Source organism: Manis pentadactyla, chromosome 2 (assembly GCF_030020395.1).
Source record: "Manis pentadactyla isolate mManPen7 chromosome 2, mManPen7.hap1, whole genome shotgun sequence".
In the NCBI taxonomy this organism is placed as follows: Eukaryota; Metazoa; Chordata; class Mammalia; order Pholidota; family Manidae; genus Manis; species Manis pentadactyla.
In genome coordinates, this window is record NC_080020.1 from 137103940 (window position 1) to 137248118 (window position 144179).

At 45.9% G+C, this 144179-nt stretch overlaps 2 protein-coding genes across 5 annotated transcripts; one reads left to right on the forward strand and one right to left on the reverse strand.

The window, feature by feature from the left end:
* Nucleotides 1-32612: 32612 nt before the first annotated feature.
* On the reverse strand, nucleotides 32613-59747 carry SRD5A1 (steroid 5 alpha-reductase 1). 4 transcript variants are annotated; one of them, XR_005027041.2, is made up of 6 exons: nucleotides 59330-59747; nucleotides 40728-40894; nucleotides 38258-38359; nucleotides 37029-37179; nucleotides 36329-36427; nucleotides 32613-34297 (listed from the first exon to the last, which is right to left on the reverse strand). XR_005027041.2 is itself a non-coding variant. In XM_036896737.2 (5 exons), the coding sequence occupies exons 1-5, from the start codon at nucleotides 59608-59610 to the stop codon at nucleotides 34231-34233; spliced, it is 768 nt and encodes a 255-aa protein (XP_036752632.2). In that variant the 5' UTR covers nucleotides 59611-59747; the 3' UTR covers nucleotides 32613-34230. The 4 variants fall into 4 exon arrangements, 2 of the variants coding, with proteins under 2 accessions (XP_036752632.2, XP_036752633.2); XR_005027040.2 differs by having other exon boundaries at nucleotides 36298-36427; XM_036896737.2 differs by lacking the exon at nucleotides 36329-36427.
* Nucleotides 59748-59858: 111 nt separating this feature from the next.
* Nucleotides 59859-86286, forward strand: NSUN2 (NOP2/Sun RNA methyltransferase 2). Its single transcript, XM_036896735.2, has 19 exons — nucleotides 59859-60217; nucleotides 60329-60486; nucleotides 61097-61201; nucleotides 64335-64440; nucleotides 67576-67647; nucleotides 68525-68609; nucleotides 69514-69706; nucleotides 71494-71568; nucleotides 72639-72769; nucleotides 75453-75526; nucleotides 76104-76234; nucleotides 76575-76671; nucleotides 79129-79313; nucleotides 79636-79728; nucleotides 80535-80670; nucleotides 81395-81475; nucleotides 81749-81887; nucleotides 83471-83510; nucleotides 85508-86286. Exons 1-19 carry the CDS (start codon nucleotides 60122-60124, stop codon nucleotides 85806-85808), a joined length of 2298 nt encoding a protein of 765 aa, XP_036752630.2. The 5' UTR covers nucleotides 59859-60121; the 3' UTR covers nucleotides 85809-86286.
* The last annotated feature ends 57893 nt before the right edge of the window (nucleotides 86287-144179 follow it).

Here is a 144179-nt window from a genome sequence, read left to right on the forward strand (position 1 = left end):
GTAAATGACCCCCAGATGTCAGTGGCTCAACAAAATAAAAGTTCCTCTCTCGCCCACCTGATGTCCAACAAAGATTTTCCAGTTAGGGCCCCTTCCTTCAGGCAGTGATTCGGTGATTCAGAGTCCTTCCATCTCGGGAGGCTGCCATTTCCAACATGTGGCTCCAAATTTACCATAGGAAAAGGGGAAAGGATCAGGTGCCAGGACATTTTATGGACTAGCCTAGATACGTCATATATCATATCTGCCCACATTTCATCAGTTGGAAATAATTTCATGGCCTTCTTTGGGTGCAAAGGGGCTGGAAAATGTCATCCTTCTGGGTGCCCAGGAAGATAATTGAATGGTTGACAATAATTAGAATTAATTTTGCCACAAAGACCAGTCTGAAATGTCACCTATTGTCTTTGCAGAATCAATAGTTTCCCCCACCACTCACATGCATCTTGTGTATATCATGGTACCCACCACATGTAGTAAATATTTTTCTGTGGTCTACAGACTTGCCGGGTAACGAGTGCCTCAAGGTTAAGCACTGCCCTGGATTTACCTTGGCCGTCCCTGAGCCTGGCGCACTGTGCCAGGCCCTTGTTGAAACCAAGTTGGGATGGGCAGGAGGCCAAGTGTGGATACTGAGAGTCTGTCCTCTCTGCAGAGCAGGCCAGGGTTTCTCAATCAGGGGGAAAAAAACTGGTGATTATTTTAAGACATGTTTTCAAATGGAAATGAAAGTAACATTATGTTCTTTTTACTTATTCAAGTGGGAAAAGTGTTTCCCTTCTCACCCTTGGCATTTACTTGCTGATCTTGCATTTCCCCATGGATTATTCTCAACACAATAGAAATTCTCAGTAGAGGCTATTATTTATATTTTTTTGAATAACATTGCTTGTCCTGAATTACTTGGTTGCTTAAATAATAGGAAAAAGAAGCCTGTAAAATACGGGCATTGAACATCCTTTAGACACAAGCTGCCCCTCAGTCCTGGGAGGGAGATGTGCAGGGATTCTGTTCTCTGAAGATTTAGTGCTGTGCCCCAAGGCCTCTCTATTCAAGGAGCCTGTGGTAGCAAACCTTCCTGTTTCAACAGAACCATGTCCAACTAACAGATGGAAATACACAGAAATGCAGAACAGGAGCCGTTTGTTTGCTGTTAATCTAAAGAACAAGGGCTGCAGGGCCTCTTCCCATCACCTGAGGTGTCTCCTAGGACCCAAGCATGGGCTGGTGAGCAGGGTTCCCTGCTGCGTCCTGGACAGATGGAGCCTTCCGCCTGGAGTGGTGCTCAGGGTCGGGGGGATGGCACTTAGGGATGCCCTCAGAGGTGTGGACAGGGCCCATCTGTAGTTATCTAGACAGTTTTTTAGCAGATGTAAGTGTCTTGTTCTAAAATAATCAGGATATTGCAGCCATTTTCTTACAGGTAGACATGATGTGTCCTGAAGAAGGGAACCTTTCTGTGACTTGCCCCAAAGCGCCACCTGAGCTAGCTGCAGCCACATGGAGCAGACCCTCCCCACCTGTCCTGGACTCCTCCTCCAGGGCTGACTTGCAGAGTGGATTAGCTGTGAGAACGGGTGGTGCACGTGTCCTGGGAAGTTGGCCCCTGAATGGAGTTCAAACACCTGTCCTTGAGAAATCTGTTCAGCACGGGGCTCTGTGCAGCAGCTCGCTGAGGCACCTGTGCATGTTCCTGGCCACCTTTAGCAGGCAGACAGTGGAGTGCAGCCCCTTGAAAATCAGAGTGTTAGACCCTCCAGGTGAGGGTATGGGGCCTCTGTCACCTGCCATGGGCTATGCCCCTTGTAACTCCCATCACACAGGTCAACAAACAGTCTATCAAATGGGCAAAATGCTATTTCCATGCAGCCATTTTTTCTTTAACTAACAGACTGTATTTTTTAGAGCAGTTTTAGGTTCAGAGAAAAATTGAGAGGCAAGTAGAGTTCCTATATGCCACCCTCTCCTGCAGTGTCCCCTACTAATAATGACCTTCATTAGTGTGGCACATTTGTTACAGTTCAAGAAATGACTAATATAATAATAATTAAAATAGAGCAAAGTGTAAATAACTTTTAAGTTATATAACTAAAATAACTTAAATTTAGATAATAAATTAAATAATTATGGTAAAATAATCAATAATATTATATAACAATGTTTATTCAGTTAATGATTATTAACTGAAGTCTCTAGTTTTTATTAGGGTTCACTCTTGGTGTATGTTTTGATAAATATATGATGATGTACATCCATGATTCTAGTACCATATAGAGTTGTTTCACTGCCCTAAAAATCTGCTGTACTCTGTCTATTTATCCCTTTCTTTGCTGCCTCCAATCCTGCCTGGCAAATGCTGATCTTTTTACTGTCTTCACTGTTTTACCTTTTCCAGAATGTCATAGACTTGGAATCACACAGTGTGTAGCCTTTTCAGACTGGCTTCTTTCACTTAGTAACATGTATTCAAGTTTCTTCTTTTGTGTGGCTTGATAACTCACTTATTTTTAGGGCTGAATAATATTTCATTGTCTGGATATACCAGTTTCTTTATCCATTCCCCTATGAAAAGACATCTGGGTTGCTTCCAAGTTTTGGCAATTATAAGTAAAGCTGCTATAAACATTCAAGAGATAGTTTTTGTATGGACATACATTTTCAGCTCATTTCCACTAGGCAAGTACATGTCTAGGAACATGATTGTTGAATGACACAGCAAGAGTATGTTTAGTTTTTGTAAGAAGCTGCCAGAATGCCTTCCAAGGTCACTGTACCATTTCACATTCCTACCAGCAATGAGTCAGAGCTCCTGGTGCTCCATACCCTCACCAGTATTTGGGGTTGTCAGTGTTTTGGATTTTGATTATTCTAGTAGGTGTGCAGTGGTACCCTGTTTATTCCCTGATGACATGTGACAGTGAGCACTTTTTCATATACCTGTCATCGTTTTTCTTTCCCATGAGTCTAGTGGAGATATTTCTTATTCTAAGGAGAATGTATTGGCTTATTGTCATGGGAGAAATATGTTTTCAGACTGATTGAGCCAAACATTCCCTTAACATATCTTTCAAAAGTGATGGGGAATGAGACTAATGCCAAACACCATTTCCTTTTTTAGATGCTTCCAAACAGACAGCATAATCAGTGCTAAAACCATAGGGGGCACTCAGTGCCCTCCCCAGAGGCTCCAGGCTGGGAGTGAAGGGTTCCCAGCCATGTGGGGCCTCTGAGAACAGGTTTCACTGCTCGACAATGGGGAAGCGACCAATCCTGACTGCTGAGTGCTTTGCAAAGCACTAGACACCGACATATTTGAGATATTCCCACAGTCCTGCCGTGCATGTGTGTATGTTAAGACAGCTAGATGTTTAGAAAGAAAAGCATTATCTCATTGAGAAAACCAACTTGTTTCTAATTCTACCAAGCCAAATGAGTCAAACAAATTTAATGGCTGGGTCTGCTCCGGCAACTGCTCCATGAGCCAATATGTATTAAGACATCAACTTATATCTGTTAATGACCACCACACCAGCAGCAGCAAGACAGGGAGAGAGTGGTAGTTGTCCTCCCCGTAATGGGAAGACAGGATTGAGACAAAGAGCAGCAGGGAGAGTGAACATCTACAGACAGGGGCTTCAGCCAGGGAGTTCAATGTCCAGCTGAACCGTGACGCTTGAGCTGTTGCATCTGTAGCTTGATGACAGCGATTGGAGCTGTGCGCCATCCTGAAGAAGGAGCTGCCCTTCCTGGGACTTTGTGGCACAGCCTGGTGGCTGGGGGTCTGGGATCCTCCATGGGAGCCTACAGAGTTTGGTGTGCAGGCAGCGTGGCTCCTAGAGGCCCCCATCTCACAGCTTGGACTATCTTCCTCTATGAGCGTTGGGATATAATGAACCTTTAGCTCTCTTAAATGTCCCTTGAAATCAGTATTTCTAGGAATCCAGGCCAGACTCTCCCTGAACCCACCCAGACTTGTGTGGGATTGCTCCTCACCATCACCCTGGCCAAGCTCTGCTGGGCATCACTCTAAGAAGCCAGGTGGGAGGTGAGGTGTCTCTTAGCAGTGTTTGGGGTTTGTCTCTGGCCCAAGGACTCTTCACTGGCTGTGGTTTTCACTCACCTCAGAGTATTACATAAAGCTTTTCAATATTCCCTCCAGAACATAGTTTTAACAATCTTAGGCATTCTTTCTTAAGCAATATCTCATTAGTAGATCTTGGAGAAACCTTTCTTCTAGTGTCATCCACAAAGCAACTGGTCTCTAGCACCTTCTCCAGGAAGTGTAAAGTTAGGGAGGTATCCTGGCAAAGGGCTGCCTGGGGACAGGTTTCTTTTTTCCACCAGGAGGGCTGCATGTACACAGTCTTCAAGAGATGTAGAATTCCACCTCCTCTGTTCCATTTGGGGCAGAAACCTCTCATCACGGACTAACTGCATGTAGTACAAACCTCCAGTCCTCAGCTTAATGCATTCAACTATGCTGGCTCCAGTTGAGTGGGACTGGTTTTGTCTGATTTCTGGTGGGATAGGGAGGCCCATCCTCCTTCCAGACAGTAGAATGGTGGTTAACCCTTCAGGTTTCCCCATAGACAAATACCTGTCCATTTGCCAGCAGGTGTCTAGACAGACCACTGAATGCTGAAGAAATTTTATATTGCTCCATTAGATATGTATTCATTTTATGCAGAAACTGACTGCATTAGAAGAACCAGGAATTGGAGAAGTAACAATATAATATTTTATTGTATTGTAGTTTGACACAATGTGATTTTTATAAATGAAAGGTGAACATTCTGAAATATTACCCTTGAATTCCATTAGTCAGCAGTGATGTAAATATGACTTTCCAGCCCCATCTATTTCAGGGAACGTGGAGAATGTCATTAAAAAATAAATAAAACCTCAGAGCGTGGTCTACTTCCACCAGTTTCTAACCCAGCTCACAGGTGATTGACAGCATTAATTAGGTCCCATCACTGTTGTAAAGTTCCTAACCATTCACGAAAACAATTTTGCTGACTGAAGCAGTTCCATTCATTTGCTTCTGACAAGTTGAATTCTGCAATGACCTACAGCATCTAGGACAATGTGACCAGACCATTCTATTGCTACTGGGGTTAAAACAAACAGATAGGCAAAAAAGATGGTCCTGTGATAAAAACAGTCTGGTTCTTTTCAAGGTAAAACTGATGTCCTGACACATGGATATTTGTCTTAGCTGTTTTGAAAAGTTTCTGTCCCTTGTCAACTGCGGTTTTCAAAAATGTATACATATATCAAACTCTTTACAGTTGTATTAGTTATCTGTTGCTGTGTGACAGTAGCACCACAAACTTAGAAGGACAAAACAACATGCATTTAGGACCTCAGGTTTTGGAGGAGCAGGACTCAGCATGGCTTTGTGGGGTCCTCTGCTTGGGGTCTTAGTAGGCTGCAAATAAGGTATAGCTGAGCTGGAAACTCATCAGAGACTCCACGGGCAAGGACCTGCACCCAAGCTCGTGTGGTTGTCTGCAGCCCTGGGTTCTTGTGGTGGTGGGGTTAAGGGCTTCAGTTTCCTGCTGGGAGTCGGCTGGAGGCCACTCTCTGCTCCTTGCTGTGTGGCCCTCTTCACAGAGCATCTTCCAAAAAGGCAGCCAGCTTCTTCAATGCTTGGCTTCTAAGAGCACAAGGAGGTGAAGGTGCTCATGGACTTAAGCAGGGGTTGATGAGCTAAGACCATGGGGCAGCATAGTAGCTTTCTCCAAAATGGGTGGTTTCAATAGAATTTGGGTGCAGAGTTGATTGCACCATATTGATACCATGCAATAATGAAGATATTGTTTTTTTAACATTTGTTAAGTACATCCATGTGCCAGACAGCATCTGAGAACTTTCCAAATGTTATTTTCACTTAATGCTCACAACTTTGCCAGCAGCAATGCTGCTATTCTCCCTGTTTTGCAAATGAGTACCAGCAGCAACTGAGCAGATGACAGGAGGTGACAGAGGCTGTGCCCTGTGGCCTCTGAGAGACAAGCCTGGGGTTCAAGTGGTTTGGGTGAAAAGCAGGTAAATAGTTTAGAGAGGAGTCCCTGCCAGGACAAGGGCCAAATGCTGCCAGGTCAAGAGGGGATATGTTTGAACTGAGCTCTGGGAGGGGTTGAAGGGGATTCTGTGTCAATGAAGGAAAGATACCGTGGAATGGACTATGGGGACAAAACATGAGGATGCTGACAAATGTAAGATGACACCATCTGGAATACTGCCTGGCTTCAACCCCACTGTGCTAAGCCAGGCCCTCCCTCTGTCCTGCAGCCTGTATAACATCAAGGCCCAACCATGGTCTAGGTCAGAAAGAAGTGTAGTTGACCAAGAGAGCACAAGCTAGAGAACCTGTGCCCTGGAGCCATGGGGGATGCTGAGAGGCAGCAGGAGATGCTCTCTGGCCCTGGCCTAAGGCAGGCAGGGTCAATGAGCCAGGAGAGAACTGAGGGAGAGGGCCTTTGCCTTTGTGCAGCTCCAGGGGACAGCCACAGAAGGGGAAGGCAGAGAACACAAAAATCAGACAGAAATATGGATGAACTAGAAACAAATGCAAACAAGTCAGAACAAAATGCTAATGAACCAGTTCATATTGGGGTGAAGTTTCAACAACTGGTCCTCTTTTCAACAGAGTACTCAAATCAAATGCAAAACAGAATGACTCATTTCCAAGAAAAAGGCCTCAGTGAATAAGGGGTTTTCTGGTCATACACAAGGAAGTGACTTACTCTACTTCAAAGGCTAACTATTGACTCGCAGAGTTTTGTGGACCCTTGCTCCAACAGCCAGGCACTGAGGCAGTCAGTGCCAGTAACTCCAGGGGGAAAATATATTCCCCATCCAGGGCAAATAACCCTTGAAGCCAAAATCAGTCAAAGGCAGAAATAAAGTGGGAGAAACCCGTTTATTGCTTAAAAGCAGTCATCTGCTTCAGCTCATCTGTATTTCTCATGACCCAGATGCAAAAAAGGACCCCAGCCAACCTCTCCAGTTCAGATATACCTTCACTCCCCCTACCCGTATAATCACCTATTGATATGGAGATGCACTAAGGCCAGGTGAGAGATTCTGGAAATATTGCAATTTTACCCATAGCCTATGCCTCCAGAAATCTCACCTCACAATCTACTCACTCCTCATCTTCCTCAATGACCCTTGTGCAAAAAAACTGGAGCAGAGCACTGTAACCAGACTAATAACATACAATAACAACAGCAATAAAATCATGATACAGAGTCTGGGAAGCATGAAGGGACTCTTTTCTTGTGAAAAACACTTGCTGCTCACCTGCAACCCCTGCCAGTGCCCTTGGCCATCCCAAGAGCTGCCCCGCCCATGGCAGCTCAGGGGATTAACCTAGAGGCTGCTCCCTGTGTGCGGTGCACTGGCACAGGCAGCAGAGATGGGCAAGTAGGAAGGGACTTTGTTCTCCCAGTTGACACATGCGCCACTAGCTGGCGACAACTCCCATCACCATGAAAAAGCAGAAGAACCTTTGTGCTGCACCTTCTAGATCTGAAGGAGAATCAGACATGACCATAATATCATCAAATGTAGTGATACAACTGCACTGTTTGTGGTTTCCTCCAGGTGGCCAAGTCCTGGGCTACAAGTCCATGACAGATGGTGGGACTGTGGGGGTATCCCTGTGAAAGGACAGTGAATGTCCACTGCCGACCTTCCCGTGTGAAGGCAAACTGTTCCTGACTTTCCTGTGCTATGTCAATAGAGAAGAAAGCATCAGCAAGGACCACAACATAATGATACCCCCACGGTTCATGACTGAGGGTGTCCATAAGGGCTGCTATAGAGTGGACAGCAGCATACAAAGGAGGTGTAACTATTCAATTTCTTGTAGTCCACCATCATACACCAGGAGCCTTCTGGCTTTTTCACTGGCCACACGGGGGAATTAGAAGGACTATGAGTGGGATTTATGATGCCCACCCTCTCCAATTCCTGTTGAGTTTCTCTGATTTCCTTGTGCCCCCAGGCTATTTACACTGCTTAGTATTCGTCACCCACCAAGGTACAGGCAGAGCTACAGGCGGGTGTTTAGCATGTCCCCTCAGAACTGCCTTTACCACACATACCCTCAGTCTGAACTCATCTTCAGTGGTCTGTAACCACAAGCCCTGCAGGATATTGACCCTCAAAATATATTCAGGGATGGGAGAAATGTACATAATATACTCCTTTGGGGGTAAATGCTCTCTTCCCAGTGAGATTTGGGCTTTCTTCACTTGAATTGCCTTACCCCCAGCCATCTACGACAGTGGGGGTCCCAGGAAACCACTCAGGGTTACCGTAACTCAGAGAACATTCAGCTCATCTGTTCAGCTGCACCAGGGCATGTTGTACATTCCCAGGGGACAAATGAATTGCTAATTCTACATGTGGCCTTCAGTCCCCAAGGTTGGGACCCTGACCTTGGGATCAGTCAAACTGCAATGCCAATTGCTCTCCTGCGGTGGTGGGGGCCCACGAAGGGTTTGAGTACTTTCCCCCAGGAAGTCCTGCAGACACCAGGGCCAGACATTGGGCTTTGCCTCTGGCTTCTCTGTCTGTCACCTTGGGGGCTGGAACCAGTGCTTTGGTTTTAATCAGTGCCACAGTTCCAACGGGATTCTATGCTATGGGGCTGTCCATCATGTTTTTCTTTCACTACCCCACCTTTATCGGATCAACCAACACCTGGGTCCTTGAGACCTTCATGGGGCCCTTTGCACCTCTCCTTTCAGTCATAGACCATACTTCCTTCCATGCTCTTACTGTTTCAACCTCCCCCTAAAGTACAAGTAAACTCTCTTATGGGTTGCCCTACGTAGGAGGCAAGAATAGTCACTAGGGACCCAAAGACAGATGGGGGAGCTGTATAGACCCCCCGATTTCTCATTGCTATGGTGAACAACTCCTTATCGGGGCCCTGCAGGTCCTTATTATAAATGACATTTTTCATGCCCAGCTCCCGTCTCACCTACTAGGGCTCTGCATATGTTTTCCAGCTAGTGAATAAGTATGGTAAATCACCCTGATTAGGCCAAATTGCCCTGAGGGCTGCTGCCAGCCAATCTAGAAGTGCCTGATTCCCTGAGGTGTGACCGGCACTTTGCAACTGCTGCCAGAGGAAGATGTGAGTAGTCTGGAAGCTAGTTTATCCATTTGGGAATCATGTCTGGTCATCATGTTCCTACAAATCTTTGACAGGATTACCATTATTTTCATACATATTTTTCATCTCCTGGCAGAGGCCAGCTTCACATAAGGGACCTTTTGCAGAATCTCAAACTGTAAATTCTTCTGATGATCAACAAGTCTGTGTGCGGGACAGCAGGGCTAAGAGAAGCCCTTTTCGTTTTTTTTCCTCATTGGCCCAAAGGTTAAAGCAGCAAAGGAGACAAACACAGTGTGGAGGCAGAGAGGCTGAGCTTTTTCTATCCGTTTCACTAGCATTCTGTTCAGGGAATAAGTTGGGAAAATGCCAGAGTTTAAAGGCTTTAAGATTTCAATCTATAGGAGGACTTGCCTGCAGAAAGTGGGAAGAAAAATTAATTCTCTGAACATTGAATGAGGTAATCTCCTGGCTTCTGTTATTTTTTTTTATGTTAGTTAATCAACATTCTATGTAAATAATTAGCACATAATCATTTAATATCTGAGCAATTTAACATGTTAACAAGCCTCCTGGTTCTGTTGAATATGTGCCTGATAGCCTCATAGACAGTATTTACCATAACACACTCTGCAAATGCTGTTCTGGGGTGTCAGAAAGTGATTATGTATGGAATTCCAAGGCACACAGTAGAAAATACAGAAGAAAATTATTTGTATCTTTTTCATTGTGATTTGGAAAAGATTCATCTTTATAGGAAGAGGCCATTTATAGACTAGCTTTTTTTTCAATGACAAAAATACGGTTAAAATTTTGTTAATACAGATTGTATTCTTAGTAAATAATGCATACTTTTCTCTGGCCAGATCAGTTTGCACTGTACCTGGAGAACCCTCACTTTGAGCAAACCTGTAGTTTTTTAACTATTTGAAGGAACAGTAATAATTCTTATGGAATCGTTAGGCAGAAAGACAGACATGAGAGGGGTGGAGACAGAATAAAGCCAGTAAATCCCACTAAAAGAGAGACATAGAATTAACCAGATAAAACCAGAAAGGACTCACAGTGTTAATGATTTAATTAGTTGAAGTTTCAAAGGCCAGAAGTGACTTGGAAAATCTGGATATTCCCCAGATAGAGAAAAATATCAAAGAGCAGCCCATGTCTTCATTATACCAATTAGATCATGGCATTGGAAAAGCTACATAGCAGGTGAAAAAGCCCCAGCTTATTCTTTAACTTAATCTATATGCTGTTTTCCTCCTCTTCCAGCCTTTTAATCAGTAATATTTTAACCAGGACAGGATGTAGACCTCTGAAGTGTAAATAAACCTATGCGGATAAAGAATGCTGATATCTGGACCAACACAGTCACCTAAATAATTCTATTCTTAAGACAAAACTTCAAAGGAATTATGAATCACCTGTATACATCATGCCTTATGCTGACCTTTGCCCAAAAGGCCCTATAAAATCCCAAACCCTAAACCCTTAAGCACTCCTCTTTTCTGAGGTTGCCCACACTCCCCTTTCTTAGAGTGCATCACTCTCTCTGTTCTACTCCAGATAAGTAGGGAGGGGCTGCTGAGAGCTCTGATTTGGGCTTGCAAATTCTTCTCATTGCTTGGGTGACCTATACGATCATGTGGCTGTACGTAGCCTGCCTGAAAATCTCCTTTCTTTGCCTTTGGGAAGATCTCAGAACATCATCTCACTCCATCCAGTGCTGTGCAGCTCCCCCAAATCCTGGGGTGGTAGAGACTTGGTTTCCACACTATGCAGATTCAAGTGGACACGGGACACCAGATGACCCTGGCTTTAGGAGTTGGCAAGGGATCTGCCCAATGCCAAGTAGGAGTTCAATGACCTTCCCTTTACTCCTGCCCACAAGGCAGCTGCCCTTCCCTGCTACTCTCACTTTAATGAATTCCTTCCTCATCTTGCACCCCTGCACCTCTGAACTGAATTTCTTCCCAACAGAAGAAAGTAAATAAATTATGACTTATGAGTGTTATTGGGAAAATGCTCATATTTTGAGAATGAAATGTTCACACCAAGAATGAGTTTCTACATATTTTGACATTTAACAGCAGAGAGCTATCTGCAAAGCTGACTGCTGTAGGAGCCTGTGAACTCTTGGGTCATGAATCCTTCACTACTTGATCAGCAGCAAGTCTCCAGACAGGAAAGCATGACAACTGTACAGCACTGATTCTCATGTGTGCATTTTGTTCTTTGTAGTGCCAAGCCTTTGAAAGTAAAATTATTTCTATTTATCCAAGTTGAACATGTATTTTCTTTCTAAATACAGCACACAAATCTAAGTTATGGTTTGCCTGTGAACTTGACCTGGAATCTGCATAATACCATTATGGTATTACAGTCTGTACTTAGTGTGTGTTAAACTGTCTCCATATTCTCTAATATCTCATTTCTAATTCACTATGTCATTGTTGGGCTGTCACTCAGTCGGAGTTGCAGAGAAGTCAGATTCAAATAGAGAGAAATGTGAAACCAAAGTCAAGAAAGCAAAGTAAGTTTATTACACTTTGAAGCAGAGTGGGCCCTCGGCCTAGTGTCAGAAGGCCCGGACTGCCTATTGTAAGGCTTCTTTTGTGGGGTTTTGGCAGGGCAACAGAATCCTTGATTGACATTCTTTGTCCTTGGGGGCTTGATCTGATTGGAGGATTGAAGATGTGGGCTGAGCTCTGACATTTCACCTGGGGAATATTTGTCATCTGGGGAGTGTCTGTGCCCTTAAGGTCACTCTCACTACCTGTGGCTTCATTTCATGAACTCTCTGGTTATCTCTGTCTCTCCAGCTTTCTCTGATTAACTCCCTGAGTTCTTGGTGAACCCCACCCTCTTTCTATCCCCACTCATGTCTATCTTTCTGCCTAACACCATGGAATAAATAATCCTTGACTTTGACAATGAAGGAATGCTTTCAGTAAATCCAGGGAAGAGGAATATCACAAATGTGATTTCTAGAATTTGCAATGATGCACTTAGAAACTTGAAACTGAATGGTCTTTAAAGAAAAAGCAAAAAAAAAAAAGAAAGAAATTCAATCATTATTTTTGGTTAACATTTCCTACATTTCAACAGAAATTCAGCTATACTTTCAAAACCAGAGTTAAGAGATTAAGAAAATATTATGATGTTCTTGTATATAGATAGATGATACATTGTAGACCAACAGTGTTTGCTGTTTATGATCAACTAAATGGTGGTAAAAATGTTAGAACACGAATTTTTTGGCCTTTCATTAAGGAAAGAACAAAAGGAAGGAAGAGAGAGAGAGAGTGCTCATTTATCAGTGCTCTTGCTGTTTCACATTCCACAGTTTCAGCTGCTTCACGTCCTCACAAACACTTGGTATTGTTGCTGGGCAGCTGCGTCAGGGGAGGTCTCTCCCTGCACGCTAGGTGTAACCTCAGCCTGGGTGGGTGAGGGTTCTTGACTCTGACCGAGAAAGAATGCTTGAGCAGATCGGACAAAGGTAGGTAAAGAGGGAATTTATTAAAGTGAGTAGCCCAGAATGGCAGCTGCCTTGCAGGTGGCAGAGAGCAGGGAAGACCAGCAGGAGGTAGGGAAGCTTGCTGAACTCCTACTCGGCGTGGGGCACATCCCCTGCCAGCTCCTAAAGCCAGTGTCACCTGGCGTCCAGTGTCTGCTTGAATCTGCACAGCATGGGAACTAAGCCCCCACCACCCCAGGATTTGGGGAGCCATGGAGCACCGGATGGAGGGAGATTATATTCTAAGAACTTCCCAAAGGCAAAGGAGATATTCAGGCAGGCTCCTAAAGAGCATGACTGTCCAGCTGCAGTCCTTTTGGGGTCACCCAGGCAACAGGAACTTGCAGGCCTAAATCAGAGCTCTCAGTAGCCTTTCCCTACTTGTCTGAAGTAGAACAGAGAGGGAGAAGACTAGTGCTTAAATCTAGAAAATAGAATGAAATAGCAAAGTAACAATAACACCACTGGACAAAACATAGTAAGTTGAGCAGTGAGAAGTCTTTATTTAAGGCAAAAAGTACACAGTTGAAGAAAGGGAAGTATGGACAAGCTCAGAGAGGAGGTACACCTAAGGGCTTAGAATTCTGTCTTTTAAGGCTTTCGAGAATGGGGCAAAGGGTAGCGGGGGTGGGGGTCATAGGCTTGACATGTGGTCTCATGATGTCTCCCTCCAGTGAAAGACATTATGTCTCCATTCACAGTCAGTCCTCTAGATAATTCTGGAAGATAAACTTAACACAAATAATTTCTTGATCCTGTTCTTCCCCAGGACAGTGGTCACCCCAAGCAGTGGGGACGTATCCTTCAGGGCAGCTCGCCTTGCCGTAGGACTGGATCTGTTGTTGGCTGACCACCAGAGAATGTTAGGAATCTCACCTCCTAACTCCCTGGTTTTTAAAATGTAATCTTAGCCTTCAGATGTGGAGTCCCTCCTGTTCTTAACTATACTATTTAAATCAGCATTTTTTATCATAGGCAGGAAAAATTAATGATGCTTGCCCCATGTCCCTGTCTTACCTTACCTCAGTATGGTCAGGCTTTTAAATTTTTACCATTTTATCACACGTGGTGGTATGTTTATGGTTTTATTTTATGTTTCCCTAATGACTGGAGATGTTAAACATCTTTTCAAGTGCTTATCTGCAGTGGGTATCTTTAGTAAAGCGTGCTTAAATCTTAAACTCATTTAAACATATAGCATTCCACTACACTCCCAAATATTTATCATGCTCCCCTCCCCTCCCTGACACTTCTGTCCTTCAGATCCTCATTTCCTCTTAGATACCTACCAGTGCCACAGTCCCTTACCCTGCTACTGCCCTTCAGCTGCCACCTTGCCGCCAGAGACATCACTGTAATGTCCAGACCCAATGCGGTCCATTCCTACCCAGACCACCTTCAGTGGTACCTGCCCCATAGGCTTCTCACCTGTCTCTTTTATCCTCATACCTCTTATATTCCTTTCTCACTGAAGTTTCACCAACACGGAACAAATGCAGTCACAGGAATCCTCCTTGCCCATTCCTGCCTCTGGCCTCTAGGGGTATGAGTTCTGCCCAGACTGTTTCTACCAAAATCATAAAAATACTACATCTTCCCTGGCAGACTTTGAGGGCCCTGCATCCTTTTAGCTTACATAAGCCAACACCACATTGTATTTTCATTGTTTGTACCTCCATCCCCACACAAGACCACAGATCTGCTGAGCACAGACTATTTTGCTTTCTATCCCCCTTGTTGAATACAGCACTTGCCCACAGTGGAACCCAGTCATTCCAGGAAGGTACTGAGTAACCCAGCCCTGCATTTCTCCCTTGGGCCACGGGGGCTCAGGGGACATAATTCTTATTCCCATTCATTGTGCAGAAACTGTCATCAAATGTCAGTCAGATTCACGAATTTGTTGCACTGCCTCTGATTCCCCAACAATTATAGCAAAGAAACGTGAAAGACCCTCTGCCTAAGAACACCCTGGTGCTGCGTGCTTGCACAGAGCTCTCCATGGTCCTGGGAGCTCCCCGCACCAGCCGCTCTGACCATTTTCTCCTTTTATATTTACAATATCCTGGATTCGCTTTCCTCACAATTAGGCTCCATGGTTCACCTCTGCATTCTTTTCTTTTTTTAGTAAAAACGATACAGAAAACTAAAAAATATAACATAGCACCCAGCATAAATACTAATATTTGAAGAAATAGATTTATATATTTGCCTTAGATCTTTAAAACGAGTAAGACAGAAATCCCTGTCACAGGATGCTGATGTTCCCTGCATTCTTCAGCTCCCATCTCCTCTCACCTTCAAAGACAACCACAACCACGGACTTTACTTTTATACTTTAATTTTTTATTCTTTTACATGTTCTCCAGAGTAGTGCTTTTTGTTTCCCTCTCAAACTGCAAATACTGTATTACTCTCCAGTGAATTGTTCTGCCACTCACTCTGCCAGAGACACAACCCAGGCTTTCTGTTCTCTGAGCCCACTGTTCCAAGGATCACCTTGAAGCCAGCCTCTGGTCAGCTCGCGGAAAAGGGGCTGAAATCATCCAGGTTAGAGGACTGCCAAGTGCTTTTCGGTACCACCACCCAAACGTTGGACCCCTCTATGCGGTTCTTGGTCTTCTGTTGTTTTCTAGAAGAGCCTTGACTTCCACCTCTTCTGCCATGTTTGTTTTCTGACTTTCTAGACTCATTGTTCTCAGGTAATTTTGTTTCCATAGCATCCTGTTGCTTTATGGGTATAACAACTTGTTTTTAAAGTGTATAATTTGATGCATAGCCATGAAACCCTCACAAGCAAGTAATGAATATCAACCGTGTTTCCTCATGCACTTTTGCAAACCCCCACCCACCACCTTTGCACCCATCCCCATCCAGGCAAACACTTATCTGTACACAATACAGTGTGCGCTTGTCTTTCTGAACAGCACAATGACTCTAAGATGAGGTCATGCTTTGCAGAGTCATACCCCATGGTATGGATATACCATGTCATCACCTGTTGATGGACAGCTAGACTGTTTCTGTTTTTTGGCTATTACAGATAAAGCTATGGGCACTCATGTAAGTCTTTGTATAGACATATGTTTTTATTTCTCTTGGGTTACATAGAAGTGAAATGTTTGGATCATATATGGTAAGTATATATTTAACTTATTAAGAAACTGTACAAGTGTTTTCCAGAGGGGTTGCTACGGTTTCACATTCCCACTAGCAGTGTGTGTGAGTCTAGAGCCTCCACATCTTTGGAGCCATGGGTAGTCATTCTTTTTAATTATTCTAATAGACACATAGTGGAACTCATTGTGGTTTGACTGTCTTTTCCCTGATGTTAAAAGTTGGTAAGCACATTTACATGTCCCTATTTGCCATTTGCATGGATTCTTTAAAGTGTCTTCATATATTTTGTCCATTTAAAATAGTTTTAAAATATTTTACTGAAATTGGAGAGCTCTTTACATTATTTGGAGGCAAATCCTTTACCAGATATGCGATGTGTGTGTCTCCATCAACAGTCCAACTCTTCACTCTGCTGGGTCATATTCCAGTGTATGATGTCCATTTGTCCACTCACTCGCTGATGCTCAGTCTCCCTGATGTTATGATTTTTAACAATATTTCCCTGTTGCTCCTGGAATGATGTTTCCTCCATAGGCCTTTTTCTTTCATGACATATACTTTTCTAAGTGTAGAGTGATTCTTGGTCATCGTCTTGCCAATGGGTTTCAGCCCCAGACAAGTTCACTATGGATTCAATGAGACTGAAAAATGAGAATGGAACATTCTTGGGGTGAAAGGGTTTACACCCAACTTTATTCCCACGGTGGCAGGTCAGTCACTGGAATCCCGTCCACTCAGAGTGAGTCTGCATGCAGCAAGCTGGTCTCTGCCTCTGGGCCTCTCTGCCCCTGCAGCCGTCTCAGTCTCTGTCATCAGCGCTGCCACCCCTCTAGTCTCATCTCTGGTCTCCTGCAGGCTTGCAGCTGTGCTACTGCATCGCCCAGAGCACAGGACAGAGCTCTTTATATAGAGGCAATAACGACATATTGCCCACATGTGTGCAGTGAGCTAGCCAACCAGGGCCAGGTGAGAATCCTGCCCATAGGAACCTTCACTTTATCCACAGTCATCAATTCATATTTTCCACAAAGCTCCATAAAAGCTGAGAAGTTTGTGACTGAGGCCCTCCTTCCCTAACCTCCCATGCAGCACACAGCAGATGGTGGAGAGCCTCTAAAAACCAAAACCTGGAGCTTTTTCTGGTATGCCAACATCTAGCTGCTCTGCTTCTGCCCAGAGAGCTATGTTGTATTTATGAAAGGCCCCTCACCACCTTGTTTTTTCTTGGAAATGGGCCTATAACTAATCTCTGGGGTCCTGTGCTGTCTGTGGCATACAGGAATGAGACACTGTGGGCCCTCATGTTGAGGTACACACAGCACTTCGGCCCGCTCATAGCCCTGGTGTTCAGGACGTGCCATCAACGGCAGGACACACTGGGGCTGTCTCTGTGATTGAGGGGCCCCCCTACCCTCTTCCTGGAATTATCAGCCTATCCATCAGCCCATCCTGCACACTGTGGGGTCTGCAGCAACTCATTCTCATTCTCTTCAGGGGCTGCTCCTGCCTTTATCTCAGTGATTCCAACAGGGGTCAGCATAGGGAGGGGGAATAAAAGCTTATGTTCAGCTCTTATTTAACTGGGAGCTTTTAAGTGAAAAAAACAAAAACCATTCCTAATGTTGCTTTAAAAAATGAAATCTTATTTCCAAATCACTATAGAAGTAAAAAAAGTTGCCAACAAGTTATGAACAGAAAGCATAAGAGAACCCTTCAGTATAGATATTAGTGAGAGAATCAAGGTCAACATCAAATGGCAAAGTCCATTTATTGTGCTGTAAAAGACAACTAAAGCAAGTGACATTTAAAAACATAGAACAAGGCTAGGCAGAGAGATACCAGATGAACTTATCAACCTGTGGGGAAGTTGGGGTTCCTATGACCAGGATACTCACTGAACTTAAACCACTTGATGATGTAACTTATCTGTTGCTAGGCTACTGCTTCCACAACCATAGCAATAAGCTATATTGCACTATATAGAGAGCTCTGGCCCAGTTCTGGCAATGCTAGTGCTCAACCTACTGCAGGGAGAACATGCTGGGTAATAGACCCTTTCACCCCAAGAAAGTTCTACTATCATTTCTTTGGTCATACTGAATCCATAGCAAACTTGCCCAGGGCTGAAACCCGTTGCCAAGACAATTGGCGACAGTCAGCAGGGTTTATTGTTGACCATGGAAAAAGACAAGCTGCCCTTATGGGAGGGGTGCTTCAGTGGGGAGACAGTGGATTGTCCCCCATGGGTATGTGGTCTGAGGTGACTTGTCTCCTAGAGGGCTGAGCCCCACCCCAGGCCTGGAGGAAAGTGGAGGTGATACCTGAGGCAGTAGGGGTGGCCCTTGGTATAGGAAGTAGGTCTTTTGAGAGAGACAGAGTGCCTGTGAGGCAGTGGGAAATGTGGGTTGGCTGCTTCTCACAGTATTAAAAAAGTCTACAGAAGAGAAGGACACACTCCTGAAAAAGACCCAAGAAATGGTGGCATGAGAACGTGAGCTGCAAACTTTTGTAGATTCCCTGAAGAAGGAAATGGCTTTGTTAGGAGAGGAGGCAGCACAAGAACCCGCCAGGGAGGTTCCTTTGAAGAGGTAACAGATTCCTTATGGAATGAGACAGCAGTGCTGCCAGGTGCTCTGAAGGAGGAAAAGGCCATAAAGGAAAAAGATAAACTCCTGAGGGAAGCACAGGAGGAGGTGGCATGAGAACACGAGCTGTGAAGCATTGAGCTGAAGGTAAGAGAGCCGCTGAAGGCTGAGCCAGCATTGCTGCGAGACACTGGAGAAAAGGTGAAGGATACAGAAGAGGAGGCACTCGGGGGAGGGGAGAGAAAGGTGCCATCAGCCCTGGAAATGGAGGAGCCAGGGAAGGATGAAGGGGCAGTGCCAGGGGCACTGACCCCTCCTCTATTGAAAGCACACCCAGTGGTTGTAAAGAAAATAAAGGCCCAGCAGCTGAGGGTTCCCCAAGGAAAGGAGCAGTCCCCTCCTCAGGTTGAAGGACTCTATGGTCTGCCCCTATACGCAGGCTGAGCTGGTGGATTTGGGCTCCCGGCTTAGGCAGAAGCTCTCTGAGTCAATATCAGCTTGGCTCCTGTGTCTGTGGGACTTAGGGGTGGATGCAATTGTTCTGTCGGGATCAGAGATGGGAAAGCTGTCTTCCCTGGCAGTGCAGCCTGCCTCGAGGCAGCGATGACAAAATGCACATCAGACCCCAGGGAGTCACTCCCTCCTCGATTGGATTATGGCTGCATTTCATGCTGTGTGGCCCAATCTGGGTGATCTGCCATCCTCTCCTGCTAGATGGCAGATGTATGCTAAGCTCCAACAGATGTTACGAGAGGTAGGCATAAGAAATGCCATCTACAGTCCAGAAAATTATAACCCAGATGAAGAGATTTTCACTACTGGGATGAGAAATATTGTGCTTCAAATGGCTCCCACATCCCTCTTTGGGTCTCTAGTGGCCATTATTGCCCCTCACTTAGGGAAGCCCATAAGCGAGGTGACATGTACAGTAGCAGACTTAGGAGAGGCTGAAACAATGAGAACAAGGAAAGAAATAAGGTCTGCTACTCACAAAAAGAATTTAAAGGGCCCCATGAAGGTTACGAGGACCCAGATGTGGGTTGATTTAATATGGGCAGGAGGAGATGGAAGGAAATTAGATGGGAAGTCAAATGGGATCTTACTAGAGCTATGGCAACAACTGAAACCAGAGCAGCAGTTCCAGCCATTAAGACCAAAGAGGCAGAGGTCAGAGACAGAGCCACGAGTCCAGCTTGTGTGTTTGCAAGACTTCCTGCTGGAGAACGAGCCAACCTCACTTGAGCCCACACAGGAAGGTGATTGGGGAACACAGTTCGACTGAGGGGAAGGTTGAGGTACCTGCCCTGAGGGACCAGGAGGGGACTGGAGGCCACATGTTGAAATAGCTATCCATTGGTCCCCAGTGAACATACAATGTGTCCTGGCCCGGGTGGACACAGAAGCTGAATGTTCACTAATTCATGGTAACCCTGAGCAGTTTCCCAGGACCCCCTTTATCATAGATGGATATGGGGGTAAGGTTATCAGAGTGAAACAAGCCCAAATCCCTTTGGCAATAGGGCATCTACCCCCAAAAGAGTATACTGTGTATATATCTCCTATTCCTGAGTATATTTTGGGGATTTATATCCTGCAGGTCTATGTTGCAGACCACTGCAGGTGAGTTCAGACTGAGAGTACGTGTGGTGAAGGCAGTTCTGAGGGGACATGCTAGGTACCGGCCCATAGCTTTGCCTGTGCTTCAGCGGGTGACTAATACCAAACAACACAAACTGCCTGGAGGGCATAAAGAAATTGGAGAAACCCTTTAGGAACTGGAAAAGGTGGATATTATAAAGCCCACCCATAGTCCTTTCAATTCCCCAGTGTGGTCAGTAAAAAGTCAGATGGCTCCTGGCATATGACTGTGGATTACAGAGAACTGAATAAAGTCCGACCCCCATGCATGCTGCTGTCCCCTCTATTGCAGACCTGATGGATACCCTCAGCCATGAACTAGGAACATACCATTATGAGGTAGATCTTGCTAATGTCTTCTTTTCCACTGACATTGAACAGAAAAATTAGGAACAGTTTGCCTTCACATGGGAAGGACAGCAATGGACTTTCACCATCCTCCCATAGGGACACCTCCACAGCCCCAGCATCTGTCATGGACTTGTGTCCCAGGACTTGGTTACATGGGAGAAACTGCCAATGGTGTGGTTGTACCATTATATTGATGATGTCAGGCTCACATCTGATTCTCTTTCAGATCTAGGTGTGGTACCTAGACTGCTGTAACATCTACAGGAGAAAGGATGGGCTGTGAACAGTACCAAGGTTCAGGGACCTGGTTTGTCTGTCAGATTCTTGGGGGTTGTCTGGTCTGGCAAGACCAAAGTTATACCAGAAGCAGTCATAGACAAAGTCCAGGCCTTCCCTACCCCTACAACTGAGGCAGTGTTACAGGACTTTTTGGGTCTTTGAGGCTATTGGAGAGTGTTCATCCCACACTTGGCACAAATTCTGAAGCCTTTATACAGGTTGGTATGAAAGGGTGTCAGGTAGGACTGGGATGAGACATGTGCATCTGCCTTTACTACAGCAAAACGGGCAGTCAAGGCCGTGCAGGACTTGAGTGTGATAGACCCATCAAGGCCCTGTGAGCTGGATGTTCATGTGACCAAAGACAGTTATGGCTGGGGTCTCTGGCAGCTGCTTGAACGGACTTGCCAACCTATTGGATTCTGGTCACAACTCTGGAAAGGGGCAGAGGTATGATACTTTGATAGAAAAACAACTGGCTGATGTGTATCACACCTTGCTGGCTACAGAACCCATCACTGGAATGTACACAATAAAGGTAATAACCACCTATCCTATCTTGGGGTGGGTATGAGACCAGACCCAAAAGCAAAGGAGTGATGTGGCACAAATGCCCACACAAGCCAAGTGGGTTGCTTATCTACAGCAGCATAGTGCCCTCTTTAGTAGTCCCTTGAGTGAAAAACTCCAACGTGTACTGGGGCTGGTGACATATACTAGTGAAAAGCGGGAAGAACTTGCTTTTGAACCATTAGTAGCAGAAAACCCCTAACAGGAGGGAAGAGCCCCTATACCTGAAGATGCATGGTACACAGATGGCTCCAGCCATGGGCAGCCCCCAAAATGGAGGGTCGGGTTGTAGCTTTCCATCCTAAGACTGAGACAATATAGATGGAAGATGGTAAGGGGAAGAGCAGCCAGTGGGCAGAGTTGTGGACTGTGTGGCTTGTGATCAACCAGGAGCCCTCCCCTATACTTGTCTGCACTGACAACTGGGCTGTCTATAGGGGCTTGACCCTGTGGCTACCAACCTGGTACCATGCCAACTGGCTGGTTGGTCACCAACCCCTTTGGGGGCAAGAATTGTGACCAGATTTATGGGCCTGTGGTCAGACTAAAACAATTACAGTATACCATGTGACAGGTCATTTGCCACTGGCATCCCCAGGAAATGAACAGATAAATTAGCCCAGATATGTTGGTTAGAACAAAAGCCTGCCTCTGATATAGCCCAGTGGTTGCATTAGCATGTGTTGTATGTGGGGCAAAAGACAATGTGGGCTGTAGCCTGTTGGTGGGGCTTGCCTTAGGCCTCTGAAGAAGTTAGTAGAGCCCCGCAGGAGTGTGTTGTATGCTCTAAAAGGGACTTACACTGAGTTCCACAGCAACATGGGACAATAGCTAAGGGGCCGATATCCCTCATCAGGTGGCAGATAGACTATGCTGGGCCTCTACCTGTGTCAGAAGGATATTGGTATGCGATGACTTGTGTGGACACAGCTACTGGACTCCTGGTTGCTTTCCCCACTTGTTGTGCAGACCAGCAGATGACCAAAAGAGGCCTGGAATGTCTCTTTGCTGCCTATGGCCGACCACAGGTGATTGAGTAATCAGGGAATCCATATTACTGGACATACACTGCAAGAATGGGTGCAATAGCTGGGAACAAGTGGAAGTTTCATGTGCCATACAATCCTACTGCAGCAGGCATGACAGAGAGGCACAAGGGCTTGTTAAAATCTGGACTAAAGTCAGATACTAATAGTCTGTGGGGATGGTCAGTCCACTTATGGACTGTGCTATGTCATTTGAATGAGAAACCCCAAAAGGGAGCCCTAAGACCTGTAGACATGTTAACACATATGGCTGCCTCCCCTGTAAAACTGCAAGTACAAACCAAGGAAGAATTGCTGAAGCAGAGGTTTGGCCACTAGAATATCTTGCTACAAGTATCAACTGCACTAAACCCTGGAGACTCCATTGAGTGGATGTGAACCTTGGACCTTTGGACACATGGACCAACGATAGTTGGCTCTCCTGGCACCTTGGGGACAAGGCCTGGAAGGTGGCATCTTGTGTATTTCTGAAGTAAAAGCAGAGTGGCCCCCAAAGATCATAGTAGTGTATCCTGAATGGCCAGAAGGTAGGAGCATTTTACCAGGGAGTTTTGTTTTAGCATAATGGCCAGTGCATGCTCCTCCAGTAGCACTATCTATAGACCCTTCAGTAACCCCCACGGGGACAGAAGTAAAAGTATGGTCTACTAGAGCTGGAACGGACCGCCTGCATGCTACAGTCCTATCATAGGACCACTCTCTTCCATGTATCCTACCTGATGCACAAGATTTGCCTATGTTAGTGTCATTAAAACATGTCTTATCACCCCTAAGGTCTTTGGGGATTAAGAACCTCCTTTGGCTTGAGGATTATTATAATTTTTGTTCAAAATCTTGTGTATCTTAATTTTTGTTGTTATCTCTAAGTTGTTGTTATCCTCTGTTGCTGTTGTGGAATCTGGTTACAGTGCTCCAGCTTTCTCGCACAGGAACCATTGTGGAAGATTGAGAGCGTGTAGATGTGGGGAAGGTGGGGTTCCTATGGCCAGGATCCTCACTGAACTTAAACCGCCTGATGATGTAAATGGCCTGTTGCTAGGCTACCGCTTCCAAATCTTTAGGCAATAAGCTATTACTGCCCTATATAGAGAGCTCGGCCCAGTGCTCTGGGCGGAGGTAGAGACACTAGTGCTCGACCTACTGCCAGAACAAGCTGGATAATAAACCCTTTCACCCCAAGAACATTCTACTGTCATTTCTTTGGTCACACTGAATCCATAGTGAACTTGCCCAGGGCTGAATCCCATGGCAAGACACAACCAAAAAAGCAGTGCAGCAATATTCTATCCAAGTAGAATTCAAGGCTGGCAGCATTTAGCAGGAAGGTTATCTCTTATATGGGTAACAGGTGCAGACTATAAGGCAGAAAGTTCTGCAAAACACCAGCATCAAAACAAAGCAAAAACTACTAGAAATAGAAGGAAAATTTGACATGGAAAAAAACAAGGTGGCAGAGAATTTTAACTATTCTGTTAAAACTTAGTTATACTTTTAACATGTTTGAATTAAATTACAGAACAAACAGCATTTCCTTTACAAAATGGTCTTGTGATTTCTATAAAGTGCTTGGGGCTACAAGGGAAAACAAAATCCATAAAGGAGAGACTTCACAGAAAATGACCTCTGCTAAATCCACATGTGAAAAAGAACAAAACCTTTAAATCAAATCCCCCAAATGGTTGAAAAGTAAAAAGTATCATTCAAAACAAAAACCAGTTTCTTAAAAATGTTTAGATCAAAGCAAACAAGTACAACTGGAGACTATTTAGGATAATAATTATAGGGACATTATTAAAGTAAGGAAGTGTGTTCAGTGTTATTCGGCAGACACACAGCCTCAAAAGCTAAAAATACGCTTGCCGAGCAAATGAGGCATTCCTCCTCGGCAGTATGAACACAACAAAAGAATCCTAATCCAAATTAGAAGAGAAAATAAGATAAAAGCAGATAACAAGTTAAAACAGACAAAGATAAACTGAGGCTATCTCAAGAAGAAAGGAGGTTACAATGTCAGCACAGTGTTCTTAGTCTGCTATCTTCTTATGCCTGTTGGCAAACCCTGTTTCTCATTTCTGATCTTTGAAAACCTACCTCTGAAAACTTCAAAACAGATGATTAAAAAAAGAAGCAATGAAATTACTCCAGTTATGAATGTAGAAAACAGAAACAATAACCCTGAAAGAGAAATAAAATGCTCAAAATAGTAGTCTCCAAAAATAGGCATGCCTGTAAAATCACACAAGAATCCTGATAACACCTCTATTTTTCAATATTGTTCTCAAATTTCTTGCTAATTGTAGGATACAAACAAGGAAAGCAGCCACTTCAAAGGTTACAGAATGAGAACTAAGATATTTGCAGATTACATGACAGCAGAGCTAGAGAACGAGTAACAATAGGAACAAGTAGGAGTTCATAGAGTAATTTCACTAACATGGCCGGATATGACAAACATCAATAGCTTTGATTTATCTGAGATATAAAATGTATATGGGCCTCAAAATATCAGCAAACTGAATTCAAAAATACATAAAAAAGATCATCATGACCAAGTGGGATTTAGTCCATTGAAGCAAGGATATTACAATACTTGTAAATCAATCAAAATCATATACTATGTTAGCAAAAAGAATAAAAACCACATGATCATCTCAATAGATGCTGAAAAAGCATTTGACAAAATTAAATATTCATTCATAATTAAAAATGCTCAACAATGGGCATAAAGGGTACATAACTCAACATAATAAAAGCCATATACAACAAACCCACAGCTAACATCACATTCAATGGCAAAAAGGCTGAAAGCTTTCCTCTAAGATCAGGAACACGACAAGGGTGTCCACTCTTACCACTTTTATTCCATATAGTGCTGGAGGTCCTAGCTATAAGAAAGCAGTCAAGACAAAGAGATAAAGGCATCCAAATTGGTAAGGAAGAAGTTAAACCATCACTATTTGCAGATAAAATGACATTATACAAAGAAAACCCTCAAGACTCCACCAAAAAACTATTAGAATAACTGGATTCAGCAAAGTTGCAGGATACAAATAATACATAGGAATCAGTTGCATTCTTACCTACTAACAATGAGCTAGCAGAAAGAGAAATCAGGAAAACATTGTAAATTCCATTTACAACTACATCAAAAAGAATAAAATACCTAGAAATAAAACTAACCAAAGAGTGAAAGACCTGTACTATGACAACTGTTAAGACATTCATGAGAGAAATTAAAGACACAAGTAAATAGAAATCTATCCTGTGCTCATGGATAGGAAGAATATTGTCAAAATGGCCATCCTGTCCAGAGCAATTTACAGATGCAATGCAATCCCTACCGAAATACTAACAGCATTTTTCAATGAACTAGAGGAAATAATTCTAAAACTCATATGAAACAACTAAAGACCCCAAATCTGAGAAAGAACAAAGCTAGGGGTATTACGTGCCTTGACTTCAAACTATACTACAAAGCTACAGTAATTAAAACACTATGGTATCAGCACAAGAACATACCCATAGATAAATGGAACAGAATAGAGAGCCCAAGTATAAACTCTTACATATATGGTCAATTAATATAAGATAAAGAAGCCATGAATATACAATGGAGAAAAGACAGCCTCTTCAACAACTGGTGTTGAGAAAACTGGACAGTTATATGCATGAGAATGAAACTGGATTACTCTCGAACTCCACACACAAACTCAAAATGGATCGAAGACCTAACTGTAAGATATGAAACCATAAAACTCTAAGAAAACATAGGCATAAATCTCCTGAACATAAGTATGAGCAATCTTCTTTCCTGGACAAATCTCCTTGAGCAAGGGAAACAAAATCAGAAATGAACAAGTGGGACTACATCAAACTAAAAAGCTTCTGTACAGGACAGGAAGCCATCAGCAGGACAAAAAGGCAACCTATGTGTGTGGGTATGGGGAATATATTTGTAAATTATTTATCCAGTAAGGGATTAACATCCAAAATGTATAAAGAACTCATATGACTCAACATAGAAAAAAAAACACCTGATTTAAAAATGGGCAGAGGACCTGAACAGCCCATAAAAAGATGCTCCACATTTCTAACATCAGGGAAATGCAAATCAAAATGACAATGAGGTATCACTTCACACCAGTCAGAAGAGCCACTTTCCAAAAGATAAGAAATAAGAAGTGTTGGTGAGGATGTGGAGAAAAGGGAACCCTTCTCCACTGTTGGTGGAAATATCAATTGGTACAGCCACTGTGGAAAGTATGGAGGTTCCTTCAAAAAACTAAAACTAGAAATACCATATGACCCAGTAGTTCCATTTCTAGGAATTTACCTGAAGAAAACAAAATCCCTGATTCAAAAAGATATATGCACCCATTTATAGGCTCATTATTTACAACAGCCATGGAAGGAATCAAAGTCTCCATCAATAGATGAATGGATAAAGAAAATGTGGTACACAATGGAATATTATTCAGCCATAAAAAAGAAATCCTGCTATTTGCAGCAACACAGATGGATGGAGAGGGTATTACACTAAGTGAAGTAAGCCAGGTGGAGCAAGACAAATACCATATGATTTCACTTATTTGTGGAATCTAAAACAAAACAAAATGAACAAAATAGCAGTAGATGCATACAAACTGAGAAGTGACTGCTGGTTACCACAGGGGAGGAGTTGGGATTGGTAGATGTTGGGACCTTTTGCCTCTTTTAGGCCTGTGAGCCGCAGACTGGAGGTTTCCATCCTCCCTCATTACTTCCGCGTTCGTGGCCTAACTAGCTTCCCGCGCGTATGCTCTTGGCCCTAACTCCACCTCCCCACCTAACCCGAAACCTGCCTAAAGACCCTAGTGACAGATGAGATAATCAATTCCCATTGGTTTCTGTTACTTCCTTATTTTCCCCTATATAACTAAGCCTCTGATGGAATAAAGCTGAGTTTTGCTGCGCCCTTGAAGCTGACACATCTCCCGGCTTGGTGTGGTTTTGTTTTTCCCTGGATCTCAGGGGAGGGTGTCCAAGCCGCCGACACTTGCCATCTCGCTCAGCCCCAGGGACAACGGGCTGGTCCTGCTTGTCCCCCCACCTGCTTGTTGCTGAAGAGCAACAACTGGAGCCCTGTGTGAGGAATGAGGAACTTCGCTGACGAGCTAATCGGACTACGGGTAAGTGTAATCCCATAAAATATGGGACATTCTTCTTCCAAGCCTGATCCCTTTCTTGAATATCTTAGGGTCCTCCTCCGAAGTAGAGGCCTAGAGCTCTCTGACAGCCAACCTATCAAAACCTGGGAGACCTTAGTTAAGGTGGCCCCGTGGATGCCTGCAAGTAATTTGTTTGACTGGGAAACTTGGGACAGGGTGGAGCAACTCGTACACAAAGCCCAAGTTAATCGGGGTGATATCCCCCCTCTGGGGACCTTCCCCACTTTAGCAGCCCTTAAGAGTTGCTTCCCTCCTTGGCCATCGAAGCCAGCTGCCAAGAACTTAATAGACAGGGAAACCACCGGATGGGGAGCCCCTTCCCAGGGAGATTCTGATCCCCTTCCTCAGGCTGAGTCCACGCTGGCAGGACAAGGAAGCCATAAAGAGCCAGATGAGAATCGTGGCAATGCCGCCCCCTGGCCTCCCAAATCCATGGCTCCTTTGTACCCACCACTTCCTGGTACTAGTTCCTCTTCTAACCCTTTCAAATCATCATCAGCCCCCCTCCTTCATACCAACAGGCAGGGGTTTCAGCTCCTCTCCCATATAAGGACTCATGCTCTCCTATTGGCTGCCAATGGGCAGAGGTTCCAGCTCCTTTCCCATATAAGGACTCATGCTCTCCCACTGGCTGCCAACCCCAAGAGAATCCATTGTTCCACCCACAACCTAACCCAGGGCCATGTCAGCTATTTCCGGTCAGTGTTAATCCCGGAGGTAACTGCCCTATCCCCTGGTACCCTTGGGAGCCAGGTGACCTTAAGGAATTAAAGAAGGCCATTCTTGAGGACGGCCCCAATGCTCCTTGGACTGAGACCATCCTCCAGGGACTTGCTCACCATCCGTGCACTGCCACAGATTGGAGGGCTCTTGCCTGGGCGGTTCTCCCTGGCCCCCCCTTTATATTAAGTAGTGTGCTTTGTATAAAGAGGAATGCCAGCAACAAGCTGAGAGGAATCTGACATACTCTTTTACATATATATGGATGATATTATCTTGGGGGCCACTTGTTCCCACAAATTAGATGACCTCTTTAAAAGGTGCCTTTCCCTGCTCAAAAACTATAACTTTCAGACTGCCCCAGATAAAGTTCAACAGGTAGCTCCTTTAAAAATTTTGGGGACTACTTTGACATTAGATGTTGTGTCCCCTGTTAAGCCCCAGTTATGTATTCAGGACGCATATACGCCACCACAGCTCCAGAAATTGCTGGGAGAAATCAATTGGATGAGACCCTGGATTCCTATAACCACAGCTGATCTTATCCCTCTTTTCGACCTATTAAAAGGCCTTAACCTGGCTTCAACAGTGACTTTAACCCCTATACATAGAGACACATTAACAAAAGTTCAACATGCCATTGATAATGCTGCCTTAAAAAGATATAATCCAAACTTGCCACTAATCCTCTATATTATAGCAGGAGAGACCCTCCTCACTGCCCTTTTGGCTCAGGAGGGAGATCCCATACATTGGATGCATCTATCTGTGGGAGGGACACCCCGAGTGTACTCTATAGTGGATCAAATGGCCGACTGCATTGTCAAGGGACGAGATCTTTCTGTCTTTTTGGGTGTGAACCCCACTCTTTGATCATCCCTTTTCGGGTCAATGATTTCTTGTGACTACAGAGAAATAATTCCAGATTGGCAATGGCCATGGAGGGCTTTCCGGGGATAGTGGACTGTCACTATGGTCCCTATAAGTGGATGAGTTCTTTTGGCCAATTGGCGTGGCGAGGCAGACCCCTCTTTCCCCTCTGTTTTTACCGACGGGGGTAAACAGGGAGCCTCTATGGTAATGTTCCCTCCAGGCACAAGTGAGTGCCCTCCAGCCGTAACCCTCTTTCATGAGGTACAGGGCTCCACCCAGTTTAAAGAGCTTTATGCTGTTGTTTTAGCTCTGTCTGAGATCCAAAGCCCTCTTAATGTGTTTTCAGATAGCCTTTACATTGTCAATCTACTGCCCAACCTTGTGGGCACACACATCAGACTTGACGATAATCCCATCACTCCTTTGATGATTCAAGCCCGCAATTTGTTAAAACAGAGACTAGTTCACCTTTTTGTACAACATTTAAGGGGACATCAAGACTTGCCAAGCTTTTTGTCGAGGGGCAATGCTCTTGCAGACTGACTAGCTTCAGCCTACACGGTACAGGAGGCCACCTTTTTTCATCAACTTACACACACTAATTGGAGGGGACTACACCATCGGTTCCCTCAAGTCCCCGTCAGAGACTTAAAAAAGATCATTAGGACATGTAAGTCATGCCAGTCTTTTCTACAAGTTCCTCTGCTTCAAAAGGGTGGAGTGAACCCTCGAGGCCTGAGGCCCAATAACCTTTGGCAGACTGATGTCACACATTTTGCCCCTTTTGGGGAGCTTAAATACATATTTCTAACAGTTGATACCTTCTCCCATGCTTGTTGGGCTACAGCCCATATGGAAGAAAAATCTAAACATGCCATAAGCCATTTTCTCCAGTGCTTCGCTGTTCTTGGCCTGCCAGATCAAATCAAAACTGATAATGGTCCCTGCTTTATTAGTAAATCTTTCAAGGAATTCTTGAGTAAATGGAAAATTTCCCATACCACTGGAATTCCTCATAACCCTAAAGGACAAGCAATTGTAGAAAAACACAATCATATCCTCAAAGGTCAATTAATAAAACAAAAAGGGGGAACACTCCCCCTGCCATGATCAACTAAAGATGGCATTATTTACTCTAAATATTTTAAATTTTGCCAAAGGCGAACACTTCTCGCCCTTCCAAAAGCACTGGACAACAACCGTTACTTATCGGACAATTACAGCCTGATGAAAGGACCCCCTTACTGGAGAATGGAGGGGCCCAGACCCCCTCATTACAGCTGGAAGGGGATTCGGCTGTGTCTTTCCGACCACTGAAAAAAGTCTGATCTGGGTCCCCGCAAGGGATCTCAAGTATTACCCCCCTAAGGAGGGGGAGTTCACTAATGTCAATGATGACCCAGAAGGCCCCCCACCTGAGGATATCTCTTCTTTCTCTCTTTCAGGATCTGCAATGAACCCAATGATGCTGGTCTTCCTGTTAATGGCAATAAATCTCCCATTAGCTAGGACAGGATTTGGAGATCCCGGTCAAGCAAGAGCCATACTACAAAAAACCATCGGAGACCCCTGCACAGCCTGCGCTCACTCCAAGGCCCCTACCCCCCGCACACTGTTATAATTCTACCAAAACCTGCCCTAATGGGCAATGGGCAGTTACACTTATGCAAGGGACAGAAAATGGATGCCCTGGGAGAGTTCTCTCTCACCATTGTTGGCCAGGCCCCAAAATATCTTCACCTGCCCAAGGGAAATCCCCCTCTGAGTGTCCTTGCACCACTTTTCTTGCCTCCGTTCATGCTCAATGCTATCAGGAGATTATCCCCTGCACTCACCAGAACAAAACATACTGGTATGCAACTCTGATAAAAGGCAAGGATGAATATGCTGACTGCCAAAAGAATAGGGGAGAGAACGTCTGCTGGAATAAATTTGCCCCTATAGGTGCCTCTGATGGGGGCAGAGTCCAAGATCAGGCTCGACAGTACCAAAATAAAAAAACTGGCAGGCTGATTGAAGACCAGAATCCCCCAATTTACCACCCTCTTAGCCTCCCAGAGATCAGGGGAGAATTGCTTCTTGATCCTGAGACACAATCAATCATACAGGCTGCTTTTACCTTACTCAATAGAACCAATCCTGATTTAGCTAAGGATTGCTGGCTGTGCTTGAGGCCGGGACCATTACAAGCCAATTTTCTTTGGACTGGGTTACATGGATGGTTACCCTACATTCTGCCCTTCCTTGGTCCTATCCTTCTTTTGCTCCTACTTTTCACTTTTGGGCCCTGCATTATTAACAAGATTATCCAGTTTGTCCAAAAAAGAATTGAATCAATTCAGTTGATGTGCATGCAGGTACATTACCAGAGAGTTGCCATGGAAGCCAGTGACCCCTATGATCGCTGTGAACCTTATGAAGAGGCCGTGTCCATTAATTCCCCCTAACTATCTCCCCGCACGCCCATGGTGGGTAAGATCTCCAAGGTGGAGACAACCTAAGACAGGCCACGGAGGATGAGTAAGCTTGGGACAACCGAAGAGCTGCAAGGTACCCAGTGACGGGTAAGATCCCCAGAGGGGGATAACCTAAGACAGGGGCCTTGCCTGCCGGGACATCCCAGAGCATTTATAAAACAAAAAGGGGGAATTGTTGGGACCTTTTGTCTCTTTTAGGCCTGTGACGGCCGCAGACTGGAGGTTTCCATTCTCCCTCATTACTTCCGCGTCCGTGGCCTAACTAGCTTCCCGCGCGCACGCTCTTGGCCTTAACTCCACCTCCCCACCTAACCCGAAACCTGCCTAAAGACCGTAGTGACAGATGAGATAATCAATTCCCATTGGTTTCTGTTACTTCCTTATCTTCCCCTATATAACAGCCTCTGATGGAATAAAGCTGAGTTTTGCTGCGCCCTTGAGGCTGACACATCTCCCGGCTTGGTGTGGTTTTGTTTTTCCCTGGATCTCAGGGGAGGGTGTCCAAGCCGCCGACACTTGCCATCTCGCTCAGCCCTGGGGATAACAGGCTGGTCCTGCTTGTCCCCCCGCCTTCTTGTTGCTGAAGAGCAACAGGTAGAGGGGAGGCTGAGGGGGATAAAGGAGTATAAAAATTCTCAATCATAATATTAAGTTGGCCACGGGGATGGTAGTACAGCATGGAGAATATAGCCAATGATTCTGTAACATCTTTTGTTGACAGATAATAACTACTCCAGTGGGGGGTGAGGATTTAATAATGTGGGTAACTGTTGAACCACTATGTTGTATACTTGAAACCAATTAAGATTGTGTATCAATGATACATCAATCAATTAAACAAAAATGTATTTGGGGACACGTTCTCATTCACAATGAACAAATGCCCAATATCTAATAGGAACAGAAATACACCAGATTTATATAAAAAATGTTACCCAGCTGTATGAGAGGTAAAAGAAGTATCTGATACTATGAAATGTTAATATAGGTGGAAAGTACATTTCGGGGCTGAAAATAATGTTATGTCTGAACTTGCAGAGTGAAGAAATGATAACACAGCAGAGTAACAATGAACACTAACAGAAATGACTAGACTTGTAGCAGCAATTTTATTAATCTCGATTATTAAAATTAACTGAATGATTGATGACAATTTACCAAGTTAAGAGGTTTTAGGATACAGACAGCGGTGAGACAAGATAGAATAGGATTTCTTCATGTGAATCCCCCGCAGTGCATGCCATTACAGTAGTAAGCGTGATAAACTAATCACCAACTGCCGTACACTTCACAGCAGCGTTTCCGGTGCTCAGGCATGCTGCCTTCTCCTGGCCAGGTATACCTTCCAGGACATGGGCCCCAATCTCCCTTGGACTTTTGCGTTTTCCTGAGGAGTTCCAAAGCATTTATTGCTTTATGTTTTCAAGTAACTATTTGGTCAGAAAAAGGCCCAACATTTACTTAATAATAAAAATCTCTTTGCCAAAACATTATTTTTAGTTAAAATGAAGCACAAGGACATCAGGAGAGTTTTTTGTGTTATTCTAAGCCCATAAGAGACTCTAAATCCCCCAACACTGAGAATACAGTTTCTATGTCAGGGCTCGTGAGGGGCTGGGGAGGCCTTGTTGGGAAGGTGAGCCAAGAGAAGGCTGGAGGGAGCCAATGACCTAGCCAGGGGGGCCTGCCCACTGCCCAAAGTGGCAGGAGGTGCATCCACAGAACACACAGCTTCTGGGCACCCCGAGGCCTCCTGCCAGCCAGCACCCTAGTGACTGCAGAGAACCCAAATCCATTTCTTTGTTTCCATTTCTCTTAGGGTCTGTGGCTCTGCAGCAAATTGTATTACTGCCATTTATCTCTGGGGATATTTCATGTGCATCTGCAGTAAGGAATTCTGTTCCAAAATATCGTTTTGCAACATTGAGGGGCACTTAAAAAAAAAAGTGCCTTAAAAACTTCATTACACCAAAAGGAAGGAGAAAAGGAAGATGACCGTCTCAGAGTGGAGCCTGCTCACTGCTGGCTTATGATGAGGCCGGAGAAGGGGCCTGCCACGTTGCACCTTGGCACTGCCACTGTGGAGTGACAGGTCCCTTTGGGCAAGCTCCTGATGCATGCCCTCCGCTTGCCGCCCTGCTGGTGAAGTCACCTGACAGGCGAGGCCAGAGCCAAGTGCTGGATGCCTTTGGTCCAGGCCTCAGCTGTGCTTCTGCGTCCTTGCCTGCACAGCCCCCAAGGGTGAGGGCCCAGGGTTTCCCTGAGGCTGTGACCAGTGCCCCAGGTCTCTCTGATTCAGTGGGATAAGGGACAGCAGAGATGGGTCACGCCTCTGGGGGGAGAAGGCAACATCAGAAGTGACCGTGAGTCAGTTGTTGTACGGGTTGTGAAATAGTTTGGTCCACAGAGGCCATCAAAGATGGCTCGCAAATTCTGGTCCTGTGCACACGTGGCTGCATGTAGCCAGAAAAGGTACATCCAAAATCAGAGAAGTGGGCAGCAGTAATCGCCCCGTTTCACATTCCACCTGGTAGGCAGCATAGTGCCTCAACCTGCATTATTATTAGGTAGCTTACACATTCACTAGGGAAAAAATTCCTAGAGCAAATTAGGACAAAAAGATGTAGTGGCAAAATCATAGATAATTCATTTATATAATCCCTAGAGAAAAGCCATCAAAAAGCTTCAAGTCAAAGATGACAATGGATTTAAAACAAAAATGGAATTATAGTTTTTCTGAACTTCGGATAATCCTCAAATTTTTCAATATACCACCTAAAGTAAGGAAAAAAAAATATTAAGAAAAGGAAATAATTTTATTACTTAAACATTTAACAGATGCTAAAAAAAGGGACAATATTTTCCATTATAAAGGAATAGTGAGTGTTTTAAAAGTAGTAGTAAAAGCACTGACATTTCAGAGACATAGTTTGACTTTGTATCATGAACAATTAAATGCATCTGGTTACATGTATCAGATTACAATATATGATACAAACAATGACCTACATAATTCACCCTTATGTTGGCAAGGAAAATCCCTGACAGGTATCCAAGCTGCTGAGCAGCCACAGGGGGCAGAGTCGGGGAGAGGGGCGGAGCCAAGGGCGTGCATCTGGAGTAACTGGGGGCTCCAGAGTTTCTCTCCAGTCCCCGGGAAGAACTGCGGCCCCAGACCCAGGGTATGTGGAAAGGACGTGCAACCACGTGCCAGCGGACCGAGGGCTCTCGAGCAGAACTGGGCAGACGCAACACGGGCGCTCGCGATTCAACCCCGTACGCAGAGCAAAACGGGCGTGGCCAGTCTTTACAGAAATTACACCCACACCAGGAACACGCATTTTTTTGGGGTCATAGCCAGTTGGGAAGGGTAGCAACTAGGGGATGAAATAAAAATTAAAAATGATTTGACAAGATGGAGAGAGAAAAAAAGCAGTTTACAAAAGGATAAAAGAGTGCTAAACTGACTAAAAATCATGAAGCAAAGTGATCAGCTACCTGCTATTACAGCAGAACATGACAAGACCAAACTGAGTGAGTCAGCAAAACCCTGTCCATTTCAGATTAGCTTAATAGTCCTTTACAAACTGTGATTCATAACATACTAGACTGACATGTTTACTTTCACATGCTGTTCCATATACCCCAAAAAACGCAGAGTGAAAAAAATACTGATAAGTTGGCCAACGGACCTCCGGATCAAGCATGTGACTCCCAACATTCATGTTAAAAACCTGAGGCGCACAGTGCTGGTGTTAGCAGGTGGGGCCTGTTAGCAGGTGATCAGGTCGTGAGCCCTCAGAAATGGGACTGGTGCCCTGATGAAGAAGCCCCAGAGAGCTCCTCCCTCCTTCTGCTCTGTGAGGACACAGAGGTGGTACCATCTGCAACCCAGAAGGGGCTCTCACCAGAACCCGAGCACAATGACCCCTGATCTCCGACTCCTGCCTTCAGAACTGCGAGGAATAAATGTCTGCTGTTTGTAAGCCACCCAGTTTGTGTTGTTTTTCATTGTAGCAGCCCAAACAGACCAAGACAGCTTGCTAGGGACCCAGGACGTGGACCATGAGCAGGCTTCTCGGCACTTCCCCGTGAGTCTGTGGCACCAGATGCAGCTCACAGACAGGCAGGGGTCAGTGCCTATTCCTAGAAACTGCTGTGAGGAGGGACACACTGGCCTCAGAAGGGAAGAAGTGGACACAGAGAACAGCTTAAAATCAGCAGAAACGGGACAGCCAAGCCCAAACACACCTAAGGGACTGTCTGAAGTGTTAGGCAGCAGGGCGGGATTCCTCATGACGTCAGGAAGAACCTTTATGAGGTCAGAGTTTCTCACCCAACAGAGCTATGCCCAACAAATATGTTAACTTTACTTCACAGAAGCCACTATATAGGAATAAAATATACTTTGTTAAATAGAATCTTTCTCATTCATTTAATCATTGAGATTACAAATGCACCTCAGGAAATTTTATCTTAATATTTATAAAATGTGTGCACAGATAAATATTTGTAAAAGGGCAATCAGTATGATTCCTATTATTTTTTCACTCATTTTTCTATCTCTAGAATCAAAGCTGTCACTCATGACACTGACCACAGCTCAGTATCAGTTTTTTGTCTTGATTTTATTATCATGGAGTCTGAACAGTGTCCCACTGCCTTTTGTTTCAAAGTGAGACAACCCCTAACCAAAAGATACCCCCTTGACTGCATTTAAATTATACTAAATCTGAGATAATTCTCCAAAGCAGTTATTGCTTTTTCTGGCTTACAAACAGCTCAGTATTCCCAAATTTCCCTCACAGCAGTCTTCCTTTGGTGCAGACAGATCCTGGAGAGCTGAGGAAACACTTTCCAAATGGTCACAAATCTTGCTTTTTGTCATCAAGTCTGATGAACAGGCTGTGAGACAAGAAGTGTTTCATAAGCATATTCTACTGTGTACTTGTTTAATCTTTGAACCCACTGCAGTCATAGTGCCCTGAAGACACACTGAATTCACTTTTTAAAAGTGACATTAACCTTGAACAGTAAGCTTTGCAATATTTTATTTCAACAGAATCCCTCAAAGGCTGTCCTGCAATTCCCAGTCTAGAGGCGTGAGTAAGTACATGTCCATATTCAGCTATCAGATCACGGTGAGCAGCTCAAGCCGTGTGGCCAGCACACTGCTCCACTAAGCGGGGGCCAGAGGCTGGCACTCCCCATACCAAGGCAAGCAGTCTAGGCCCCAGCCCAAGCCCCCTGCTTAACATTTAACCTGATCCAGCAGTGAAATCTCAGAGGCTCAGAATGGGTGGGGCAAACGCCAGTGCAGACTGCGTATCCGTGACTCCCCACAGCCACCCTGTTCTGCAGGTTTGCAGGGTTTGGAACTTGTTTTGCCAGTATACACTGGGATTTGGCAACTCAAATTAGTATTAACATTTAAAGTCTAACCTGAAAACTGTTACATTGAGGTCAGAGAATAAATTAAAGATATACAAGTGTTTTTGAAACCTACTGGTGATGATGCTGGGCTATGCTGAATAAGCTGCAGGCTGTGAACAGAGCGAAAGCCCCGGCCTGGGGGGACCAGCTGGCAAGGGCAAAGCCACACCACTCCACGACCTCACCAAAGTAGTTGGCTGCGGTTACGTATTCAAACAAGCCTCCTGGGGGAGAACAAAGACCAAACAGTGCATTTACTGCAAAATGATGCCTAAGGACTTCAGAAGATAGGTGGGTACTTACTTGGAGAACAGATTCAACTCTGGAAAACTGCAGAGCCAAGTGGCCACTCCAAGGGCCAAATTCAGGGCCGCCATGCACTTTCCAGTTCTACCCAAGTGTTTTACCTACTGAGTTGATTTTTAGAAGCTCAACTGCTTTCTATCTTACCTCTGTTTAGTTCTTTTTATAGTATATCACTCCTTTTCTCACAATTTCAATCTCTTTTTATTTTTTTGGACATGCAAGTATTCACTGTGTAACTGTTTCTATTAAGTCTAAGATCTGGAATCTCAAGTTTTATTTTGCTCTTACTTGTGGTGCCTATTTCCTCCCAAGTTCTACAACTTTCGAGTGTGGCTCTTATTCTGTGGCACGTGGTCTGAGGCCTGAAGTGAAGATTGGTCCCTCTGGGGTCTGGGCTTGTGCTGGCTGGGTATGTGGGGGCAGCACCCCCTACCTTGTGGGTCCTAATTCAGGGCTTGAGGTCTTTCAGACCATCCACGTGGTGCACAATTGGGCTATGAACCAGTGTGAGGGCAGCTGGTTACAGGCCTTCAAAAGATGTGTTCTGGACTCAATCACTAGCTTATTTAGGCTCTGCCTACCGAAGTTACCTCTTTTCTTGATATCACACTGACACATTTAAAAGTATTTTTAAGAAATTACACTCATCATTTTAAACTATTTTTAGGGGGGGGTCAGTCAAGGTTTCTACTCTATTTTTGTAGAAATGAAGTATTGGACAACCCTTGTAAACCACAAATTCTTTCTCATAGTCTTTCCAAACACATATATAACCAGAGTTTACTTTCTGCCTAATAAACATTCAGTTAGCCAGAATTATTCCTTTTATTATTCTAATAAAGCAATTATCATAGCAATTGCTATTAATAATAATGACTCACACTGAAAACTTGCAGCTAATAATACTGTATTTCAGTTTTTAGATCTGGCAAAACTGAAATAGCAAGGCATCAAGCAATCCAAGTTCAGAATAAATTCTCCATTTTTAGTACATACCCCGTGGTATTTTATATCCAGTCTCCCCTGGTTTCCTGAGATTCCTTAGGATATGATCTGAATGGATGTTTATCAGAGTACCTATTAACCATAAGACAAAACCTAAAGAAAATACATAAGAGTATTATGGTTGATAAATTACAAAATTTACAAAACCAAGCCTTGATGAATAATGCTATAATCCTTCATATTGTCACAATTTGTATAACATAATTAGCCATATTTGATAGTAAAAATCATTACAGTAAATATCATCTTTCATTTGGAAAGATAATTAGTAAGTACTGCTTTTAGGTATGCTAAATAGGGCTTTGTTTATCAAGTAATACTAATAAATTACCTAATCCTTTGAGAATACTTGGACCTGATAGCCACATCTACATTTTTAGGGTAACTAGTATGATTAGAAAAAAATAAGACTTTTGCATAAGGCTCGTAAGAAATGCTATTACCATCAGTGAGTCAGCCCACAAGATTTACCTACCCTCACAAAAAGGATGAGGCATCTGTGAAGCAAGACTACCCTCTCCACTTGGCGGATGGGAGGGGAAATCCCAGCACATGCTCTCATCATTAGGGGCATGCAGACCCTTTGGGAGATGCTGGCTCCTTAAAGTTCCCCTTCGGTCCTTTTCTTTGTTTACCACTTCATTTGGACAGCTTCCCACATACCCATGGCTCCCCCACCCCAGTGTCCCACTCACTCACCCATCAGCATTCCTGGGTCTGCTCACCAGCCTCAGAGCCCAAGAAAATCTCCCAATGGTGGGCTGCATGGCCCTTCCTATTTATCCCATAGCATCCTGAATGCTTTCTTTCCTATTCTAAGTCTTCACTTAAAGGAGACTTAATCACAGCATGTCAATTCATCCAACAAGAAAAGGCCAAATGCCAAGAGTTTTATAAAAGGAATGCCTTGGTTTGATAAACAGTGAATTTGATTGTCTTATTAGAAAAATGTGAAAGGCGGATGGTGCTTAATGGTGGCATTCAATTCAGTATCAAAGAAACGAGCCCGTGGAGTAACAGCATCGTTAACTATTCATATTATCTCAGTGGCATTAACATTTTTCACTGTGCGAACAAGGACACATAAAGCATTCGGGCTTCAAGATTTCTTCCTTCTGACCTCACCACTGTGGACAGCTTTCTTTCTAAACAGTTTAGACCAACTTCTGTAATGTTTTATAAGTCATCTATTGGATCCATAAATTTATAGTTGACTCACTACCTTACTTGCATTTCATTATGTCACCTCTAGGTGATTTGGCTCCCAATTTGAGGTTCCAGAATCACATTTTCAAAATTCAGTGTTTCTCTTTTTTAAGAGACAAGCTCCCTTTATTGCCTAGAATGGAAAGAAAAATAGTACTTGTGCTTAACTAAACTAGACATTGGATTCCAATTTAGGGATCTTAAAATCTTTGTTATCGAATCTCAGGTTAACCATTTTTATTGCTCTGGAAAACTTTTGTTAGGGTATTACTATTACTTGCTGAGCTCTTCATGGTAACTAATGCCAGTATAACTAAGTAGTCATGTCATATCCTTTTCTCTCCTTAACAAAAACTATAAACTCTATGAATTAAATCTATATTTTAAAGTAACTTAGTATGTTTCCCACTTCACATTTTTTCCATATTTGATTCCTTCTGTTCTACTGTAGAGAAGTCAAGAGGTTTGTATACACTGTATTGGTGTCTTCAACTTCAGACCACCTTCAAGGCTACATGCAGTATGGTCTATCTGCAGAAATGACTCCTAAGTTCACATACCAAAACAATTCCTTATTTTGTCATTGTTCATCAAAAATATCCAAGCAACTCCTCATAAAATGATTCCTATGAGAATCTCAAATAAATGTTTCATGCCAAATCCCTTGCTTAAAAAAAACAAACCCTTCCTCTTGTCCCTTGCTGCCCTGAGATTACATACTTTTGAGAGTACAAATTTTTAACACTTGGAAATACCTTTGATTGCTAGTGTTTTATTTTTGTTTTGCTCAGAACTTGTAAGGTTAGGTTACTTTAAAACACTAAAAAACTTCACAAAACCAAATGTTTATTCATGTATTACCATAAAAGCTGAAAAATGACCCAGTTTGATGACTTCTCATGTTTCAGAAGACATGCAGGATGTTAAACGGCTCTCAGACTCCATGGCCATTTAGTGCTCAAATCTCCCCAGCCCCCACCTTCTGCTCACTCTGCGCAGCCTGTTGCTATTTTGAGGCTTGCCTTAAGAACAGGTATGTGCACTTCCAGGGCCTGAGTGGATGGGGTCGCTGGGTGGCTGCACCACCTCCCACTGCCGGGACTGACTCTCCCTCTGGTGCTGCGCCCCTGCCGTTAGGCCACCGACCATCACAGACTCTTCTCTCAGGAAGTATGGGCTTTCTAATGGCAATGACTGGAACCTGAACATCAAAGCTTTGATTGCAACCATAGAGCGCACCACCAAGGACACTCACCTGCTAGGAATCGGGGGTCAGTGACCCAATCATCAGCATACACTGCACACTGGCTCAAGTATCTGCTTTGCAAGTAGCCATTATAGGTACAGAACGTGAATGCCACTATACATGTCCTCACTGGTGTTGGCTTTCCTCCTCGGATCAGAAATGGGAAAATTAAGGACCTTAATATAAAAAGAAACAAACAAAAAACAAGTTAAAGGATATCATTTCTACAATTCTCTTTTGAATGTCTTGACATTTTAATCTTGCATCCTTAGACAAACGTCTCTCAGTAATTAACACTCATACTGATTTACTCTGCTAAAATCAGAATTTCTAGATAATTAACCATGTTCCAATAATGTACATTACAGTGCACAAATTCAGGATTCTAATTATACAGAATGTGAAACACACACACTGAGGCAGAGAACACAGAAGGCTTCAAGAAGCTCTCAAAAATCCCGTATTTGATTCCTTCTGTTCCACTGTAGAGAAGTTAAGAGGTTTGTATACACTGTATTGGTGTCTTCAACTCCAGACCACCTTCAAGGCTACATGCAGTATGGTCTATCTGCAAAAATGACTCTTAAGTTCACATACCAAATCGATTACTTATTTTGTCATTGTTCATCAAAAATATCCAAGTAACTTGTTTTAGTCTGAGCAACGCAGTCCACCACCATCATGATGGTCCTCACTCGCTGAGCCAATCACCTGCAAGGCCTCCCACTATCTGTACAGCAGACACTGGCACATCTTTCCAGAGGATGTGATCAAGACTCAGAGCGGTTACGTCATCTGCTCAAGGTCAGAGGGCTAGGGAGCGGCCAAGTTTACTTGAAGTGTAACTGGTTAATTCAAAGGTCATATTCTCCTGTTCTAACAAGCTCCCTTAGGTGCACACTCCGAGAAGTTGAAAGTTAGAGAATGCAAGGACAAGAAATTAGAAACTTAAGAAAAGAGGATGGGAGAGGATCAGAAGATGGCGGCGTGAGTAGAGCAGCGGAAATCTCCTCGCAAAACCACATATTATCTATGAAAATATAACAAAGACAACTCTTCCTAGAATAAAGACCAGACGACACAGGACAATATCCAGACCACATTCGCACCTGAGAGAACCCAGCGCCTCGCGAAGGGGGTAAGATACAAGCCCCGGCCCGGCGGGAGCCGAGCGCCCCTCCCCCCAGCTCCCGGCGGGAGAAGAGTAGGCAGAGCGGGGGGGGGGGGCAGACGGAGCCCAGGACTGCCGAACACCCAGCCCCCGCCATCCGGACCACAGTGCAGTCACAGTACGTGCCCAGGGGGCCCTGGATGCTAGGGAAACAGGGCAGCAAGAACAGTGAGCGGGCACTGGAGGCCGGGCGCCGGAGGACATAAGAAAAGCGAGCGACCAATTTTTTATTTATGTATTTATTTTTTTATTTTCCTTTTTGCTGTTTTGTTTTGGCGAGCGCTTTTTGGAAGTCTTAAAGGGATAGGGAACCCAATACTACGGAAGCAGGGCAGCAAGAACAGTGAGCGGGCACTGGAGGCCGGGCGCCGGAGGACACCAGAAAAGCGAGTGACCATTTTTTTTTTTTTTTGCTGTTTTGTTTTGGCCAGCGCTTTTTGGAAGTCTTAAAGGGATAGGGACCCCAAATACTAGGGAAACAGGGCAGCAAGACCGGTGAGCAGATGCCTGAAGCTGGCGCTGGAGAATAAAGAAAAACGAGCAGCCACCTTTTTTAATTTTTTTTTTAATTAAAAAAATTTTTTTTTAATTAAAAAATTCTTTTTAATTTTTTTTGTGTGGTCGTTGTTTTGTTCTGGCGGGTGCTTTTTGGAAGTCTTAAAGGGGCAGGGCGGGACACTTAATCCAGAGGTAGGGAATCCAGGGATCTCTGGGCACCCTAACCCCTGGGCTGCAGGGAGCAGGGAGGCCCCTTACGGAGATAAATAGCCTCCCGGCGGCTCCCACTCCAACGCGACTCCACCACTTTGGAGCAGCTGCCCGAGCCAGGCCACGCCCACAGCAACAGCGGAGATAAACTCCATAGCAGCCAGGCAGGAAGCAGAAACCCTGTCTGCGTGCAGCTGCCCAGCACAAGCCACTAGAGGTTGCTGTTCTCCCAGGAGAGGAGGGCCACAAACCAACAAGAAGGGAAGTTCTTCCAGCCGTCACTCATCCCAGCTCTGCAAACTATTCCTATCACCATGAAAAGGCAAAGCTACAGGCCGACAAAGATCACAGAGACAACACCAGAGAAGGAGACAGACCTAACCAGTCTTCCTGAGAAATAATTCAAAATAAGAATCATAAACATGCTGACAGAGATGCAGAGAAATACGCAAGAGATATGGGATGAAGTCAGGAGGGAGATCACAGATGCAAGAAAGGAGATTACAGAAATGAAACAAACTCTGGAAGGGTTTATAAGCAGAATGGACAGGATGCAAGAGGCCATTGATAGAATTGAAACTAGAGAGAACAGGAACGCATAGAAGCTGACATAGAGATAAAAGGATCTCCAGGAATGAAACAATATTAAGATAACTGTGTGACCAATACAAAAGGAACAATATCCGTACTATAGGGGTTCCAGAAGAAGAGAGAGGAAAAGAGATGGAAAGTATCTTAGAAGAAATAATTGCTGAAAACTTCCCCAAACTGGGGGAGGAAATTATTGAACAGACCACAGAAATACACAGAACCCCCAACAGAAAGGATCCAAAGAGGACAACACCAAGACACATAATAATTAAAATGGCAAAGATCAAGGACAAGGAAAGAGTTTTAAAGGCAGCTAGAGAGAAAAAGGTCACCTATAAAGGAAAACCCATCAGGCTAACATCAGACTTCTCAACAGAAACCCTACAGGCCAGAAGAGAATGGCATGATATATTTAATGCAATGAAACAGAAGGGCCTTGAACCAAGGATACTGTATCCAGCACGACTATCATTCAAATATGATGGTGGGATTAAACAATTCCCAGACAAACAAAAGCTGAGGGAATTTGCTTCCCACAAACCACCTCTACAGGACATCTTACAGGGACTGCTCTAGATGGGAGCACTCCTAGAAAGAGCACAGAACAAAACACCCAACATATGAAGAATCGAGGAGGAGGAATAAGAAGGGAGAGAAGAAAAGAATCTCCAGACAGTGTATATAACAGCTCAATAAGCGAGCAAAGTTAGGCAGTAAGATACTAAAGAGGCTAACATTGAACCTTTGGTAACCACGAATTTAAAGCCTGCAATGGCAATAAGTACATATCTTTCAACAGTCACCCTAAATGTAAATGGACTGAATGCACCAATAAAAAGACACAGAGTAATAGAATGGATAAAAAAGTAAGACCCATCTATATGCTGCATACAAGAAACTCACCTCAAACCCAAAGACATGTACAGACTAAAAGTCAAGGGATGGAAAAACATATTTCAGGCAAACAACAGCGAGAAGAAAGCAGGGGTTGCAGTACTAATATCAGACAAAATAGACTTCAAAACAAAGAAAGTAACAAGAGATAAAGAAGGACACTACATAATGATAAAGGTCTCAGTCAAACAAGAGGATATAACCATTCTAAATATATATGCACCCAACACAGGAGCACCAGCATATGTGAAACAAATACTAACAGAACTAAAGGGGGATATAGACTGCAATGCATTCATTCTAGGAGACTTCAACACACCACTCACCCCAAAGGATAGATCCACTGGGCAGAAAATAAGTAAGGACACGGAAGCACTGAACAACACAGTAGAGCAGATGGACCTAATAGACATCTGTAGAACTCTACATCCAAAAGCAACAGGATATACATTCTTCTCAAGTGCACATGGAACATTCTCCAGAATAGACCACATAGTAGGCCACAAAAAGAGCCTCAGTAAATTCCAAAAGATTAAAATCCTACCAACCAACTTTTCAGACCACAAAGGCATAAAACTAGAAATAAACTGTACCAAGAAAGCAAAAAGGCTCACAAACACATGGAGGCTCAACAACACGCTCCTAAATAATCAATGGATCAATCACCAAATCAAAATGGAGATCCAGCAAAATATGGAAACAAATGACAACAACAACACTAAGCCCCAACTTCTGTGGGACACAGCAAAAGCAGTCTTAAGAGGAAAGTATATAGCGATGCAGGCACACTTGAAGAAGGAAGAACAATCCCAAATGAATGGTCTAATGTCACAATTATCAAAATTGGAAAAAGAAGAACACATGAGGCCTAAGGTCAGCAGAAGGAGGGACATAATAAAGATCAGAGAAGAAATAAATAAAATTGAGAAGAATAAAACAATAGCAAAAATCAATGAAACCAAGAGCTGGTTCTTCGAGAAAATAAACAAAATAGATAAGCCTCTAGCCAGACTTATTAAGAAGAAAAGAGAGTCAACACAAATCAACAGTATCAGAAACGAGAAAGGAAAAATCACGACGGACCCCACAGAAATACAAAGAATTATTAGAGAATACTATGAAAACCTATATGCTAACAAGCTGGGAAACCAAGGAGAAATGGACAACTTCCTAGAAAAATACAACCTTCCAAGACTGACCCAGAAAGAAACAGAAAATCTAAACAGACCAATTACCAGCAACGAAATTGAAGCAGTAATCAAAAACTACCAAAGAACAAAACCCCCGGGCCAGATGGATTTACCTCGGAATTTTATCAGACATACAGGGAAGATACCCATTCTCCTTAGAGTTTTACAAAAAACAGAGGAGGAGGGGATACTCCCAAACTCATTCTATGAAGCTAACATCACCCTAATACCAAAACCAGGCAAAGACCCCACCAAAAAAGAAAACTACAGACCAATATCCCTGATAAACGTAGATGCAAAAATACTCAACAAAATATTAGCAAACCGAATTCAAAAATACATCAAAAGGATCATACACCATGACCAAGTGGGATTCATCCCAGGGATGCAAGGATGGTACAACATTTGAAAGTCCATCAACATCATCCACCACATCAACAAAAAAAGAAAGACAAAAACCACATGATCATCTCCATAGATGCTCAAAAAGCATTTAACAAAGTTCAACATCCATTCATGATAAAAACTCTCAGCAAAATGGGAATAGAGGGCAAGTACCTCAACATAATAAAGGCCATCTATGATAAACCCACAGGCAACATTATATTGAACAGCGAGAAGCTGAAAGCATTTCCTCTGAGATCGGGAACTAGAGAGGGATGCCCACTCTCTCCACTGTTATTTAACATAGTACTGGAGGTCCTAGCCACGGCAATCAGACAAAACAAAGAAATACAAGGAATCCAGATTGGTAAAGAAGAAGTTAAACTGTCACTATTTGCAGATGACATGATACTGTACATAAAAAACCCTAAAGACTCCACCCCAAAACTACTAGCACTGATATTGGAATACAGCAAAGTTGCAGGATACAAAATCAACACACAGAAATCTGTGGCTTTCCTATATACTAACAATGAACCAACAGAAAGAGAAATCAGGAAAACAACTCCATTCACAATTGCATCAAAAAAAATAAAATACCTAGGAATAAACCTAACCAAAGAAGTGAAAGACTTACACTCTGAAAACTACAAGTCACTCTTAAGAGAAATTAAAGGGGACACTAACAGATGGAAACTCATCCCATGCTCGTGGCTAGGAAGAATTCATATCGTCAAAATGGCCATCCTGCCCAAAGCAATATACAGATTTGATGCAATCCCTATGAAACTACCAGCAACATTCTTCAATGAACTGGAACAAATAATTCAAAAATTCATATGGAAACACCAAAGACCCCAAATAGCCAAAGCAATCCTGAGAAAGAAGAATAAAGCAGAGGGGAACTCACTCCCCAACTTCAAGTTCTACTGTAAAGCCACAGTAATCAAGACAATTTGGTACTGGCACAAGAGCAGAGCCACAGACCAATGGAACAGACTAGAGTATCCAGACATTAACCCAGACATATATGGTCAATTAATATTTGATAAAGGAGCCATGGACATACAATGGCGAAATGACAGTCTCTTCAACAGATGGTGCTGGCAAAACTGGACAGCTACATGTAGGAGAATGAAACTGGACCATTGTCTAACCCCATATACAAAAGTAAACTCAAAATGGATCAAAGACCTGAATGTAAGTCATGAAACCATTAAACTCTTGGAAGAAAACATAGGCAAAAACCTCTTAAACATAAACATGAGTGACCTCTTCTTGAACATATCTCCCCAGGCAAGGAAAACAACAGCAAAAATGAATAAGTGGGACTATATTAAGCTGAAGAGCTTCTGTACAGCAAAAGACACCATCAATAGAACAAAAAGGATCCCTACAGTATGGGAGAATATACTTGAAAATGACACATCCGATAAAGGCTTGACGTCCAGAATATATAAAGAGCTCACACGCCTCAACAAACAAAAAACAAATAACCCACTTAAAAAACGGGCAGAGGAACTGAACAGACAGTTCTCCAAAAAAGAAATACAGATGGCCAAAAGACACATGAAAAGGTGCTCCACATCGGTAATTATCAGAGAAATGCAAATTAAAACTACAATGAGGTATCACCTCACACCAGTAAGGATGGCTGCCATCCAAAAGACAACAACAAATGTTGGCGAGGCTGTGGAGAAAGGGGAACCCTCCTACACTGCTGGTGGGAATGTAAGTTAGTTCAACCATTGTGGAAAGCAGTATGGAGGTACATCAAAATGCTCAAAACAGACTTACCATTTGACCCAGGAATTGCACTCCTAGGAATTTACCCTAAGAATGCAGCAATCAAGTATGAGAAAGATCAGTGCACCCCTATGTTTATCGCAGCACTATTTACAATAGCCAAGAATTGGAAGCAACCTAAATGTCCATCGATAGATGAATGGATAAAGAAGATGTGGTACATATACACAATGGAATACTACTCAGTCATAAGAAAACGGCAAATCCAACCATTTGCAGCAACATGGATGGAGCTGGAGGGTATTATGCTCAGTGAAACAAGCCAAGCGGAGAAAGAGAAATACCAAATGATTTCACTCATCTGTGGAGTATAAGAACAAAGGAAAAACTGAAGGAACAAAACAGCAGCAGAATCACAGAACTCAAGAATGGACTAACAGGTACCAAAGGGAAAGGGACTGGGGAGGATGGGTGGGTAGGGAGGGATAAGGAGGGGGGAGAAGTAGGGGGGATTAAGATTAACATGCATGGGGGGTAGGAGAAAAGGGAGGGCTGTACAACACAGAGAAGGCAAGTAGTGATTCTACAACATTTTGCTCTGCTGATGGACAGTGACTGTAAAGGGGTTTATAGGGGAGACCTGGTATAGGGGAGAGCCTAGTAAACATAATATTCGTCATGTAAGTCTAGATTAGTGATACCAAAAAAAAAAAAAGGCAGTTTCTGTGTGGTAACCTCCAATGAGTTCTACACAAGGGTATAAAGGGCATATAAAAGTATAGGCAAAGGGTCTGTTTGTGTTTATACAGAGGATCAAAGCCTAATTGGGCTACCCCAAAAATGAACTAAGATACGATATGAAAAAGAACTTCCAACATCAGCACTCTCTGGAAGACTCATGCCAGAAGATGATCATCAAAAAACCCCAACAAAGATTCACGCACTGCTACAGCTGTAGATGCACTCATCCCACCAGATCCTGGACTTGCCATGGGAATGAAGAAGGAGATATCTAAGCTGGCCTGTGCATACAGTAAAACAACAAATTTGACTGGATCTATACTGTTGGAACTCAATCAAGAATTAGGAGAAGTGCAAATTTTAGCGCTCCAAAATCTTACAACTACAGGCTATTTACTGTTAAAAGAACATAAGGGATGTGAACATTCCCCAGGAATGGGTTGTTTTAATTTGTCTGATTTCTCGCAGACTGTTCAAGTTCAGTTGGACAATATCCACCATATCATAGATAAGTTTTCACAAATGCCTAAGGTGCCCACCTGGTTTTCTTGGTTTCACTGGAGATGGCTGGTAATTACAGGTATGCTTTGGTTATGTAACTATACTCCTGTTATGTTAATGTGTGTGTGCAATTTAAGTAGTAGCTTAAAACCTATACATGCTGAAGTTACTCTACAAGAAGATATGTCAAAGAAATAATCAATCTTCCCATGTTTTCTTCCACCTGCTACTTCTATAGCTTTTTTTCTTCCTTCCTAATTACAACCCTTAAATAGAATTCGTGCCTCATATCAAATTTACCGAGTATCATAATTCTTCCAAGTGGTAAAGATACCTCAAGACAAATGCTGGGCATAGAAGCTACAGGGCATAAATATGAAGCTAAAATGTGGGCAAAAAAAGAAATAAAAAGCTAACCATTTCAAACAATAAGGCTTCTCTCTCACTTACCAACTTTACATTTCTCTGTATGGCCCCGGAAGATGACTGGTTAGCCAGAGACGGGTAAGATTCCTCAAGGGAGGAACAACCTAAGACAGGCACAGTCGCAGGGGGGTCATCAGGTGATAAATTGGGGATCAACAGTGGTGAGGCTTAGAACCTCACCCCCCCTGTTCTGAGAGAAATCCTCTGCATACGTGGATGTTTCATTGCCCTTGTCTAGCTTGGATTAACACATAGTCTACAGGCACACACCTGATCATCTACATTTGCTCTCTTACAACACTAAACTATGTTTTCTACCTTTATCTTGTATCTACCTACCACTTCAGCATTTTATTCAAAATAATAATAATAAAGAAAGAAATGTGGTATCCACATATAAATCAAGTATAAAAATCAAATGAGTATTCATATTTGAACTGACTGTTTATAGTTCATAATGCATGAGCAAAACCGAAAGTTTCTGTGATGACTGCCCTTGTACTGTTCACTATGTAACTTATTCACTATGTAAGAATTTGTTCTCCATGTAAGAACTTGTTTGTTATGTATGCCTCAGAAGATTGGAGACTGACGAAAATTAGGCTTGGGGTGGATTAATGATTGTGCATTGAGCATTGACTCCCCTATACAGAATTTTATTGTTGTTAACCATTTGATCAATAAATATGAGAGATGCCCTCACAAACAAACAAACAAACAAACAAACAAAGTACACACTTCCAATGGTAAAATAAATAAGTAACCGGGATGTAATGTATAGCATAAGGAATATAGTCAAAATATTGTAACAACTTGGTATGGTGATAGCTGGTACCTAGAATTATCATGTATATAAATGTTGAATCACTATGTTGTACACCTGAAACTAATGTAATGTAATACTGTGTGTCAACTACCCTTCAATAACTAATAATTATCTACAAAAAAAAAAAAAAAAAAGAAAAGAGGATGCACAATTTTACTGTTTGAATATTCTCTTACAGTTAGCGTGTAATACATTTCAAGCAAGGGCATCACTATATACCCTACAGATCTTAAGAGGATAGTCAAACTATGACCAACGACTTATTCCCATAAATTTAAACTGGATGGCACAGACAAAATCCTTAAAACATACGGGTGACTAAAACTGACCCAGACAGATAACAACAACTTGAATAGCCCTATCAATGCAGAAGTTGTACTTAGACTTATGAAATTCTAGGAAAGGTATGAGCCCCCGGCAAGTTCACTGTGGATTCAGTGTGGCCAAAGAAAATGACAGTAGAACATTCTTGGGGTGAAAAGTTATACCCAACTTTATTTCCACAGTGGCAGGTCCATCATAAAATCTCATTCACTCAGAGCGAGTCTGAATGCAGCAAGCCGGTCCCGTACTCTGGGCTTCTCTGCCTGCAGTCATCCCACACAGCCGTCCTCTGGGCCTCTATCCTCGGTGCTGCCACCACTCCAGCCTCTGCTCTGCTCTCCTGCAGCCTTGCAGCCCTGCCACCATGTTGCCCAGAGCACTGGGCGGAGCTCTTTACATAGAGTCAATAGAGACATATTGCCCACACATGTGTAGTGAGCTGGCCAACAAGGGCCACGTGAGAATCCTGGCCACAAGAACTTTCATTTTATCCACAAAAGGCAAAACTAAGAGTCAAGGGAGGGGATAAACGGCACAAGGGATATTTAAGAGGATGTACAACTGTTCTGTATTGACAGTTGTGATGACACAACCACACATAATCACCAAAACTGTAGACTATAGTGAGTGAATTTTACTGAATGTACATTATACCTTAAAACAGGAAAAATGTGGAATTTGTTTCCATTCTGGCCTTCCACATCTCTGTGAAAACCTCTATGTGTAAACACAATTCATCCTTAACAGTAACAGCATGATCACAGTAAGCCATCGTCAACGGTCCCATCTTGTTCAGGCCGGGTCCCCAAGGGTGACTTTGTACTGGTTTAAGGCAAAGCGCTTGCTGGATACTAAGCATCCATTTGGCGCTCATGTCATCAGTGAGGTAGTTATTCACCTGTAAGGTACAGTGTTGACAAGAACCTTGGAAAGAATAGGGATTCTCAGCTATTTTCTTCTTTATTGTGGGAACATGAATCATGCTTGGGTAGACAGTTGTTGGGACAGGGGTCTGGTATTTGGGATACAAGCTCGCTGCCAATGACTGTGCTGCAAGAACAGGATTTGGGGCTGTTGACTTGAACAAAATCCATGCTAAATTAAACAAAGGATAATAGGAATGCAGAATCAAAAGGATAATTCAAGGAAACTTGAAATACACAGAACAGATACTAAAAGAAAATGGTCAAAGGGAGACTTTTGGACTAGATGCTACAAATTCCTAAATTACAGATGAAAAGTTAAAGAAGCAATGCCGAGGAAATATTTTGCAAGTATGGTAGACACTTCCCCCCTGAATACGAGAGTCATGGACAGCAAACTTGTGGTGGACTTCTCCCAACTCAGTTTTACGTCCAGGGCTGAATTCTGAACACCCAGTAAACACTGGCTGGTGCCTTGTAAAGGTGAAACTAAAACCTTCCCTTGTTGCTGTCGTCTGGCTCATCTGTCTCACCCTTTGCCTTCTCTGTCCCTAATGTTCTATGCCTGTGACTGCAACATGAGTCTAGATCAGATGTCAGCCAAGATGGCCCCTGAGCAGAATTTAGTCCCCATCTACTTTTGTAGTCTGGGCTAAGGATGGTTTTTACATATTTAAATGGTGAGGGGTGAGGGGAGGATTAAAAGAATATTTCATGACACATGAAAATTATGTGAAATTCTGACTTTGGTGTCCATGAACAAGGCAGTACTGGAGCACAGGCATGGTCACTTGTCACATATTGCCGGTGGCTGCCCCCCACCTACAGCCGCAGAGCAGGTGAGGCAGTCTGTATGTAGTGATCTCGCCTGCTTGCACTGCTGCTCGGCGTGCTGCAAATCACACGGGTGTTCAGAGTGCTGTGCACGCCGTGGTACCACATGTCACTTAATTTTGTTATCAGTGCATACTCATCATGTCAGAACAAGGCCGGTAGACTCTTCCCACTCCAAAGGTAAAGCAGAGTGGGGGCTGTTTTGTTACCACTTCGGATGGCAAAGCATCTTTGGTGTGCAGTGACTCTGTACCTGTGCCCCAGATTACAACCGAGGTTGGCACTACCAGACCCAGCAGCCACCACAATAAATATCCCCAACTCACTGGGAAGCAACAGTTAGAAAAACTGGAGCAGAATCTCACCTCACAATTTCTTTACACAACAAGTGAAAATGAGACAACCTCAGCAAGTAACCCAGTGGCTCACGGCATCAGGAGGGCCATGTCTCAGCGGTAAGTTAGGGGATTGGCCAAATGAGATCGCAGCAACTTGTTTATTCATGCAGTATCGATTTGTTTCACATGATTAGCCTTCCAGTGAGAACAGCTGCTTGAGTCAGGACCCTAGGAACCAGGTGACTAGGAGTTAAAAAACAGTTAAAAAACAAAGCAAACGTCCAGCAAGCAGTCTTCCTGGACTCTGTGTGAACTCACAGGTGCAGATGGTACTGCTCAGGGGTGGTGTTCCTGAGGAGCTGATTCCAAGGTTGAAGTCCCTGAAGAACCAGGCTCTTTAAAGAGTCTGTACGGATGACAAGCAGGAGTACTTCCAAGGAAGGTAAGGAAACAGTTCACCCCAAGTGGAATCTACCAAGATATCTGTCTTGCCAATGGGTTTCAGCCCCAGGCAAGTTCTCTGTGGATTCAATGTGACCAAAGAAATGACAGCAAAACATTCTTGGGGTGAAAGGGTTATACCCAACTTTGTTTCCAGGTGGCAGGTCAGTCACTAGAATCCCATTCACTCAGAGCGAGTCTGCATGCAGCAAGCTGGTCTCTGCCTCTGGGCCCCTCTGTCCACACAGCTGTCCTTCAGGCCTTTCTGCCTGCACAGTCATCCCACACAGCTGTCCTCTGGGCCTCTGTCCTTGGTGCTGCCACCACTCCAGCCTCTGCTTTGCTCTCCTGCAGCCTTGCAGCCCTGCCACAGTGTCATGCCCAGAGCACTGGGCGGAACTCTTTTTACAGAGTCAACAACCATGTATTGCCCACAGGTGTGCAGTGAGCTATCAACCAGAGCCAGGTGAGAATCCTGGCCAGAGGAACTCTCATTTTATCCACCGTGTCCTAATTGTCTGTGTGGGATGGCTGTACAGAAAGGCCCGGAGGACGTCTGTACGGGACAGCTGTGCGGGACGACTGTGTGGACAGAGGGGCCCAGAGGATGGCTGTGCAGACAGGGGGCCCAGAGGTACCAGCTTGCTGCATGCGGACTTGCTCTGAGTGAGCGGGATTTTAGTGACTGACCTGCCACCTGGAAATAAAGTTGGGTATAACCCTTTCACCCCAAGAATATTTTGCTGTCAGTTTCTTTGGTCACACTGAATCCACAGCAAACTTGCCCGGGGCTGAAACCCATTGGCAAGACAAGAGCCAAGACTGAGTTTTTTCTCAATGAGAAAAACTGCCCTAAACCACTATTGTTAAAATTTAAAGGGCTTTGGAAGTAAGCTTTTGCTGCACACTTGGTAGTGTCTCTTAGTGAATTCAACCTAAAATTATAAAGCAAAATTTCACTTATGTGCAAAACTTTCTCTGTTACTTCGACAACTGACATCTTCTGAATCACGAGTCATGTCAAACTGCTTTATATACTTCCTGTGTTAAAATTTTTCAGCAAAGATGTCTACTCTCACATGAGTTCATATAGATATAATTTCTAAGCTCACACTACAGTCAGTCCCACCAGGGCTTTTTGAACCTTAATTTCCAGATTTCAAAATCCATTTAATTGTGTCATTGAGGAGTTGCCACCTAGTCTTCAACTATTGAGCTACAATATAATGATGTGCTAGAAAGCAGATACCAAGAGAAGACTCTAATAAGATTCCATAAATGCCATTCAGGCAATGTATATGCTAAACTGAAATCATAAACTTGTGGACTGATACCAATATTCAGCAGTACCTATATGCGTGAAAAGATGTCTTTGAAGACAAAATCCCACTGCAGGCTCAGCACTAAGAGGCGATCACTCACAACAAGGATGACAATATTGCTATAGGGAATATGACCTTTGAGCCCAGCTCAGTGCAGCCCACCTGTGCTGTGCTGTGCTGTGAACCATGGCTGTGCTCACAGTTACACAGGGAGTGAGACTTACACTGACTTGTGCTGTGTATGCCATTGGGGAGCCTGGGAAGTATTCCTAACCGACCTGGACAGATTTCCCTTTGGTCTCGTGGGAGCGTCAGAAAGGTGGCAAGGACTGGGAACAGGTACTTATGCAGGCTGATGCAGGTCTGCTGCTGCTCTTTGATCTCTGCTCTCGAAGTGGACAGCAGTGACCCTGCTGGTCACAGGCCTGGTCATAAAGCCACTGAGATTAGAAGAACAAGTTGGCTTGGGCAATGCTGTTTACATTTTAGGATGTCCAGAGGGGAGATTAGATGGTCATCCCCAACCCTCGCCTTCTGCAGAGGCTGAGCCCCCATGTGCACCAAGCCCTTGGGAGTGGACACCAGCCCAGGGGCCAGCAAGCTGGACACCTTGCAGAGGGGAATGCTGCTCCCTCCTTCTGGGTCATTCCCAGCAGCTTTACTAGTTTTCCTTACAAATCCTTGCAGCCCTTGTCAGAAAGGTTTCTCTTTGCCTCGGGGCAGTTAGGAACCAGAATGGGCCCGTTGGGGAGGTTTGGCCAGGGCTCTTAGCTGGAACCTTCATCTACACCTAGGAGAACCAGGGCAGCAAAAGCCCCAGGATGGAGGACTCCAGGCGGTCTGCCATGGCAAAGGCTCCCATGGGGCCAGGGGGCCAGGCTCAGCCGGCAGGAAGGCGGCTACCTCTGGGGGCCTACACAGCACCCAGCAGGACCCAGTCCCCTGGGTCCAGGCCGCCTCAGTCTCCAAGGCCTGGGTATTCAGGAACCTTTTCCCACGGGCTGTCTCCTCACACGCATAACACCCTTGCACAGAGAAACTGCGGGGATGAATGTTCCTCTTTGAGAAAAGGTATTAAGTCAGAGGTTAAAAATCTCTCAAGTGGAAATCATCTCTAATAGGAACTAGGAAGTGCCTGGACTTAAAAATACTTTCTTTAGGTAATGTATTATGAATCCATTTCCTGCTCTGATAATGAGCTGAAGGATATACAACAGTCACGTGCAAGGGAGCTACAAGGAGCTTGTGTCCCTCGGCACGAGCGCCACTTCTCCCCATCATGTCTAGGGGCGGCCTTCCCAAAGGTCGCACCCATTATGACAGATTTAGGGTTCAGAGGAATCCTACCGACTGTGTCAGATTAAGTCCGGGGAGAGGAAATCCCAGGGCAAAATACCTCTAAAAATCGAACCAGTCAAAGGGAGAAATAAAGTTTAAAACCCGTTTATTGCTTATAAACTTGTAGTCCCGGGCCATCTGTCTTTCCTGCTCCAGCATAAGGAAAAACTGGCCCTCCCCTCACCTCTAAGGTACAGATCAGCCCTCCCAGCCCAGGTAATTACCCATTAATATGGAGATAAACTTCTCTCCACCCCTGAGGAATGATGCAAATGCACTAAAGCCATACTTCTCTCCACCTCTGAATGCCTATTGATATGCAGATATACTAAAGCAGGCGAGATATTCCGGAAATATTACAATTTTACCCGCACCATCGTGCCCACCTGCTAGAGGTGATCTGCTCTAAGGGGAGACATGGGGGAAGCAACCCTTTCAGAGGGCAACCCCTTGGAGTGACCAGCCTTTTAACATTTAAAGTCAGATTTCAAGTTCTGGAATCCCAGGTACAAGTTCCACGCCTGCTTAATCCACATGGCAAAGCACAAGAACTGTCTCCCAAAATGTTTTCCCAACAAACTGAATGGTAACACCGCAGTTTTCTTGCAATCAGAAATAGCCCTTTCATTCAGCAAAATAAAAGCAATTAGACATCATCTCTTGGAACAACAATGAAACATCTGACGTGGTGATTTAGCAGTAATTTAGGTAACAGCAGATTTGGTAATTTTTAAATGTCTAAAATTGAGAGCAGTTGTCAGTTTTAATGACTTCACTACTTCTTTCTCAACAATGTTATCACTGAGATCTGCAGCACTTCCCTTTTCTTGTCTTTCCTTATGCAAAGGCTCTTTTACAATTAAGTCTAAAGTGCAGACACCAGTAAAGCCATGAACTCAGATAAGCACTTGCCTGGCTTCCACTTTTACTTTCCGTCATTCTATACTTTTCCATCAACGTTGTTCTTTTTTCAAATTATCTGAACTTGCAACTCAAGGGCTAAAGATTCAGTGTGTCCTTCCCGCTCTAGTTCCCTGCTGTTTTAATATTACACACGCTATGACTTACTTACAAATGAGGCTGGGGCCAGGCTCCACATCACAGGACACTAGAACCCAGCAGGAGAACAGTGAATGCGGAAAAGTGGGGTAGGAGCCCTTGCCTTGAGGCACTGCTATCAGCAGACAGTACCAAGATCCTGCAAGGTCTCAGGCGTGGCTGAGCACAGCCCCTTGGGCGGACTTTAGGAAGAGGTTGTCTCTGGGCGTTGGCAAGTCCACCCCCGAGAGGCCATTCAGGAAGTCCCTCTCTGGTCTCCAGGTGAAGGTGGGCATGGCCCCAGTGACAGACAGGGCTGTGCCCTCAAGTTGGGCTTTGTAACTATTGTTCCATGAGTGAAAGGGTCCTGAAACAGTCCAGACTCACTCACTCACTGTTGAACTAGATGGGAAAATCCATGAGGAAAGGCCACCTGGATTCAGGTTAATACTGTAAAAAACCTGCTTGGCAGAACAGACAACAGCAGGATATGAGGTCAGACAGCAGCTTAGGGAGTTGTACCAGGGACTTGGACAACAGCAGAGCAGCTCTGAGCTGACAGTGACAACAGGAAACCACTGACAATTTGTAGCGCACACACACCTCAAGTTAGCAGGTAGGACATCAGACGTTGCTCCACGCATAGCAACCAAAGGCAAATGGCAGGGTGGGAAGAATGCCACTGGAGCCCTCCAGAACTGGGAGCCCTGACATCAGCAGGAGGATGCCTCAGTGCAGACAGGATGCAGCAGAAACTGTAACTGTGAAGGGCCATGGATTGTCTGTCGTGGGTTAACAATGTTCCTGCAACTGTCCTCTGTTGTCCACTGGGGAACTGGTGAGGGCCTTGGCATGTTCTTTCCCAAAGTGTTTCCTCTTCCCCTTCCAGGCAGGCCTTCCTTTCCCTCCCTGGATCTTCTGTCAAAAAGATCCAGTAGATTCTTCACAATTCATCTTGTGTTCCTTGACTCCTTAAGGGAGTATCTTATTTCTATATTCCCAATACTGAGCACAGTGCCAGTAAATGAATTAATTCTCAGTAAATGTGTGAATACATAAAAACCCACAGGTTTCTTCTCTGCTTTGAGCAAACACTCCTCACTGACCATGGGCAGCCCCTCCATCTAGCTTTGGTCTTCACCTATCTCTCAAGAGGCTGAAACTCCCCTAGGACAGGGTCCTACCTCATTCTTGCTCAATCCCAAAGGCTAGCATTAGCCTCTGCAGACATCTGCTGAGTTCTTTAAATTGCTACCTCCTCTGCCTTGTATCTCCCAAGCAGGTGCCAGGGTTTGTTTCTCCTGCCACCAGCTGCATTCAGGCTTCCTTTCAAGCAGACTCCTTTCCTGCTCAGTGCTATTGTGATCTGCAGTGCCTGGTACAAATGAGAGGCCGCATAAACGTCTGCTGGTCCAGCCAGGCATTTATAGCAAGTGCTATAGTCTGTGCTTCTGGTGTCCAAGTGCTCACCGACTTAGGTCAAGTGACCATTTAATAAATTAGTTGTTTGGTGAGACTGGAAAATGTTTTTTTTCTACGTGGAAAATGTAAATGTCCCCAAAGCACACAGAGCACAATAACAAGCACAACTTGAAAAACAAAATTGCTCAGCAGTTTAAAAAACAGCACCTGCAAATCCTCTGGAGGAGTTTTTAAAGCCACTGGCCTTAGAACGTGGGGTTTTAAGTTCCAGCTTCTCTTCCAACAGCGTTGGGGAAAACACCAGAATTCTGTGTCTCTGTGGCATCATCTGTATGAAATGACCTATTCAAGTTCTATCACTCTAGGAGGGACTTTGGCCCTGTGGGAGGCTGCCTTCAGCCTTCCACTACAGTGAGCCTGGACACAATTTAACATGTTACTTAAATTAAAAAGCTTTGACTCAGGCTTCACAAAAAGCTCTGTAAAGTGCTCCCTTTACCCATTTCCAATGCCACACATTTTGAAGTTTTTTACTGGCCCTGGAAGTTAGCAGCAGTGTGCATGAATGACACACCCATTATGTATATGGATATAGTCATTTAATAGACAATGCTATTACTGTTTATTGGGCACTCAGACTTGCCAGCACTGTGCATTTTATGGAGATGGCTTTATTTAACATGTACACCAACTTCCCAGGCTGGTCCCATCACTGTGTGCATTTCAGGGGTGGGAAACCTGCTGCAGAGCAGCTTACTAACTTATCTCAGGTCCCTAGTGATGGGACTGGGCTGACACCGGACAGTCTGAGTACAGCGCCTGCTTTTAGCCATTGGAGAAACAGACAGGTTCTGGAGTATTTTATGGAAAGGTATACACAGACATGAGAGTTCTATTTATACTCAAATTACACTCGTGCTCAGTCATGTTACAGAAACCAGCAGTCTTGACAAATTTGCTTGCTGGAATAATCTTGGAGTGTCAGGAACGCAAGACTCAAAAAAACCTTTGTTGAATGTTGATTCTGCCCATTTAAAGTGTCTGCATAAAGGAAGATGGGGACAGAGTGCACCAGGGACTCCTGCCCTGAAAACCATAGTGGAGAGAGCCTTGCAGAAACATGTATGTTTATTTCTTCGTACTTCTCTATGAAGGGGGTTTTATAAGGTGGGACCCAGAGTCAAGGAGGTCAAATAACTGCCCACGACCACAAAATAAGCGAGCCCACCTCTCTCAAGTTGCACTGAACATACCTTTTAACTATACCGAAGGACCGAACCCAGTTTGGGGGCGCCGAGAGGGGGCGCGGGGAAATGGGACCCGGCCTACGTGTGCAGGCGGGCGCAGGAAGGGGGCACCGGCCTCGGGCGTAGGGAGACGTAATCCCGCCTGCGGAAATGGGCGGGTGCAGGGAGACGGCACCCGGCCTGCGGGTAGGGCAGCCAGCCGTTACCGTTGCGTGTAGTGGACGAGGAACATAGCCAGCAGGATGCGGTTGGGCCAGCTGTGGAGGCGCTCGGTCTCCGCGCAGCAGCACACGACGAGCGGCACGACCAGCGAGGGTAGCTCCTGCACAGCCCAGGCGACCCGCGCCGGCAGCTGGAACGCGGAGCTCGGCGGCACGTAGCGCCCGTAGGGCGGGCGAGCCAGCCTGAGCACCAGGAAGGACAGGACGCCCAGGACGCACTCCAGGTAGGCGAGTCTGTCTAGCAGCAGCCGCTCTGGCAGCTTCATCGCGGGGGCCGGCGGGCGCGCTCCATGGCCCAGCGGCGGCCGTGGGCGACATATAAGGCGCCGCTGAGGGGGCGGGAGGCACGGTTACCGGATGCGGACGCGGGCCGAGGACTCGCGGGGCAGGCGGCGTATCCTGGGCGATCGGCAGGCGCAGGCGCACGGTGTCGGCCGGGTGGACGAGTCGCGGGTGCGTGCGGGACAGCTCCGCCCCCTGCTGTGCGCACGCGCGCCCTCGGGCTGCCCGCAGCGCTGCCTGACGCTGCTCGGGCGCTCGGCGCGGAGACCCGGCGGGGTACCCTCTGGAGCCACTTCCCCACTCCGGGCTGTCAGCGGTTCCCTTTGCTCGTTGCCTTCCGGGAGCACGGGTCGCGGCGCTTTGAGCCTATTTCTTGAACGTCCCTACAGGCCCGGGAGAGGCGCGGGCCGGGCCCGGGGACCTCGGCGGCAGCCCGGAAGCGGGACGGCGGTGGCGGGGCGCTGTACGCGGGCGCTGTGTGCGGCCGCGTGGGCCATGGGGCGGCGGTCGCGGGCCCGGCGGACCCAGAGGGGGCCGCGGCCGGAGGGCGCGGAGGACGGCGCCGAGGGCGGCGGGAAGCGCAGTGAGGCGGTAGGAACCGGGGCGAGGGCGGCCGGGGCCCCGCGTGGCGTCTCGCGCCCTCGCTGCGGTTAGCGCGGGGCGGCTGTGCGGCCCCGAGTAGACGCATCTGTTGTTTCTCAGGGCTGGGAAGGCGGGTATCCGGAGATCGTCAAGGAGAACAAGCTGTTCGAGCACTACTACCAGGAGCTCAAGATCGTGCCCGAGGGCGAGTGGGACCAGTTCATGGAAGCGCTCAGGGATCCCCTCCCGGCCACCTTGAGAATTACTGGCTACAAAAGGTAGGGGAGCTGTGTCTTTTATTTCCTGGCGAGTTGGGATTGGGATGCGGAGGGTAAAAGCCGAGGGTGTTTCCCTGACAGTGTTAACAGTGTTCGAGAACCGCTACGTGTTAGCGGTATGGATTTGAGGAGTGGGATACATCGAGGGGGAAGCACAGGGGCGCTAGTGGGGTAGGTCAAGGAGGGATTGCAAGTTTGGGGTGCCAGGATAAGTAAGTGCAGTCTGAAAGGGCGGACTCCTGGAAACTCGTGGGCTGAGGATGACTACCCTTTGGAACACACGAAAATTGGTGACATGACCGAATTTGCATTAAAAAAGTCTGGTGCCCTTTCCTTGTAAGTCTTTGTAGTTGGTTTTCCAAGATGAGTCGCAAGTAAAAGTGGAACTGTAGGAATAATGAGGGAAGGGATGCAGTAATGCATTTAACCTATCTTCCTTAAGCGACTTAACAGTGAGGGCTGCTTAAACTTAAAGGAATAGGAAAAGAATGTTTTCTCTCCGTGCAAAGATGGTTTTAGTTTTAAAACACTTGCAACCTTAGGTTTACCAAAAGATAAAATATTAAATTACTTTCTCAGATCAGTTTGAAATTTGCTTATTTTTAAATAGCCACGCAAAAGAGATTCTCCATTGCTTAAAGAACAAGTATTTCAAGGAATTGGAGGACCTGGAGGTGGATGGTCAGAAAGTCGAAGTTCCACAACCCCTGAGTTGGTAGGTATCACAGGGCTTTCTCCTTTTGGATATTTCTGTGGGATTTTTAATCTTTGCCATTTGACTGTATTTATGGCTAATGCATTTGCTTTTATTATGAAAGAACCTGAAGATACTTCTTCACATAGCTTCACATTCTTTGATCCAGTGCTTTTTATCAGTATTACTTTACATTGGTATGCAGGCTTTGGTAGATAATTTGCAGTTCTCTGTACTTGAGTCTGTTGTTAATTTTTCCAAGTCCATCCAGCTTCCTTTTCTTATTTGATGTTATTGCTCCTCCTGTTTCCTTTTAAAACCCTTGTTTTGTCAGATCAGAACTGCTTGAGGCAGGGGCTCGGTTATTTTCAGAAACACGTTTACGGTTGCCTTTGCCCGCATTTCTTTTTCTGATAGTCTTGCCGGTGTTGGCTGCCTCACACAAGGTGAAAACATTTGTTCCTTACACCCTGTGCCAAGAAGAGTGGCTTTTCAGATGAAGTCGCTCCCAGCCTTTTCATGTGGTTCAGTAGGAGGAACTGAAAAGCAAGCATCCTGTGGTAAAGAGGTGTCTCTCTGGTCATGTCCTTGTGGGAATTTTCTTCAACAGTTTACAGCAAATAAGAGAATTCACCTTGCCATTTGTACTGTACTCTTTAAACTACAACTGATCTTTTTGTATAGCCCCGTTAACATTTAACAGCTGCTTTTCCATCTTGGTTGTTGAACACTGGCTATGGGTATATGACAAGCCAATTCCCAAGCCTCTGAGAATGGCCCTGTCAATTGTGGTTGAAAAATTAAAGTGCAATCTCTTTAGTGCCAGTCAGTCATTCTCTTCATATTGTTTGCTTTAATTTTCTCAAAACACGACTGAAGGGTGTGAGCAATGTACTGTATGATTTGGGTTCCTAGTAACTGAGCTTTTTCCATTGTCAGTGACAGTTGTGTGACAGTTTCTTGTACAAACATTTATGCAATCAAATTCACTTGTCATGTGTAGGATGCCCATTAAAAAAGGCTCTCAGCAAGAAAGTAAAGCAGAAATTACCAAGATTGCTGGAGGTTTTCTATATTGTTCAGAATGCAGAAATAGAGCATTTATGCTTTGTTACTTTTTGGTACATAGTGGAATAAAATTTAGGAAAATGTTTTTGGTAACTTTTCTAGAAGGAAAGTTAAATATAGGACTCATAGCTTGGCAGATTTCATTTTTTCCTTACTTTTTGTAGTCTCAAAACTGTAAGAAATTATCCCAAAGCATTCATATAATAGCCTTGTTTTGACGATTGTTGAGAACACACCTTGTCATTCTGTTTATGTTCTTTTTTAAAGTATGGATTAAGGATGATTTATCATAAATGTGTATTTTTACAGAGATTTTTTTCCTTAAGAAATTTTTGAGGTGTGTAGATGACAGTGGCACTCTTATCTTCAGAAGACATGGCAAGTTTCCAAATAGGACCTCACGAGCTACCTCTGAATTACATAACTGAAAATTAAATACCGTTCTTTCAGATTGTTTTGTTTGATGTTCAAATCTACAAAGGTTTTAATAAACATTTGTTGGTACAAGAGAGTTATTCCTAAAGCTATATGAGAAACTTTTAAAATTCATTTTAACCATTAATCAATTTTTGTGTTTATCTGAACACTCACGAGCTACCTCTGAATTACATAACTGAAAATTAAATACCGTTCTTTCAGATTGTTTTGTTTGATGTTCAAATCGACAAAGGTTTTAATAAACATTTGTTGGTACAAGAGAGTTATTCCTAAAGCTATATGAGAAACTTTTTAAATTCATTTTAACCATTAATCAATTTTTGTGTTTATCTGAACATTCGGAATCATTTTTAAGATTAATAGCTTTCGTAATCGTAATTGTTTACACTAGAATTTTAATCTTGTAGTGGTACATTTGCATTCTAACTAGTGGATTTGCAACCCGTAAGACACGTAAGGAAATACTCGCTCAAGTATCTAGATTGCTATTTGTATTTTAGAGTGAAAATTAAGCTGTGATGAGTAGAGGTGTGGGCATTCACATGAATGATGCTTTGATGGTTTGGCACAGTGGCAACTCGCACGGCCACCCTGTCACTCACCACAGATAGTTAGGGTTGCCAGAAATTGTGTGAAAGTAGGTGTGCAGCTGTTGGACTTGCACAGATTTAGTGGGACAGCAGATTTTGCAGAACACTACAGTGGAGCCAGGATTGAGTTTCCCTCTCATTTCACCTCTAGTGAGGCCAAAGGGAGTATTTAAAGCTAAACATTTTTTTTGATTGTCTGATATGTATGATTGTATTTCGGTTTTATATTTTTGAAACAGGCTAAGTATTGAAGAGGGAACAAATCATAGGAAATAGAACAGCATCAGCAGTTGGAGGGTGGCTGTAAATGTAATTGTAATCTTCATTATTTGGTAGAGTACTTTTCAGAGTATTTCATAATACCATGATAGTCGAGCAGCGTCTTAAATCCTAAGGCCTGAGTTTATTTCTGTCAAATAATGACTCACTGTTTCAAAGCCATCAAACATGTTTTCCATGTGTTCCAGTTACATTTTCATAGTTGTCACCTTAACTACAGTTGGACACATGGAAACACTGTGACCTGGCATTGTTAAATTGAGCTCATTATTATATCTAAGACTAGAAAGTGCCAAACCTGCAGTAAGATTCACCACTGGGCACCGCGTTACACCTACGTGGCACTGGGTTAATTGAGCATGGCTCTGTGTTATATAACCGAGTAACGAGTGTGCTGACTGTGCAGTTGGGCCATGGTGGACAGGTACAAGCCAAGTTTAAAAAGACATACATTTCCCGATCAGTGATGTCATCATTTATAGAAAGTTTAGTTTCACAGAAATGGCAGAAGATGCTCCATCCTTAGGTCTGTGTGAAGATCTAAGAGGTTAAATAATGCGTTAGTAATTTCCAAGGCTTTTTGTTATGTAGGGCTGTGACCCAGTTAGAACCATGCTCCTTCTGTCCAGTGCAACATGCGGGGCTGGCTGATTGTGCCTGAGAGTTTCGTGGAGTGAATAGAATAGGGTGTCTCATTCATTGACCATATAAGGAAGAAGTTGTTAAGAGAGCACTTTAATATATGTAATCCATAAATATCTTACTTCCCTTCTGGTCAGGTATCCGGAAGAACTTGCCTGGCACACCAATTTAAGTCGAAAAATCTTGCGAAAGTCTCCACAGTTGGAAAAGTTTCACCAGTTTCTGGTTAGCGAAACTGAATCTGTGAGTAGATAACATTTGTTGGTTTTCATAAAACTTTAAATGCTCGTTAGTGCCATAGTTACACTTTGACCATGCTTATTACTGGGAGCAGTTAGGTGGGTAAGGCCCGTGGAGAAGACACATGTAAGTGTAGCATCACCTTTGGTTGCCAATTAGTTATATAACTGTTACCTTGCTTGGCTCATTGCTCATGAGGTTTAGGGAGGGCATCAGTCAGGGTTGTCAGTCTGGTTTACTGTTTTCTGGCTACTCCTAGGTTTGGGTGGCCACCGGGACCGGGCAGGCCCAGCATGCCGCTCTGTGGAGCGACAGCTGCTCAGCCTTCTGGCACTCCCTTCTCAGGTGCTTGTGCCGGGGGCCTGGTACACAAGAAGAGTGAGAGTTTTCATGGTCATGTTACTCGTTTTCTTAGAAGTGGAGCTTTTAAACCCATTTCTTGTTGTTTCTATTTTTCCTTGCTCTTATCTGTACTTCATGTTTGCCATGAAAACACATACAAAAAAACATGTAAACATGACTGTCACTAGTGGGTTTCAGCTCCAGGTGAGTTCATTATTAATTCAGTGAGTCTGAAAAATGCCAATGGAACATTCTTGGTGTAAGAGGGTTTAGACCCAACTTTATTCTCACAGTGGCAGGTCAATCACTAGAATCCTGTCCACCTCAGAGCAAGTCTGCATGCAGCAAGCCGGTCTCTGCCTCTGTGTCCCCGTGTCCCTGCAGCCCCAGAGCACTGGGCAGAGCTCTTTATATAGAGTCAGTAACAACATATTGCCCACACATGTGTAGTGAGCCAGCCACCCAGGGCCAGGTGAGAATACTGGCCACAGGAACCTTCACCTTATCCACAGAGGGCCAGGCACTCATCTTGCTCACCTTTAATTTCACAGACTCCCATAGACCAGGGTCAGAAACTGGCCCAGGGGCTAGTTCCATCCTGCTCTCTTTAGAAATAAAGTTCTGGTAGGCAGCCATGTCTGGCTGGTACACACGTTCTCTGGCTGAGTTTGTGTGCCCTTGTCAGAGTTGAGTAGCTGTGCCTGAGAGCCTGTGGCCCACAAAGCCAGAAACACTCACTACCTTCCCAGAAAGTCTGCCAAACCCTGCCACAGATGGCCGGACAGGAAGTTTTCCACTTGCCTCATTCTCATCTTTCTCTTCCACTATTATTACTCTGAACAGCTCTTTATATTTTATTTAATCTTCACAGAAAGCTCTAGCCTTCACTATGGTTACTTATCCTAAGAGTCTTTTATTATATTTAACACTTCAATATTACCACATAAAAAGCGGTGTTTTCAATTAGATAAATTTTACTGAGTTTCGACTAGAAGAAGAAAGTTTGAATATTGTAAGCTTTGCTGTTTCATTCTTATTCTTTGGGAGTTGTTAATAGTCACATATTTAAAAATCAGAAGTTCCCCCTTCCTGTGTTCTAATTACATTTTTTAGCCAAGCTGCCTCTGTGTGTCACCAGGTGGTGCTCACTTCCTTTTCATTCTGAGTTTCTGCACCCACTTAACAGGATCACCATGCATCCCATGGTTCTTTCCTTGAAGCTGAACCAATTTAGAAACCCTGCCCTCACCCAGTTCTCCCTGTTGCTTGACCACAGCTGTTCCTGCCCTTAATGGCTTTCTGTCCGCTTAGGCAAACTGGACTCATGTTTGCCTGGCTTTCCACCTCCCTGCCCCAGTAGTAAGGAGTGAACAGAATGGAGCACTGCCACTGCCCAGTTCTGTGCTTGGGCCATTACAAGAAGGGATTCTCTGGCCAGCTTTGAGTCTGGACGGAAGGTCAGCAAACCAAGACAACAACTGAGGCTTGAACTTGAACAGAGCAGGGGTTAGTGGGGAGTGGAATGACACGCATTTGGGCAGGCAGTGAGACACCTGGCTTTGGTGGCTTTGAAAGGCGGATGAGATGGGACTTCAGTATAGGTAGTGTATATGGAAGGGAGGTGGTCCTGGTGTTTGACTGGGAGTCAGCAGGATGTGATACTCTGGGTTATTTAAAGCTGGTTGCAAAATCTCTTCCAAGCAAGTTTATGAATCTAGTGACTAACAGCTCTAGTGACTCAAAATGTCTTCGTCCAACTTTGATCCTTTAATTGAAAACAAATGAAAACAGAAAGGGAGTTTTATCAGCTCATAGGTGTAACCACAGGCTTGGAATCTGTGTGCCTGGTGATTAAGTCAAGAGGCGAATAGTCTTCACAGAGTCATTGCTGGCCAGAAACCCACAAGATGAAAATTACCAGATGTGAATGTTAGTCTGTGCTTAGTTTCTGGGAGTCAGATGCATAAGGATACGGTGAGCTGTTGGCTGCTGGGATGGCTGATCAAGTATAAACACCCAGGTTGTAATGGGCAGAAATCTCCAGGTAGCTGATGCTCTATAGGTTTTAAAAATACTACTGTTGATTTAGAGCATTCAGTTCCAAGGCTATTAAAATGGAATTGAGATTGAGGCAAGTTCTGGACTTCATCGAGGGGATTTATTTGAATATGAACAGTCATATATTTAACAGCTGCCCTGACCCCCTAACAAAGGTCTAGAGGATGGTTGGCTTAAGAATTTGAGTATTTATTGTAGAGAATGAAAGATAGGAGCAGTGGCTATGTCTTCCTCTTGTTTCAGAGGCAGTCCCAGGAAGAGAAAGCCGACTTGGGCTGCTCCTAAGTGCAGAGGAGGGCTAGGAAGTGGAATTGGCAGGCTAGCTGGCTGGAAAGCTTCTGATGGTGACTTTCCATCCTGTGCTCCTGTTGTTTGCTCCCTGTTGCTGAAGGGATTGCGGTAACATTGTCTGCCTTTGAGAAATGCTCATCCAACTTCATATTTTGTTAAGATGAGGAGCTGGGACTGTGTGCTTAAAATCTCCTTTGTTTTGTAAAATGTGGTATTGTACCTGCATTTCTAATATTCTAACAGTAAGTGTGCGATTGATGGTCATTCTTACTTAGTCTTTAGAGACTAACTGTTTATCCACTGGTGTAAAACCTTGTCCTGTGGTTGTGCTCTCGTGTGTATGATGACTGTATGGTCTACTTTTGTTGCATTGGAAATAAAGTCCAATGTTGAAACTTTCTGCCTTTTTAAATATTGTTGATTTAAAAAAATTTTTTATTTCCTCAGGGAAATATCAGTCGACAAGAAGCCGTTAGCATGATTCCACCGCTGTTACTGAATGCACACCCCCATCACAAGGTACTGCGTCTAAAGCAGGTAGTCGCGGTGGGTAGTGCTGAACACCCACGCCCGCCATAAGTCAGTGCGTCCCTGTCACGGGCACTGTGTCCCCTGTCCCCATGAAGTAGGAAGTCGTGGTGGGCAGGCTGCTCTCAGTGTTTGTGCCTCTTTGTTGAGACCTTTATTTTAATGTAACTAATCTTTTTTCCCTTTTCACTTCCGATAGAGAATGATACGTATTTTAGTTTTGATTGTCTTTTTCATTCTGTCCTATTTAAATTTTACAACTCATAACTATTTTCTTCTCTTTTAAAGTTTATTAATTTACTACACTGACTATATTCAGTGGTCTTGATAGACTGTATCAGATTGAAAATCATAATGAACATATATTGGTAGCTTGTTATATGCCAAGCATTGTTCTGTGCTCTTTTTGTGAATTAACTCATTTTGTTATCTACATTTCCCTATGAGGTTAGATACTGCCACTGTCCCCATTTTTCCAGATGAGGAAAAAGAGGCAAAGAAAAGTGGAAATTAACTAGCTCAAGATTACGGAGCTGATAAGTGGCTAAGCTGAGGTTTGAGCCCAGGCAGCCTTGTCCCTTAGCAGGATGTTATGATTGTCATGCACTAAGTATGTTTACTAGTTCATCCCTAGAGTTATTGCTTTCGCTGGTTTCTGCTGCCATTCTGTTCCCATCCCCTGTGGAGGGAATTACCATTCTGTGATTCAGAGGCATTGTATTTTTATAAGGTCCCTGTAAGTTAAATATATTATAGTCTAGGCCTCAGATAGGAGTCAGCATACTACAATAACTCAAAATTATTTTAAGTTAATTATAGAATGTTTGATTTCTTAAAAAAACTCAAGCATTTTCTTGCTTTTTGTTAGATCCTAGATATGTGTGCAGCACCTGGGTCAAAGACCACACAGTTGATTGAAATGCTGCATGCTGACATGAATGTCCCTTTTCCAGGTACGCATTGAACCATATTTTTAGAGGGTAGGAATGCTGCTTGGTGGGTCATGGTGGAGGTGGTGTGTGCTATTGCCTGCTGACTAGGTCTGGAAGCCGCCTGTGACAAGCAGATGGGTTTTCTCTCTGAAAGTGGGACTGGACATTTTGGACACCACTGTCACCAGTTATCACATCAACACATTCATACATTTGTGATTGGGGAGTGACTTGACAAGCAAATAGTGTTTCTGTCTTAAGCCATAGTAGGAAGATCTCAGTTTGAATTTCCGTAGGAATACTTTCACATTGTTTTTTGGTCACTTGCTGCCTATTTGAAAGGCAGCGTTTTTGCCCTTCTGCTGGAGGTGAGAGGAAGCAGTTAGGAGAGGCGGCCCAGGGGCCACAAGTGGTTCTTAGCCAGGGGTGCAGTCAGTCTCCCAGGGACACTCAGCATCAGGCGCCCAGGGGTCTGGCTCAGAGTGTAGAACAGAGCCCCAGCTCATGTGCAGGGTTTCAGACATTTGTCAGGTGATTCTGTTGTTTTACAAACTTGTGTTCTCTTCTCATCCTCTCTTTCAATGTTATTAATGATAGGAAAGATATTTTTGACACAATAATTGGGACAAAATGAAAAGTGGACAAGTGAATCTCAAGGTTTTGAATAAAATAAAATAAAAATAAATTTTTAAAAAGTGGACAAATGAATCTTAAGGTTTTAAATAAAACAAAATCAATAAAATAAAACAAAACCCACGCTGAGCCATCTGGTTCCTATTTGGATCCCTCACGTGTTTCTGGCAAATCTTAAGCTCGGTTCTTGACTTTGGTGGCGTGCTGCCTAACTCGCCAGCCTAAAGGTTATGTATTTCAGGAGGTTATTCTGCTTGTGCACCATTTCCCCTGACACAGTTTTTGTTCGCAGAGGGATTTGTCATTGCAAATGACGTGGACAACAAACGCTGCTACCTGCTCGTTCACCAGGCCAAAAGGTTGAGCAGCCCTTGTATCATGGTGGTCAACCATGATGCATCCAGCATACCTAGGCTCCAAATAGATGTGAATGGAAGGAAAGAGATTCTCTTCTATGATCGCATTTTATGTGATGTCCCTTGCAGGTATTTATATTAAGAGGCTAGAAAGCCCAAAATCCATTAAATAAATCAAAGACTAAAATGAACTTGCGCATGAACACACATAATTGTATGTACTGTTCTTGTGGCAGTTCATGAAGACAGACATTGTAAGCCTCAGTCGGAAATGGACACTCTGAATTTCGGTGATAAGCAGCCCAGCTGATGGGCAGAACAGATATGGGAAGGGAGGGTTTTATATATTGTCTTACAAAGAGGTATGAAGAAAATACCTGGAAGGAAATAGCATCATAAGCTCACATTGTGGGTCGTTCCAGGATATTATTGCTTGGAGTGGTTTGCTCATCCGGAATATTTATATCCATAGTGTCTGGCAAGTGTGTAAGATAATTATTACAGATGAAAGTTTGATCTCATTGGACTTCTGTGGTCTTACATTTAGCACAATGAAATTTAGAAACTCAAACATTTGAGAAACTCATTTTATCTATATTTGTACATACACCTTCTTCAAATTTTACATGTAAATTTTAGAGTTTTAGAGTTTTCCTATGAAAGAATTTCATGGTGTAGGTACATAACATGAGTTTTTCCAAGAGGAAAAGAATAAAACTAAAAGTGATTTTAAGTTCTCAGTTGAAGTGACATAGGTGATGATCAAAGTGTTTGTTACCTTCTGAACACATGACTTTGTTGAGACTAAAGTACAAAAACTGCCACAAAACTTTATTAGCACTGGATACGGTGTTTATACATCAAACAAGTAGCAGATTGACTGCTGGTGGCCAAACTCAGTTTGAAATTGTAACTGCCACTCCTGCATGTGACTGAGCTTTCAAATACCTGAAAGAATACCCCTTAAAGTAATATTTAAAATGGGTCATGAACTACATGCCTTTTTGTCCAAATTGTAATTTTCTAATTTTCCTTTGGATCCGATGTTCTCTCACCCCTGTGTTCTTTTGTTCACAACCATCACCCATTCTGGGTGTGACATGAGAATCAAGTAGCCTTACAAGCACTGAGTTGCATATAAGTTGAGGAAATTCCTGAAAGGGTGCTAGGGTTTTAAGCCACCATACAGAAGTGAGGAGTGTCATTTGAAAGCCATTCTCTCAGGACATTTCTGTCCTGCAGTCCCTTCACCTCCAGACATGACCCCAGGGAAAATGAAATTTTACAAGGAAGGCCAACAGATGCAGTAACTGCCCAGACAAAATGGGTAAATAAAGTTAGATATCGACAGAAAGATTGATTGATTGATTGAGACTGTATTATAAAAGTTTCATGAAAATAATTTCTATTAAGTTAAAGTAGATAAATGTGATACATAGAAAAATCATAAAGAAATTAAATTGGCTTAATTGAATTTGCTGTGGAAAATCCTGTATGAGTGTAAGTTTACCATTATTCATGTAATTCTGATTAAAATGCCACTTTTGATGGACTGAGTTCCTAAGAAGCAGGATGAAAATGTCCTACATGTGTTCATAGTTGTGTGTCCTGGGTCTGAAAATTTTTCTTACTATTTCTCACTAATGGAAGTAAATTGCTATCTAAGTTTTGATGAGGTTTCATTTTCAAATCAGTTATCTTTATTGAATTGAAAATTGAAGTATTATTTCAAAGTTTAATGTGTTAGAATGTCCTAAAAACTGAAATAGAAAGTTGATTGTAGCTGGTAAGAATTAAGGTGGTTTTCTAATTGGTATTTATAATAATAGTACCTGTTTTGTATCTTAGCTTGATTATGATGTATTTGTTGATCTCTAACTATGTACCTTTCAGTTCTAAAGTATCTTTCTTTCCAGTGGAGATGGTACTATGAGAAAAAACATTGATGTTTGGAAAAAGTGGACCACCTTAAATAGCTTGCAGCTGCATGGGTAAGTAAAACTTCAGTAGCACTGTTTGGCAGATAGATCAGTAAAGATTTATTATTGAATCAGCTAACTGAGCATCCAGATCTTTAATTGACTGACTGTAAGCATCAGAGTGTTAATGGCTACCTTTAAGAGGGGTTACTTATATATCAGAAGCAATTACTTTTAAAACCTTTTAGGAGTAGTAAACTGAAGATTGTGTACATTTCAGGTACATATTTATTAAAAATGACTATTATAACAATTTTATTCAGCATTTCAAACATATTTTCCATGAATTGACCATTTAATTACTAATCAGTTTTCTGTTCTTTTGTGTTGAATTACTTTGCTTAACATTTTGATGTCTTAGAAATGTATTTTGATTGTCTTTAAAGAAAACATGAAAAATCTTTAAAAGGAAAAAGAAAATCTCAAAATTCAAAGATAATTTTTGTAATGTCTAGCGTGTTAGAGTATTTTTCTTTGCTAGGCATTTTTAACGTACCTACTTTGAACAGTTTGTACTGTCTACAGAGCTTTGTAGTCTTGTTTTGTTTAATATTAAAATGATACAGTCTTACATGTATTACAGTGGATGTTCTAAGGTGTACAAATGAGTTTTCCCTGTAAATAGCTATCAGATTTTGTTTTCTCTGCTAAATGCTTATTTTTTGTGTGAAACAGTCATTATGATTAGAATGTCCTAAGGATTACAGAAATGTTCACAGAAAGAAAAGTAAAATATTTGTATAAATATGGCGGCTTTTTAATAATTAAATTCACCTAATATATGCAGTCATTAATCAGCTTTATGATTTGCTTGTTGTCATCTTGGGAAAGGTTAACAGAATAGTAAAAACATTATTTATGTAAATAGGTACTTTTTTCATTAACATGAAACTCCTTATGTAATACAGGTTTACTCTTCATTCAGAACCTTACAGTTTTTTTTTTTATGGGAATTGTTCATTTTACCTAGCATATTTTGTGTTTTATCATAAGTTTGTTATAAACGTGTAACAAATACGTACTATAAGGGGTGTGCTATCTGGCTGTGTTCAGTCTTGGAGTAACCTGGAGTTCGGCCTTAGCTTGCAGCTGCGAATCGCAACGCGAGGCGCGGAGCAGCTGGTAGAAGGCGGCAGGATGGTGTACTCGACGTGTTCACTCAACCCCATTGAAAATGAAGCTGTCATAGCATCCTTACTGGAAAAAAGTGAAGGTACACATGCATGACAGGTCTTTTAAGAGTGTGTACTTTGCAAAAACTTCGTTTCTATAGTATTCTTGTAGACTTTTTTGTGGACATTTGCTTATGTGATTAGCCTATAAACCCTGAAATGAGAAATTCCTAATAAAGAACACATTAAAAATGGATTTCTTGTATTTCATAAATTATGAGGTTTGCCCATTTTCTCATAAGTTTGAAAGATTGTCAGATCCTTATCACTGGTTTAAAAAAAATATCAGTTGTGATTGAGATATCTAACTTAAAATTTTGCACTTTAACTATTTTTAAATAGTTGAGTAATATTAAGTAGATTCACAGTGTTGTATAGCCAGTCCAGAGCTTCTTATCTTAGGACACTGAAATTCTGGGCCCCCTCTCCCCTCCCCACCATCGTATGGTCTGGTCTCTGAGTTTGACTACTCATTCCAGTTACCTCCTCGGAGCAGAACCACCCTGTGTGTGTCTGTGACTGCCTCCTTTCACTCAGCATGCTGTACTGAAGGTTCACCTGTATTGGTGCGTGTGTCAGAATTCCCTTCCTTCTTATGGCTTAAAATACTCCATTGTGTGTGTAGACCATGTTTTGCTCACCTGTTCATCCATCGGCAGACACTTGGTTGCCTCCTCGTTTTCGCTACCACAGTAACTGCTACCATGACCACGGCTGGACAGGTGGCTCCCTGACCTCAGTTCTTCAGGTGCACGCCCACACAGGGGATCGCCCACTGGTGTGGTGACTGTGTGTTCACTCGTACTGTCTTCCAAAGCCTGGTGCAGTCTGCATTCCCACCAGCCATGCACGGGGTCTCCAGTTTTCCACATCTACCTGCAGTTGTTGCTTTCTGGGTTTTTGATAGTGGCCATAGTGGGTGTGAGGTCTTACCACCTTGTTTTGTTCTGAGGGATTGGTTAGATTGTCTGAAATGTTCTGAAACAACAGCTGCCATAATGTTTTGATGTAAATTATTTCTCCTTTTATGTTTTCACTGAAATGTTACCTTTACCATTATATTATCCTAAAAGAAAGTAATGAGAAATTTCATAGTGTTTCCAGAATAAAATGCTATGGGATTTCCTGCACATGTTTGTATGAAGTTGAAGCATAAATACTGAAACACACATGCATTTCCTAAGGCAGGATCCCCCGCTGTCTCTCGGCCCCCAGTGACACTTCCTGGGCAGTGGTGGACTACCTGTGCTCTGTGGTCAGCCTCGTTCATACCTTTGGGTTCCTTTAGGCCTGAATCTAATACACACTTGTTTCTGCTTTGCTATACTTAACGCTGGCCTGGTAAAGATGTGGTTTCTGAGTCTTTTTTGGATGTAAGACCATCCAAAATTTTGGTAGTGTTTTATTTCAGAAGGCTGGTGAGAAGGGACTGTGTGTGATGCCGTTTCCTAGGAAACTTAGCTGTGGTGTCTGTCCTGTAATTACATTCTTACTGGGCAGGTAGGTTTCCATCTAGGTTTGCTGACACAGCCATGTGACATGTGGTTTTTTGCATGTGGTTGTGTCAGACCACGTTGCGGACTCTTCAGCTCCACCCTCTGTCCGGCGTCGTGTTAGGCGCAGCCTCGGTGGTGAACAGACCCTTGTGAGCCACCTATGGGCAGGTGCTGGGCATTTGGGCCACATAGGCTGTGTCCCACCTACAGTACTAGGCTTAGCTGGACGAAGGGTGGCCGATAAACATCTGCTTTGCCAATGCTGGCTGGAAGTCATTGCTGAGCCCTGGTGCTTGATTGAGAAAACCAGGTTCTGTAAACCAGTGCTGTTATTTAGTGTCCGCTTTTAAAAGTAAGAATGTTCAGCTATAAAAGTGGAAGTCAATATGATGCCTGTCAAAGGATTTTTGCCCAGACCTCTGCCTTGGGGGTTCTGCTTTGTTTTTATCTCTGTTGACCATAGCTTCCATGGGTCTTTTTGGCTTTTCTTCTCTGTGAGGCTCACATCTACACTGATGTCTATGTAGTTCATTTGACAGGTTTTCTGTCATGGACCCATCTATGGCTTCTTTAATACTGCTACTGTGGACACAGTGTTTTTAAAACTGGACTGTTGTCCTGTTAGTTTTAGAAAACTAATGGATCTAAAACTGAGTGTTTAAAAATGTCTCAGTTCACCTGAAATGTTGCTTTTTGGTTCTGGGATGTTGTTGGACATGAAGCCATGCAGGACATGCAGTCATGTCCAAAGAAAAACCATAATTGGTGTGTATCTAGAAATCAGGAGTGGGTGGGTGAGCACTCTGAGACCTAGCCCCGTGCTGCATTCCAGGCCGCCTTCTGCAAGGAGTGAGTCTTAGACGCATTGTGGACTCTCCAGCTCTCCTTATTTCACCAGCTTTATTGTGCTGCAGTTTACATGGTGTACCATTCACCCATCTTGAGTGTACAGCTCGGTGAGCTTTAGTAAATGCACTAAATGGCTGTGCAGTCCTGAATACAGTCCAGTCTTAGACCGTTCCTGCCACCCCAGACAAGTGCTCCTGCCCGTTTGCTGCCACCCCCTTCTTCCACTGCTGCCCCAGGAACCACTCACCTGCTTTCTGTGTAGATTTGCCCTGCCCGGACGCTTCCTATAAATAGAACCGTGAGGTATGCGATGTTCTGCCCCCAGTGTCTTTCCCTGGGCATAATGTGAAAAAAAAGTTTGTTGTGTGTCGGTGTGCAGGTGCTCTGGAGCTGGCTGACGTGTCTTCTGAGCTGCCGGGGTTAAAATGGATGCCAGGGATCTCGCACTGGAAGGTAATCCTGCTGTGAGAACGCTGGCTCTGAAGGGTCGGTGTGACTCCCAGGCTTGTCATATTCATGAACGTTTTAAAGCATCTATGTTTGGGTAACTTAAATAAATACTAAGCTTGGTTCTGCAGTGTAGAATTAATTTCAAAATTATTGACAAGTAGTGTTATCATACAGATGTTTTTCTCTGGCAATGGAAAAGTTTTCCTGGTTTTCACGCAATTAGAAACCAGCTTTGTTTATTTTGGACCCCATTGGTATAGCTTTGCTTTCTTTCTTTTATTGGCTGGGATTCAAGCTTTGTTTCCAATATGAAACAATTTATTTTTCAGTTTTAAACCAGAAATAGTCTAGACTTGTTTAAAAAAAAAAAAAAACACCCACAGAAAAAAATGCTCTTTTATAAAATGATTGTCCTATTTTATAGAATAGAAGATGATTTCATTTTTATCTTTGCAAATAGTCTTCCTGACTTTGGAGGGAAATGGGAGTTGCCGTTTATCGGGTTGGATAGCATTTATACTAGCAGCCTGTAGTTCTTGCTGGGTAGTGCTGGTGATTCAGAATCCCCCTCGTTTTGTAGGTCATGACGAAAGATGGGCAGTGGTTTGCAGAGTGGGATGATGTTCCGCACAGCAGACATGCACAGATCCGGCCCACCATGTTCCCACCAAAGGACCTGGGAGAGTTAGAGGCCATGCACCTGGAGCGCTGGTGGGTTTGTGGGGCTCAGCATTTTGGGGCACTGGGGAGGCTGGCTTTCATATGTGGCCATTACAGCAAATGAGTTCTTGGTGTCCCTTAGCTGTTGGTGTGGATCGAGTATCTGTAAAAAATGAACATGGTTAGAACCTCTGTGCTAATACTTTGGATCCTATGTTAACTGTTCCCACGTGTTGGCTATTCTGCAAGTGAGGTTTGTGTGGATATTTACAACAAGACTTGACTTTTCTATCATAGATCATCTTTATGATGTTTGTCTTAATACTAAAAGAATGTATTTTGGATCAGTTAAAAAGTGTGAATTGCGTTTTTTCTTTTGTTTTGTTGTTAGTCTTAGAATATTACCACATCATCAAAATACTGGAGGATTCTTTGTGGCAGTGTTAGTGAAAAAGTCTTCAATGCCATGGAATAAACGTCCACCAAAGGTAAATGTCTACAAATAGTGTGGGTTACTATGTGATGTTTACTGCAGTTAAGGCAGAAGCTGACAGGGGTCAGTGGGATGGTTTTTTGGGGTGGAGAAGGGTTGAGCCTGAGTGTGTATGTTTTTGAATTTCCTTAAATATTTGAGTTTTCCAAAAAGAAGCTATTTCTTAAAAGTATATGTGAGTGGAAAAGGCGGTTTGGAGAATGCATTCCTTCTACATCTTAAGTCCAGTTCTTTGGTAGTAAGTGAAAAGCCATAAAGACTTTTCTGTGGCTTAGAGTCAGAGCCCCAGGCTAGCTTCTGTGCTCTGATTCCCCAGGGTGGTTCAGTTCAGGCCATTGCAGATGGACAGAGCTCTGCTAACCTCACGTCAGCCCATCTTCACCTTGGCCATGAGGGATAATGACGGACTCTGTCCAGGCCTGGCTGAAAAGGAAATAGGGCCTGTCCTGTGGTGATGCGTCTCAGCCGTCTCCCGGTCGTAGTAAGGGAGAAGGTGGAGCACAGAGGCTGCAGAAGAGCAGCCTTCTGAGCCTGGACATGGCGTTGCTGTGTAGTGTGCACTGTCCGCAGGCACCATGTGTGACTTCGTATGTCAGCCTCCCATAGTCTTAGAGCATGGCTTCCAATCGGTCTCCAGTTTGTACTTCTTTCATAGCCATGCTTGAAAATCAGGACATGTAATGCTTAGACTTTGGAGAAACAAGGAAGCAGTTCTTGAGATGCAGCAGCTGGATTAACATGTGAATGTGCAGCTCAAACACACACCTGCACGTGTTTGTGTCAGAGCGTGTTTCACATGGAGCCTGAAGTGTCTTCATGGCATTCTTTACGTCACTGTGTCCCTTTTCCCTGGTCAGGAGTAGAGCTGTGGAGCTCAGAGTGGTGCTAACCAGTGGAGTCTCACGGACTGCTTAGCTTTCTGCAGCTACATTTAAAAAAGTAAACAAAAAAACCCCAGGTGCTAATCATTTTAAGGTTTTATTTATCCCAACGTACTTTAAGTGTTATTTTCATGTAATAAGGTCAGTTATTCATGAGATGTTTTGTATGCTTCCATACTGAGTTTTTGAAGTAGTGTGAGTGTCACACCCTGGGATGCATTTGCCTTGCACGCATCAGGCGCCTGTGCTGGTGGCTGCTGCAGAGCACAGGTTAGAGCGTCTCACAGGTGCACATCAGGTTTCCTTGCATTTGGGGCTGTACTGATGTCTTTGTTATGTGACTGTATGTTGATAAGTGGGTTTTGAACTTTTCCATTAGTCTGCCTCTCTGATGGGGTGTCTTTTTAGAACAACTTGGTATCATTTGCTCACTTAACAATTAGTACTTCTCTCCTTTTCTGTTATGTCAGTTCCTGATTCATTTCATCGAGTAAATGTGTTTTGGTCGCCTGCTCTTTGAGCCAGCACAGCTTGGTGCACCAGGCCGCACCAATAACCGAGATAGGCTCCTACTCTTCAGGGTGCCATCATCTGGTTAAAGTGATGAGGCCTATAAACATGGAGCTCGAATTCAAGCCAGGGCGAGCTGTTCTGAGAAAGCACTGTGGGCGTTTTGCAGGAAGCAAGCTTAGATCATGGAGACAGAGCTGGAGCAGCTTCCTTGAGATGGGCTCTGAACAGGCAAGCAGCTGTTGCAGAAGTGGACATGGGGCTAGAAATGGTGGGAGATTTAGGTAGTGCTTTCGTTCTTCGTTTTTTTCTGTTTAAGTAAGGTATATTTTCTGGGAAGCCATATTGCTTGCACAGCCTTCATAGCTTCAGACTCAGCGGCTGGTGCACTGAAAACTTTGTGAGTGTGGGGAACAGGTTAGCTTCCTGTGCTCAAGTGCTCTACTTCATGGGGACTGAGAGTCACTGCTTGTACCCATCTTGTAACTTGTTAGAAGGGACAGGTGGCATTATTTGTTGTGTAAGACTTTATAGAAAGAATAATGTAAAGAGAACTTTAACTAAAGTGTTTTACTTGTTCTCAAAGACAGATTGAAGCTTTTGCCCCAGTGTAGAAGTTGATCTGGTACGCGGCAGCTGTCCCCCTAGTCCCCGGAGGTACCCCCTTCTTTGGACCTCATGGCAGTTTGCCCAAGTGCCCCACAGGTTTTCCCTGCCCTCGTGGGCTAGTTACTTAAGGCCTTGTTTTTTCAGACCTGCCTCCTGTTTGAGGGCCAGTGTGTGACTCATTTGTGTCCCTCAGTGCGCCTCACAGAGCAGATGCACAGGGGCATTTTTGACTGAAGATGTGGAACAGGCTGCATGTGCTTTTTGCAGGATTCAGGTAGAATCAGTTTTAACCTTAAATGGTGCCCATGAATTATAACAGATTTAAGATACTTTAAAAAAATTGGATCTTTTATACTTAAAACGATGTAGGAAAACAGTGAAGAATGATTTTGTGAGCTGGGTATTATTGAAGGTTGCTGTCTGAGTGCCAACGAACTTGCTTCCCCTTGCAGCTGCAGGGGCTGTCTGCGGAGCCGAGGGGGCCTGTGCAGCCCAGCCCTGCAGCCCCCCTAGGAGGGACAGCAGCCAACTGCTCTGAGCTGGAAAGTAACCCAGTCCCTGGAGTAGGTGATGCAGAAGTACTTGAAAGAACTGAGAATCAAGAGAATAACGGAGACAAGAAAGATGGCGTATGTGGGTAAGAGGAAGGGGGACGTCCTGCCCCTAACATTCTAGGGTCTGCCCGCCCCTCAGGTGCACGGACTCCTGCAGCCACTCGGCAGTGGCCTTATAGTGGGCAGGGCAAGACCTGGGCTGGCCAGCGCAGTTCAGCGCTAGTGCCCTGGCAGGGTCTGTGCAGGGAGAGCTTGAACACCCGCTTCCTGTGGAGCCTTGTGTAGGAAGCCCCGTGTTGCACAGATCTGGGGACGAGGGTGGGGTGCAAGGGGAAGAGCGTGCTTTCAGTGTTTAGCATTATTACTCGGATTACAGGTTAATCACTCAGCTGGTTCCCTCCTTAGTCCTCCTCCTTCTAAGAAGATGAAGTTATTTGGATTTAAAGAAGATCCTTTTGTGTTTATTCCTGAAGATGACCCGTTATTTCCACCTATCCAGTAAGGATTAATTCACCCTTTTCTAATTCTTAAAGAAATATCCTGTGGAGTTACAGACACATACCTGGTCACACTTAACCGTAGGTTATTATTCAGCTCTGGGTAGCATCTTGCTTCCCTCTTTAGCTGCGTGTTAGAGCTGGTTAGAACTCTAGAGGGTGTGTGCTCGCCGTTCAGTTTGAGGTGGACAATGATCAGAGAAACGAATTTGCCCAATGGGAGAGAATTTAGAGAGATGGAGAAACTCCGGATTTTGAGTCCGAATGTAAGTTACTCAGCTGAGTTTTGAAATCAGTGGCCAAAGCTGCCTGTGGGGGCTTCCTGTTTAGGAAATGAAGACTAGTAGATCTGGGTGGGAGGTGGGAGCCCTGATTGGGAATTTCAAGGTAGAACAGAGAGGCAAGGGGCTCAGGGCAACAGTTGGGGTGTGTCTGTTACCCATTATGTCTTCCTGTACATGGAGCAGAGTGGCTGCTTAGGTCGTCTTGTGGATAACAGTCCTTTGCACACATTGGTAGAATCCCGCACATGTCTGAGCAGTGCAGGCATTCTCAGGTCCGGTCATTGGGGTGGAGGAGCAGTTGAGGGAGAGAAGTTGCTGCTGGTAGCGTAGGTCTCGGATCTAGTTGTGCCTCAAATAAAATGGCCAGGCAGTTTCGGGTGAGGCAAGGTAAGTGTAGAGGATGGGGGTTCCCTCACACCACAGTCTTAGGAACCAAAATCTGTTGTGGGGAGAGAGAAGTTGTTTAGAGACGGTCTGTCAAATTTTGAACTAAACTCCTGTAAACCTTCTGTCTCATTCATAGGAAATTTTATGCTTTGGATCCTTCATTCCCAAAGATGAATTTGTTAACTCGAACTACAGAAGGGAAGAAAAGGCAGCTGTACATGGTTTCAAAGGAGCTGAGAAACGTGCTCCTGAACAACAGTGAGAGGATGAAGGTGCGCTGCGTGGCGGTGACAGGCATGTGCCCGCCTGCCTGGGGGCGCTTGGCAGGAGCATGTGCCTGCATGGTTTCAGCTACGGGGCAGGCGCAGCCACCAGCCTCTCTGTCCCGCTTGTTTGGCCACAGCGTTCTGGCTCCACAGCCTCGCTGCTGTTTGTATCGTGGGGGCCGCCCAGGGTGGGGATCCCATGCTGCTCAGGCGGGTCCTTGGAGTTATTCGTCCTTTCCGTCTTCCTCAGAATTTCTCTACTCTTCAGTCCCGTTTTCATTTGCTGTATTGTTTTCCTGAACTGTTTCCCATTTGTTCAGTGCAGAGATCTCCAGATGTGGGCTGAGGCCCCTGAGGTCCGAAGCATTTTTGTAACAATACTAAGACCTTATTTTTGCCTTTCCTACTCTCCTCTCCTGGGTGTCCACGTGGGTTTTCCCAGGTGACAGCATCCTTGCCCCTGATGGCCCAGGGACTGTGTGTGGCCCTGGGTTAGTCTCTGCTGTGGTAATTGTCAACGGAAGTCACATAGTCCAGAGCCATCTGAGAGCAGCGGTCAGGCCGTGAGAACCTCCCCCTGGAGTTAGTCCCGTGACTCCCCAGGTTGTTTATTTTGTCTGCCCCGTGTCGGAGCTGCCTACATCCCTGCCTCCTTGTGGGGGGAGGGCTGATTTAAATTGCTTAGCTTGATTGACCTATGTGTGTGCTTCATCTTGCTTTTCACTCACAGGTTATTAACACTGGGATAAAAGTCTGGTGTCGAAATAACAGCGGAGAAGAGTTTGACTGTGCGTTCCGGCTAGCACAGGAGGTAAGGCGGGAGCAGCCTGGACGGCGCTGGCCACAAGTGACCATGAAGCAGTCTGTGCAAGTGGGTTTGAGCCTATTTCTGAGCCAGCCCTATGGGTCTGGATGCTTCGAGCTGGACTGGCACCTCCAGCCATTTGAGCCCCACACTGTGTGGCCTGGGTGTGGCTCCTGCCCAGAGGCTGTGCGGGGGTGAGGGCCAGACAGCATGCTGGAAGGCCCTGAAATGGGTGTTCACTGTAACCATTCATAAGGGTGTTTTCTCTTTATTCCACAGGGAATATACACATTGTATCCATTTATTAATTCAAGAATTATCACTGTGTCAATGGAAGATGTTAAAATTCTACTAACCCAGGAAAATCCATTTTTTAGAAAACTTAGCAGTGAGGCGTACAGCCAAGCCAAGGACATGGGTAAGCAGTTTGATTCGCATAGAGGCATAACTTGTCCTTATAAAGGCCATAAAAACACAGGTACTCTGCTTTTTGGAGCTTCTTCAGTTTTGTATTTCAGTACATTATGCCTTTCTTTTTATGGACTGTCAGTTTCCAGAGGGCTTTGAGGAAACACCCCTGGGGTTACTCTACTTCCCCAGGCCCTTGTGGAGGCCCACGTTCATCTGGGTAGGGGTTGGGGCCTGGCCAGCCCACCAGCTGGAGTGCAGGGCCTCCTAGCAGGCAGCCAGGGAGGGGTCCACAAGGAAACAAAGGGCAGGTCCTGGTTGCCAGGGTTTGTGTGTGTCTCGAGATGCTGGAGATAACCAGCACAGGCTGTTACTTCTGAGCACTGTAGTCAGCCCCAGTAAAGTGGAATAGTCTTGCCATCAGCTCCCCCTGCTTTGCTAGCCAGCCAGAATAGATCATGGATCACAGTGCTGTTTTTATATTCATAAACTTCCACTTCAATCATTCTGGTGACATTTTTACCTAAGAATAAAAATAGTGCCACCGTGGATTATAGTTTTGTCTTATATTCCATTCATGCATGCTTGCTTATTTATTTATTTTTATTAAAGTATCATTGATATACAATCTTACAAAGGTTTTACATGAGCAACATTGTGTTTATTCACCCATATTATCAATTCCCCACACACACCCCATTGCAGTCACTGTCCATCAGTGTAGTAAGATGCTATAGAGTCACTACTTGTCTTCTCTGTGCTATACTGCCTTCCCTGTGCCTCCCCCCCAACTACATTATGTGTGCTAATCATAATGCCCCTTAATCTTCTCCCTCCCTCCCCACCCACCCTTCCCCACCCCTCCCCTTTGGTAACCCGCTAGTCCTTCTTGGGGTCTGTGAGTCTGCTGTTGTTTTTGTTTCTTCAGTTTTGCTTCGTTGTTATACTCCACAAATGAGGGAAATTTTGTTTATTTATTTATTTTTGTAATAACTTGCTGTTGAATGTTTCTGGCTCAGTTTGATGAGAATGGGCAGATGAGTGACTGCGGTTTTGTGAGCACAGTGTCTCCCTTGCGCACGGGACTGCAGGCCCGAGGAGCAGACATGCCGTGGGGTGGGTCTCCTGGGGTCCCCTCAGGCAGCCTCTGCACTGAACGAGGCCTTCTGAAGGCTGGGGGAGCCGCTTGTTTTCTTTTTTCTTTTACTCCTTCATTTAGCTGATTGCAGTATAATTTATGACAGATTCTGTGTTCCGTGCTGTGCTTGGGAGTTGGAGCAATTATTTAACCTTGACTTTTGAGAATTAACCAGTAGCTAATCCCCACAGTCCTGCTTCTGAGACAGGCCTGCGTGCTGACTCGGTGCCTCCCAAGTCATCTTGGCCGCCCCGAGTGGTGCTTGGCTGGCTGGCGGCTTTGTATTTTGAGAAATACAGAGAATTTAGAAAGGAAGTCCTCTTTTCTCTGTCTAGATCCTGGAGACCGAGAGTGTAGATTCTTTGTTCTCCTTCCCCAAGGCCGGGAACACAGACATGCTCAGCAAGGCCCCACTGGCTGAAAGCTTGGCCAACACGTGTCTGTTTCTCTTCCAGCCAAGGGGAGCATCGTCCTGAAGTACGAGCCAGACCACACGTGAGTGAGTCCTCCTGCCATGTTCTCAGCAGTGGGGGGTGGAGGGCTTCGGTGGTCTTAGAAGCCTTTTATAAATGTTCCCTCCAAAATAGTGTCATGAAAATCTTAGAACTGAAATGCCATTCTCATTAGCATCACAAAGGTATACTTTTTTATAAAATGTTCAGTTCAGGCCAAATATGTTTTTTTACTTAGATAATATAAAATGCATGATACTTACTTCCCATGCCTTAGAAGTCCAGTTCTGATTTCTGTCTTAAGCAGAATAAAGCCCCAGGTGAGTGGCTGAGAGAGGTCGAGTTCTCCCACCTCCCCTGAGGGTTCAGCAGGGTTCGCGGATGTCCTGTCATGCGCCAGGCAGTGGTGGTGCAGGGCAGGGCAGGGGACATGCTTGAGGCCAGGCCTGGCCACTCCGGCATGGCTGCCTGCACTGCCTGCACATGTGCCCGGCCTCTCACTGGAGTCCTCGGGGGCCCGGTGGTCCACATTTGCCAGAAACGGGGTTGATTACTCAGGTGGCTGCTCAGAGCCCCTCAGCTGGGGCCTCGTGGACCCAGGAGACTGGTGTTGCGTGGGCTGACTACCTCTTTGTAAATGAAACACTATTTCCAAAAGGAGAACTGACATGGTAGGGGGCTGGAGAGGGGCTTGGGGAGAGCTTTGGAGGGCCCTGGGCAGTTCTCCGGGAAGGTGGTGTTTGACCTGACTGAATGGGGGGAGGGAGGCTGAGAAGTGGTTCCTGTAGGAGGACTGAGCTGGAGGCCCTCTGGGTGGAACTCGGCAGGAGAGCAGGTCGCCAGCAGCCCTGTGGGCAAGAGCAGGACAGCAGGGAGGTGGGAGGTGGGCGGACCCTGGTGGGCAGGCCCGGGGGCCCATAAGGACACCTTTCGGAGGTAGAGCAGACAGGATGGATTGTGGGTGGTGAAGGACACTGATGGCTTCTGGGTTTGTGAGTTGGGCAGTTGTCACCTAAAATGGGAAATGAGAGGGAAGAACCAACCAACAGACCAGATGTGAAATGCTGAATTTGAGATTAAGCGATTTAGGGGGAAGGCAGTTTCAGGTACAGACCTCTGGGATTCACGAGCCTATTTAAAACCTTGGGCTCAGCGAGATAATAGGTGATGTGGGTGAAAGAGTAGAGGGGGCAGGATCTTGCCCAGGATGTGCCAGCTTTAGAGGAGAGGTCAGTAAAAGTGGGAGCAGTGAAGTGGACACAGGAGAGGACGCTGCAGGGGAGTGGCTGATGGGCTGACAGCGTGGCTCTTGGGGCTCCGTGGAGAGCTGGTGGGGACCACGCTTTGACACTGGCTGTGAGAAGCCGAGAATGGGGTGTTCGGGGATGAGGGGTTGGGTTGGGTAGACAGGAGGCTTGTGGGGGCGCCACAGCCTGCCACCAGGGGTGCAGATGGCTGAGAGACAAAGGGCCGCCGTTGTATGAGGCAGGAGTGCAGGTGCACAGAACCACCGAAAACCCAGAGGTGGGTTTTACAAACAGCAGTATTTGTGCTTTTCCCCATACAAACACTGGGCCCTACTAGTTGAAGTAAATGAGTGAAAGCATGGGAACAGATTAGAGAGTTATCAGTGAGAGAACGGGTGTCAGCCCCAGCCTGCTGCCATTGCCGCTGGCCAAGTGTTCAAAACGGGGTGCGGGTAATGGGGCAAAGATGCCTGGGGACAGTGGTGTGAGGCATCACAGGGAGGTCTTGATGTTTGAGAAGGAGCAAGTATTTGGGAAGTCTAACATGAAAGCTGATGAAATCTGCAGATTTGGGGGTTATTCCACTGGGAGCTTTCTGAAGGCTCCCTGTGTTAAAATAACCAGGACCTGAGGAAAGAAGCTGACATTCTTTGAGAAGACCCTCCATAGGATCACAGCCTAAAATGCCTCCCAGGGCTTGGGATGATTTCTTTTGGGGAGGTTGCATGTTAATACCTCTTTTGCTGCAATCACGAGGATGCTTAATACTTACATGAAGCCATTTGGTTTGTAGGAAGGCAGACACCCTCCAGTGCCCCATTGTACTGTGTGGATGGCGGGGAAAGGCCTCAATTCGAACTTTTGTGCCCAAGAACGAACGGCTGCACTATCTCAGGATGATGGGGCTAGAGGGGCTGGCAGAAGAGAAGAAGGAAGGTGCTTCTGGGACAGCGGAGAGCACAGCCCACCCAGGGTTGCTGGAGGGGGCGGGGGAGGGGGCAGCGTGCCAGGGGAGCCACCTGCAGGCGGCGGGGCAGGCTGCGGGCCCAGACCTGCCCCACGAGGACCCTGCGACACCTCACCCCCATGTCTGAACCAAATCCAGGACTTCTGACCTCAAAGGGATGTATTTTTAGAAACTGAGGGAATGAGAGGAGTGGTCTGAATGAGCTTGGCACTGCTTTCCTATGGGGCTTGCGAGAGTATTTTTTTAGCTTTTTAGAAGTCACTCCTTTTACTTTGTTTCTTTGGCAAAGCTGGGTCTGGGGCAGGTACTAGGCTTCCACTGTGGAAGTCTTGCTTCTATCAAGTAACGTAACTACCCTTAACAGAAATTTCCAGGTCCACTTTGTTAGGCCTTTATTGACCTCAAGGTCCAGTATTTCTTTTAATTATTTATAGAGAGAACATACCTTCTTTTGAATCAATGGAAAACTACTATCAGCTTTAATAACTATTTAAAGTTGCACATCAGCAGTGTGACGTTACCATGCAGTGGGGTTAATATCTGAGGTCTCAGATGACATCTGTGCCTTTGTAATAAAGGGTAAAATAAATTTTCACAGAGTAAGAGCTGTGTCATGAATTGTCCTAATTATGAGGGGTTTACATGCTTTTATTGAGTGGAGTACTTTGCAGTTTTAATCTTTTAAGGGTTTAGGATCCTTGGAGCGCTTAAATAAAGAATTATTCATGGATAATATATATATGTGCATATGACTCTTGTTTTACTCTTTATGAGGCAGAACAAACTTATTTTTGGGTAAAGGGAAATGTTGGAATTAAAGCATTCTTAGCTAGGGGAAGGAATTCTAATATGAAGGCTGCTCTGGAGTCGAGTGGTTTGGTGTGAAAGCCCTTCCAGGGCTTTCCTGTGGGCTCGCCTCTTCTCTTCTTGAGGGCAGAGTTAGTGCCACAGCCACAGTGAGACAGGATTGGGATGGAAAAAGGTTCTCTTAGCAATTTGAGAAAATTTGCAGTGTGGAATGGGCTCCTGGGGCAGAGGACCTGTACGTGATGTTATCGGGCAGGAGATGCACGCACATTTCAGTTAATCCTTTGGTGACTTCTCGCTGTGTGCTTGCTGGGTTCTGAGGGCCAGCGAAACAGCTTCCCAACACAGACAGTTTCACAATTTCAAGAAATGCTGTGGTGCAGTGAACCTTTATGTCCCTGTCACCTAGCTTTTAATAGTTATTAACACAATCGTATTTTATCACCTCTGCTTTCTTCTCCACTCCACCTCTTTGTATTACTTTGAAGTAAATCACATCCAACAGCATTTCAACTAGGTGGACATCTCAAAAGATAAGGAGCCATTTTCTTTTTAAAAAATAACCTTAGTAACTTCACACAAAAAACAGCAATAATTCCTTAATATCAAATAGCTTATATGGAAGATCTGTACACTGAAAACCTCAAGACATAGGTATAAGAAATCTAAGACATAGATCATCAATGTTCATGGATTAGAATAAAGTTAAAATGTCCATATTACCCAAAATGATTTGCAGATTGAATGTAATACCTATAAAAGTCCCTATGAAACTTTTCCCAGAAACATAAAAACCTAAAATTTGCATGAAACCACAAAAGACCCCAAATAGCCAAAGCGATCTTGAGAAAGAAGAACAAAACTGGAGCCATCACACTTCCTGATTTCAATCTATATAACAAAGCTATAGTAATCAAAGCAGTATGGTATTGGCATAGAAACAGAAACAGATCAAAGGACAGAATTGAGAGTCCAGGAATAAACCCATAAATGTTTGGTCAGTTTGTGACAGAAACCAAGAATACACAATGGGGAAAGGCTAGTCTCTTCAATAAGTAGCGCTGGGGCAACTGGGTAACGTGGAATGACACAATCCCTGTCTCACACTACATACAAAGGTCATCATCTCAAACGAGACTTGAATGGAAGACCTGGAACTTTAACACTGTAAGAAAACATAGCAAGTAAGCTCCTTGATACGGGTCTTGGCAATTATGTTTTTGGATTTAACACTGAAATAAAAGTATCAAAGGCAAAAATAAGTAGGACTATGCCAAATTGAACTGCTGCCCAGCAGAGGAAACCAGCAGTAAAAGGAAAAGGCCACCTGTGGGATGGGAGAAAATACTTGCAAACTACACATGTGGTAAGGGGTTAATATCCAAAATACACAAGAAACTCCTACAGCTGAATAGCAAAATTTGACCCAATTAATAAATGGGCAGAGGGCCTGAACAGGCTTTTTCCAAAAAAGAAATGCAGATGAGCCAACAGACATGAAAAAATGTCCAGCATCACTACTCATCAGGGAAACACAAATCAAAGCCACAAATGCCCTCACAGCTGTAGAATGGCTGGTATTAAAAAGACAAGAGAAAGTGTTGGTGAGGATGTGGAGAGAAGGGAACACTTGTGCACCCTTGGTGGGAACGTAAACTGGTGCAGCTGTTACAGGAAACAGGATGGAGGTTTCTCAAAAAAATTATAAAGAGAGAGAACTACCATATGATCCAGCAATTCCACTTCTGGATATATGTCCAAAGAAATTGAAACCATTATATCCAAGAGATACCTGTACCCCATGTTCATTACAATAACATTCATAACAGTCAAGATACGGAAATAATGTAAACGTCCATTGATAGATGAATGGGTGAAGAAAATGTGATGCACACACATACGCAATGGAATACTCAGCTATACAAGTGGAAACTCATTCGTGAAGACATGGATGGACCTTGAGAGTGTGTTAAGTGATGGAAGTCAAAGATGGACAAGTACATAGTATCATTTATATGTGAAATCTACAAATGTTAAATTCATAGAAACAGTAGCAAAGTGGTTGCTGGGAGTGGGGGAAATAGGGAAGAACTAAAGATTAAAAAACACAAATAGGTAGGTAATGTTCACCTTTGCTTGTTTATCTGAATTTGTTTTTAATTGTTAATAATTAGAACAAAGAAAACACAATGCGTTTGGTTGGTTGGTCTCCTAAGTCTCTTTTAAAGTACTTTCAAACTCAGAACCTAATATAAAGAACTCCTATTTACACTTCACCTAAATTCTTGTGTGTGTGTGTGTGTAATTAATTTTCTTCTGAACCATTTGGAGTAGGTTGCAGACATGTCCCATTCTCTTAAGACTTCAGGTGTCTTTCCTAAAAACAAAGGCACCTCTTGCATAATGACAACACAAGTATTAGCAATGACTCCATCCAATGACACTGTAGCCATCCAACTCTCAGACCTCTTTCTGCCTGTGGCCGAGTAGTGACATTTACAGGTCGGTGACATGTGTCATGTGTAGTTGTCATGTCTTTTGATTTCAATCTGGAATAGTTCGAAATCTGTCTTGTGACTGACATTTTGGGGAATACAGGTCTATTTGTAGAATGTTGTTCTGTTTTGTCCAATGTGTCCTCATGATTTCCACATTTCTGACGGGAGTACTTCAGAGGTGGTGCTCCATTTCTTTCACTGGAACATGTCGGGAGGCTTGTGATGGGGATTTTTCTCCTTTTTATTGAAGTTAAGCTTTACTTGATTGCCTGCCTGCTGTTTCTCCACTGAAAAGTTAAAAAGTATTTTTCAGGGAGATACTTCAAGACCATATGTATATCTGCCTGTTCGTTTTAACTTAACTGCTTCAGCATCTCTTGGTAATTTTTCCCTGAGCCAGTTTGTAACTATGATAGTTGCAAAATGGCAATTTTCTATTTTATTATTCCATTATTAGTGTGCATTCTACATTAAATGCTCTTCCCTCTCTGGTTTTCTTTATTCACTTATTTATATCACAGAAACTCAAGGATTCCAATTTTATTCAGGAAGTTGTATGTCAGTGTCAGTATTTATTGTCAAACTGTCCCAGAATTGCCTGATGGGAGCTGCTTCCAGTTGGTTCTGATGTCCTTCCACACATCCAGACCACCTTACTTGCTGGTAACGAGATCCTCGAGAGCTGGAGTCACTCTGAAGCCCTGGCTGCCTTTGGTGGAGCATGGTGATGAGGTACCAAGGTCTGGTATTAGGTGTGCTCACTGCTTTTTATCATTTCCTCTAGTTCCTGTCAGCAGACAGAACTAGGAAATTGTCTGTGTGTGCATGCATATATATGACCTACAAATTGTTTAAAGCCATGTCACACCAAAACGTCTGATTCCAAGCCCACACACTCTGGGTTCCATTGTAGCCTCTCCTGGATTTATTGCTCCCTTCCCTAATAGCACCATGGCCCTGATTTTCCTCACTATATTTACCTAATTGTTCAACCTTTGCATGCTCTAATATCCTTTTGCTGGCTTTGAAGCCTCAGATCCTGGCCCTCCTGAACCCCACTGGCTATGCCGGGGTCAAGTGTTACCGTCCTTCCAACTCCTGAAGACCGTCACCGACCAGGGCCTGCACAAACTTCAGCACCAACCAAAGGGAGGGGGACACTCTTAGTTTTCTTAAGGTTTCCTCTCCAGAGCTTCTTTAAAATGGGCATCTGCTACTTTTTGGAGATTCTATTTCTTGTGGCTGGGGTGAAGTCTGAATGCCGTATGTCTCTGATGTGTGGCCAGGTTGGGGGACCATTTGTTTAAATAACATTAGCTCATATATGATACTATAGTGACAAATTATAACCCGTAGTGCTTTCTTTGCAGTAAAGATGGCTGACATTGGTTTACTTGAGATGTTTACAAATGTTATTTTGTGTAGGTATAAATTAACTATAGACATGATTAGACTGTCAAGATCAAATATTGCATAGCAGAGCCAAGTTCAAGTCCACCAGGTATGTCCACACTGCATGATTACCATGGGCTCATTTGGGCAATAATACACAACAAACGATGTGCATTTAGGCAGATAACTTCCCAGTTTGACTAACAAGCAAACCAGGGCCTCGATACTAAAAGACATCTAACAGCACAATGCCTAGCCATTGTAATGGTGTGTAAGTGACTGACTTAATATTGACTCTTATTAGTCAGGGTCTGATCAAGAGAAACCACACAATAACCTGAGCAGGGGAAGTTTGTAGAATTAGCAGCTGTAATGTGGTTGGGATGGTGAGGGGTTGCCTAGTACAAAGTAAAGGGGATGCTGAAGATAGAGCAATATGGAAGGAACAGCGGTTACCCTAGGACTGAGATAGAGCCCCTCAAGAGGAAACCCTCACCCCTACTCTGGGATTTGCTGGGAAAGGTGTGGCCACGACTCAGTGATTTCAGAGAAGTTGCTGTGGTTCTGCATCAGATATCTGCCCTCTAGGGTGCTGGGAAATACTGTTATGAGAGGAAGCTCAAAAGAGGCACCCTGCTAGAAGAGCATCAGGGCAGGTACTGGGGAAGGTGGCCATCGAGTGGTGCCACTGGCCACCGGGCACTGTGGGTGAGGGACACCCAGAGGCTGAGTGCAGTGGAGCAGAATGGGCAGTGTGGGCACCAGAACCAAGAAGAAGATCTCTTTGGCAGTATCTCCTGGTGCCCTCTGCAGACAGCATCACACGGCGCCAGTGGGCACATATGTCAAGGGCCCAGATCCATTTTGGCAGAGGTTAAGGACAGAACATTAGGAGCTAGAAGACAAAAAATGGTAACTATCATGTGACTCATTTAATCCAACAATTTAATGGTGGGGTATTACTAACCAGACTTCACAGAGGAAGTGACAAAGCCAGGATTCCAATTTTAAAATGTCTTGACCAACAGGAGCAAGTCAGGAGTCGTAAGTGGGGGGGTCTCTGTTCCAGGGTACCTCCATTTTAATGGACAGTTGTATTGCAACAGCCACTTTTCAGTGATCACATTTTCATGATTGTAGCAGCTTTTCAAAATTGCCAGAAATAAACGAACCTCCAGAGGGACAAATGTGGTATTTGAGTGTATGCTTTTTCTTTTAAGAGTAAGCCTGTTTAAGCATTTTTGTGAAATATAAGCTTACGAGTTTTTCTCAAAGCAGAGGATAATTAGGAGGATCTGTGTGAGTTGAGATATGCATTTGACTTCACTGTCTCCCACACCCCTGTAAAACCACAGTGATGATATTTTAATAGACAGAGGGAAGGCGAGCGCAGAAGCAACACAATTTTGGAAGCTGGAAAGCAATGGACAGCCGGTAGTGAAGCCTGAGAGTGAGAGCCTAGTAGTGGGAGCTCTGCTGAGCAGTCCGTGTGCCCCACGCAGTCCCTGAGGTCCAAGCCCTGACTCAGGCCAGGTTGGTTGAGGTGGTTTGAGAAGCGGCGGAATCCCAGGTCTCCCTCAGATGTGCTGCTGGATGGAGGGTGTGGGGTTGGTAGAGGGCTGGGGAGCCACATAGGCTGCACGCTTGCCCTTCCTCTGCTCCCAGAATGTTTGGGGCAGCCAAACCCTGGTCTCCCAGCAGGAGATTATTGGAAGTCACTTCTCTGGAACCTGTCTAGCTCTAGAGAAAAGATACAAAGATACTGGCCTTGGGGCTCCCAAGAAATGGGCCACTCACGTGTCCCCCTCAAAGATGATGAGTACTACTGCCAGTATGTCTTGTAGCCCTTGCTTAACCAAGATAGACAACCAAAGATTACCAGACACCAGGAAACAAACCTCTGGCACAGGGATCAAAGCAAAGCGGAAGATGCACAGAGGACACAGGGAGAAGAAACTTCTTAAAAATGCCTTACATTGAGAAATAAACTAGACAGCGATGGTGGTGGATAGCTAAGCCTGATCAGACAGTTTAAAAACCAAACAGCAACAAAAAAGAGGATGTTGCTAACATGAACAGTTATACTGAAGTTTTTCCCATCAGTTTTAATTAACATTTTGGCAAGGGGCTTCTGCTCCAGAAAGAGGGCATTGCAGAAGAAAAGACAGATCTGGCGGAGACACAAGCGCACTTGTATATGCCAGGGATCTTGGAAGTAGATCTGCAGATTGGAAGATCGAAGTGCTCATTGCAGGTAGGCTATAACAGAGATAGCATTTTCACTTAAAACCCTGTGTTTCCTTCAAACTTTGAAATACCTATGATGGAAAAGATGGATAAAATAAATTTCCTAATAAGGCATCACAAATATACATCACTTTGACCCAGCAAGTCCACTACCTAGACTTGTATAAGATGTATAAGATGATGTGTGCACATCACACAGTGCAACAGCAAGCTGGGAAGACCCTTGATGACAGTGACTTCTGACATCTGATGGTAGTGACTTGCGTCTTGCTGGCACTTCATTCCTTTCTGAGTCAGATACACCCAGGATCATTCCTATGTTTGATGATTCCCTCAGAGAACTCATTATAGATGGACTGACTCACAGCTCTGATTTATTACAGTGAAAGTATTGCTGACCCGCAAAGAAAGGGTGCATGGGGTGACATCCAGAGGAAGCCAGGCACGAACTTCCGAGAATCCTCTCCCAGGGGAGTCACACAGATACACTTGATTCATCCAGTGGATGGGAAAAACAGGTGAAACACTGTCTACCAGGGAAGCTCCTGAGAGACTCAGCACCCAGCATGTTTTACTGGGGACTGGTCACATAGGCACCCTCTGCCTAGCACACACAAAGTACCAGACTTCCACAGGAAGGCAGTGTTCAGTATATGGTTTACATAAACAGTTGAGGCACAGCGAACCCTCCTTGTCTGTTAGGGGGTGGGGAATACTCCTGAAATCCAGGTTCCCAGAAGCCCGCCACCTGCCAGCCTTGCATGAAGCTGTCCTGAAGACATTGGTCCCACACCTGCTGTACTCACTGCCATCACAGTGCTGTGGGTTCCACACTTTGATGGAGTGAGTGTCAGGTGGGGGGAGCAGGGAGCTGAGGCTTCTCAGGCCAACAGCTCACATGGAACTGAATCCAGCCAACAACATGAGTCTTGCCAATGGGTTTCGGCCCTGGGCAAGTTCACTGTGGATTCAGTGAGACCAAGAAATGACAATGAAACGTTCTTGGGGTGAAAGGGTTTATTACCTGGCTGTTCTCCTGGCAGTAGGTCGAGCACTAGAATTATGTCTGCATCCTGTAGGTCTGCAGGTCTGTAATCCTCCTTCGTCTCTGCCTCTGCCCAGAGCACTGGGCAGAGCTCTTTATACAGTGACTCAGTAATAGCTTATTGCCTAGGGTGTGGAAGCAGCAGCCCAGCAGCAGGCCAGTTACATCGTCAAGTAGTTTAGGGTCAGGGGAGGATCCTGGGCACAGGCACTCCCATTTCCCCACAGAGAGCTTGGGGAAGGTCCTTCCCTAGGTGAGTCTTGGGATGGTCATGGCCTCTTGAGACCTTGAAGGTAAAGAACCAGCCAAGCCATGCCTGGATTCCTGATCCACAGAAACAGTGAGACAATAAACATTGTTTCAAGTGCTTCCTTCTGTGGTAATTTGTTACCCAGCTGTGGATGGCTGATACAGTCACTTACTTGCTGGGCCTCTACTTGCTCATCTGTGAAATGGGCATAATGATAGTACCCACCTGATAGGATGTGCTGAGGTCTGAATAAGTGACCGAATGGGACACACCGAGAATAGCACCTAGCAGCAAGTGTTTCAAGGTGAAGGCTGATTTTTTTGGCTGCTAAGACAAGGCATTCACTGATAAGTACTTGTTCCTTCTTGCTATTGAATAAAACCTTTTGGTTAGGGGAGACATCAGGTGGGTGAAGTGCGTGCAGTCAGCCATGGGTGTCACTCACAGCCTGCTGCCACAGCTGTCCTCAGCCTCAGGAGTGACTAGCACGGTCAGTCTTGGAAGCAAAGCTCTAAGGATCAAACAGCATCGCATGGTTCATAGGCTCTTGTTGTTTCTTTTTATGGGGAGGGGGCATTTCAGGATGTTCCTAAACAAGCCAGGAGCTGGGCACAGCAGGAAATATGGGATTGCATGATGGACCCCAATCTTTGATTTCAAATACCAATTTCTACCACCCGTCCCTTTCATCCTCAAAGTCAAACTTTAGTATTGAAGCTTAATTTAAACTAGTGAATGAAAAACTAATAACAACTGGAAAATATTGGCCTCAAATTAAAAGCAGCCAAGCACTGGAGAAATGAGGCCAATGAGTGCTCTAATTATTATCTGTAAGATTGTTGTTGGTGTCAGGAGGTAGATTGTACCTTTTAAGTAAAAATAAAATCTATGGTTTGTTTTTCCAGGTGGATTTTGGCTGCAATAAATCACATTTCCCAGTAACAAAATGTCTAAATATTTAAACCAGTTTTAAACAATGAGAACTACAATCTAAAGAGCCCAGAGCATCCCTGAATGGGGTGTAACCAGTACCAACGCACAGATATATGCCTTTTAATAACTAATAGTCTTTGATTATTGGCATGGACTCACTGTTTGTTAGAACTTGTCAGACAAACCAATTGTTGGAGAAGAGACATAAATATAAATACATAAACCTACAGGGCTCTTCCCAGTGACTTCAGAAATTCAAGTCTGGTGGGCAAGGGAAGGTCGAAGTGTGCTAAGGGACTGTCCTGCTGGGACGGAGGCACAGCTTTGATCCACTGTAAGCTGATTAGCAGTGTTTGTTGTAGTCAGTTTCCTTGGAAACAGACTGCATACTGGTTGACGTGCAGGAAGTTTGGATCAGGACCTGGGCTTCCGCTGATTTGCTGGTGTTGGAAGAAATTGCCTCCACCCCTCAAGCTTCTTCTAGCTGGTCTAAGAATCAAACTGACATGAGACAGATTAGAAAGAGAAGAAACTCAGTTTAATTACATAGCTACACAGAAGCTATACACACGGATTCCAAAGACAGAGAATGAAGTCTGTATGTCATCCTGAACCAGGGAGAAGGGGGCAGGGGCCTGAGACTCCAAAGGAAAAGGGAAGCGATTCTCAGGAATATGAGAGAGTAAATGTTCGGTAAGCGATGTTGCTGGGTCCCACAGAATCAATGGGGTGGGGCACAGAGAGGAATTTAACAGACTGAGCCACGCTCCCTGGCTGTCAGCCCTGGTCACGCTGTGATACGGTCACCTGTGGGGGCAGCTCCTCCTGCAGCAGGTCCTCCATCTGAATTCTTTTGATGCGGTTGGTCTGGGGGAGGTCAAAGTATATTCCTGAGTCTTTTGGGCCTTGATGGTTTTCAGCCCCAAATAATGCATATGTCACAATGGCACATCTTGGGTGGCCTGCCCTTAGTCCCTACACCTGCGATGCAAAGACCTCAGTGGGCACTCCGCTATTGAGACATGCTTGTCAACCCAGGAGACAAAACACATGTAGGAGCTATGCCTTTGTCTTGCCAATGGGTTTCAGCTCTGGGCAAGTTCACTTGGATTCAATGTGACCAAAGAAATGACAGTAGAATGTTCTAGAAGTGAAAGGGTTATACCCAATTTTATTTCCACGGTGGCAGGTCAATCACTAGAATTCTGTCCACTCAGAGCGAGTCTGTATGCAGCAAGCTGGTCTCTGCCTCTGGGCCCCTCTGCCTGCACAGCCATCTCAGTAACTATCCTCGGCGCTGCCACCACTCCAGTCTCGCCCAGAGCACTGGGCGGAGCTCTTTATATAGAGTCAGTAACGACATAATTGCCCACACTTGTGTAGTGAGATAGCCAACCAGGGCCAGGCAAGAATCCTGGCCAAAGGAACCTTCACTTTATCCACAGCCTTCCTAACCACTGGAAGAAAAAAGTGACAAAATCTTACCAGTCTAACTAAGGGAACTGAGCAATGGGAAACAAGAGGACAGAAATAACAAGAAGACCTAACAAACAGAAAACACAAAACTGCTCAAAAACACTGAAAAAAGACTGACACAGGCAAATGCTAATGAAAGATGCAGGTGAGGGGTTTTTATTTTAATATGTTTTGAAGAGTTGAATATTCACAGAGTTCAGTATTTGAGAGATTCAAATCAGTAAGGCGCCCCTCCCCCATCCTGCAGAGGCCACCAGCGTTAACAATTTCCTTTCCATTCTGCCAGATAGGAAATGGGTGGGTTATTTTCCCCTTTACACAAAAGTTGACATCAGCACAGAATGTTCTGCCTAGCATTTTTATTTATCTAATAATACATTATGGAGATCATGTCATATCACACGTTAGCAGCTTCATTCTTAAAGTGCAAGGGGTCCCTGTTTAACTGGACCCTTGTGAAGAGACACCAGGGCTATTTCCAGTCCTTTGTTATTCTTTCCAAAACCCTACAGTGAATAATATTGCACCCTTCATCTCAAATGTGCCACATGCACATGGATTAGAATAAATGCCTAGAAGCCATATTTATTGGTCAATGTGCATTTTAAATCATAATAGATATTAGGTGTGTCAATATTAATATCAAATAGAGTTTGGGACAAGACACATTAAATAGGAAAAATTGGTATTTCATATACTTATAAATATACAACATGTTTTATAAGAACATGAAGCAGCCTTTAACCTTAAAGCACCTTAGAAAATACTGAAAAAAGCAAAAAATACAACTGATGGAAGAAATGGACAAATTTACAATTATATAAGAAATTTTAACAATGACATGGGTCAGAAATTGACAAGTAAAGTAGAATATAGGGATTTGAGTAGCAATGAACAAGCGTGAGTAAACAAAGTAATGAAACAGAGCAGGGACTTAGTAGGGGTGATCAATAATTCAAAAGCCTTTGAAAAGACCAATAAAATAGACACATCTTTGCTAACTGCTCAAGGAAGAAAAAGGCAAGAGAGAAGGCCATTAAACCACTCAAAAGATTCAAGCTTGCAAGAACAGGCCACATCGCCTTTCTAGCCAACTGATTCAAAGACACAGATGAAATGAAAATACCCGGGGAAGCATACATTACTAGCGCTGTCTCAGGAAGGGGAGAAAAACCTCACTAGGAAATAACCACAGAAGAAAAGGGCCTTTGGAGATATACCCACTTCCATAGCCAACCCCCACCCAAGAAGCAGGCAGCGGTCCAGGGAGGTTTTCAGGCAACCTTTGCCACATTTTCAGGAAGTGCTGATTTTCTATGTTAAATTCATTTTCTAGAAAAAGAGTGTTTTCCCAATCATTCCATGCTGGTGTACCCAGGAGCTCTGAAATGGAGGACGATTCATACAAAAATGGAAACACTGCTGCTAAGGCATGGCTACTGCTGATGTAAAAAGAACTTAAGTAAGTATTAGTGAAATAGAATGAGCAGGGACTTAAAGAGGGACTCATGATGTGTTCATGGAATATGAACAATTATGTTCTTTACATAATTATATAATTTGTCACATGTTATAGATGGTATTTATTATATATATTATAAAGTTAATTATGAATTTATCCATTTAATATAGTTACCTAAGGAATTATAAGGAAGATTAAGAGGTTAAAGGAGAAAAATTAAAAAATCAATTTGGTAAAATTCAAGACTCATGCCGTACTTTAAAAAAATTGCAATAGGCTAAGAATAGAAGGAAACTTATTTAACTTGATAAAGGATATTCATCTCAAATTCTATACCAAATATCCTGCTGAATAGGAAAATATTAGAAACAGGAACCAGGTAACATAGTGCTCACTGTCATCTCAAATAGTCCTTGTTGAAAACCCTAGTCAGTCAATAAGACCAAGAGAAGCAATGAGGTGTGTTAGAGGGAAAGAGGAGTCCAACACTGCCATTGTTTGAGGGTCAAATAATTATCTGTTTAGGAAAATCCAAGTGAATAAACAGAAAAAGTATAAGAGCTCAAATAGTTCAGTAATTTGATAAAGATGAAAGACATCATATTTTTAAAAAGTAACACATAGAGAAAACATATTGGGAAAAATAGGTATAATAAGCAACACAATACATCCATGTTATGTAAATAGCATCTACAAATCAATAAGAAAAAGATGAACAGTAGGCAATGATATAGACAGGATATTTGCAGAAAAATGAATACAAGTGACCAATAGACACCCCCACCCACACTAAATTATGAAAAATGATAATCATATCAATTTCTCATAAAATGAGGAAGGTTTAGGAGTAATAATATCTAGTGGTGATACTTTTTTTTTATGAGGGAGGTGCTATGTGTGTGTGTTTTATTAAGGTATTGTATCATTGATATACAATCTTATGAAGGTTTCACATGAGCAGCATTGTGGTTTCTACATTCACCCATATTATCAAGTGACCCCTGGCACCCTATTGCAATCACTGTCCATCCATGCAGTAAGATGTTATAGAGTCACTACTTGTCTTCTCTGTGTTATACTGTCTTCCCCATGACTCCCCTACCACATTATGTGTGCTAATCATAATGCTCCTTATTCCCCTTCTCCCTCCCTCCTTACCCCCTTCCCTTTGGTAACTGCTAGACCCTTCTTGGAGTCTGTGAGTCTGCTGCTGTTTTGTTTCTTCAGTTTTGCTTTGTTATACTCCACAAATAAGAGAGATCATTTGGTACTTGTCTTTCTCTGCCTGTCTTCTTTCACTGAACATAATACCCTCTAGCTCCATCCATATTGTTGCAAAGGTAGGATTTGTTTTCTTCTTATGGCTGAATAATATCCATGGTGTATATGTACCACCTCTTCCTTATCCATTCATCTACTGATGGACACTCAGATTGCTTCCATATCTTGGCTAATGTAAATAGTGTTGCGATAAACATAGGGGTGCAGATGTCTTTTTGAATCTGGGATCTTGTTTTCCTTAGATAATTCCTAGGAGTGGAATTCCTGGGTCAAATGCTATTTATATTCTTAGTTTTTTGAGGAACCTCCATATTGCTTTCCACAATAGTTGAACTAATTTACATTCCCACCAGCAATGTAGAAGGGTTCCCCATTCTCTGCATCCTCACCAGCATTTGCTGTTCATTGTTTTTTGGATGTTGGCCAATCTAACTGGTGTGTGTGAGGTGATATCTCATTGTAGTTTTAATTTGCATTTCTCTGATAATTAGTGATGTGGAGCAGCTTTTCATATGCCTCTTGGCCATCTGAATTTCTTCTTTGGAGAAGTGTTCAGATCTTCTGCCCATTTTTTAATTGGGTTATTTGCTTTTTGGGTATTGAGGCATGTGAGTTCTTTATATATTTTGGATGTTAACCCCTTTTCAGATATGTCATTTATGAATATATTCCCCCATACTGTAGGATGCCTTTTTGTTCTACTGATGGTGTCCTTTGCTGTACAGAAGCTTTTTAGTTTGATGTAGTCCCATTTGTTCATTTTTGCTTTTGTTTCCCTTGCCTGAGGAGATGTGTTCAGGAAAAAGTTGCTCATATTTATATTCAAGAGATTTTTGCCTATGTTTTCTTCTAAGAGTTTTATTATTTCATGACTTACATTCAGGTATTTGATCCATATCAGGTTTACTTTTGTATATGGAGTTAGACAATAATCCAGTTTCATTCTCTTACATATAGCTGTCCAGTTTTGCCAACACCAGTTGTTGAAGAGGCTGTCATTTCCCCATTATATATCCATGGCTCCTTTATTGTACATTAATTGACCATATATGCTTGGGTTTATATCTGGGCTCTCTATTCTGTACCATTGATCTATAGGTCTGTTCTTGTGCCAGTGATTGTCTTGATTACTGTGGCTTTGTAGTAGAGCGTGAAGTTGGGGAGCATAATTCCCCCAGCTTTATTCTTCCTTCTCAGGATTACTTTGGATATTCAGGGTCTTCTGTGGTTCCATATGCATTTTAGAACTATTTGTTCTAGTTTGTTGAAGAATGCTCTTGGTATTTTTATAGGGATTGCATTGAATCTGCAGACTGCTTTAGGCAGGATGGCCATTTTGACAATATTAATTCTTCCTATCCATGAGCACAGGACGTTATTTCCATTTACTGGTGCAGTGCCTTCTTTAATTTCTCTCATGAGTGTTTTGTAGTTTTCAGAGTAAAGGTCTTTCACCTCCTTGGTTAGGTTGATTCCTAGGTATTTTATTCTTTTTGATGCAATTGTAAATGGGATGGTTTTCCTGATTTCTCTTTCTGCTGGTTCATTGTTGGTATATAGGAATGCAACAGATTTCCATGTATTAATTTTGTGTCCTGCAACTTTGCTGAATTCAGTTATTAGTTCTAATAATTTTGGGGTGGATTGTTTAGGGTTTTTTATGTACAGTATCATGTCATCTGCAAATAGTTACAGTTTAATTTCTTCCTTACCAATCTGAATGCCTTTTATTTCTTTGTGTTGTCTGATTGCCATGGCTAGAACCTCCAGTACTATGTTGAATAGAAGTGGGGAGAGTGGGCATCCCTGTCTTGTTCCCAATCTCAAAGGAAAAGCTTTCAGCTTTTCACTGTTAAGTATGATGTTGGCTATGGGTTTGTCATATATGGCCTTTATTATGTTGAGGTACCTGCCCTCTATACCCATTTTGTTGAGAGTTTTTATCATGAATGGATGTTGAATTTTGTCAAATGCTTTTTCAGCATCTATTCAGATGATCATGGGATTTCTGTCCTTCTTTTTGTTGATGTGGTGTATGATGTTGATGGATTTTTGAATATTCTACCATCCTTGCATACCTGGAATAAATCCTACTTGATCATGATGAATTATATTTTTGATGGATTTTTTAATTAAGTTTGCTATTATTTTTTGAGTATTTTTGTATCTATGTTCATCAGGGATATTGGTCTGTAATTTTCTTTTTTTGTGGTATCTTTGCCTGGTTTTGGTATTAGGGTGATGCTGGCCTCAGAATGAGTTTGGAAGTATTCCCACTCTTCTATTTCTTGGAAAACTTTAAGGAGGATGGGTATTAGGTCTTCACTAAATGTTTGATAAAATTCAATGGTGAAGCCATCTGGTCCAGGCATTTTGTTCTTAGTTTTTTGATTACCAGTTCAATTTCATTGCTGGTAATTGCTCTGTTCAGATTTCTGTTTCATCCTGGGTCAGTCTTGGAAGGTTGTATTTTTCTAGAAAGTTGTCCATTTCTTCTAGGTCATCCAATTTGTTAGAATATAATTTTTCATAGTATTCTCTAATATTCTTTGTACTTCTGTGGTGTCCTTAGTGATTTTTCCTTTCTCATTTCTGATTCTGTTTATGTGTGTAGACTCTCTTTTTTTGATAAGTCTGGCTAGGGGTTTATCTATTTTGTTTATTTTCTCAACGAAGCAGCTCCTGGTTCCATTGATTCTATTGTTTTATTCTTCTCAATTTTATTTATTTATGCTCTGATCTTTTTATGTCCCTCCTTCTACTAATTTTGGGCCTCATTTGTTCTTCTTTTTCTAGTTTTATTAATTGTGAGTTTAGACTGTTCGTTTGGGATTGTTCTTCTTTTCTGAGGTAAGACTGTATTGCACTTTACTTCCCTCTTAGCACAGCCTTCACTGCATCCTCCATATTTTGCAGTATTGCGTTATTGTTGTCATTCATCTCCATATATTGCTTGACCTCTATTTCTATTTGGTTGTTGATCCATTGAATATTTAGGGTCATGTTGTTAAGCCTCCATGTGTTTGTGAGCTTTTTTGTTTTCTTTGCATAATTTATTTATAGTTTCATACCTTTGTGGTCTGAGAAACTGGTTGGTACAATTTCAATCCTTTTGAATTTACTGAGGCTCTTTTTGTGGACTAGTATGTGATCTATTCTTGAAAATGTTCCATGTGCACTTGAAAAGAATGTGTGTCCTGCTGCTTTTGGGTGGAGTGTTCTATAGATGTCTGTTAGGTGTTCTGATGTGTTGTTCAGTGCCTCTGTCTCCTTACTTATTTTCTGTTTGGTCAATCTCTCCTTTGGAGTGAGTGGTGTGTTGAAGTCTCCTAAAATGAATGCATTGCATCGTATCCCTCCCTTTAATTCTGTTAGTATTTGTTTCACATATGTAGGTGTTCCCATGTTGGGTGCATAGATATTTATAATGGCTATATCCTCTTGTTGGACTGAATCTTTTATCATTATGTAATGTCCTTCTTTGTCTCTTGTTACTTTCTTTGTTTTGAAGTCTATTTCGTCTGATGTAAGCACTGCAATTCCTGCTTTTTTCTCCTTATTATTTGCATGAAATATCTTTTTCCATCCCTTCACTTTTAGTCTGTGTATATCTTCGGGTTTGAAGTGAGTATCTTGTAGGCAGCATATAGACAGGTCTTGTTTTTTTATCCATTCATTAACGCTATGTCTTTTGATTGGTGCATTCAGTCCATTTACATTTAGGGTGATTATCAACAGATATATACTTATTGCCATTGCAGGCTTTAGATCTGTGGTTACCAAAAGTTTGATCAAGGGCAGCTTCTTTACTATCTAACAGTCTAACTTAACTTGCATAGTAAACTATTTCAAACACAATCTAAAGGTTCTTTATATTTTAGGTGTCATATTCTATACTCTTTTTGTGTCCCTTGGCCTTTGTGGGTAGTTGATTTAACTTTGTATTTCATTAGTAATTAACTGGTCTACTTCCTATACTATGGTTTTATTTTTTCTGGTGACAGCTATTTAGCCTTAGTTGCACTTCCATCTATAGCAGTCCCTTCAAAATACACTGTAGAGACAGTCTGTGGGAGATAAGTTTCCTCAGCTTTTGCTTATCTGTAAATTGTTTTATCCCTGCCTCAAATTTAAATGATAGTCTTGTTAGGTAGAGTATTCTTTGTTTGAGGCCCTTCTGTTTCATTGCATTAAATACATCATACCACTCCCTTCTGGCCAATAAGGTTTCTGCTGAGAAATCTGATGATAGTTTGATGGGTTTTCCTTTGTATGTGATCTTTTTCCTCTCTCTGGCTGCTTTAGTTACTCTGTCTTTGTCCTTGATCTTTGCCATTTTAATTATTATATGTCTTGGTGTTATCTTCCTTGGGTCCCTTGTGTTGGGTGATCTGTGTACTTCCATGGCCTGAGAGACTATTTCCTTCCTCAGATAGGGGGAGTTTTCAGCATTATGTCCTCAAAAAGAGTTTATATCCCTTTTTCTCTCTCTTCTCCTTCTGGTTCCCCTGTAATATGAATATTGTTCCATTTGTATTGGTGACACAGTTCTCTCTTTCATTCCTAGAGATCTTTTTTCTCTGTGCCTCAACTTCTTTGTATTCCTATTCTCTAATTCGTATTTCATTTACTATTCCTCTACCTCATCTAATCTGCTTTTAAATTCCACCATTGTATGTTTCATTTCAGATACTGTATTTTTCAAAGTTTGTCTTGAAGTCCTCACTGGATCTTGAATATTTTTCTGTAAATCCGTGAGCATGTTTATGACTTTTATTTTGAAATATTTATCAAGAAGACTGGTGATTTCAGTTTCACTGAGCCCTCTTTCTGTTGCTTGAGGGATTTTGGCTTTTACCAGTTTGTTTTGCCATTTCATATTTCTAATGATTACTATGGAATAATAACTGTGTGTAGGTGGCGCCCTCTAGTGCCCAGATGCTATACTTTCTGGAGCTGCCCAGCACCTGGAATGATGGTGGGGGTTGCAGGAGCAGGGCATGGTGCCTGCTGGGAGAAAAGAACTCCTTCCTGCTTCCTGGCTGCAGTGCCTTCCTCCACTGTCAGGGCCAGTGGGCCATGCACACAGGGAGAAGCCTCTGCATTATGCCTCTGTAGCTGCTGGTGGTGGTGCGGCCCTCTGGCTGGTCTGGTGTGATGGCATGAGCAGCAGGTTTGCGAACCAGTGCCGGCAGGGAGGAAGGGGTGGCAGGCTGTGTATTGCAGTGGGAGGCCTTGGTGCTGTGTCACCAGCCAGCGGGATGAAGTGCCTGAAGCTCCTGAAAGCTTCCAACCTCCTGGGCTGAGTGTGCTGGGATGATTTCATCCACCTCTCCTTTCTCCTGAGCAGCTAGCTCTGTGTAATCCTTGCCCCTTTGTGCCCCTCTCGTTATTGGGAAGGCTTTCAAGTTCTGTAATCTTTTTTTGTGGTGCCTTTCTTTTGTCCTGGAGCATCTGGTTGTGGGTACCTGTCCTCCACAAGCAGCTGGAATCTCAGTCTTTCTGAGTACTCCGCTTGTCTTAGCTTTCCAACCCTGCTAATCTCCAGAGCACCATGTAATGTGGGTTCATGCTCCAGGAGCATATCTCCAGGGCTGGGTGTTTAGCAGTCCTGGGCTTCTCCTCCCTTCCCACTGCATTTCTCTTCCTCCTGCTGGTGAGCTGGGATGGGGGGAGGGTTTGGGTCCCAGCAGATCTTGGGTTTTGCTACTTTACCCCTTTCTTTGAGGTCTTCTCTTTTCCCCAGATTTAGACAGTCTGTCTCAGTCTTCTTTCCAGTTGCTCTTTCAGGATTTGCTGTATTTTTGTGTTATATGTGGTTTGGGGGGAGGTTTATGCTTTACTTCTCATGCCACCATCTTTTCTTCCCTGCTGTGTGTGTGTGATTTATTATTTTTTTGAAAGGTAAGCTTTTGTTGCTCCAGGACAACTTGGATCTCACCAACTCCTAGCTGGGTAGGGCACATAGAGTGACTAATTGTGAACACAACATTATTGGAAGCCTGTGCTACAGCTCTAGGCTACTTTCAAAGACACTCAGCTGTGTGAAAACTGACTTGCTTTTAAAAATTTGAGTTCCATTTTATTTCCTGTGTCTCACTCCCCACCTTCCATCTTTTTGGGGCTTCTTGCTGTCTGGGTGACACAGGACTTGGGCCTCACTGTGCATTGTGGCATGGCCCCCTGTCACAGTCAGTGTCTGGGCCTGTGACCTCTGGAGCCTGACCTGGCTTGGTGCCTGTCTGTAGCACCTGGGGTGGCCTGGCTGGCAGGTTAGGCCAGCTCTCAGGTCCTGGAGATGGTGTTGGGAAATGGGTGCCTTCAGGTTAGTGCCGTCTTTTTGGAAGGTGAGCTTTCTGTGGGCTCCTGATTTGATTCTAGGGGAGGCCGAGTTGCTGTTCTCAGGGTAAGTGAAGGTCTAAGTACATGATCACAGTTGCTCCAGGACTTGGGTCCTAGTAGCTGTAAAAAGCTAGGAGCTGGGTGGGTGAGGTGCTTCCCCTCAGCTGATTCATTTTCTCATGGTCTGAGCCGTTTCCCATGCATTTATGGGGAGTGTTTGTTTAGTCTTTTCCCTGCTGGCTGTGACACTTCCAGAGACAACAATCCCAGTAGAGGCCTTTGTGAATGTGAGATGCACCGAGAGTCATAACAACGCCAAGTGAGGTCCTCAAGTGTCACCCAAAGGCCAAGAGCTGAGTCGCTTCCTGAGCTCTCTGGCCAGCTGCAACCCCGAAGCCCCGCTGCTCAGGCCTGCTCAGTAGGAACTCATGCAGGCGCCTCATACTCTGTATGGGTCATTTATTTTGTTTATTGCCTGCTTCCCTCCCCCTAGATAGCAAGCTCCACAAGGACAGGCAAGTTTGCCTCTGTCCCCAGGGCCACTGCCAGCACCTGGTGCCCATCCCCCACTCCACTGAACGAATGTCAGGGAATGCATCCCTGGCAGCAGGTGTCCTGCATGATAGCCACCTCTTGAGGGGGACACTGAATTCTCCTTCAGGAGGTGCCTCAGCCTCCAGGAGACAGTTTGGAGGGAATGAAGGGGGGATGCACCTGCTCTGTCCCCAGCTGTCTCAGGACTTGGGGAAGGGACTTAGACAGGCTCCCTTCAGGGGCACCAGCCTTGGAAGAGTCCAGTGTGATTCGGGCAGGGCCTGGGAATCATCAGCCTGCTGGGGGGTTCCCGCGTGGAGTGCCCCCCGCCATCTCCTAGCCGGGATCTGCTGAGTTTCCATTGTCTCTCAATATGCAAACAGGCTCCACGGTGCAGGCATTGTTGCCTGGCATGTTTTAAGATGAGAAGACAAGAGGAAGCTCTCAGAGGCGTTCGCTCAGGGACAGAGCTGGGGTTTGTCTCCTGCCTTACAAGGATGGTATGTGGAGGGAGCAGAGTCCTTCTGAAGCTTGTGGAGACATAGTTTAAGAAGCAAATCTATTCAGCATTATGAATATGAACTTCACGTTTAGAAGATGATACTAAAAATATTCTTTAAAAGCATCACTTGCAGAAAATGAAACTCATCAGACTCTTCTTGGCCAGTGGAGCTAGCTCTGTAGAAGATCCCCCTTCCCAGGCTGGGAGCACCCCACCCCATGCAGTGGGCCAGAATCCCTAGGAGCGGGAGTGTGAGCAGTTTCATCCCAAAGGATTTTTAAAGGTCTGGAAACACCTGGAGCTGGAGAGCCGGAAGGCGGGGCTGGGGTCTGCAGTGCAGTGAGCCCTTCTCTGGCTCTGTCATCTGAAAGGGGCAGAGCGGGGCGCGGGCATCCAGGGCCACCCACCCCACGTCCCTGATACGTCGTGAGGATATAGCTTCAGGATCAGGCCACCTGGGGGCTGGTGATGCCTCCCGAACAAACCCTTCCCTTCTGCACAGACTCTCTCCCCACCAGCCTCCCATCCCATTTCGTCTTTGCCTGGTGGGACCAACGCTGGGGAGAATCACCGGAGACGCTTCCCTTGAAGACGTGCACTCCTCTGACCTGGCCCGTAGGGGCCGGCTCTCCCTGTGGGAGGCGGATCTGCCCCCTCAGCTGGAGCTGGGGCGCCGTGCCCACCCTCTGAGTCCCAGGCCCCAGGAGTCTCAGTGTGGAACAGAGGTCACGTGGATCTACTGGAGATCACGTGCCAGATGGAGAGACAGCATCATTCTGTGGTTTAGGGGCACCAGGAAGTGAATCATCCCCACAGAGTGGGTAATGAATGACTCCATTTTATAGATGGAAGAAAAACATATCAGCAAATCAGCCACCTTCCCCCCCACATCCAGGGGCTTCTCCTAGACTAAAGTTAGGTGATTGGTGGGCTGGGTTCCATGGAGCTGTAGACAAGCGATAATTACCCATTATCAGCATCCAAAAAGAGCTGCTTCCCCTCATTCTGGCACCCCACTGGGGGCTGCTCCAGCACCCGGTGTCCTCTCCTGGGTCTCCCAAGGGCTGGGCACAGGCGAGGTTTGACTCCTGCCTCCCAGGGACAGCACGTGGAGGGAGCAGGGAGTCGTCCTGAGGCTTGGGGAGACGTAGTTTAAGAAGCACATTTATTTAGCATTGTGAATACGAACTTAGATTTGGAAGATGCTACTAAAAACATTTTTAAAAAGCATTAATTGCAGAAAATTAAGCTCATCAGAGTCTTTCTGTGCTCCAGTCCTGTGTCGCTCTGTGCATTCTCCCAGGGACAGCCACAGCCAGAATGAGCTGTTTACAAGAATGCGTTCTTCTATTCCCCTGAAAAAGGATTGGCAGGGAAAGCAGTTCTCCTCTTTGCTCCCTGGTATTGTATCTGTATCTCAGAATTCCTGCCAAAGCCCACCCTCTAAGGCATTGCATTATTTTAGAATCAATTGAATTTCAACCAGAAAGTGAGTGTGAACATTACAAAATGGAAGCCCCTCTTCACTCCTCAGAGCCAGCGTGGAGGTGATACGGGCCGGGGCAGACTTTGGGGAGGAAGAGGGGGTGTTTCTGGTGGCCTGCTGGCTGTGTGACTTCTAGTAACAATGCCACCCAAGAGGGATCAGTTCTGTCACTGCTAAAACATAGGATATGTTGATCTTTGATGTCCCTTCCAACTTAGAATATTGTCAATTCCAAGGGTGGATATTAAGCAATGTAAGTGCAGGAGAGTTATACCTAATAGTGTGTGTGTGTGTGTGTGCGCGTGTGTGTGTGCGTGCGCGTGCGCAGGGGGGATTTAAAGTCAGCTGATTTTTACAATCTTGGAATGGGGAAGGCTTTTTAAAATACAACCCCAATCCCAGAAACATGAAAGAAAAGATTCATAAATTCATCTACATGAAAATCTTCTATATTGGAAAGAAACCTTATAAAATAGTCAAGACAAAAGATAAACTGAAAAGCATCCACATCAAAATGTTAATTTCTTCAGTAAGTAGTACCTCCAAATCAAAAGTAAAAGGATCAATATACAGAGAAAAAGAAAAACATCTCAATGCAAATAGCCAAAAACACGTGAAATACTGTCAATCTAACAAGGGAATGCAAAGCTAGGCAATGAGATACATGTTGCCGTTTCCTCTGTAACACCGTACTGAACACTGCCGATGGGTGTACTCTGATGGAGGCCCTGCGGTGGCAGATTGACAATCTCCATCAGGTTGAAATGCCTGCACCCTTTGACTTGGGAATTATACTCAGGAACTTATCCAATACATATTTGGTAAGTAATGAAAAGGTGTCTCTGCAAAGGCAATCACTGTGGCACGGTAAGAACAAAGGACAGGCATCCATTGGCTTCTAGGGAATTGATTAAATGGAGTGTTGTGTATCCACAACACAACAATATTCTGCAGTTGCTAAAGTGAGCAGCTCTGTATTTACAGATGTGTATCTCTGAGATATTTGGTAAGTGCAAACAAGCGGGGTGCAGAATGGCCCCCGTAGTCTGGCGGCATTTGTGGTTTTGACATGGATACATCTGTAAGGACACCCATGAAACTTGTCACAGTGCTGGTCTCCAGAGAGGAGACAGACGGTCTAGGGGGACAGGAGTCAGAGGGGGACATGTTGCCTGCTTTCAAATTTTATTCTGGTACACGTGTTACTTGTTAAAAATAAATACAACTCTTAAAAATAATAACATTCCTCAGGCTAATCCAGGGGTAGAAAATGTTAAATATTGATGGGAAGGAAATCCTGTGTATAATGTCAATGTGTATAAACATAGTCATTCATGGTCTTCTCTCATCTTCAGTTTTCTCTCACTTTGAAGATTCCCTGCTTTGGGAATTGAAAATCTGAGAGAAAATTAATTTCCTCTCTGTGTCTCTATAGCCCTTCAAACTGTGTAAGTCCCTCTCTGGGTACAAGATGGATGGAAGAAGAGTTGGCATCTTACGTAATTTGCTTTCTTTTGTTCTGGATTTCTAAAATGTAAGTCTCCTAAGAGTCTCACTTCAAAACAGAGAATATTGAAAAATGTCTTTGGAATGCAAGACAATTTGCAACCTATATTATACATGTGTGAAAATAAAAGCTGAGACAAATCACACACACACACACACACACACACACACACACATACAAATAATAATAATAACGTTCCTCTGGACTAATGTTTACATCCTCCCAGAATCCCTGTGGTGAAGCCCCCATCCCAGTGTGATGGCATTTGGAGGGGGTGCCTTCAGGAGGTAACTGGGTCTTTGGGGGTGGAGCCCCCAAGATGGGATTAGTGCCCTTATAAGAACACGCATGAGAGAGCCTGCTTCCCTTCTCTCTGCCACGTGGGGACACAGCAAGCAGGTGGCCATCTATCAATCTGGAAGAGACCCCTCCCCAGAACCCAGCCTTGCTGGTGCCCTGGTCTCAGGCTTCCAGCCTGCAGAACCATGAGAAACGAGTGTTGGGTTGAAGCCACAGTCTATGGTACTGAGCTCTGACTGTGACACGAGAAGACTCCCATGGCAAACTGTTTCATGTGGTCAGAACAGTGTCTGAAATGGGTGGCAGACATAGCTGGAGATGGACCCAGCTGCCACTCCTGTGCTGGAACCAACCTCCCCTTCTTCAGTTGAGCCACAGATGAAGGAGATGGCTTGGGGTTAAGAACACAGATCTTCAAACTCTAGGGCAGTGTCCCAGGTGGTGTGATGCCCACATGGGAATGGCTGCTGTGCTGTGCCAACCTGCTCCTGAGCCCCGTGGTGGGTGGGATTGCCATGAACGCTGTTGAACTGGTTCCCTTGCCTTTTGGATTGACACAGAATGTGTCTGGCAAGTCCGTGTAGTGTGTGTGTTTACCTGCTGTCTGTGCCTTGTCAACATCCTGGCCCCCAGGCCTCTGGACCACCATGGGTGGAGGACTCAGCTGTGGCCCCTGCCCACTGAGACTGCAGACTGGTGACCAACTGCCTGGAAAAGTTTGGAGGGAAGCCATTAAAGAGCCATCAGACACATCGGACTCCTGATTGTCTGTCCCACCCTCACTGGCTGACCCTCTGCACCACCATTTCAGCCCGAATCCACAATGCCAGGAACCCCATGTAGATGGACACCAGTTCTGGGCAAGGTGTCTCCTTGCTCTAGGACTGGCATATTCTCTGAACTGGGGAGATGTTCCTCTGTTTTGTGGAGGATAACCCTGCTTTTTGGCTGGATCTTGTCTTCCTTCTGAGGATGACTGACATGCTGACATTCCAGTAGCTTCCCAGACACACATGAAAGTCCCAGGATTGATCTCGTTGGAAGTAAGTGTGGTTTCAAGAAGCACTTGCAGATGTTTGGAGTGCTTTAACCCAAGAGAGCCCCCTCCACACCCCGCCTCCCCATCGCGGCACGCGGGTGACCCAGGCGAGCCTTGCTGGGCCAGGGGACCTGGGACCTTTTTCCCTCCAGCCTCTGCATTCCTCTGGGCCCTTGGCACCATTGCCATGAAGAGCCACTGACAGCAGGGGTTGCTCAGATGACCCTCCTGACCGGAGCACATATACTGTCAGCCAGGTGACCAGGAGAGACAAAGCATAAATACCACAGCATTTGGCTGTAGTGCATGTCTAGAAACTGCTTGGGAAGGCAGGCAGCGTCTTTCTCGAAGAGCACTGGGAATAACAGATGGTGTAAAACGATTGGGGGTCACCCACCATACTGAGGACCGGCATCAAATCATAGCTAAAACCAAAACGATGTCATGGAAACAAAAATATGACAAACATAAGCTTCTGTGATCATGAGAGAGAATCTCATTATCTGCCAAGACACAGAATTTCAGAGCTCACTTAGCTCTCCCCCCTCATTTACAGCTGAGGAGATGGTGTTCTGGAGAGAGAAGGGCATTCGTCCATGCAGAGCCCGAGACTGCAGGGCAGGAGCCTGGGGACACTCAGGTCTCCTCCCCCAGACACAGAGCAGTCTCCACGCAGGACTGGCTTCCAAGAGAGAGGGTGTGCCTGGGGGGCAGGGGCTCCCAGAGGCCACACACCTGCACATCCCACATGTGGGAATGCCATTCCTTTGCAATGCACAGTGGTCTAAAATCCATATCCCGGCTGCAAAAAATGGTAAACATCGAACTGATCATTTTTCTTATACTGAGTGTGCAAGAGTTTTGGGATGGGGGATATGGGGAATTGCATGGATAATTCTGGTTTTGTTCAACTTATCTAGGATGAAAGAACTGACAATGTGTTGCATCTAAAACCCTGTCCTCATTACAGGCCTGACGTCTAGTCCTGGGTCTGCCCCTCCAGGGTAGTCAGATGGGCTCCCCCGGCATGCAGTATCTCAGCTACCACAGTAGGGCTGGCCAGGGACCAGGAGTTGCTGACACCTGCCGCCTTCTCTGAAGTTCACTCTCTCTGGTTTCTGCTAGGGTGGGAGGTTTGGAGCACAAGGGTCTCCTGGGTTCGGGCTCCTGTTCATGCTGTAGGTGTCCTTTGGTACGGGCTCAGCTTGTGCACCAAGGCTCCTGCTGCCGGGCAGCTCACAAAGGCAAGAATGAGGTGCACTCTACTGGGAAGGTACACTGCAGTGTGTGTGATGTACCAGTTGCCTAAGCTGTTATATCCACATCTCAGTACTGCTGTGGAGGTATTTTGCAGATGTGGGTAAGTCCAGGAGATCACCCTCCAGAGCCCGGGCCACCTCATGCAGTTAGCTAAAGGCCTGGGGAGCAAACCTGGGGTTTCCCTGAGAAAGGAGAGATTCTCCAAGGCTGCGGCCTCAGCTCCTGCCTGAGTTGCCAGCCTGCCCTCCTGCTGGTCTGGGCCTTCAGATGGCAGACGCCATGCCTTTAAATCTCTCTGCCTCCCCTTCCTCTCCCTGTCCCCTCTCCCCTCCCACCTGCACATATCCCTCCGGGTTCCCTTCCCTGGACTCTCTGCTGGAATCCTGGGTGTAGAGTCCCTCCCACACTGGTGAGCATTCCATCTTTATTATAATTCAAGGTGCATCGGCTTTATTTCCGATATGTATTTCCACTCTGTTGCTTTTGGAATCACTTAGGAGGCGAGGGGCTCAGGTGTCTGTGAATCAGGAACACTTAGGCTGGGAGGGGTGACTGGAGAGGAGGAGAAACAGGCCAGGAGCCCTGGAGAAGGCCGAGGGGTCCGAGGAGAATTGCTGGAGGTCACACACTCCCTCCCAGTGTCCAATGGCCAGATCTGGGAGAGGCCAGCGCTTCTGAGGACTCTGGCGGGCTCTTTATTTTGGCTAATAGTTTTGAGGGACAACACAGCTTTGCTTCCAGGAGCCTTGACATGTCCTCTCCCCAAAGCTGGGACTTGGAGACCTGCTCTTGCCCACCTGCTCCTATTCAAGGAGGGAGCAGGCATGGTGTCTGGCTGGACCTGAGCCCAGGTCTCCTGAGCCCAGAGCACCTTGTCCCTTCAGATAATCGCCTTTCCCCTCTCGATGGGGTTTCCCTGGACACACACCTGTGGGCTGCTGGCATGTCCTCTTCAGTTAGGTTACCTGAGAGGACCTTTCATAATTGCTGCTCCTTGGAATAGTTCTGGCTCCTCAGGGGTTTGAGGACAAGGAAAAGCACCAGGCCAGACCTTGGGGTATGGAACACATGCTCCCCATCAGCCCGGTGGCAACACTCCGAGGTGGGAACTGAAGTCGGAGGACAATCCTCCAATTGGGATACAGGTTCCAAGGCTCCGTCTGCCGCCCTTTACCTCATGCTCCAGCAAGCGTTTTCTTCTTAAAAAAAATAATGCTGGTATTTGAAGACAAGACAAATATTAGCCTGTAGGCTCACCAAAATGTCAGGCCTTTAACTGATACGGTTTTCTGAGAGACACTGCTTGCTTTGCAGCATGTATAATGCTTGGTGAACACAGGTGTGCCACATGAGGTCTACATATAATTTAAAAATTCCTAAAACATGATTCCGAGGTGAGTATACAGTGAGCCTGGATCAGCAACTCATTGCAATTCATTCAACTCAGCAAAGAAGGAAGCAGCCAGATGGCCAAGCTGGTTCAATGAGCTCTTGAGGAAGAGATTGATACAGTCCTTTGGAAAAAGGATGCTAGAGTAAGCTTGATATGCAAATTCAAAATTGGGCGATAGCTTACAGGCGGTAACCACAGGACCTTTGGGCCATCTTTTTCTGGGACAAATATCCCTTGCTGCCGATCAAGTTCATGGCCAGCATCTCGAGTGTGGCTCCAATCAGGGCAGAGCCCGTAAGTCCTGAGCTCCTGAGAAGAAGGTTGCCCTTGGCAGGTGAGCCGAATGCTGTCACATTTCCAGGCTGGGAGAAGCTTCCAGCAGGTCTGCCCGCCTCCTGCCTCCTCAGCTCACTGCTCTGGTGCATCGGGAGGCAGGGGTGAAGCTGTCGCTCCGTCTGTTGGGTGAGGAGGGCACCTGGGTGATTTGGCCAGCATGCGGGCTGGGTTCTGCTGCGGCCTTGGTCTCCCGTCTCGGGTGGGAGGAAACGTGCCCACCCAGCATTGTTTTGAGGATCAGATTCACAACAGTGCATGTGACCTCGTCACCGTGAAGCAGCAAGCAGGGTGCTGTCCCCACTTCTGGGAGGGCACGGGTGGGCGTGGTTCCTGCAGCCTCTCGGGCTGTGGGGGGGGGCTCACCCCCTGCAGTGCTGGGGGTGCCACGTGGGGGTGCTCCAGCTGAGCGCTTACAACTCTGCGTCCTGAGATCTCGGGGGGTAGTGGCCTTGCTGCCAGAGGCTATTTTTGCCTTGTCCTAGGTCATCACTGGGCTGGGGGTAAATAATCCACTGGGTGCTGAAGAAGGACTTCGAGGATCACAGTGGGGAGTGGCTGAGCTGCAAAGAAAGCAGGGGAGGCCCAGGGCAGGGTTGCCGGGTTTAGCAAATAAAAATCAGGACCCCTATGGGCTATATTTATACTAGAAGTTTATTTGTTCTTTTTCTGAAATTCAGATTTAACTCCCATGCTGTATTTTATCTGGTAACTGCAGCCCCAGAGACCAGCAGGGGCAGAAGGAGAAACAGGGCCTTTTCCTGGAGGGACAGGGTGAGGTGTTTGAGAAGATACGTCAGGGGCGGGAGCAGGGGTGGTGGGGGAAGATGGTCAAAGAACAGGTGGCCTGTAGAACGACACCAAAGTGGGAATCCAAGGCAGCCATGGGGTCATGCCAGCCGGGGGCAGCTGCACGGTACACAGAGGTTGGGGTGAGGGCTGTCGAATGGACCCAGAGCACCGGAATGAGGCAGGCGGAGGCTGTTCTGAAGGTGCTGCGGCCCACGGGTCAGCCAGCCCCTTGCATCTGGGCAGGCAGGGCAGGGCGGTGAGGCTTCATCGTGGGAAGAAAGGGGCCAGCCCAGTGAGCCCTGACGAGGGCTGTGGCATTGGGAAACGAGGTGGGTACCTAGAAATGGGCATCTACATGACTGCTTAGGGGAGTGTGCTGGGCTTCCTCTGGTTTGTTTTCAGTATGAAAAGTAGGGAAGCTGTCAGCTGTTCATCAAGGGCTGTCTGTCTGGGGCTGCATGTCACAGGATAATTGCTCAGCTTCCTGGACGGTCACCGCAGGCAGAGGCTGGCCTCCTGCAGGCCTGACTACCGCAGGCTGGCTTCTGGGCGGGGTGTCGTGACAAGGGATTGGTGTCCAGCATGCTGTGTGGCAGAGTTCCGGTTTTATGTGTGGTCTGGCCCTTGTCCCTTCTATCATTGTTCGGGATCCACAGAGGAACTGAGTGTACAGAAAACTGCCAGGCAGTCTGGGCTGCTGGCTTCAGCAGAAAAGGCTGGAGGGGCTGGGGGGGTGCAGAGGGAGCTGGCTAGGAGGCTGAGACCCCTCTCCAGCGTCCCTTAGTGCAGGGAGACTGGGGAGCCCGGACCCCCGCAGACCCCTGCAGTCCACACGAGGTGCGTGGCCGGGACCTGCACTGCTTTCCCCAGTGGGGAGTGGGCTGGCATGCTCAGCTCCTTCAGAACCAGCCCCACGGGACCCACCCCACTGGTGTTGCCAGGCAGCTGTGTGTACCCCTGAAACTCCCCCAGAGTGACAGTCTTTCTGTGGTCCACCAAGTACCAAACCACTTAGGACCCTGATGTTCTCAAGATTCATGGTATTTTATGAAGAGTGGTTTCCATGTTTACAGTTAGGGACATGGAAAATACCAAAAGGAGATTTGAACCCATCTGGCCCAGATGCAGAAACAGAAACCTGTTTCCCAGGTGTGCAGTTAGGTGGGCACTGTGAGTGTGGGTCAGCTGCACAGAGGCACCTGCACCCCCGGCCCTGCCCTGGGACAGGAAGGCAGCTGGAAACCATGGGAAGCAGCATCCGAACAGAGGGCAGGAAGCCTTTGCACCTGTTTGCTTTCCACAGGAAGTGTCCTGTCAGTGATGCCTGCCTCCCTCCCTCCCTCCCTCCATTCCTTCCCTTCTTCATCCTTCCCTCCTTCCCTCTCTTGCCCTTCTTTCCTGGCCCCACCACCCCCTTCACATACTCTTACATGCTCAGCACGGTGAGGTGTGCTCAGGCGGGCCGGTGAGTGAATGGCATGACCTCTGCCCTGTGGGGAAGCCGGCTCACAGCGCTCTGCAGGACACCTCCCTATTCGCAGAGCAGAAACCCTTCTGTCCCCTGTTGGGTGCTGTGTGGAGAAGCAGCCAGTGGCCACCCGTGTCCAGACCTTCACAGGCTTTGGCACTTTCTCTGTCTGCCTTTGCTCCCTTGCTAAGGCCTTTTTCCTCAACATCTTGACCCTCTCCAATATGTTTACATCCTCTGGAAATGGGGATTCCCAGACAGGGAGCATTTTCAACTAAGGCCTGACCAGACCTGGTAGGAAGGTGTGGGGAAAATGGAAGATCCTATGGCCAGGATCCTCACCTGACCCTAAACTACTTGATGATGTAATGTGCTAGGCCACTGCTTCCACACCCATAGGCAGTAAGTATTAATTGACTTGAGTCACTGCATACAGAGCTCCTCCTAGTGCTCTGGGGAAAGGCCGAGACGGAGGAGGATTACAGACCTGAAGACTGCTGGATGCAGATGTGATTCTAGTGCTCAACCTGTCGCTAAGGGAATAAAGCCAGTATAAACCCTTTTACCTAAAAAGCATTCCATTGTCATATCTCAGTCTCACCGAATCCATAGTGAACTTTCCCCGGGCTGAAACCCTCAGGCAAGACAGTTCTGTAAATATCCATTTGTGGGGATGGGGGGTGGGGGAAGCATGTCTGTAAGCCATGCCCTGTACCTGGTGGGGTGTGCAAAGGCATGCAGACCCCGACCCTGCCCTCCATGACAGCTCATCAGAGGGCGGGGCCACCCAGGAACAGGCCTCAGGTGGGCAGAGCTCCCAGCCCAACGTGGGGGCCTCACACTGCATCAGTAGTAATGTGCAGTTGGGAAGCTCCACCTTGCTGAGGGTCTCATACAATAGTGGTCTTAGCTCTCAGCTTCTCCTTTTTAATTTACCTTTAAAGTTTTCGTTGATATGTTGTTCTTTTGTTTCTTGATTCATCCATTTAATTTTGTTACCTTTTTATTATGGAAAACCTCAAACATACCCAAGTGGGGAGAACGGTACAATGAACACCCCTCATGGAACCTTCACCCTCCTCAAACAGTAACATTCAGGCTAATCTTGTTACGTCCACACAGACCCCACCCCACCTCATTTCATTCATAAATTTCCAGGAGAACACAATGTGTTTTCTCACCCCATGATACAACTTTCTCACCTAAGAAGTGAAAGACGGTAGAGTTGGATCCGGTTGTGCTCCAGTGTAAAAAAAACAGCCAGGATCTTTGCAGCCTCCTGGACATATGTTGCTACTGTTGTCCATTCCCAGGAGACTGCCAGCCCCACAAAGGCCCTGTTGATCATGTGCACAGTCAGCTGTGTCTCTGGTTCCTGTGTTTGGAATAATCTGTAAATCCTCACCAATGACCTGGGGATGTCGTGAAACAAGCCATTTCTTCTGCCATGTGCACAGAACCAATTTCTTCCCACTCTGTATTACCACTCCCTGAGGGCCTCACTTCTTGCTTTAATAAGCTGAATCCCCTTCAACGAAATCAGCTTGAATTCTTTTTCTTATTAGGGATTGTTCTCCGGATGATTATCCAGGCTTGTAGTTGTCCGCCCCAGCCACCCATTAGAATCACCTGAGCAGCACTGAGGAAACCTTAGAGAATCTGAAATTGCCTGTCTTGGGTGGGTGAGACCCAGGCACAGGGGTTTTCTAAGGGTCCCCAGTGGTGCTGAGGGAGCTTGGGTGGGGGCCACTCTCCAGCCATCCTCTAAGCAGTCACAGCGTACAAAGCACACGCATGGTGATCAGCAGAAATAAGTGCCCTGGATGCCTGAGATAATTTGTTTGACCCAGTTTTTTACTTTTAAGTCCAGGCAACACCTGGAGCCACACTGTTAAGGCAGCAAGCAGAGCTAATTGAAAACCACCAGGGGCTCCCCTTCCCCGAGAGGCGGAGCAGCTCCTGCTGGCCCTTCCAACTGCCTATGTTTTGCAGAGGATGCTCCTGGGCCTTCAGAGCAGGCTGGGGTCTTAGGAAGGGTAGACTCGTTTTGACTCCTTCCATGTCCCACAGTAAAACTTCCTTTTGTAGAGCCTCTGCACGCCAACCAGTGAACCTCAGTGGGCACCCATCCACACCTGGTATTGAAGGTTAAATCCCATTGAAGGGGACTTCTAATGTCCATGGGAAGGGGTGTAGGCACAGTTGGAAGATGACCCCTGAGATTCCCATCCCCTAGTGGGCTTGCTCTTTACAATCCTCTCCCTGAATTACAGGCAGAACCTGTGACTATGATGGTATATCATGCCTGTGAATAGGTTACTCATCAATTGATTTTGAGTTACTCGAATTGGGGGCGATCCTGGTGGGCCTGGCCCAAGCAGGTGAGTCCTTGCAAGGGACTGGGCTCTTCCTGGAGTGACACGTTGGAAATTTGAGGGGCCAGTGGAGCAGACCACATGGCAAGGACCTGAGGGTGAACCTAGAAGCTGAGAGTGGGCCTGGCTGATAGCTAGCAAGGCAATGGGGACCTCAGTCCTACAACTCCAGGGAAATGCACTCGGCCCACAGCCTGAAGGACACTGGCAGTGGGTCTCTCCCCAGGTAAACCTCCAGAACAGGACGCCATTGGCTGACGCCTTGATTGCAGCCTGCTGAGACCCTGAGCAGAGGACCAGATCTAGCCATTGTCCCTTTTATTTCCTTCGCTTAGGGTCCACAGAGGAACTGAGTGTAGAGAAAAAGACCTCCATGGAAACCATGAAATAATACATTTGCAGGCTTTTGTTCATTCATTTAGGTTTGTAATAAATAAAATTGTAAAATATACGTAATGGAAAATTGACCATTTTACTCATTTTTAAGCATACAATTCAGTGGAGGGGAACCCAGGCCGCCGGGAGGGCACTTCGCAATGCTGTGCAACCGTCATCACTATTTCTAGAAATTTCTCATCTTCCCAAACTGAAATTCTATTCCCATAAACACTAACTCTCAGTTCTCTCCTCATCCTGCCTCGGAAATCTCTGTTCTGCCTTCTGTCTCCAAGACTCACTGCTCTAGAAACCCCATATAACTGGACTCACAGCATTTGTCCTCTTGTGACTGGCTTATTTCATTGAGCATAATGTCCTCATGCCCTTTCATGCTGTAGCATGTGTCCAAATGTCCCTCCTTTTTAAGGCTGAATAGCCTTCCACTGTATGGGTAGACCACATTTTCTTGATCTGTTCCTCCATCACTGGACATATGGGTTGTTTGCACCTTTGTCTGTTGCAAATAATACTGCTATGAGCATGGGCACACAGAAATCTGTTCCCAAGTTGCTACATTTTTAAAAATTTGTTCTGCAGCAGTAGAAAACTAATACTGCAGATAACTGATTCTAAGAGGAGCTCTTCACTTGTGTGTTGTGTCTGTGCTTCATAAATACTGGAAATGCTTCAGTGCTTTTATCTATGTGTCTTGCTTTACCTTCATAATAGCCGAGGGTGCAGGAGACCCAGCAGGAGGGACCCAGGCCCAGCTCTGGTGCATGCTCTGCTGAACAGTGTAGCTCTCCTACAAATGTCCCCTTGCACCCCGCTGCTCTAGGTCCCACCTTCTCCAGCCTCCTTCAGACTGGGATGTCCCTGAGACCAGTGCCTTGTGCTGGGGACAGCCTGTCAGAGCTCACAGCCTAAGTGGGCTCCAGTTTGAATGGGGACCTATAGGAAAAGACAGGCCTCTGGTGTGTTCCACTGGGTGGCGCTCAGGAGTCTGGTGGGTGGCTGGCTGGCAACTCCAAATCTTGGGGTGGGCATGAAAGGCCCAGCCCTTCATTTCCCAGGGAGATTATGATCATGCATTTTTGAAGATAGTTCTTTTGAACCACTTGGAAACAGCCAGGCGGTAAACATAGCATGTATTTTTAAATCAAATGGAGAGCTTGTTCCTAGAAAATATTTCTACAGTGCATGCCGTACTTGCACGATGATGGCTCTGACAGCTGTTGACATTTCTAGAATGAATTTTGAATGTGTTCATGCATTTTAACTTAAGTTAAAGGTCAGTCTATGTGGTTCATATCCATGAGAATGGAGATGTTTTTAACATGACAATTTTGTTTATGGAATGCTGCCCAGCCCAAAACAAGAACAAGGATGGAGGGCATGAATGTTAGTTTTGCACCACGGATAGCCTCTCTAGTTCTGTTGAATAAGAGTAGATTATAAGCTTTTGGGTGTCCCCCCCAACCAGGTACTGGGGATACGTAGGTCAGTAGGGCTGGAGAAAGCCTCATGGATTGAGGGAGCTCGTAAGGGCTGTGTGGGGGAGTGTGTGACAGTGTGGACAGGATGAGGTGAGGTGGAGAGGCAGGCAAGCTCGGAACTTTGAACTAGTTCCTGTGCCCCATGGATCCCAGGATGGGCAGGTGGGGTCCTGCTTTCCCCAGATGTATTTGACCCAAAGTGCTTGTGCAGGAGCATCTGCTGGGAATAACATTTTTCCATTCCACCTTGGGAAACGTGGCCGCATGCCATGGGGACCCTGGGAGGGGCTTTGAACAGGGAGCTGGTAGTTTTCTGAGTCTCCGCGGCGGATTGATGGTGTGGAGTGGGGATTCAAGGCAGGCACAACCTCAGAGAGGGAGGGCTGTCCCTCAGAAGAGACCTGCCGAGGTCCTGGCCCCAGGTGGTGGCTGTGGGAGGGGAGGGACCCAGCCTTGCAGGTGTTCAGGGTGGACGGGGGAGCAGGAGGCCACCAGGGACGGATGGGCTGGGGATGGCGACACCCTCACGTGGAACACTGGTGGAGCACAAGCCTGAGGGAAGCCGCTCAGGAGGGCACTTGGGGTATGCTGACGGAGCCTGGAGGCTGTGTCCCCAGCCTCTGCTTGCATCCCTCATCTCTCAGTGGGGACAACAGTGACCTCTGTGGGTCAGAGAACTCAGTGCGCCAGTGAGTGTAGAGGCCCTGACAGTGCCCCTCAGAGTGAGTGCTTGATGAGCCCCTGGCACTGCAGGCTGGAGGGACATTCAGCAGAAAGCTGGGCAAGAGGCTCCATCCTGTCCCTCTGCACTGGGCACCCATCCTGGTTTGTGTCAGTCTATCTAGCCTCTCTGTCTTCTGGGGCCATGCTGGCCGGGTCAGTAAAATCCAGACTCCTGGTGCTGGCTGAGTGGTGGTGAAGGTGGAGGGATGGCTTTGGCCTCCCAGCCTCGTGCTCTGGGAGGGCCCTGAGTCCTGGGTTGCCCCCATCCAACTCCTCCATTTGACTTGCGAGGGGCCCGACCTCCAAGCAGCCACCTCCCCACAACACGTCTGGCTCTCCTGAACAGCTGGGTTCCATCCAAGCTGTGGGCCCTCTTTGAGCATTCTTACTCCCCTCTGCCTACCAGGAAATGCTGAGGTTTAATTGTACATTGTCAACAAGTAGTAACACTTAATACTTTACAGTGAACATTTCCTGAAAGGTTTTGATACAACAGGTAGTTTACTAGAAATTTCATTCTCTAATAATTGAGTTTGTCCAATTATGTCCCTGTTTACAAATGACAAACCAAGGCTTGGGGGTGTTTTGCAACTGGCTGAAAGGGATGGCACTGTATTGCAAAGATCATGTGGTCCTGACTGATGTCCAGGACCCTCTACGGCAAGCTACAGACTTGGGAAACCGGGCCTCTGGGGAGACTGAGGCAGGAGCAGGCTCTCGGGGAGAGAGAGACAGGGACCAGAGTAGGGGCTGCTCTCAAATTCCCACATCCTACTTCAATGCCAGATTGACTTCACTGAGTTCCTGTGAAAGTGCCAGAGGAAACTGCTGCTCCCCCCACTGGAGCTAAAGGAGCGAATTTTTCCTTGTACCAAAGTGCCTTCCATAAAATAAGCTACTACATAATGTCTCTTACTATATTTTACATTTCTTTCTCTTTTTGCATAAATAATATGCCTATGCATTTTAATAGGCTAAGGGAAAAATACCATTAAAAGCAAACCCAAACAATTCCTTTTTTCAATGCAAAGCAATGAATGTGGTTATTTGTATGCCTATCTATGCAGCTTTTTTATATTTAAATATTTTATGAAATGTTTTGATAACACCTACTGTTTCATAATCTGAAAGAACTGTAGATCACTAATGTCTTTGTAGAACTTTCTTTTGGTGGCTGCATAGAATTCATTGATGAAATGAGCCATAGTTTATTCAGTTGTGTATTGTGGAGCAAGTGTCTACGTTGTTTATACTGTGATCAGCACCGTGTTGATACCACACAAACATATGTCAGCAGTCGGCAAATACTTCCCAGTTGATAAATTGATGGATTCGTCTGCTAATAAGATGCAGACCAGTGAGACAGCTTCATGGAAAGAAAAATCCAGATACTCAGGTACCAGGACTTCTCTCCTGGCTGCAGCATAGACTTGGGCCTTTAATAAATACAATGTCTGGGCCCAATCCTGGATATTTGAATTAATTGGCCTGAGTGTGCCTGCCATAGGTATTTTATTTTTAAAGCTCTCCAGTTGATTCTAATTTGCAGCCAGTGTGGAGAAATGCTGAAATAGGCAGTCTTTATGAAACAGTTCCTGCCAGACCTTCATAACCAATGCCCCGTTTGCATTTGTGGAACTCTTTCCATCTTGCTTACTGAGATGGGTAGGTTAGCCTGAGGAGGTCAACCAGAGGAGAAGAAAATTAATTTAATTGAGGGAATTATCCTCTGCTCATTTTAGGAGCTAGGTATGACCTTGACCCTGAAACCCAAACTAAACAGGTTAGTACAAGAAAGTCAAATCACAGGCCCATCTCACTTGGGAAGATGGATCCCTAACAAAATCCTGGCAAACTGAATCCCAGAGTGCATAAAAATGGTAATAACCAATACCTAGGAATTGTCTGGGGATGCAAGGAAGATTAATACTAGAAAATCTGAAATTGTTATTCTTTTGAAAGAGAAAAATTATCAGAGTAAATGTAGAAAAAGCATTTGATAAAATTAATCATTCATGATGAAAACTAAACTTTCTTATAAAACTAGGAGTAATAGTAAATGTTCTTCACCTAATAAAGGGTACGTGAAAACATACAAAATATATCATTCTAAAGATGAAATAGTGGAAGCATGCACTTTAAAATCAGCAACAAACAGGATGTACCATATCTCTACACTTCTTGTCATGATACAGAAAAAGGAATTTGTGGCAAATGATAGAAAATGAAGAAATTTGTCATTATTTGCAAATCATGTTATATGTAGGCAGAATTATCTACAGAGACAACATAAAAGTCTATAAATTATTTGAGAAAGTAGGTGTTTAGCAAAATGATTGGATATAAAATTGATTTACAAAAGCCAATAGTAAAAATGTTTATAATAGAGAAAAAGTCTTTAAGTTACTTTGGAGCATATCTAAGAAATCATTTGTAAAGCCCATACACAGAAAACCTCACACACAGGGGCATTAAAGGAGGACTGTCTGCATGGGTAGATATTCTGTGTCAGTGAGCAGGGAAACTTAATAGCATAAAGTTATAAATTGTCTCCAAACAGATCTCTAGATTTAAAGCAGCTCCCTTCAGAATGACAACCAGGGTTTTCATGAACTTGACACCTGAATTCTAACCTGTATAGTGAAGATCAAGGGACTGAGAATATCCATGAATATTTTAAAGAAGAATAGGGGCAGAGGTATGTTTCATGGACATCAATTCTTATCAGGAAGCTGTTGTGATTAAGACAGTGTGGGGCTGGGCTAAGGATAACAAAACCAGTGGGGCAGAAGTGAGAGCCCAGAGAGAGAACTACCACCAGTGCATGGCCGGTTGGGACAGGGCAGAAGGGAGGTGGAGCGTCATTGGCTGAAGGGGGAACTGTTGAGTGAATGCAATTGGACAAGCTGGCTTTCCTTTGCCCACAAACTGGAGCCTATCACACAACATAGCACCTTATAGGGTGGCAAGGAATGAACTGCAGCCGTTAAAACATGGAGCAAGTTCCAAAAGACTCAATGTGAAATCCTCTTTATATAGTTTTAAAAAAGCACAGCTAAACAAAATATGTTTAAGCTTATATGTCTGTCATAATGATTTTTTTTAAAGCAAAGATATGATGAACCCCAAACTCAGGACAGTAGTTGCCTGTGGGGAAAGGGGCAAAGCAGTCCTGGGAAAAGAGGGCATGGACAGGTATTATTTATCTGCAACGTCCTCATCCTTGGGTTGGCTGAGTCGGGGTGAGGTCAGGGTGTTCACTGTGTGACACAGACAGACAGATGGACGGACACACCTAACAAAAGAGGCCATGCATTGGACCAGTGATGCTATTAACCTGCTTCATTGTTAATCATACATTTATCTTGTGTTTCACTTTAACTTACATTCTATATGGAAGTTATCTAATTATCAATTATTAAAGCAATCGGTTCGTGCTCAAACACTGGGTCCTTGAGCAAACATTTTTATGTTATTCAAAGAAAGACCCTGGCAGAAAACCTATACTAATGAACGCACTGAACAGACTTGCTGAAGTATTTACTATGAGTAGCCTTTAGGGCAAATGGATGTTTTAAAATTTAAAGACACCTTAAATGATCTGGTGTCTTTCTGCTGTGGCACACAATGTTGGTGATGCTCAGTGGTAACTCTCAAGAGAGATTCATAGTGATAAAAAAAAAGAATATTGTAGTTCTGCTAAGAAGAGGTGCAACTTATTTGTATTAAAATCAGAGGAGTAGGTGTCTGTTAAGATGGACACGTGATGAGCTATTATTCATTTCAACAACCATTATTAGTTGGCCATTCCCATGACTGTTGCTGGATATCTAATATGGTGGATTCAAGCAAAAACAGTGGTTTTATTATTGTTTCATTCATAATACTGCCCCTCGTCCTCCTCTGTTAGGGGCTTGACTGGGCTCAGCTGGGTGGCTCAGGGACTCTTGCATGACTGCACTCAGGTGGTGCCTGAGGGGGGCGTCATCTCCAGGGTGGCATCATCACACAACTGTGGTCCATGCGGTTGTAGGCTCGGATCCCAGCTGGGGCTCTTGGCCGGAACACTTCCACTTGGCCCTTCCGTGCAGTTGGGCTTCCTCCCAGCATGGCAGTGGGGTGAGGCTCGGTCCCAACATGCAGGAAGTGGAAGCTTCTCTTTCTTCAGGCCTGGGAGTCTTCACTGCAGGCCCTGCCCACTGTCCTGACCCCTGTGCCAGCTTCCAAGCCCAGGCCTTGTGGTGGGTGGGCAGTACCAGCAGTGCAGCTACCCACTCAGCTCGACCTGTTCAGAGTGACGGCTTCTCTCCCCTGTGAGTATTTGGTGACCATATGCTGGGTGCTGGCCAGGTGCTGAACTCACAGCTGTGAGCAGGGCTGGTCTGTGGCCCTCGACTGAGAAGGTAGCCACCCTTGTTCCCAGCAGGCAAGCCGGCCTGGGCATGACAAGTGCCCAGCAGTGAGGCCTGTGATGGCCTTGGCACTGGTGGGCCTTTCCAGGGTGGTCCAGGGAGCCTCGGTTCAGCCTCAGGGGGTCAGCAGTGGCCAATGTGCCGTCTCGAGGCTGGCCACTGCTCGGCTTCCCTCCTCACCTGTGGCGGGAGGTTGAGGGCTGGAGGGTCCGGATTGGCAGGAAGAACTACCCAGGCATTGAAGTGGCTAATTAGGTCAACCAGCCAAACCCTGGCAGTAGGCTGGCCCTGGGCCGGGGGGGAGACGGAAGGAATGGGCCACTCCACCTTCCACTTTCCCAGGCACCAGGAGGGGGTCAGGCAGGCATCCCAGCCCCAAGGAGCCCCAGACCAATGGCTCTCGGCCCTTGGCGGAGCTGGGGGCCCAGGGGAGGGAGGCAGGGGCTAGGAGTGGAAAAGCTTGACCTGGAGGGGAGGAAAGTGCCCGAGCTGAGGCCCGGCAGAGGTGGGTGTAGACACGGCCCTTGGGCTGTGGGGGGCCGCTCCCCCAGAAGCCCCCCAGCAGAGCCTTGAGCCTCCGTGGGCTGGCCTGAGACCCACACTGGTACTTAGGCCTGGTGCTGGGTGCTCGAACACCTAGGCCAGCTGCACAGAGTGGGGTTGTACAGGCTGGGGTGGGAGGGGGCATGGCTCATCCCACTTCAGGATGGGAGTGGCGGCGGGTGGGCAGAGCCCGGGGTCCCCCTTCAGATGCGCGTGCCTCCGCTCGTGTCCCCGCTGCCCCTGGTCCTTGGGATGCCGCCCCCTCCCCACGCAGCACCCAGCTCTATGCCACCGGACTTCTGCCTCACTCCTGGCCTTCCCCAGAGGGCTGACTCTTCCTCCCCCCTGCGTCCTGAGAAGGCGGTGGGCGCCTGTTCCCTCCGCAGCTCAGGGGCCTGGAGTGAGCTGGGCCCCTCCCCCGCCCCACCGCAGGGTCACTGGGCCACCCACCTCCTGCTGGAGTGCCTTCTCTGTGTTGGAGGCAATGCTCCCAGTGCCCCTCGCAGTTCAGCCATAAGGGGTGCTGCCTGCCCGGTGTCAGCCCCGCAGGGAAGCCGCATGCGTTCTTCCACCAGATGCAGGGCCTGAGCTGTGGACCAGCAGGGGGCCTCAGCCCAGGGCTCCTGCAGCGGCTCCCACCCCGCACATCCCTGCCCATGGCGAGGGGCTCCTGTCAGGAGGGAGGGGGCCAAGTGCCCCTGCAGGGTGTGGCCGCTGGTCAGGGCCCACCTCTCCAGTTGGGTACACAGGGACTGTCTGAGCCAAGGCGCGACTCCCCGGGAGTCCAGCTCCCTCGCCGGGGAGAGCGACCTGCACGTGAGTCTCAGCTGCTCTCAGGACGCTGCTGGCCGCGCTGCGGGGGGCCGTCCTTTCATCTCCGCCAAGAGCGCCACAAGCTCTTTTTAGAAAAACAGCTCATCTTGGCCAGAGCCCCTGGCCGGCATCAGAGGAAACGAGGGAGGTGGCTGAGGGGTGAGTGACGGCAGCTCTAGGTGCCGACACCCCAAACCCTCCAGGCCAGAGAAGGCGTCCTGGCGGGCTGCCCCTTCTCCCAGGGAGCAGCCGCCTCAGTCCCAGCACAGGCCGCAGAGAGGTCTGACTCCCCCGTGTAGCGAGAAGCCTCTGGACTCTGCAGCTCTTTTGCGTTCAGCCAGGGCATGTTTCCAGGACCCCACCGGGCCTGGAGGATGGCTCCGGGGGAAGGGGTGAAAGGGGGAAATAATCATTCTGCGGCTTTGGGAGACGCAGACAGCTGGGGAGTGTAAAGTAAGTCCTGGGGGCTGGGCCCTCGCCCCCTCCCCATTCCCCTGGGCCACACTCTAAAATAGCTGCCAGCACTGTGGCCCTGCAGGGACCAGCCTCCATGTCTCTGGTGGCCCCAGGAGGCAGCTGCAGGTGGCTTCCCCATGGCCTGCAGGGAAGTGGGGAGGGGCTTCACCTAGAAGCCCCCATCCCTCTTCTGGGGCTGACCCGGTCCTAAGGGCACCCACAAAATCCCAGAAGCCAAGACGCAAAGCACCCCCAACAAGACTGTTGGCAGTGGGGGTGAGTGGCCCCATTGGTGGTCTCCGAGGGCCCCGTGGACAGGAGTAACTCTGCCTCATAGACTGTCCCTGCAGTGGGGCTGACTGCGGTGCTGGGTGCCGAGGGCTGGGACACACGTCCAGGCAGGTTCCCTGGGCAGTGCCCTTGTCCAGCCTCATCCTTACTCCAGGTCTCCCCCCGAAGCAGCCACTGTGGTCCTTGGCCGCAGCCTGAGCTGGAAGGGGCTGCAGGAGCTGCTGGAAAGTTCTAGAACAGGAAGGAGAGTCAGTCTGGATCCTGTCCTATATCCCTCCCAGCACAGAACACAGAGTCATGTGAGGATAACCAGGAAACGCAAAAATCTCACTTAGGAATGAATTTCTTGGATAATTTGGAAGTGCCCAGATGCACAGCATTACACATTTTACTATGTAAACATTAAAACATTAATATTAAACATGTAATGCCAACTTGGTTTTGTCTAAAAGTAATGATATATTATTTCTCCTGAAAACTTACTCATATTTTCCTTAAAAATGACTTTGGGCTTTCCTCATGTACCAGATGGCTTCCTGGATGCCTTGTCTGCTGGGCACCAAGTAAGCAGGCCTCATCTCTGCCCCGCAGCACAGTGGAGGTTGTGTGGTGAGTTTTTAAGGCACAGTCCTAGGGGCACTTCCACCCAAGTGATGGGAATTGCTTTAGTGGGGCTGAGAGACTGGAGCAGAACAAACCTGAGTGTCAGAGGGACACTGGGTGGAATGGATGGACGGGAGGCTGAGGCCACCATGTGCTGGGGAGGGTGAGGCAGGTGACAATGAGGGGCAGCTGCTGGGTGGGAGAGGACCAAGGTGGGGCAGGTGGGCCCGGGGAGACCCGGATGCTGGCGTGATCTTGGTGGGGATCAGTTCTGGGGTTGGGATGAATGTGCGGAGTCCCCAGGACGCCCTGATGCCATCGGAGGAGGTGCAGTAGAAGAGACGCACGGAAGCACCCTGGCCTCCCAGGTGGTCTGGAGGGCAGGAAGGTCCCCAAATGGCACCAGCATCCTTGGTGCTGCAGAGGCGGGCCCAGGGCCTGTCCCCTCCCTCATGTGTCTCCAGGGACTAACCGCACTTTTGATGGGAATCCAGCCCGAGGCTGAAATCGTCCCCTTCCTCTCCCCACTGCCCCTCCAGTGACCCAGCTGCCCTGTATCACAGCATGAGCATCCCCCAGCCCACACGCACACACTTCCTCCCTGGCACCGCTTGCCCACCTGCATGGGCCTTGCCCTCTGTGTGGCCTCCCTCCAGGTCAGGCTCCCCTCATGCTTAACCTAGCGATGGGCACCAGATGTCCTTGACCCCTCTGGTGCTATGCACCGAGTGTCCGTGTCCCCACCGAGTCCTGTGCTGAAGTGCTAATTCCAGGATGGCATTCAGAGTTGGGGCCTTTGGACATGACTAGGTTTAGGTTAGGTCATGAGGGTGCAGCTCCAGGATGGGATCAGGATCCTTATTTGTAGGAGTGAGGGGACCTCAGAGCCTTCTCTGGGCCAGGGGAGGGTGCAGGGAGAAGGCAGCTGTCCCGGCCAGGAGGGGGGGTCTCACTGGAATCCTGCCGGGCTACAGCCTGGGCATCCAGCCTCCAGGCTGTGAGCAGAAAAGTGGACTGTCCCAGCTGCCAGCCTCCTGCGCTCTGGATGGAGGCACCGGGACTCTTGGTCCCTTTGGCCCCAGCCCTGCCCCACCTCGTCTGAGTCACACTTGTGGGACCTGGGCAGCCCTGCTCTAGGCCTGGCATCTGGATGGGGAGGTGCTGGTCAGTCAGTTCAGGTGCCAGAACAAAGCACCACACTCGGGTGCCTTCAAACACAGACCTTATTATTCTCAGCTCTGGAGGTGGAATGTCCAAGGTCAAGGTGCTTGGTTTCTCCTGAGCCTCCCTCCTGGGCATGTAGACAGCTGTCCTCTCCCTGCTTCCTCACCGGACATCCCCCTGTGTGTGTCTGTGTCCTGATCTCCTCTTACAAGGCCCCCGGTCAGGCTGGGTCAGGTATGGTGCCATCCTTACAACCTCGCTAACTGCCCCATCTCCAGTGCAGCCACCCTAGGGGTAGGGCTTCAAAGGAGAAACTGGGGGACACGTTCGTCCATAGCAGGCCACGCACCCTGCCCCTCAGCACCAGCCCCATGACTTCCATGTGCCAGACGCTCTGCGGCCATCTGGGGAGGTCCCCTTGGGGGAGGGAGGGGCAAGCCTCCCGCTTCCCTTCAGGGCAGCCCTGTGCCAGCGATGGGCAGGGCCGTGGGAGGGGAGGCCAGCCTGGCTCAGGCTCTCACTTTCTAACCAAAAGTCAAGTCTCCTCTGCAGGGAAACCAAAGCACAAAAGGAGGGGCATAAGCACCTTTCCACTCTGAGCTACCGGCTGAGAAGATGGACCTTTTCATTCCAAAAAGGTACAGCCCATCCCAGTGTTACAGGTAATTCCGTGACTTTAACCGGCTCCGCTGAAGAGTCTGTGGATAACATCCCTGGCCTCACCCCCAAGGGGGCCCCAGGGGCCACTACTCACTGACCACTAGGCTGCTGTTAACTCCGTGGCAATCTTATAGTGAGAGAAAGATGGCTGCTGTGGGTTGAATTATGTTCCCTGAAGTCGTAACCCCTGAACTCAGAGCCAAATTCAGAATAGGGTCATTGGCGATGTCACTGGTTCAGTTCTGACAGGCCACACTGCAGTAGGTGGGCCCCAATGCAGAGTGACGGTGTCCTTACAGGAAGAGGGGGCATCACAGGAGGTGGGGCGGACCCTGGGACGGTGCTCCAGGAGCCAGGGGGTGCGGGCTTGAGGCCACCGCAGAAGCTGGGTGTGGCGGGACGAGTGCCACCCAGCTCCAGAGGGAGTGCAGCCCTGTGGCACCGTGACTTTGGGCTTCTGGAACCAGAACAGAGAGGGAATGAATCCTCCTGATTCACATCCCCCGGGGTGCGGTGTTCCTCAGGGCAGCCCGAGGAGCTGATGCCGGAAGCTGACCCTTCTTCCCTAAGCCACACGTGACTGAGTGAGTTGAGCGCAGACATTCTAAAAATACTCCTAGGCTGGAACCAGCCTGGAAGATCTCCAGACAAAGGTTTTAGAGCATTGATGGCAATGTGCGTGACCAGCCTGTCTGTACAGGCCAGCTGTGACCCTGACCTGGGCTTCCAGAAGCTTCTGTGTGTCTGTGCACATGCTCCTGCCTTGCTGCAGCCCACCTGAACCCCTCTGCCCCACCAGCTGCACCCTCTGCTTTGAAGAAGGGACCCTTTGCCCCACCCAGCCTTCCTGTGGGCCTGGGGCTTCTAGAGTCAGACCTAAAGGGCATTGTGCAATCACAGAACACCCTTACCTGCTCTGAGCTGATTCAATCATTTGTTACATTTACCTGCCAGAAACACAAATACCAGAATAATCCAAAAACAAAAACAGAGGTGGGTATAGAACAAATCCAGTGACTTGTCTGAGTTTCAGGCTATGAACCTATGGTGCAAAGATTAATCTCCAAATGCAAGATGCCAAATGTCCAGTGAGTTTGGCCACGGAGGGCAATGGACAGTGTCCCACAGGAAGTCAAATGAACAAAGAACACAGGTCTGGGTGGAGGCGGGATTCCTGGGGAAGGACAGATTGCCCGCTGACACCAAGCTGCCAGGAAAAGGTGGTGACTATGCTGGGTTGGCCGCAATGGGGGCAGCAGGGGTGCCAGCAGGCACTGATGGCATGCTGTCCAGGAAGGATCAGGAAGTGCAGGAAGGACCAGAGAGTATCAGGGTGAGAGGAGCAGGGTGTGCAGCCCAGGGAGGGAGCATATGCCGCCCAGCATGCAGGCGGGTCCCCCTGCCCTGTGACCCTGCGCTGGTTCCCAGGTGATGTGTACGTGTGTGCAGATAGAAGCAGGGCATCAAACATTTAAGGGCAGGTACCTCCTCCCAGCAGAAGTGAGGGCATGCGAGGGCTATCTCTCTCCTTACATGTCTGCACAAACATTTTCCCCACAATGAACGTAAGGTTGTTCCATAATAACGAAACGTTGGGAGTTCTCAGAGCCTGAGCTTTCCTCCTCTAGGGCAGGTGATGCTGAGCTGTATGACTCTGCCCCACTGCAGGGCACCTCCCCATTGTTTATTAGAACCAGGGATTCCAGGTTGCATGGGAGAGATTTCAGTGATCTTTTTCATCTCTCAAATTGCAGGTTCCATAAATAAATGAAACAGAAGTTTTCAAGAGTCAAGGAGGGTCCCCCTCACTCTCTGCTTGGCACCTCCCAGTTCCTGGGAAACTGCGTCACCGCATCTCCCCAAGTGCCCTTCAAGCCTCTGAAGCTCTCTGCTCCCTGCTAGGAGTGGGGCCCCTGCCAGCAGCCTCCGCCCCCAGGGACTCAGCTAGAACCAGTGCCTACACTGTGCGAGGTCCCCCTCTGATCCTTTCTGCAGACCTGGGTCACACACCTTTCCTGCTGCCCCTCCCTCCACCAATGCCTGGGTCCTAATTCTCATCGTCTCAATACCTGGTGAGATCCAACTTCCCCCAGCTCTGTGCCTGCATCTGGCAGCGAGGTGTGGAGCCCAATGGTGCCCACCCCCTCCCTGGTGGCCTCACGAAGCCCCATGGCCAGAGCCTCCACCCAGCGCCCACTCTCACCCCACCACCACCCAGTGATGAGCTCTTCCATCTCCATGGCCACCCTCCCTCCCTCCCACCTGCAGGCCACCACCTTGCTTCCCACCCCACTGAGGAGGTGGCACCTGGTCGTGCCCCCACCCCGGGCCTGTGCCCCGCTCACCCACTGGGGCTGCCCTGGAGCCCCTGGGCCCATGACCTCATTCTCTTCTCTACCCCGCACTTCCCCACCGTGGCTCTGTGAGCATCATTCCCAACAGCACGCGCCCACCCTGGGAGCAAACCTTCACCGGAGCACTGTCTCGGGGTCTTGCACGCTTCCCTGCTCCTGTTTGCAAAGGACTCCCTGGAAACTTTGTCTGTCCTGGCTGCTTCCACTTTCTCTCCTCTCGTTTTCTCTGGAAACCACCTAAGTTGACTTTCCTTCCTGCATCAGAAGCGTTCTTGCTGTCACTGCATCTGATGGTGGATCGTCTCTGTGGTCAACAGCACTGGATAATGCTGGGACCCTTGCCTCCCCAACCCTCCCAACAACCTCAGGGTCTGGCTTCATGAGCATGAGACCCAGAGGTCACACAGGCCCTGTGTTTAGAAGGCCCACAGCACTGCTGTGACCATCTGGAGATTCTGCCTTTTTTGTGTGGAGGTCCCTGCTTTCACTTTGCGTGGGCCGCACAAGTTGCTGCTACCATCCCATCTTGATTTTAAAGCGGATGCCTGTCTGCCCATTTCTGCCTTGGTCTCCTCCCAGGAGGCCCACACTCCCGGAACTTACAATGAAATCATTGTCCTCACCACACCTCTATGTGATCATGTCCCTGTCACCTCCTGACCCCTTGCCATTTCCTTTGGCCTCACTCCTGGCCGTGCCTGGACAATGCCCAGTCCACTCTGACCTCAGGGCCTTTGCGCATGCTGGCCCTAGTGGAATACACCCAGGGATCCACAGGATGCGCCTTCCCTTCATCCTAATCCCCACTCCAGGATCGCCATACCAGGTGTCTCTCCCTGGCACCCTGTCTGAGTGGCTGCTGTTTTTTTGGCCCTGATGTCACCTATGGCAGGGTGGCTGGGCTAACTAAGTATGGCAGAAATGTCCGAGGTCATCTGTCTGGCCTGCGCTGTGAGATAGAGAAGCTGGAATGCTCATCTCACCTGCCTCACTTTGGGGATTCAGGGACTGGGGTGAGGGAGTTGCAGACCTGCTACTTCCCTTCCCTTCTGTCTCTGCTCCCCCGCAGAGCAGGGCTTTGCCCTTTGGGGCCCCCGGCCTCTTCCTTTTCCTGCCACTTGGGACCTGTGTCTCTTTCAGGTCTCCTCAGACATCCTTCTGCCTGGGGCCAGGATCATTCGGACCTGCCCTCCCCTCTGGTGCTCCTCTGACTCCTGCTGGGCACAAAGAGCTCTGCCTGGGCCCCTCCTTCTCCTCGGTGCCCAGAGCCCAGGAGGGCTGGCCCCACGTCCACCCCAGCCATGGGACTATGCACACCCCCTGTGCCCGTGGACCCCCTGAATGCTTTTATAGTCTTTACACCTGCCTGCCATGGCCTGGCCTTTTCCTCACACTGCCCGAAGTCCTTCCTTCTCCAGCCCCTCCAAATGCTTGTCCCAATGCCAACGGTCCCCACAGACTCCCCACTGTCCTTTGTGTTCAGGCCCATGAGTCACATATTAAGTGGCCACATTCCCAGCTCATCCACTGCGTCCTGTGTAGAATCTCTGTTGTACGGTTGCAGAGAATCCCTTAAAAGCATCCTGAGAAGCAGAAGGATGCCCTGGAGCAGGGGGACATCGGGCAGTGGGCATGGTGGCCCACGAGACAGGGCAGGGCAGCCGGATCTTCCTGGTCAGTTCCAGCTTTTCTGACTTCACGACGTGCTTGGACTCTAGGACAATCCATAGTCACTCTGTTGGTTGGCAATCTGAAGTTTTCATTTTTCTTTTCTATACTTCCACCCAGGCTAATTCACATGAGGGAATTTTTTTGTTTGTTGGTTTTATTGGGATGTAATTGACCTATAACACTATCAGTCCAGGTATACTCCATAATGATGTGGTGTTTGTATATATTGAGAAATGATCACCACAAGTTGAGTTAACATTCATCAGCTCACATAGTTACAACTTCTTTTCTTGTGATGAGAACTTTTATGATCTATTATGTTAGCAACTTTCAAATATATAATACAGCATTGTTGTTTTTTTTGAGCTTCCAAGTCAGGGATTTATTGATCACCTTTATCCATCTTGCTATCCATCTTATTTATTGCTTTATTCACTTCAGCTATTACATATTTATTTCATCCCAATACTTAATTTAGTCCTTTTTCATGTTTTCTTGTTCTCGCTTCATATTGCTGATGTCAGCCTTAACATCAAAATACTCATCGTTGTTGTCTTAGTTTCTCAGTCCGTCTCTTCTCATAACTCTAATTTAGATGGCTTATACTGTTGAGTTTCTGTCTTTTTACATAGTAATTGTATCCTTGTATGGGTTTCTGGTTAATCTGTCCCAAGCACTCCTCCTGTCCCCGGAGTGTCTGTTACTGCACGTGGCTGTGTGTTGGGACATGGCTGCAGCCCAGACTAATCGATGCCCCTTGTAGTCCTCCCTCCTCTGCATGACTGGCTCAGAGGATATGTTCTGCTAGGCTCGCTGTTCTCCTGGCTTCTCTTTTCTCCCATCCACAGTCTGTGCTCCTCCATGCCCCAGGCTGTCTGTTCTGGGCTAGACCCGTGTTGCTGTCTTCAGACTCTTCTCTGGACCAGTTACCCCCTCACCGCCTGTGGGGCAGGCAGCCGTCCGGCAGCCACCCTCTCTGGAATCAGGCTCTGACCACGGTCTGCTTCACTGCCACCCACCAAGACCTGGTCAGACCCAGTCACCTCTCCCAGTGAGAGTTGCAGGGCCTCAGGCAAGCCCTGAGCTGGAGAAGGAGAGAGTCAGAGGCCTGCCAGCGTATTAGGGAGGCACGGAGCGAGTCTGGGTGTGAGCACACAGGGCTGGGGCTGAGATGAGCTCACTTTTGAAGAATTTGAAGAATCAGGTGTAGGGAAAAGGTGAGGACAGGCTGAGGAAAGGTGAAGCTTGTGTCAGTGAGTGTGAAAGCGGAGGATGCTGGGTGTGTGAGGAGGCAGTAAGAAGACCAGGATATGCCATCTGTGAACTCCACGGTGCTTGTGCCTTTTAAAGTCACTTCCCCCTCTGCTCCTGTGGTGTGTGTGGGTATTTCCCTCCATTGTGTCTCTCCTTTGCTCTTAGCTGGGAGGGGATGGGAGGGAATGTGAGGCTGTGTGGGTGGGAGGGAGAGAGGGAGAGGGAAATGGGGGCAGAGGGAGAGAGGGTGGGGTGGGGGAGAGAGAGAGAGCCAATATAGCATGTAGGCTATCGTTCCAATGCTGTTCATTTCATCCCTGGGATTTATTTATCCTGTAACTGTAGCTTTGCTCTTTGACCACCTTCACCCATTTCTTTCCCCCACCCATACCCTGCCTCTGGCACCCATATCTGGTCTCCATATCAGTGAGGTCAGCTTTTTTAGATCCCACATGTAAGAGAGCTCACAGCATGTATCTTTCTCTGTCTGACTGGTCTCAGCATAATGCCCTCAAGGTCCATCTATGTTCTTGTGAAAGGCAGGATTCCTTCGTTTGTATGGCTGAGTAATATTCCTTTGTGCGAACCCCACATCTTCTTTGTCCGTTCATCTGCCGATGGACAGGTAGATGCTGGTTGTTTCCATGTCTCACTATTGTAAATACTGGTGCAGTCGACACGGGTGGACAGATGTCTTTCTGTATCAGTGTTCTCCCTCCCTTCAGACGAACACCCAGAAGCAGGCTTGCTGGGTTGTACGGTGGCTCTCTTTCACTTTTGGAGGCTCCTCCACTCTGTTTTCCACCGTGGCTGCACAGTTAACATGCACTGGCAGGGCACACGGGCTCCTTCTCTCACGCCCTCGCAGGGTCCTTTCTGGCACCTTCTCTCTCTGTTGCCGTGGTCCCAGTGGTACTAGATGGGGAGCTGGCCTGCAAGCAGCCTGGAGCAGACACACCGGCATGCTGCACGCCAGCTGGCCCCTCTTCCTGGATGCCTGCAAAGGAAACAAGGACAGGGGCCATGTTCAATTTTGTTTCCCGTGGTGTTTCTGCCCACAGCAGGGTCACGAAGACACTGACACCAGCCCTCCCACTCCACCACCATCAGTGGGGATGTAACAGAAACAATAAAGAACATCTAAAGAAAGCCTTTTTCCCAGGAAGAAATGTTCTTCACTTGACCTCCTAAGCTTAATTCATAGCTGCCATAGAAAAGGGAAGTTTACAATTGGGAAAATGTTGAGGGCAATCTCCCCGCCTGCTCCAAGTGTTCAGTTGTTAATAAAAACTTTCTCTGCTTTGCTCTCTGCTGTTCTGTGCAATGCGTCACCAGAGAGTGCCTGCTCCAAACCTGTCATGGCCATTTCATTAGCACTATCATTTTTCAAAGACATGACAGATATAAATGCTTTATCATAACTTTTTTTATTGCATTCTTAGCATGACCAAGTTTCTGAAAGATCTGTGGCTTTCCAAGGCACAGCTGAGAAGGATGGCGGGGAAGACGGAAGGGCTTGTCCCCAGTTGGAGAGCAAACAGTGCCAGAGTGGTGCTTGGGCTCCATCCCTCTCAGGCCCTTCCTACCAGCCACTGCCAAGGGCTTTTCTGCCCAAACCTGGAAAATGTCCCAGACTGATTCCCAAGATGGAGACAGGAATTGTTGCACGTTGGCATGGGAAGGGGCTCAGGTCTCACTTTAATCCTCTTTCAGGTATTTCTGGGAGAGCTGAGGTCCAGCCTGGGCTCAGACTCAGCCTGGGCTGCCCACTGGGAGCCACAGCTCACCACCTGCTCCCCTGCAGGCACTCAGGACAGCAGCTAGCCTGACCCTGGGAGCCAGGCCTGTCCACCCATGGGTCCTGCTCACCTTTGTCCCCACAGCCCCTCCAGCACCGGCACATGGCAGGGTCAAGCACATGACTGGGGGACAAGTAACTGGTCATGGAGGGCTGCAGCCTCAGGGACTTGACTTCTTGGCAGGAAGAGGAACTGGAGCAGAAAGGGCTGAGAAGGGACCAGAGTCCCTCGTGGCCACTGCTCACAGTTGCAGGGACACACTGTGAGCCCCACACTGCTTTCGGTGATGTAAGTGGATCAGCTTGTTTAACACGTACCACAGCCCTAAGCAGTACTGATCTCAGCCTCCTGCTACAAATAGGGAAACTGAGGCACATAGAGGTGGAGACACTTGGGCAAGTCATAGAGCAAGCAGGCAGGACAGCCAGACTCAAGGCCATGCCCCCTGCTGCCCCGTGACCGCTGCGGCCTGCTCCCTTTTTCACAAGCTCAATCAAAACAAATAACAGAAAGGACTCAAGAAGCCACCCGCGGTCTTCACTGTGGTCTCAGCCAACAGTGTGACATTGTGCCTGGGCCTGGGGAAAGCCTGGACACCAGCATTTCAAAGGCTGTGGTGTGCAGCCAGGTCTAGATGGGCCCAGGGCTCCTGCAACTCCACAGTTAGACACTATTCTAAATTTTCTATCCAGGAAAATAAACAGATTCACCAAATAGTTGATCTTGTCTGGTAAGGGAGGAGCTTCAGTAAACTTATTTATTAAACAAATATTTATCAGCCCCGTGCTGGGAGCTGGGGGTGGGACGGCCGAGGTGGCAGCTGTGTTCTCTCAGGGCCTTCCCAGGGCCGGACATTCTTCCTGAGCACATCAGAGTCTCAGCTCATCTCCCCTCTGCAGCCTGGGGGGTCCCCATTGCCACCTCTCCAAGGAAATGCATCTCTGCCAGGAAGGAGGACTTCATGCAGTCACAGGCCCCGTCCAGGTGCGCCCACGGGCGTAGTCACTGTGTCAGCTGCCTCGGGATACGGAGCAGCTCTCCGCTCCTCTCTCACTGGACATTGGCTGGGTAGTATATGGACAAAAGTTATTCTAGAAGAGTGACCAGAAGTCTGCAGGGAGCAGGGTCCTCCTCTTTCTGAGCTGAACTGTCCAGCTCCTCTGGGCAGAGTGACCGTCCCCTGGGAGAGGGGCAGTGGGAGACAGCAGGAGGGAAGGAAACAAAGCAGGAAGGGACGGAGGGACAGCACTTGATCCGGGTTCTCAGGGTCAGTGGGCATAGCTGTCCCTCACACAGCACGAGCAGCAGGGGGTGGGCTGAGGGAGGTACGTCTCCCTAGGAGACTGGACTTCCCGACTAGGCTGCAGGGCCTGCTCACACCCCAGCCCAGGTCCAGTCCTGCTGTGCCTGGGAAGCTCAGGGTATGAGTGGATCAGAGCCTTTCCAGCCACATGGCCTTCCCCAGAGCCCCATCTGCTCAAACCTTGGGGGTCCATAAGCTCTGCTTCCCCTACAGATACCCAGAATGTACAAGATGCTAGTCCCATGAAAGTGCTGAGCCTCTGTTCCAGGGCCAGGCCAGGGCTGTGGTCAGGCTATCCCTGAGACACTGGGGGTGGGGTGGGGGAGGCCCTGCCCTCTCCTGACCCAAGGGGCTGGGAATGGAGCCTGGGGATGTCCAGAGGGCACCGAGGGAAGGCAGGCCAACTGTCCCCACAGGACAACCATCCATAAAATATGCCCCTTTTCCAGCTAGCGTAGGGAGGCCATGCAGTGACCTCCTGCCACCGAGGGTTTGCCCTGCCACTGTGCCCAAATCAGCCCCTTGCCTGGCAGATGTGCTTATGAGCATGTGCCCTGCGGGTCTGTTTGTGTGGAGTGATGCAAAATACTGCTTTGGATTTCACCTTTCCCTAGAAAACAACAAACAGATCAGAGCAAGCAGTGATGTGCAGTGCTCAGAGCAGCATCGCCGCAGCAGCCCAGAGATCCACCAGCCATCAGTGGATGAAGAGACAAATGAAATGGTGTCTGCTAGCATTGTATTTTTTCTATTAAAGAATGGGGGAAAATTTGCCCCATGGTGATCCTGGTGGTGATCTCACATCCTCACTAAGCCAGCCCTCAATAGGAAGGTCAGAGGGCAGTGAAAGAGAGCAGAACACTCACACTTTAGAATCACTACCTGGTAATGCCAGCAGAAGTTCTACCCCAGCTAGCAGACCCATTGGTCACTTGTCCCCAAAGACTGAGTGACAGAGCTGTGCAGAGTTCTTGAACAGGTTGAGGACTAACACCTGCACCCTTGGGCAGAGGGCAGGAGTGGGGCAGGCCATAACCAGGTGTTGCTGGACATGGTATTCTTTAGGAATAAGGTCCAGGATAGGAAAGACCAGTGGTCTGGCCTCTTGGTGTTCCCCAAATAGCCGTTCATTGTGGGATGGCAACTCCAAGTTTGGAATGGCCCAGAGAGAAGATCACTCATTTAGCGGACCCTCAAGTATTTCAACAAGAGCAATGGAGACATGGAGGACCTTGGCAATTGGACAGGGGGTCCCAGGGCAGCGGGCTTTAGCTCTTGGTCCCAGTGGGGGGACCATATGCGGCCCTGGGTTGACAGCTCTGTGTAGTGAGTAGAAACCTGAGATGCTAATGGGTACAGTGGAGGTCTTCATGGGCCTAAATGCCAGGCCCAGGTTAGGAAAGCCTGTGGGGAGGAAAGATACAACAGGAATCCAGTTTTCAGTCTCTCAGGTTGTTGAGAGGTGTGAAAAGAACCCTTGCTAGGCCAGTCCTCTCTGAGTGACTGCAGGGAGAGTTGTTTCCTCCTAAGAACCAGAGCACAAAGCAGGGAGGGGAAGAAGAATTGTCTGTTCTCAGCTCGTGGACCAGGAGGAGACAAAGGGGGCACAGCCCTGCACTGTCTTGGCTAGTTCCAAGATCCATCTTGGTCATCTTCTTGTTCCTCCAACTCCTGCCTGGTGAAGACCCATCGACAGTGCCCCAGAAGGACCAAGGGTCCCCGTGTCACCCACAACCAGAGGCGGGTTAGAGCTGGTGAGAGCTAAGGACGTTGAGCAAGGCAGTGTTTTAGGGGGAGGAGAGATGAATGGGAAAGCCAAGCAGATGGTCGAGTCGTCACAGGTGCGTCAGAAATGCCTGGTCAGAGCTGGGGCATGCAGAAGGACGGGTGGGGCAGAAAGCACACTGGCAGCCAGGACGGGGGCTTGTTCCTGTGAGGGGGGCAGGAGGCATTACTGATGCACCCAGGCCCTGCTGGCCCTACCTGGCAAGGCCAACCAGTTCAGGGTGGAGCTGACTTGACAGTTGGGTACTTGTGTATGTATTGTTTGTCCTTTACTCACTTGTCCTTATGGTCTTTATGTCTGCTGATTCAACTGTAGGATTTGAGACGCATTGCTTAAGATGGGGTGGGGGGTTCCAAGAGCTTTGATACTAAGTCCCCAAAGACACTGGCCCTGAATTAGATTCAGTCAGATGCCCATGACAGTAAACTAGACATGTGTGTTTTTTGCGTAAGCCAACTTTAAAACCCAATCTGAATGAACTTTTCACTTCTGAATGGCTTTATATGTTCACTACATCATTTATGCATTTGGTAAATATTAATTGAACATTTTTGCACTTTTCTTGATGCCACGGTGATAAAAGATGGTTCAAGCATGGATTCTGTTTTCTCCAAGGAGTCAGATGCATGAATAACTTTAATATAAGATCAGTGTTTATGAATTGTATGATCATCTTGCAAGAAAAACCAGTAGAATCAACAAGTGATTAAAATGATAAGAAAGCTTAGCAATGCTGATGGAAACTTGATTCAGTTAAAAATCAACAGCATTTCTTCACTCCAGAAATAATCAATTAGAAAGTATAATAAGAAAGTAAGATGTTACAATAATAACAAAAACTATGAAGTGGGTAGCAATCATCTAAGACTATGTGAAACTTCTACCGGGAATATTTGAACTCTTGTGATAAAGTTGATATGAATAAACATGAAACAATCCATGCTCTGGGATGGGATGACAGTAGGTTCAAGAAGACATTTCTTCCTATATTAAGGCATAAACCTAATGCAAACTCAATCACATTTGTAGTTAAATATTTTTTGAGGGACTTGATAGACTTACTATAATATTTGTTTGGAAAAAATGTAGAGACTTGTCCTACTAGATATTAGAACACACTGTAAACATGTAGAAAAAAACCATGGCATTTTTGAAGGAAAAAAAAGACCAATGGAACAGAAGACAGAGCTCAGAATGAGACCCTGTACACATGGGAATGCAATATACAGCAAAATAGCACTTCCTTAAAGTAACAGAAGATAATGTAAATGGTATCTTTGTAAATACAGAGTTAAATAAAATCCCCAGGTATGTAAGACAAAATAAACTGTGATGAAGTTAGTGAGTGATACCATGACAAAGATTTTTGTTCAATGCTTTTTGGTACAAGATACTTACAATGTCTAAAACCAACAACTGAAAAGTAAGTTCTGCAAGAAAACTTTGAAATTGACAAGAAAAAGTCAAGCCCCTCAATAGAAAAATGAGCAGAGGATACAAAGAGGCAATTTGCAGAAGAAAAACCTTCAAAGACTTACAAAAATAGAGTTGTTTAAACTTCCTTGTAATTAAAGAATCGCTAATTGAAAAACACTGTCACTTTACACCCATTAGAACTATCACTTTATACCCATCAGACTTGCAAACATTTGAAAGTGGATTTGTGCCTAGGGTGGAACCACCTTGCACTCCTGGGGAGAGCGTAGACTGTGCAGCCACCCTTTAGTGCAGTCCATCAGAAGTTACTGAAATGATGTGTATGAATACCTATGGCCCAGCTGTTCTCCTCTTCATGAATCCTAAAGAAACTCTTATCAAGACTCTTAAGGTAACTGGTGAGAAGATGTCCCTTGCAGGGTTCTTTATATGGTGGGAAAGTAGAGGCCCTCTGGGTGTCATCTCCAGGGACGTGCATGGGCAGAAAGTGGAGCAGGCACTTAAGGGTTAGCTTCATGTGTCAGCTTGGTGGGCTATACGGTCCACGTTTATTTAGTTAAACACTATTCTATTCTAGTGTTCCTCTGAAGAAATTTTGTAGATGTGATTGGGGTCTGTAATCAGTCTACTTCAAGTAAGGAAGATGATCTTGGATAATCTGAGTGGCCTTAATTCAATCAGTTGAAAGACCATAATGCATATCAATTACCCTGGAATGGTTGCCTGTGTGTGTAAAGATTAGGCTGGGGGAGAGTTAGTCAAGGATAAGTATGCTCATAAAGCAGGACAGGTTCTGACATGGACCAGGGATAGAGAGAGTGAACCAGGAGTGGGTCGGGATGGGGTTCCCTGAAGAAGAAATCCTGCTCATGCACAGCAGCTTCAACGTGGCCAAGAGTTCCAGGCTGCCTGTCTGAGGGCCTGCCCCACAGATTTCAGGCTTGCTGACCAGCCCCCACAACCAGGTAAGCCGATTCCTTGCAATACGTCTCTTCCTACATGCACATCTCCTGCTGGCGCTGTTTCCCTAGTGGAGCCTTGACAGATGTACACACCACCAAGCTTGGAGGCAGCTGGAGGCCTCAGAACGCCCATGCACATGGCACTAGGTCATAACAACACAGGGCTGGATGGGAAAAGTAAGAAATAGCACAAGACCCAGAGCCAAACACGCATGTAAATCTCACAAGAATGCAGGGGCCCAGCAGGAGCCTACGAATGAAAGGATGCACATCAGTTACTCTGGAATGGTTGCCTGTGTGTGTAAAGATTAGGCTGGGGAGAGTAGTTAAGGGTAAGTATGCTCATAAAGCAGGACAGGTTCTGACATGGACCAGGGATGGAGAGAGTGAACCAGGAGTGGGTCTGCATCAATGTTCAGCACCTGAAATCCACAGAGTGGGCTTGTGTGGGGGTAGGAGTAGGTTAGAGGGGATGGTGGATGGGAAAAAGGGCAGGCAGGAACCGTGGAGGGGGCAGGGGGGCAAGGAAAGGCCATGAGGCTGGGGCCAAGACACAGTGAAGTCACATGTGCATGTTCAGTAAAAGAGTGCAACCAAATGCTGGGGGCAGAGGCCATGTTGCCTGCCCTCTGTTCCCCCCATGGGGCTCTGCCCAGGTGGGAGACATACATCTCCTGTGCACTGCCTAGGTACAGCTGTGTGCCTGCCTCTCCATGGAGGCATCTAACTGAACTTCTTCAACTCTAATCTTTATAGTTATTTATTTATTTATAATACAACAAGGCCCTTAAGTACAAGCTGACTACTTTGTTTTGATGTTCAGTTAGGGAAACGTGCCTTGCTGTGGCCCCAGGGGCTGGTTGCTTCCCTATACCTATTCCCCCTTCTCCCCCAGTAGCAGACCCTGATTTTGTTTGGAGCGTCAATAAAAGTAAGCATTTCCAAATTCTGTTGTAGTCAGTTTCTGGACAATAAGATGTACGTTGAAGCATTGTGTGAAAGGTCTAGGAACTATCTTTAAAACTTGGAGAGCATACAGTGAAATAAGCCAGGTGGAGAAAGACAAGTACCAAATGATTTCACTCATGTGTGGAGTATAAGAACAAAAGAAAACTGAAGGAACAAAACAGCAGCAGAAGCACAGAACCCAAGAATGGACTAACAGTTACCAAAGGGAAAGGGACTGGGGAGGACGGGTGGGAAGGGAGGGATAAGGGCAGGGAAAAAGAAAGGGGGCATTACGATTAACATGTATAGTGCACGGGGGGGCATGGGGAGGGCTGTGCAACACAGAGAAGACAAGTAGTGATTTTACAGCATCTTACTATGTTGATGGAGAGTGACTGTGAACGGGTATGTGGGGGGGACTTGGTGAAGGGGGGAGCCTAGTAAACATAATGTCCTTCATGTAATTGTAGATTAATGATACCAAAATAAAACTAATAAAAAAATAGGTTCAGGGGAAAAAAAAACTTGGAGAGCATAACCTTCTTTCTTCTCATCCTCTTTCCTATTGGCTGGAATGTGAATGTGATGGCTGAAACTCAAGCAACTATTTCGGACTGTAAAGCCAGGTACCCAGGATGGTGGGGGAACTTGACAGAAGTAGCCTGGTCCCTGACATCCATGGGGTAACCATACCAGCCACACAAATAAACCTCTGGTGTGAAG

Coding starts and splice junctions, on each gene's coding strand:
- SRD5A1 (XM_036896737.2), bottom strand. CDS start 59,610: ATGAAGCTGCCAGAGCGGCTGCTGCTAGACAGACTCGCCTACCTGGAG. Junction 40,895..59,329: donor CTCGTCCACTACACGCAACG/GTAACGGCTGGC, acceptor TTTTATATTAAG/GTCCTTAATTTTCCCATTTC. Junction 37,180..38,257: donor TGGATATAAAATACCACGGG/GTATGTACTAAA, acceptor GTTCTCCCCCAG/GAGGCTTGTTTGAATACGTA.
- NSUN2 (XM_036896735.2), top strand. CDS start 60,122: ATGGGGCGGCGGTCGCGGGCCCGGCGGACCCAGAGGGGGCCGCGGCCG. Junction 67,648..68,524: donor ATGCACACCCCCATCACAAG/GTACTGCGTCTA, acceptor GCTTTTTGTTAG/ATCCTAGATATGTGTGCAGC. Junction 75,527..76,103: donor CAGGGATCTCGCACTGGAAG/GTAATCCTGCTG, acceptor CTCGTTTTGTAG/GTCATGACGAAAGATGGGCA.